Below are 131640 nucleotides of genomic sequence, written 5' to 3'. Positions count from 1 at the left end.
TGTTCAATTTCAAACAAGCTTAGGTCTTTGATTGATTAAGCTTAAGAAATTCCAATTATGATTCTACTTACTATTTATGTGTGCAAACTGCTCATTTAATAGCACTCTCTCTAGAATCTAGGCTCTATCTCTATTCTTCTCTCTCTAGGTTTTTTTCCAAATCTAAATCTAAAAACTAATTACATGTATTATCATCATAATTCTGGAATCCTAGATTTTTCTAAAGTCAAACTAGTACTATAACTAATTTGATGTATGCATAAATGTATTTTCTCTCTCTAAAATATAATTAACTAATATTATAAAAATTATTGGGACTCATCTTATTTTAAGTATCAATCCAATTCCTTGGCAAAATCAATTCTACATCCAAATGCCCATTAAAATTCAAATTGGAAGGATAAGCTAAGGTCTGAATTAATTCACTAAGGGTGAAAAGGAACATAATGTTAATATATGTTCTTGAAAATTGTGTAGAGGGAAAGAATTCAAGTAAGAATTTTCAAAGTTTTGAACAAATAAAAATAAATTGACTTTTTAGACAAGAATTTGAAATAAATGCTAAACCTTGAATATAGACATAATGTACCTTTCAATATTTGACTTGGGAGATGTGTAGGAAGTTGAATTTGAAAGTTGCAAGATCCCTCCTCTTCAAACAATCTCACGCCTAGAATCATTTTCTCCCAAGGTGTGGAAAGTACCCTCTATACTATGTAAGTGCAAGTTTAAAGCCTGGGTATGGAACCAAGGACTCTTACATGAGGTACGACATTGAAATTTATGTCATTTTGAACTCTCTAGCTCTTTGGAAGCAAGCGTGGAGAAAAAGATTCCTCCTTCTCCTCCTATTTATTGAAAAATGTGACAGTTGGGGATTTTAAGATAAGCTTGGGTCATATTGATCAACTTCTATTGCTTCTCTTAATTTTTGGCTTAATTTTCTAATTCTTCATGCTCTCCTCTTTTGCCCCCATAATTTTAGCTATTCACGTGTAATCATCCATTTTTCCAACTTTTACAGGCTGAGATGTGCATGACACAACTCTTATCTATTTATTTTCCCTATGATCACTCCCTTTACTACTTGAGGACCATATAGATTCAATTTTCCTTTATTTAGACCATTCAACTATCTAACCTTGTACACATAAATATGCACCCTATAAATGCATAGTTTATTATTTATTTAACTTGGTTCGAAACTGGACTAATGCTATGGATAAATATTTATACACAACTAGTCACAATGATTGCAGTAAGATGGGCATTGGGGTGGAGAAACCGTGTGGAAGCTAACCATCTAAACCAAGACCAACTCCGGTGGGAGGACATGAAATCTTACTTTCATTGGAGATCTTAAGCTTACCTTGGAAGCACACATTCTTTCATTTCACTTGGCTGCTTGCATAAGTTAGAGCTTGATGAGAGGTGTGGTAAACTAATGTAAGTCAAGGTGGCTAGTGGAAAGATACTTTTCTCATGCTACAAGATCAATAACATTTAATTCTTTCTGGATGGGAACTTGACTGAGTGTAAATTCACTCAACCACAATAAAGGCGTAAAGGCCATTACAATTGTTGACTTGGGAGAGGAAGAGAAGGTCAAAATCAGTAGCTCCCCATCATTTAAGCACCTACAAGCTACCAAGGTAAGCATCTTAAGCTTACCTTGGAAGCACACATTCTTTCATTTCACTTGGTTGCTTGCATAAGTTAGAGCTTGATTGGAGGTGTGGTAAACTAATGCAAGTCAAGCTAGCTACTGGAAAGATACTTTTCTCATGTTATGAGACCGATAACATTTAATTCTTTATTTGGTCCATATCTTATGATTATTATATATACATGTGTCCCCGCTCTCACATCATTACAAACCTGTTGAGAAATATGGTGCCATGGAGCACAAGGAAAATATGGAGTGAGTGTGAGAAGCCACATCACCAAGTGAGAATTATCCCACATGCAAGAGAAAAGCTAAGTTGTACTCTCCTTATATAAAAGAAGGACATTTCAAGCAATGGAAACAAGCACAACATCTCAAGTCTTTTTATGAGTACAAGTTTCTATCTTGTAACCTAACTGAACTTGAGTCTAAACTTAATTAGCACACACTCATCACACAACAACGAGTCTCTTTCATTTTTATCCACCTTAGATTAGCAATGTCATTAGAGTATATTAGTGTTGTGACTAGTGTAGGATTAGTTGATCATTAGATAGATGTCTTGTTATTAGGAGAGCTTGATCCATACTTTCAACAAAATCATCCCTATCCAAGTATGTTTCATCCTTGAAACATGCATCATGTCAAAGACCATTGTATGAGTAAGGTGTGATTGAGGTATCAATGGAAGCCGCCAGCACTTATCCTTATACAAAACTATCCAAGAGAGCATGCCTAAGCATTATGGCTTCAAATCTTCATGTAATGCTCTCCAGGAACCTCCAAAGTATAGTACTTGATAGTACATGTCTTTCATGAAGTGAACCCACCATTTGCATCCATTGTGAGCTTCATTTAGGCCTCATAAAAACAGTGAATTCCAAAAAATTATAGCTAGTTGTTTTTTATTGTTTTGGCTCACAAAACCTCTTTGGATGCATTCAAAAGCTGCTCAAAACCCTCCAACATAGAGGCAGGCTACCATGTAGCTTCATCTTGAGGTTGACAAGGTATTCACACAAACAACACTTGCGAAGTACCTTCTCTCTCTCTCTCTCTCTCTCAACACTTTTTTTGGGGGGATATACTCCACCATGCCATCTTCACTCATAGGTGGAAGCTCATCCAAAACTTGCACTTCCGGCCAAACACACTTCGAAGGGAACCTTATCCCCCATTCCTTTTATGGCTATGTGGTGACCCAGAGCTCTCCTCCTCCATTGTCAACATGTTGCCGTTACCGTAATGTAATTGGTATTAGAGCCTTGGTTCTTGTCTTCACCATGTGTGAGCGGGGCCGAGCTGCGAGACAGGTTATCAACCTTATCAATAAATTTTTTGTGTGGTGGTGGAGAAAAATCACCTTATCTCTCTGCACGACAGGGTGTGCAGAGGACTGGAGCTACGCCACTATTGTACCAGTGTAGGTTATAGGAGAAGCTCGTTAGGGTGGTGATATCGAAGGTGGGTATGGTCTTGGTAGCAGTGATCTATACATACCTCTCGGTAAAGGGTTCTAATAAACGAGCACTGGACTATATGCCAGTTGAGGTGTAGTTTGAATGGTTGCTATTCCTAGAGCCAACAATGGGTTGTGTCATGGTTCCCATGGTAGTGGCAATGAGCACAATACTATTGTTATGTCTAGGCCTTAGCAGAGCAGACAGTCCATGTTTTGAGACAACGACAAATTGCACACCAAAACGTATCTTTCTGTGGAAATAAATGTGGGTGTCCCACTCGAGGAGCTGGTTGGGTTTAGCCTTGTCCTTAAGGCTCTTTACCCTCACATACCTAATCAATTGAGTCAATATTTTGCCAGCTCTTCCATGCTCATGTCCTTGACTAGGACTCTTGTTGAGTAACCTTAGCCATAGGCTTTGGATGATGCATCCCCTAACTCTTTTCTATGGGTGTGGTATGGCCTTGTCTTTTCTATGGGTGGTATGGGTGGTATGGTCTTGTCTTTTATAGATTGTCTACTAGGGCTATTTCCTTGTGCGGCAACACTCATCAACAAGGATGTAGTGTCTAGACTTGTAGAGACAGTCATGAAGCCTCTTGCTCTCTATCATAAACCAATCAGCCGAATAAGTCATCTTCTCTCATGGGTTATGCATCTCATGTGGAGATACTTGGTTCTAGGAATGTAGTCTTAAATGATCTCTCCTTCCTATGCTTGAGGTTATAAATATGTGTAATGTAGTCTAAATAATCTTTCCTTCCTCTTGCTTAAGGTTATAGATATGTGCAATGTAGTTTTGAATGATATCTTCTTCCTCTTGCTTGAGGTTATAGATCATGGGTTCTGCATCTCATGTGGAGATACTTAGTTCTAGCAATTAGTTCTAGCAATGTATTCTTGAATGATCCCTCCTTCCTCTTGCTTGAGGTTATATACATGTGCAATGGGGCTCCATCTACTCCAATGGGTGAAAATCCCACAATAAATGTGTCTTAAAACCTCGTATTCAAATTGGACCTAAACCACTGGCTTGCTTTGCCTTCAAGGAAAAATCCAAATGAATAGATCTTAGTGGGATCATCAATCCTTCCCATGACTTGCAAATTTGGTTGAACTTTTCTAAGTGCTATGGGATCTCCAACTTTATCAAATTTGATCATCATTGGGCTCGCAAATTTGATCGAGCTTCTTTAGGTGTACTGAATGGGATCTCCAGTTTCATAGATTGGCTTGGTTTTTGCCAACTCTAAGTCTCTAGGTTTGTGGTAACCCCCTTCTCATTTTAAATGCCATTCCCTAAGCATGTCTTCTACATATTCACAATGGTGGTGGAAAGTAAGGGAGTGGTTACATAAAACCCTCTATTTTATAACTTGGGATTTGTTACTCCATGTTGGCTATGGGATTTCCAATGGCAGTTATCCTACATCGGATTGGCTTTGAGGTTACAGGCTCACTATAACTTAGGACATGTTATGTGAATGCCCTTATGGATCCCTTAGGTTTGAGGTAGTCCCAGACATTCATTCTTTACCTTTCCCCATGTTTCCCTATTATTCCTTGTTTGAAGGAAACTAGAACTTGGTTTCATGGGGTAAAGAAACTTCTATAATATGCTCCTATGAAAGTGGGACTCCTGACACCAAATGTTTGAAACATTATGGCATCTGACATGGTTTAATCCCTTCTCGAGGAAGCAAATCTTGAGGTTCTTGGTCCTGCTCTTGCTCCTTAATTAGAGCCTCACCCCCAAAGATAAGGTGATTCAATATCCTTTTCATGAAAATTTTAACAATATTTACAGGGCCCTGTTGGTGAATCTAAGGGTCAAAGGACAGTATTAACTCTTGTTTCTAGGTGTGTTGTTCCTCTACTCACATCATATGTATTTTGTTAAAGTCATTTCTTCCTAAAGCTCCTCGCTTGAGATGGATCGAAGGAGTCTAGCCTTCTTAATAGGGGAGCACTCTATTGAGTGCTGGTTGTTTGTTGGGACAAAAGGCTGGGTAGGTTTGAGGAAGTGTGGTTTGATGCGCCATAGTTGACTGTATTGTTGTTTCCACCAATTAGTCCAGTCGGGTTCATATCAAAAAATCTCTAGTACTTCTGAAGTAGGTTTGAAATTGATTTGATGTCTGAAACTTATCTCAAACATGTGTGTTCTGCTCAAGCTATTAAAAAATGAGGTTTTTTTTAAAGTTTGAGTTTTTAAAGGGTTTTTTTGAAACTTTTTTGTTATTTTATTTTATATTTTTTGTTGGGCTATGTCTCTAGGTTCATGCCTCTAGACTTATAGCTCGAGGTTCACACGTGTTGATTCATGTGTATTGACTCATACGTATTGACTCATGCCTCTAAATTCACGGGTTATGTATCCAAACTCATGGCTCATGGCTTATGTCTCCAGGCTCATGTGTTAATTCACATGTTTAACTCATGTCTTTTTTGGTGGGATTGTGGGACTATGGGCTCAAGTCTCCCAACCTAAAGCTAGTTTGGCTTGGTTTTTTTTTATTTAAAAAAAAAATTTTCAACTTTATGGGAGATAATCAATCACTTCCATAAAGTTTATTGCCCCTCACACAGCTCTCACAACTCACAAGTTCTGGCTGAAGTATTTGAGAAGTTGACATCAGTTCTGGATGTCAAAAATAGTTTCAATCGCACCTAGTTAGAGAAGGTTGGGTTGCTGTAGTTTTCTTCTCTCCCATGGAACCCTTTGACCATCACTTGGTTAGAGAAGGTAGGGTTGTTGTAGTTTGCTTCTCTCCCATGAACCCTTTGACCATCAACCGGAATGTACAAGAACATTTGCAAGAAGTGCAGAAGAACATAGTGGTAAAGATGGCCACACAAGGATCTCACCTACTCAGTACGTGGCTAAGGTGTTTCATTTGCCATTGATGTTCTGTTAGAAGAGGAGATGGGGTTCTACTTTGGCTCCAAGGGGTGCAAGGAGTATAAACTTAATAATCACAAAGAAGCTCAAGACATGTTGAACTTCAGGTTTCTTATTGAAATGGCCTTCCCACCCACAAGCTCACTTACATGTCAAAGAGGAGACTGGGTTTATACATGTATGCATCTACTAAGTAAGCTTATTGTATGGGCACATGTTTTGTTTAATCAACTACAAGCAGAGCTTAAGAGTATAGGGCCTAATTCAAAGATAAAGATTGGTCAATATTTGCACTTTCTCCATTAGGGGATCTCAAACCATGGTACAAACCCCATTACAGCTGCCTAACCAAAGAGGACACCCCAGAGAAAGAGTTGGAAGTAGAAGTGCACACATAGATCTCTAGAGACACTCAACGAATTTGGAGAATTGGAGCACCAAGACCAGAGAAAGAGTTGGAAGTAGAAGTGCACATATAGATAGAGACACTCAAGGATTTTGGAGAATTGGAGTAGCAAGAACTAGCGAAGACAACTCTGGAGACTCTTAATGTGGTAGGCAATTCAAATCCACTAGCTTTTCCAGATGAGGTGTAGGTACTGTATACAGTTTTGTTGTAGGCTGCCTGCAAATACATTAAAACTGTGTAGCAAAAGCAACTAGTGCATTTCAACCTTAACCACTATGTAGACCCCTATTACAGCTGGCTTAGGAGCAAAGGGTGCATCACACTTTTAGAAGAAAGTGAAGAAGTTTCAAGACAAGGAGGAGGGGTCCCATAAGGAAACAACCAAAGAGGAAACACTAGAGAAAGAGCTAGAAGTAGAAGTGCAGGCACATACAAAGACACTCAAGGAATCTGGAGAATTAGAGCGGCAAGAACTAGTGAAGACAACTCCGAAGACTCTTGATGTGTCTGGCAAAGGTAGTTCAAATCCACTAGCTTTTCCAGATGAGGTGTAGGTAGTGGATACAGTACGCTATGTGCAAATTCATTTCAAACTGTGCAACAAAAGCAACTAGTGCGGTTCCACCATTGACAACCTAAAAAGATGCTCTGTAAAATGCGCTTAGTTTATCCAACGCTAAGCTAATGAAATCCATAATAGAACTGGCGAGAATGTCTGTAATCCGGAGGAACAAGGCAACAACCTTGCAAGTTGAACAAGCAACCTTGAGGCAGACAGTAGAAGCACTAAAAGAGGATGTAGCATAGTCCAACAAGAACAAATTTTGGATTTCCAGCAAAGGTACACAAGTTTAGAGTTGAAATGTCAACATTTGTTGATCCATCATCTTTTTGCCATAAATCAACATGAGACTTCGTCTAAAGCTAATCAAGCAAGAGTCCAGATCTTGCAAAGCGGATAGATGCCATGGATGCAACCGAAGATCTAGAGGTCTACGAGCTCACAGCCAATGATGTGGATTCTTATGAAGCCCAAACCAAGAACCTTATCGAAGATCTGTGTGCTAGATATATAGACCAATATAAGCTTCTAGTTAATCCTGAATGCTGACCTGACGCCCTGCTAAACAAAAAGCCAGATGATACATTCGGAGCAAGTGGATCCGAAGTACGTGGATTCGAAGGTCCATGTGACATTTCGACAATAACTCTGTCGGAGGATCTGAAGACATACTAGCAAAGACTTCAGTAGCCCAATCTTCAACGAATGCTGTGGAATCAGCATGACAAGGGCAAACAGGTTACTCTTGAAGCATGATGAGAACAGCTTAGTTGGCTTCAAAGAGAGTGTATCATTTATAAAGAACAAGCTAAAGCTTATCATAATGCAGAGCACTTCAAAAATGATGTAATAGATTTAAAGTCAGCAAATCAAAAGCTGGAGAAAAGAAATGTAGAACTTGAAGACTAGTGAGCCTTAGACATTGAGGATATTAACCAACTTAAATAGAAAACTGTTGGTTCCAGAGAGTTAAATGCAACAATTGCTAAGCTAGACAAGTATGAAGAGGAGATCCATAATTTGAAAGCACATCATGAAGAATCTACCAAATTAGTGGAAAGTAGAGATAAGCTTCTAAAGACATAGGCTAAAGAACTCAAGCGCTCTATGTATGTGCTAGAAAGAGAGCGAGAAAGATGTGCTAATTTTATTCAAAATGCTGTGGAGGTTAACCAACTTAAATAGAAAACTGTTGGATCCACATAGTTAAATGGAGCAGTTACCAAGTTGGATGAGTATGAAGAGGAGATCTAGAATCTCTAAAGAACTCAAGGGCTCTGTTTATGTGCTAGAAAGAGGAATGGAAAGATGTGCTAATTTTATTCAAAATGCTATGGAGACTCTACAGGTTGGAGATTTGTCCATTCCACCAAACTGGCGTGCTATACAAAGTATCGTAGCACATTTCAATAAAGAAATTCTACCTCTTGCTCAGTAGCAACAATCTTTTTGCCAATGTCCAGATGATTTGTATTCTTTCCAGAATCAGGATTATCCTTTTTGGATCCTGGTCTCAGCCAGCTCAACATGTACTAACTCCTCGTATCAATGTCAAGACTCGTGCACAAAGGCGAGGTTCGGTTACCTGACTATATGGTTAGAGTAACAATCTAGATACCAAGGTGTAGATTGAAGAAAATCTACAATCCAACAATTTCAAAGAAAATATATAATCCAACAATTCAAAAATAAAAATAAAAAATCTCTCTATTTATCTTCTCAAATAGATTCTTAAAGGGAAAAAAATTCTCTTTATTTATGTTCTCAAATAGATTCTTATAGGTAAATTTATCCTTCTGCTCATATAGTAGTAGTTACTGATTTTAGACATCCATTAGATCGACCTGAATTAGGATATCACTAGCATATATTCACTCAAAAAGTTACAAAATTTTACTCATCCGAGTAATCCTTATCTCCATGCAACCAACCGATGATCTTCACACACAATGTGGTGACCCAATCCATCACACTCTGCATTTACTTCCAAGGCACAACACTTGCCTCCATCCGTGCTACTCAAACGAGGTTGAGATGCCCAAAATGGCAAAGCATAGCAGCATTCGCCATGTGCCCAAGGTCGACAATCTGTGGCATTCCAACATTTCGCTCCCCAAGCCATGGGAAAACAGTCACGCTTCTCTTATTTTCGCCGACATCGCCATGCTTCAAGCAAGTGGATTGAATAGTCACCAACACTTTTAATAGATGCTTAAAAAAAGCCATTTGGCTATGTTTGATAAGCCACTTGTAGTTTGGTAACTATACCTATGAGACATGGTGTCTCAAATTCTTTCACTCTCATGGACAACCCAATCTCATTCCCACCCACTTTCTTAGGCCATTGTCTTTACACATCAACTACCAATTTCCTATCTCAAACCACGTGTAAGAGTCAAAGAATGCAAACAAATAAGTGGCAATGTGTTGGAGTTTTCACCAAATGCAACTTCTACACAAGCATACCTTTTGCCGATGAATATCACCTACTCCCTTTAATTGCCACAAACAACCCCAATTCATCAAGCTTTGGTTTTCACTATACTGTTGTACCATTCCTGGCGTCTACCTATTTCATTTTGCAATCATTATAGACATGGCTTGGCTTGTTGCAACAAAGCATGCGACTTCTTCCTTCTTACAAGTAGAGGGATAACCTGAGTCAGTATTATTTCCTTTCTTCCTAGTAGCAAAGAAAGCAATTACTGCTTTATTAAGCCTTTTGACACAAATTCTCCTTGGACAACATAGCATTAAACTTTTAGAGCGATTTCATATCAAACAATCGTTGTGATCCTAATCATTGCAATTAGATCTTTGATCCTTGTGAGAAACTAATCCACTACTTGCTTCTCTCTCAAACAACTTCTCTAAGGCTAGTTCTCAAGGTTCAGACTCCTTGTATAATTTAGTCTTGCATTAGAACTTCAACACCACCCATATCAAAATCAATGACATTGATAACAATGGAACACTGTGTATATGTATCCCTTCTTCTCTAGACCAAAACAAGAGAAAGATCCAACAAAAAAATGGCACATCATCGATATGTGGCGCAACTCTCAGCATCTTATTTCAATTTCAATGGCAATGTCCCATAGTTTGTATGACCAAAAAGAAAATTTCATTCATCTTGAACTTCTATAGATTGTAGTAGTCATTCAACTTTCCTTGAGGTTACTTTAGAAGCAAGTTGCAATTTGAATTTACATAGTAACTAGCCAAAGAGCTACCATGTAAAAATTATTTACTTGTGTGCAAACACAAAACACAAGATCTTTCACGAGTAAAACTCAACACAACTTGCTAATGTAAAGGATAGAGAATAGTACTAAATTATCTATGCAAAAGATGGCTGAAACAATCTCTACAGGTGGGCTTCAACTTCCCAATCATGTGCTACGATGGTGTTTGAAAATTACAAAGACAAGAGACTAAATGCAAATGTGAATACAAGAGCGGTGCCCTAACCTATCCAAGCATTATTACTACCAGCTACTTAGAAGCTCTTATACATTGCATCCACTTCAAAGGCCTTTTGAGGCTTTCTCCCCTCTGTCAAAGCATTGGCCTTCCATCAGCAGGTTTGATAGATCAGTGCGAAAGAGCAAGATGGATTAGGAAACTTGTTTAAGGCTAAATACCTTGGGCCGAGCCTGTACCAACATGGCAAGGGGGCCTCTAAAAGATTCCCTCCCTTCATGCCAAGCAGGAGGGAGAGTTCAAAAAAATGATTAGAGGAAAAAATAGTCAAAAGATTTCCGGCAATCCGATTGAAGAGAAAAACGTGGTCGCATTTTTCTCTGTATTTGATTGATTCAGAAGTTGCGGCACCTAATTTCTGCATATTCTGAGAAAGAGCAAACCCTGCATTGCAGTCCTCCCATTGATAGAGAGCCTGGACTTTGCTGACCGTTGGCATGACAGATGGGGAACAATGATACAGGTATTATAGAGCATACGCCTCACAAGGCATGGCTTTATTATGAACTCACCCAAGTCAGAATCTATACAAACTGTGTCAGAGGAGTAACTTTCTAATGATAACATGATTGTTTTGCTATCCAAGAACAAAACCTGAAGAATGCCTGGAGGGGACCTTGCCTATCATGATCCAGAGACCAACTACAAGCTGTACAGAGCCGTATTCAAATGTATATCACTGATGTGGCATTTCTCGATTAGCCCGATTGCCTCCATACAAACTGATATGTCCAAAGACATGTTCAGACCCTGATGTGGAGAGGAACCGTAGTACTTTACATGGGTAGCATTTTGAATAGATTGAGTAGCCACTGGCTTCAGCATAAGCAACCAAGAGCTTCATTCACGGCACTTACACCTCATATTACATATTACCATATTGATCAATAGCTCTTGATCCACCCCATGCATGAATGAGAGGTTCCATGAAAGTTCCTAGAGTCATGGTTGTGAACTGCTTTATATGTACTCATTTTGTGTCAAAAAGTCTTCAAATTCTGTCCCTTTAAGTGTCTTGTAGACCAAATCCCAGTTCTGAATTTGATCTGATAAGGGTCTTGTGTGGATCTTCACTTGCTGGCTCTCAAGGCTGATTGTAGGGACACCCAAAAACTCCTGGATTTGGTCCAGCCTCTGAGGAAGATAGACCGTGTCAAAAATGGTGTCCCATGGATGTCGAGAGAAAAAGAAAAAAAACTCAAGATAGACCTGCACTGAGATTTTGGCATACCTCCTTGTTTTTCACAAGATCTTCGTAGTACACAATAGTATGCCGTGTACTATTGAAGATCTCCAACGCACCTTGAGTCACTTCTAGAATACGCCGGAAGCTCGCAGGTAGGACTTTATGGTTGATGATTGGCTTGAAAGTGGCCAGAGTGTCAGCCTGCAGCCGTATGAGGTTAAAAATAAGAAATCAGGCAGATCACATCATTTTTCCAAAACCCATAAAAAGTTACAAGTGATACCTCTTGTTTTGAATGCACGTGTGACTTATGGGTTCCATTCAGTAGCTTCATCTCCCGGTCATAGGCATTTGCAAGGATAGAGACAAGCCTTCTCAAAAGGTTCCATCTTAGTAGAAAAATGACAGACACACCTCTCTCTTTGAAATACAAAGCTATCTCCTTGTGGTACTCCATAACACCCTGCAACCACATAACAGCATTAATTATTAAAAATAACAAAAAGTTCCTTATGTGAAAAGAAAACTATGCTCCTAAGCACACAAATAAGCAACCTTCAAAGCACAAGGCTAACTGGAATTAGAAAATTCCATGCCAAACGCCTCTTCTCAACTCTCTGCATGATGTTTCTCACCCTAGCCATGGCTGTTAGGGGGAACAAGTGATTGCTAATTTCCTAGCATAAAGAAGGTTATTATTGCCACTCTCCTACTCTTTTGTGAACAATCCTCAACCCTTCAAACCCCTGAAAAGGAACCACTTGATAACCTTCCAAGTTCACATACTTGCAATTGGCTCACTACAACTTGGTGCCAACAATTCTGCAGTATGATTTTGTAAGTTTCAATCTACATGGAATTTAGGGTGAACAAAACCTTAGTACCACATGTATACACCACGGAAGAAGACCCTGGGAAGGCAAGGATGTGATCACTAATGTAGGAAGTTTTTGTAGATATTGTGTGTAGTGAGATCATTACCCAGAAGAAAAATGTGTCCACCAAGAGATGGCTTCCCCTTCTATGTAGCAACTAGCTAACAAAACCTTCTCTATATCTGACTTCCTACCAGCAGCAAAATAGGCTTCAAATTGATGAATCCAGTAGAACAAAGTTGTGGGATCGAGTTTACTGTTATACTTACTAAAATCCATCCTTTCGTGAAGGTGATTCGAAGTGGCTGGTACCGTCCTTGTGTCGAGAGTTGCAAGGTATCGCTCCACGTGTCATCGTCGTTCCTCCACCACTTGTGTTCGAAGCTCTACTTCCCGCACCTATAGGGATCTCGATGATGACTGACGGAGGAGAGGGGGGGGGGGTATGGGTGTCGAGGTCTCTTGAAAAGGTATCCGTTTCTCCAAGGCTTGTATAGAAGCTGTGCATGCCCACATCTGTTCCCCTTGTTGCACTATGATGCACATAAATTCCTAGAACATGGCATTTGTATCACCACTAGTGACTTGGCTTCTGGAAGCAGTCGCTGTGGAAGGAATATTTTCTGCAAGTTATGGTTTTCTCTCTCATCGTCACAATTCGCCATAGTGGGAGTGGTCAAGTTTTCTCCTAACCGCAATAAAACCATCCACTGTGTGCGAGAGACGTTTCCGATCGCTCCCGTAGGCTATATGTCACCATTTGGCCACCCAATTGGTCCACCCGTGCTTTCTTATCATGTATGTACATTGGACTGGTGTCAGTGGCAGCAATATATGCCGGGGATTGATGCCACTCATGTGATACTGTGGACTTGGCTTTCCGTTGGGACTTGTGCCTCCGTGTACATGCCCGAAAATGCTTGGTGGATTGGTGTTCCATTGGGTCTGGTACCTCGTGTACTTGCCTGGAGCACGTCTATTTTGGTATAGTCTCATGAACGGGGATTGTCCATACCAATGCTGCATTGCATAGCATCTTTATGTGCTTGCTTACAATTGAAATTGCATGCTGTTTTCATGTTTGCTTGATCAATGTGTAGTTCCGGGTAAGGGGACGCCCGCCCGCGAACCGTGCGTGTGAAACTGTCTACTGACATGGTTATGTGGCATGTGACAGGTGGTAAGTATTGGTCATAAACTTGGCCTTAGGAGAGTTAGCACTAATTTATAAGTGAGTGTGTACACACTTCATTAAGTTTTGGGCAACCAAAACTCACTTATAAACTATGACCAGCCCGGTGTTCACACACACTGATGTCCCGAGGTGGACATAACCCAATGTCCACCGCCCAGACCTTATCCCCTTTGTACAAAGGGAGTAACCAGCCATGTGTCCACTCTAGCTTGCTCCACAAAGCACCTGCCTGCCACCTACACTGGACAACTCACCACCTCACTCCTCTTCCTCTCTCTAGAGTTTGGCGCCTCCTTCATGAGGGCTGTTGGGCTGCATTTTCTGCACATTCTCCTTCCCAACTCCAGTTCCAAGCTTGCTAAGATGATTTTCAAGCTTCCTAGAGTGTTTCCGGATGCTAATCACTCTCCTACACACTCCCAATGACTGAAATTCAGCAAAACAGCTCTCTTTATTGCTGTAATTTCTGGTTTTTTTGCTGAAAACCCCAATTCAGCTCTCCTTTCTCAAATTGAACCATAGGGGAAGCTTTCCCAAGGTTCCCTTCACCCTCTTGAAGACTTTTGTCACGAAGAAAGGCGACAAATCAAAGATCTCAACACTCCAAGGACTTCCATCGCGAAGACTTCCGCTGTCATCGACTCTACTTGCTATTGGTAAGCTTTTATGCTTAAATATGGGAGCAAGTAGCAGGAGGGAGGAACCGGATTACAAGATCACATACCCTGTGTAGTGTTCTCTTGTCCTACGTGCTCTCTTGCAGATTGTTGCTACCATGTGTTGGTGGAACAATAGAGAGCAGATGGTAGGGAACATGGGCACTTGAGAGGGTAGTGTGGGTTGCAAGTCTACATCGACAATATTCATATGCATTGGTATGGAAATCTGGTCAAAAATGCCCATGACACTATGTAATTGATTCTCCCAAGATCAATATACTTTATTTGAGGGAGGGGTCGGCCGTTCCGGCTCATTGTGTGTCTCTTATCAATTCAACAATTTACTTCTTGTATTTGAACAAGTGTCCATCAAATCTTAGTGTATTTAAGTGTATTGATTAGCATTGTGTTCAACCAAGTTACATTGGTATCAGAGCATACGGTTCTCTTTCACTTCTATCGTGAGAGACGATCACCGTGAACACTAGCTATCTCTACACTTAGAACATTATGGACAGCCATACAATGAATGTTGGAGATGCTAATACAAGAGGCAGGGACAATGAAATGCATGCCTCCAATGCTTTACAGGATGAGCAAACTGATGTGGTGCACAATAGGGAACATGAATATGTGGGACAGCCGTCCCGTGGCAAAGAGAAGATGTAGGAAGAAGAGTCCATAGTCTTGAGGGTTGAACTTACTCGTATGCAAGCTCTTCTCCATGCACAACAAGAAGAATTGAATCTCTACTGCCGCGAGGATCCATTGGTACATGACTGTTTGAAGCCCAAGAAAGCTGAATCTTATATGGATCATGCAATGGCAATGATTGCTCAAGAGTTGCACATGCGACCGAGGGATGCAGCACGTGCATACTTGGCTCGTACCGAGGATGCCTATGCAGAAAAGGCAACCATCCCACATGTCTTGGAATCCCCACAAGTACCCGAACAAGAACTTAGGTCTAAGAGGATGAATCTCCATGCTATGGGAGAGGAACAATCAGTGACTTCACGCCATCCAGGAATACCTTATGTAGCCCGTGAAGGATACAATGTTTATGACAGTGGTCGAAATGTATGTCAAATGCCATTGCCGACTGAAAATGTGCATGCACAACACATGCAACATGGGCTGCAATTTTCTGTTGGTGCAGGTATTCCGCGTATCTCTCATGCCACTCATGCCTTGGAGTGTGCTCGTGAGGGAGAAGTTATGGCTGAAAATGTATCAATGCATGTTGAGGGGCCAGCCATGTCTCATGCTTACAGGGCACATGTATCTATGCCTTATGCATCACCTTTTGGTCCAAAAATGATGCTAGTCACAGGGGCTGTCCCGATGGACAAACATGGGGGAAAACATGTTGAGATGCACACATATGCATCAAAGTCTCGTGACTTCAATGCTGGAGACAAATCTGTGAAGTTTGACACATATCATGGGGAATATGATGCATCAAAGGCACTTGCTTTTATTGCCCAGTTTGATATTGCTTTCAGTGATGAGGATTTCACTCAGAAATCCATGATCCGGCATGTAAGCATGTTTATGAAAGGCACTGTTGCCCATTGGTGGCTCACGGAGAAGCTCTCACCGAATCCTGTTAGATCATGGGAAGAGTTCAAGGAGAGGTTCTATGCTCAATTCTTGCCTCCCAATGAGATAACAATGAAGTGGGATTGGGTGAAGCAAAATGAGGGGGAATCAGTAAATGCATATGTACAAAAGTTTTGGAAAGTGCTTTTGGAGGTGTCTCCATTTATGCATGTCACCGAGGCGGAAAGGAAGAGAAGGTTTCAATCAGGATTGTAGCCCGTGTACAAAGCGGGACTACAAATGTATCCTCGTCATACCTTACACCAACTAATCGCAGCCGCCACCACCACCAAGCAATTGGAACTCAAATTGAGTCGATCCAATAAGGCTAAACCCTCATTTCAAGGCAAAGAGAGGGCTGTCCAAAACCTGCAAAATGATGGACAACCACCTAAAAAGGACCAAAACCAAGTTAAAAATGGTTCAAAGGCTGAAAATAACACTACCAAGAAGCGTCCCTTCAAACTGAGAGACTATGGTCTCACTCCGGAGCAGAAAAAGCAATATATGAATTAGGGAAAATGCTTTACTTGTGGTAGCACCGAGCGTATTGCAAAGGCATGCCCAAACAAGAAGAAGCGTGATAATGCAAATGCATCAAAGCCTAATGTGCATATGGTTCCGGATGTGCAGGGCAACACTTCACATGATAGCAAAGATAGGGTTGCATGTAAAGCTTGGGGACAGCTCAAAGATCAACTCGCTTTGTTCATGTTTGATGATTGTGCATCTGAAAATTTCATATCCACACAGATGGCAGCTGCTTTGGGTATTGAAGTGGAGGACATGGGTCCTCAAATTGAAGTAGGGGCTGCCTTTGTTGGTAGAGAAGTGCAGGTCATGCCTATTTTTGGCAAGTTGCGCATACACATTCAAGGCTATGTGGATCATGAGGATTTTCTTGTGGCGCCTTTGAATGGCTGCTGTGATGTATTGCTTGGAAAGCCTTGGCATACACGTATTGATCCGTGCAAGGCTTACAAGACCAACAGGATCACCTTCATGCATAAAGGCCGAGAACATGTAATTGATGCTGGTGAAGAGGGTGATACCATTCCCCTTGTATCTCATGTACAAATTAAGAAAGTAATGAAAAAGAGTGTTTTTGCGTACTTGATTTTTGTACGAGATCATGTTGAGAAAAATAATGTACATGTAAACACATTTAGTAATGATAGGTTGAAATTTTTGCAAGAGCATGATGATTGTTTTACTGATGACTTACCAAATGAGTTGCCACACCTGTACGACCGAAAGATCATCGTATTGATCTTGTGCCGGGTAGCTCACTGCCTAATAGGCCAGCCTATCGTGTAAGTACATCCCAAAAAGAGGAGATCATGAAGCAGGTGAATGAGCTTCTTGAGAAGGGTTTGGTTCAGCCAAGCTCTTCTCCATATTGTTCACCCGTCCTCTTGGTTCAAAAGAAGGATGGATCCTTTCGTATGTGTGTGGATTATAGAGCTTTGAATAAGCTTACCATCAAGAATCGGTTTCTGATTCCACGCATAGACGACATCCTTTCAGCCCAGCTCTTCCCCATATTGTTCACCCGTCCTCTTGGTTCAAAAGAAGGATGGATCCTTTCGTATGTGTGTGGATTATAGAGCTTTGAATAAGCTTACTATCAAGAATCGGTTTCTGATTCCACGCATAGACGACATCCTTGACAAGTTGGATGGATCGGCATGCTTTAGCCGAATTGATCTCAAGAGTGGGTATCATCAAGTGCGTGTAGTGTCTGAAGATGTACACAAAACTGCTTTCAGGACAGCATTTGGACTTTATGAGTATCTTGTTATGCCTTTTGGTCTTACAAATGGCCCGGCTACATTCAATAGAATGATGGATCGCATATTCCGTGCATACAGGAAATTTGCACGTGTCTTCTTTGATGACATCCTAGTCTTCTCGAAGACCGAAGAAGGGCATAAAGCTCATTTGGCTATTGTTTTTGAAGAGCTCCATAAGCATAAACTCTTCATGAATGCAAAGAAGAGTGAGTTCTTCTTGTCAGAGATACATTATCTTGGGCATATTGTGTCCAAAGATGGGGTGCGGATGGATCCTGCAAAGATTGATGCAATTCGGAATTCGCCCGAATTGAGTTCGGTGCATGAGATCCGTAGTTTTCTTGGATTATGCTCTTACTACCGCAAGTTCATTCGGCACTTTGCATGGATTGCTTCTTCTTTACATGATTTGACAAAGAAGAAGGCCGTGTTCAAATGGACTAATGTAGAGAGAGATGCATTCCTCAAATTGGAAGATGCAACTACTCATGGTCCACTGTTGATCATTTCGGATTTGCAAAAGCCTTTTTGTGTGGAATGTGATGCATCTGGAAATTGCATAGGAGCTGTCCTTAATCAAGAGGGACATGCCGTGGCTTATGAGAGTCGTAGATTGCATGATGCAGAGCTATCTCTTGGCATTTATGAGAAAGAGCTCTTGGCTGTAATTCATGCACTTACTATATGGAACCATTACCTTCTTGGGGCTGATTTCACTGTGAAGACAGATCACCAGAGTTTGAGGTATTTTCTTACTCAAACTAAGTTGTCAGAGAAGCATATGCGGATGGCCAATTTCCTCTCTATGTTTTATTTTCACATCTTGCACACCCCGGGAAAGAAGAATGTAGTGGCCGATGCATTGTCACGAAAGCCGTATGTAGCAGCTATCTCGGTTGCCTCTCATGGGGACTTGTCTACCATGTGTGATTTTGTATCATACAGATGCTTATTTTGCCACTATTTGGACTGATTTGATGGCTGGTCATGCACATGCCTCATATGTGATCAAAGAGGGTTATCTCATGAAAGATAATTGCCTATGTGTGGTGTCTGACATGAGGCAAAAGGTTTTGGATGAGTGCCATACTCCTCCATATGCTGGTCATAGAGGCATAATGCCTACTACGCACATGATTGAGCGGTATTTCTTTTGGCCAGGTATGCGGAAGGACATAGAGGCATATGTACGTGCATGTATCACCTGTCAAAAAATCAAATTTCATAGGCAAAAGGGACCACGTTTGCTTCAGCCATTGCCTATTCCCACGCAGCCATGGGAAAGTATTACAATGGATTTCATTATGGACTTGCCACGTACCCAACAGGGTAATGATGCAATTTGGACAATTGTGGACAGGTTTAGCAAGCAAGCTCATTTCTTGCCGGTCAAAAAGACCATCAAAGCTGAGCATATGGTTAAAATATATCTTGCACAAGTAATCAAACATCATGGAATGCCGAAGTCCATTGTGGGGGATAGAGATCCCAGACTACAAGTCTCTTTTGGCGGGCCTTATTTGATAATATGGGCACCAAATTGGACTTCTCATTAGCTTATCACCCTCAAACGGATGGGCAAAGTGAGGCTGCAAATTCAGCCGTGTTGGATCTCTTGAAATGTTATGCGGCGGATCAGAAGTCTTCTTGGGAGAAGTACTTACTGCTTGTGGAATTTGCATACAACAACACGGTGCATGCATCTACAGGAAGGCCCCATTTGAGATTGTTTATGGTAAGGTGGTTTTGCCACCCATCCTTCGCACAAAGGATGAGATATTTGAAGCTGATGAGTATGTAAGAGACTTGGATATTGCTTTTGCTCAGGTGCGGACAGCCATTGCAAGGTCACAAGACAAGCATAAAAAGGCTGCCGACAAGCATAAAAGGCAATTGGATGCTAAAGAGAATGATTGGGTATTGCTGAAATTTGAGAAAGCAAGACTTGCAAAGAGGCCTAGCAAAGAGGGTGCATATCCTAAGCTTGCAACCAGGTACTATGGGCCTTTTCGAATGATCGAGAAGATCAATGAAGTGGCTTTCAGATTGGCATTACCTAGTCATTGGCACATACACAATGCTTTTCATGTGAGTCTCCTTCGCAAGTATGTAGGGCCGGAGCCCAGTGAAATGGTCATTGAAGATCCACCAGAAGTGGCTGAGCTTGAGGAGATCTTGCAACCAGAGCAGATTGTGTATCACAAGGAACGCAAGCTTGCTGCAGGCAAAGTTGTGAGGCGTTACCTTGTGAAGTTTAAGAACTATCTTCCCATTGATGCTAAATGGGTAGATGAAGAGTTCTTCAGAGATTGCCCGCTTCAGACATATTTGGATGCTTTTCAGTAAAAACGGACAACTGTTTAGAATCCGAGGGGGAGATTCACCATTTGGCCACCCAATTGGTCCACCCGTGCTTTCTTATCATGTATGTACATTGGACTGGTGTCCATGGCAGTTGTATATGCCGGGGATTGATACCACTCATGTGATATTGTGGCCTTGGCTTTCTGTTGGGACTTGTGCCTCCGTGTACATGCCCGGAAATGCTTGGTGGATTGGTGTTCCATTGGGTCTGGTATCTCGTGTACTTGCCTGGAGCACGTCTATTTTGGTATAGTCTCATGAACGGGGATTGTCCATACCAATGCTGCATTGCATAGCATCTTTATGTGCTTGCTTGCAATTGAAATTGCATGCTGTTTTCATGCTTGCTTGACCAATGTGTAGTTCCGGGTAAGGGGACGCCCGCCCGTGAACCGTGCGTGTGAAACTGTCTGCTAACATGGTTATGTGGCATGTGACAGGTGGTAAGTATTGGTCATAAACTTGGCCTTAGGAGAGTTAGCACTAATTTATAAGTGAGTGTGTACACACTTCATTAAGTTTTGGGCGACCAAAACTCACTTATAAATTATGACCAGCCCGGTGTTCACACACACTGATGTCCCAAGGTGGACATAACCCAATGTCCACCGCCCAGACCTTATCCCCTTTGTACAAAGGGAGTAACCAGCCATGTGTCCACTCTAGCTTGCTCCACAAAGCACCTGCCTGCCACCTACACTGGACAACTCACCACCTCACTCCTCTTCCTCTCTCTAGAGTTTGGCGCCTCCTTCATGAGGGCTGTTGGGCTGCATTTTCTGCACATTCTCTCTATGGTGATTTTCAAGCTTCCTAGAGTGTTTCCGGATGCTAATCACTCTCCTACACGCTCCCAATGACTGAAATTCAGCAAAACAGCTCTCTTTATTGCTGTAATTTCTGGTCTTTTTGCTGAAAACCCCAATTCAGCTCTCCTTTCTCAAGTTGAACCATAGGGGAAGCTTTCCCAAGGTTCCCTTCATCCTCTTGAAGACTTTTGTCGCGAAGAAAGGCGACAAATCAAAGATCTCAACACTCCAAGGACTTCCATCGCGAAGACTTCCGCTGTCATCGACTCTACTTGCTATTGGTAAGCTTTTATGCTTAAATATGGGAGCAAGTAGCAGGAGGGAGGAACCGGATTACAAGATCACATACCCTATGTAGTGTTCTCTTGTCCTACGTGCTCTCTTGCAGATTGTTGCTACCATGTGTTGGTGGAACAATAGAGAGCAGATGGTAGGGAACATGGGCACTTGAGAGGGTAGTGTGGGTTGCAAGTCTACATCGACAACCACTTGTTTGCAATACTGTATTCATATGCATTGGTATGGAAATCTGGTCAGAAATGCCCATGACACTATGTACTTGATTCTCCTAAGATCAATATACTTTATTTGAGGGAGGGGTCGGTCGTTCCGGCTCATTGTGTGTCTCTTGTCAATTCAGCAATTTACTTCTTGTATTTGAACAAGTGTCCATCAAATCTTAGTGTATTTAAGTGTATTGATTAGCATTGTGTTCAACCAAGTTACACTATAAACCAACCGTCCTTCGAGGGACATGAGTCACACCGGAATGGGAGTGCAACCGGCGTCTAAAAACCAACCACACAAGCGAAAAAAAAATTCTTCTTTTTTTCCTTGGCTGAATCTCTTCACCAAAAAAAAAAGCTCTGATACCTCTGTAACATGTGGAAGCTTACAGATAGGATTATACTTTGACAAGGAATATTCAGCACCTTGGTTCTTGACAATTGCACAATGTAGCGGAGTTAAGAGTGCGAGAGAGAGAGAGAGAGAGAGAGAGAGAGAGAGAGAGAATAAAGACAAGCACACCCAATTGGGTCCCAAATACCCTCTGAAGGGCCCCCACCAAGGACTGGTGTATTTGCTTTATTGAATGATGAAAATGACCAACTTTCTGTAGGTTTTCCTTGGTTGTAAATTTGCAACTTGTAAATGACCTGACTCTTGATCTTCAAGTTCACCTTGCTTGGGTTCTCCCTTTGGTTGTCTTGGCCCTTGGATAACTTCAGCACTTTGTGAATAATGAGATGGGAAAGACCTTTGCCAAGCCTTGGCTTTTAAAGGCACATATGGCTGCTGGTCGGTTTGCTACAAGGGGCCCACGACTTGTTTTATGCAGCAAAAAGGCATCTTTTCACACATGGCAACCATGTTGCTACTGGCCGAATGGGGTCTAGCCTGTTCTTGGGCTGGCCGACTGAGACCACAGTCCCTTTGGGGCTGGCCACCTTGCTGCACAGGCCTTCTAGGCCTAGCCAACTGGCTGCCTATGCCTTCCATGGCTGTTGTGCTTGACCATGGGGCCTCCTTGGCCCCTAGGGTGGCCCACAAGGCTACTCTTCTTGTAGGCAAAGGCAAAGGGCCTTGAGCCCTTTTGGGGTGGCTCACATGGCTGCCCCTTTGCCTGCTTGCACACATACCCAAAATAGGTACGCTACAAGACCTCTAATCCTACAACTAATGTCCCAAGGAGAGCCCGATACACCTCTACAACATTCCAGAGGGTGACTCAAAGTACGGACTGGCATTGCTCCATGTGCAGGACTTGCACACCCGACCAAGACCATGTACGTGACTTGTACACTTGACCTTGGATGCTTAGAATGGAACCTTGGCTGACTTGTCCCGGGCCTGGGGCTATCACATGCACACCTTAATCTGGTGCCACGTAGACATGATTATTCCTTACAGCTGCCTTAAGGGAAAAGTTAGAGGTCGTATATGGGTAGTTTGGAGCCAATTTGGTGGCCCTATAGGTGCCCAGAGGTGCCTAGGACATGCACCAATGGTTGGAACATATTATGGGCATGATATGAACACACTTTATGACATTTTTGATGACTTTTTATGGCCTGAAAAGCGAGAACCGACCTCATTATGACTTGCTATCACTTTACTATATAAAGGCAGGTCATGGGTCATTCATAATCATTCAAAGACAGAGATTGTAGAGCCAAAGTCCAAGGGCATGCAGTATAACAGTTTAGATTAGCCAAGAACATCTCCAAATCAGCGTTTTCCATTAACGCACAGTGGAGGATAGTAAGCATAAGTTCATTCATAGCATTCATAGTCTAGATCTACATTGGATCTATGACAATCATTGTAATTACTCATTCATTCAGTAATATATAGTAGGAGTAGGTTAGGTAAAGAGTCTCTCTCTTCTCCTTCTCTCTACTTCTCTATGTCATGAGCATGTGATTAACGTTAATCTTTATTGCTTTGCGTTAATCATCATTAAGCACGCTTCCTCATAGTAGTCATGCTACAAGGACTCACTAAGGACCAGTTACCACTCCAGATCCTGCACCTGTTGTGCACATATATCCAAGTGTGGGATGCACGTGACACAATGAGGAGCACTACATACTTCGATGTCCGGTTTACTATGGGATACGGGGATCATAGTCACAAGAAACATGTGAAACAGCTCCCTGAAACGAAGAAACGTCGTTTCCCCAGTCATCAGTGTTGGAAACGCCATGAAACGGCGAAAACGATGAAAACGTGGTCGCCTCACAAGAAATAGCGGAAACTTGCCACCCAGAACGCCGTTTCCGGGTCACATCCCGGCCACGTGGAAAATTTACAAAAAAATAACCTTCAAATACAACAAAAAAAAAATCGTGTGTTAAACTGCCGTGAAAAAAAATGTGTCCGGCGTCCAAAAAAATGTGTGCCCAACGTTAAAAAAAAAAAACAGGACATTGCCCATCGCCTATCGTCAGAAGGAGAAAAAAACGTTAGCATAAAACGTTAGCAAAAATTAGACGTTGGCATCTCTAAAAGTTAGCAAAAAAAAAAACGTTAGCAAATGAAAAAATGCCCGTTAGAAGGTTAGCTCAAGTCCTGCTTGACGTTTAAGGTTAGATCGGCCTGTCTGTACAGTCTCGGAATCTTTCGGAACTCGCAAATACACCATCGTTCCTTCAGAGAACTCTCTAGGTGAACGATGTCTATTAGAATAAAATACGTCTTTGCCTTGAGCACTTCTAATAGATTCCTTCGCTCGCAACTTGTAACATTTCTTGCATAACTTGTAAAAAATTATGTGCTGCATTCATGCTGAAGTCCTAAAAATCCCACTGTAATAGGTGATCTAGGTTGAAAACCATACATAAGCATGAAAGGACTAAAACCTGTACTCGTATGCTTAGTACTATTATATGCTCTGATACCATTGTCAAATCCCCATAGGATCACCTCGTAGAACGCTCCTGGTACAAGACTTGAAACCTACAAACAAACCAAACAAACGTGAAGGGGATGCAGGCCTGACTCACCTCCCAACCTTAACAGCCGTGGGCAAGCCCACAAGTCTTAGTTGTCCCCACCGAGCCAAAGCTGAGCTAACTAGATGGACGTACCGACCAATCTCTACCTCGTGACATCCCATACCGCCACGAAGCTACTCTCGCGGGCCTCGAGACTGCTGCCGACCTCGGCTGCATAAAGCAGGTGCACGTCTGCACTAGATCTAGGCTTCTGACCATAGAGCTCTCACAAAGACACGCGAGACTCTATGAACTAATGACTAACCTTGGCCACCCTTTTATAGGCTCTTGGCCGGTCATCGAGCGTCCACACTTGGGCGCCCGCCCGTCCATACTAGGATGCCTGCCCGTTAGTCTATCCCTAACTAAGCTCACCAATCAGCCTGCCTAGCTCCAAGCTTCCCCAAACCTCGAAGCTTGTGTGCGTGTAGCACACGGTAGATACACATTGTGCACATGACACACCCAATGTGGCAAAACTAGAGAAAGTGCCTCCTAATCCACTTTGAAATGTGACGACTTCTTTTGTAACTCCCTGATTTGAAATGTTTATCATTTTAATAGAAGCAATTTTTTTGAATCATCCTATATGTCTTCTCCTTTCTCTTGAAAATTGTCAACTTTTTTTCTTCTTTAAATTGTCAATCACTTTGGCTGAACATGGTTACTCCTTCACTGTAGTCTCCATCTTCCATGGCCTCAAGCGCTCAGGCAAGGTCCAGCTCGAAGAGGCCCAAGCCATCAAAGTGGTCTTGGTGGGATGATGTCCAGGCCGAAAGTGGGTATAGAACAAGGGGTAGTCGCCATTGGAAATGCAAATGTTGCCATGGTAGTAAGATTGGGAGTGCTACTCGAATTCGCGTACATTTGCTTCATATCTCAGGGCATGAGATAACATTCTGCTTGGGCATCAATGACGCTCGGAGGGAGGAGCTTCGCCGCAAAGACGACGTGACTCATACACATGCATCGGCTAGGAGACCCGGCGTTGCAATCGACCCTAGCTCGTATGTGGGTGCTTCACAAAGCACCCAATACCGAGTATTGGCAGCAGTAGATCCTCCATGGGTGGCATGCCTTCCTATTTTGGGCCCGCTGTTAGTCCATTTGGATTTGCACCACGAACAGTAGGGGGAAGCGGAAGTACTCGATCCAGGCAGAGCACACTTCCCAACCGTTGGGACCCAAAGAAGAAAGAGGAAGTCGATGCGAGCGTTGCACAGCTCTTCTATCATGACGCAATAGCTTTCAATGCCGCACGCAGCTGCTACTTCAAGGAGATGGTGCGGAGGATCGTAGAGTTTGGGCCCACTTACACTCCTCCATCATCAGAGGCATTGAGGACCACCCTCTTGGTGAAGGAGAGGGAAGCTGTTTTGCAGCCGCTACTGGGATCGTGCGATCCTCATGGGATAGGAATGGCATCACGCTAATTGTTGATGGCTGGAGCGACACTAGGTCTCGCTCTATTCATGGTGTTGTTGCCTACTCTAGGGGGCAAGCATACTTCATCTCCTTGAACGACGCATCGGCTACACTGGGAAGTCTGCAGATGTACTCTTCCAGGGTCAGCAGCTGTTGAGATGGTGGGTGCAGCGAGGGTAATCTAGTTTGTAGCAGATGGAGAGAACGCCAATAAGGCAGCTAGTAGGTTGCTTTCTGAGAGGTACCCACATATCACCTTCTCCATGTGCATGGCTCAGTGTCTTAACAACCTTCTCAAAGACATTGGAAAGCTAGAGTGGATTGCAAAAATCATAGACCAAGCCCAGGACATCGTCACATTCATTTACAGGCACACTTTCTTGCTCTCAAAGTTTAGAAAGAAATCTCATAGGGACTTGCGCAAGTACTCTGACACTCGATTTGCCTACAACTTTCTTATGTTGGAGTCCATTGAGAAGTGCTCTAGTGCTATGAAGCGGTTGTTCGTCAGTGACGAGTATGAGAGGCGTGCATTATCAGGAACAATTGTAGGCAAGGCATCAGCTTGTTACGTCTGCGATCCTCTTTGGTGGGAGGAGTTGAGACGCATAGTGGCTTTGGGAAAGTCCATCATCCACTTGTTGAGGATGTGTGATGCACTTCAGCCATGCATTGGCCAGATATACGAGTCCATGGACAAGATAGTGGAGAAACTTAAGGAGATTGAGCCAAATCCAATACAGTATGAGGAAATGAGGTCCTTATGTCAGGATAGATGGGATGGCTATCACTCTCCTATACATGCAGCAGCCTTTGTTGTTGACCCTCACTTTCAGCTGGGCAACCAGTTCTCAGATGATGAGGTCATCAAGGGCTGGGACATTGTCTTGGGGAGACTACAACCAAATGTTGTGAAGCAAAGATTGATCCAGATTCAACTAGCTGATTACAAAGCTTGCAAGAAAAGATTTGGTAAAGCAAATGCATTGGCGGATCGGTTGACCACCGATCCTTGTGTGTGGTGGGAGGACTATGGGACCGATGTTCCGGAGTTACAGGAGGTGGCCATCAAGATCTTGAGCCAAGCTATGAGTTCTTCTTGCCTAGAGCAGCTTTGGAGCTCTTTCAGTCACATCGCTTCAAAAAAGCGAAACCGTCTTGGCACTGGAAAAACCGATGATTTGGTTTTTGTTAGTGCAAATTTGCGGCTTCTAGAGCGCTTAGAGAACCAACAAGAATGGAAACATTGGTCAGAGGAGGATGAGAGTACTTCAGATGTAGAGGAGCAATGTCGTGTACCCATGGACACAGGTGCTAGTTCTAGCGGTGCAGGCTCCTTTCCTTCATATGATTTACTAGATCTAGACCTTGGCATTGAGATCCCCCTCTAGTTTGTCTTGTTGTACTCTTATGTAGAGCCTCATGATCTTGAGGTATTTCATTGTACTACATAATGAGATCTCATTGAGCAAATAAATGTCCACTTCTTTTAATGTTTTTTGAATACTTTGTGTATGTTTAATTATGTGAGTCCTACAGCCTATTGAAGTATTTGTTTTTCGCGCATTAAGTTGTACACGTGTCGTTTCCTACCGTTTCCGGTTCCTTTAATTGGCCCGGTCTCGTTTCCTCTACCTTGTTCGGTCCCGGTCCGTTCCTTGGTCCTGGTGACAATGACGGGGATGCTACTACCGTCTCTTCGGGGAGGGGTTCGATCTTTTGTCATGGTTGATGCATCACATAGATCACATATGTTTTACATACCTAACATTAATCCTTGGGATTAGGGCTTAATCTGGAAGGGTTAGTAGACCGTGAGATTAGGGGAAGAGCAAGCGGATATGGGTGGCTAGGGTTAATTATTAATAAATCCATGTGAATTGGCTATTTATGACTCGATGCTTATTTATGGCAGCAGTTATCACTATATAAGTGAGGCCATGGGTTATTATTGTTATTGGTCTAAGCCTTGACCAGAGTAGTATACCCTAGTGCATCATAAAAGCAAGAACTATTGTTTTTTTAAAGTGAAAAGCACATGTATTTTTTTTAAACTTATAAAGACAAGGTTAGGGGAGTTGAACACATACTATCATACCCCGGGTGTGACGAAAGTTTTTGGAGAGTCTGTTGCATGGACTCACAACATGGTTTCCATCTCTCGTGCGTGGAGCATTGGTAGGTGGTGTTTCTCATATATTTTCTCCTCTTTTCTCGCATGCAAGCATAGTTTTCTCTCTTTAAATTCACAAATTCAGAATCAACAAATAGTTTTCTTGCGGAAGTTCTGCCTTCACTTCATCCATGGTAGAAGATCTCTAGTTTGATGATACCCTGTTAAACCATAAGGGGCAACCTCAACCCGAAGGGGATCCAGTGGAGTTCGAACAAGAAGAGGTCAAAGGGGTAGAGAAAACTTCAAGGAGCACATGACCAAACTCTGGGCTGACATTCAATAGTTATGGGATCATGTGTTACTTCTCCAAAGGGCAGTGGTTAGTTCAACCACTAATGCAGGTATGGTTGCAGTGGCTCCTTCGTTCACGCCAAATGCTTTTGCGGGCAAGAAGAAGGATAGGACACATGTCATCATTTGGCCACCCAAATGGTCCACCCTATGTGTATAAATTGGATTGGCGTCCATGGCTATTGGTTTATGCTTATGCATGGGATTGACACTTGTCATGTGATACTGTGAACATGATCTTCCTCTAGGACTTGATATCCGTGTTCATGCACAGAATGTCATGTTTGGGATTAGATATTCCATTGCGACTTGTGCCTGTGTGTACATGCCTAGAATATCTGGTGGACTTGCCTTCTGCTGGGACTTGTGCATGTGTACATGCCCGGAAACGCTTGGAGGAATGGCTTTCCATTGGGTCTAGTGCCTCATGTACTTGCCCGGAAACATCCATTGGATATAGTCTCACGAATAGGGATTGTCCATACCAATGTTGCGTTGCATAGCATCTTTAAGTACTTGCCCACAAATTGAGTTTTCATGCTTGCTTGACGACCGGGTAGCTCCGGGTAAGGGGACACCCGCCCATGAGCCGTGTGTGTGAAATTGTCTATGAAATGGTTATGTTCCATGTGGACAGGTGGTAAGTATTGGTCAAATTGTGTTAACTTATCTCTTAGCACTTGGAGTTAATCTAAAAATGAGTGTATTGTAACCAATTTGGTCTCACCAGTCTTGAACACTGTTTGACACTCTGTCGGGAACCAAGCTGTGAACATGGATTTTCCACAGAAGAAAGCTAGAGCACTTACTGGCAAAGTTTTGCCTGAAAGATGGCTTCTAAGGAAAAGTAGCATGGGATTTTTAGCATATAAAGTGATTTATAACGTTTATAAGTCGGTGTGTTCACACATCACTTAAGTGTGGCCGGGCTTGTTATTATTTTGGGCATGTAAATATGGACAGAAGGAGGCGCCTATAACAAAAATTGGCTAAAAAGCTTGGGAAAAGCATAAAACTGATATTTTTGGCACTTCAGTTAATTTTGGCCATAAAAGGGGGAAAAAGCACGTCAAAAATAGGGGAAGTCAACTTTATAAAAGCTTGGAAGGGCCTTCGTGGAAAAGCATGCCCATCCACCAAGTGGGCTGATTGTACGGGCTTGGACTGGGAGGCAGCAGCACATTTTTCTCTCCTTGGAGTGCTGGCCGTGCAGTGGCAGCAGGCCGACCTGCCTTGTTCCCTCTCTACAGCCGACTGGGCAGCTTCTCCTCTTTCCCTAGTGCTGCCCGTACAGTGGACAGCAGGCTGGGCAGATTCTCTTCTTGCCCTGCCCGTACAGTGGACAACAGGCTCAGCAGTGTTCTCCTCTTCCCCTTGCGCTGCCCGTACCATGGACAGCAAGCTCGGCAGTGTTCTCCTCTTGCCCTTGTGCTGGCCGTACAGTGGGCAGCAGGCAACTTCTCTCTCCTCCGCTTGTGCTGGCCGTACAGTGGGCAGCAGGCAGCTTCTCTCTTTTGCTCAGGTTGTACAATGGTACAGCAGCTGGGCCATTTCTTCTCCCCACTCCCTTCTGGGCATTGGTTTAGGGGCTGTGTTTGGAGGTATCACGGACTGTTTTTGAGAGCTTTTCCGGGACACTTTTTGGAGAGACCTGGTACTATTTTGAGAGCCTTTTCAAGGCTGTTTTGGCACGGAGTTCAGTGTTGGATTTGATTCCGTACTGAGCTGTTGTTTTTCAAGGCTGATTTGCACAGGTTTATGGTGCTGATTGGTGCCTTGTTATTTGAGCTGAGCTTTGTGGAAAATCCAGTGCACTATTGCACCCGCACCTTGGTTTGGTTGTAATCCTTTATTCATTGGAATAAAGAAGTTCCTACGGGGGGCCGGCCGTTCCGGCTCAGTGCAGTGTTTTGATCAGGGTTAGTTCCGTACGTCGTACGATTTCAGTCGTACGTACCTGTTGTACGGTACGGTACCGTACGGATTCGTACGATACCGTACGTTTTTTTTTTTTTTTTTTTTTTTTTTTTTTTTTGGCAGTGGTGTTGTTGCGTGGAGCAATTTCAGTCTTCTAGAGAGCCATTCATTGCCCTTTGCAGTGTTGTTGTTGCGTGGAGCAATTTCAGTCTTCTAGAGAGCCATTCATTGCCCTTTGCAGCCTATAGGGAGTTGTTTGTCAGGAGCATGTGCACTTGCCATTGCCATATTAGGCAAGTGATCATATTGCCTGATGAGGAGGAGGCAATCTTCATGGAGCTCTATAGTGAGCTTGTGGCAGCAGATACTCGCAGCACCAGGAGTCAGCATGGACGGGGCTGAGCAGTTGGAGTTCATAGGCCTCCTCCTTCGGTATCGGCAAAGGGTGGCCTTCGCACATATGTGAGACGGGGATCCTCGAGCTCCAATCCCGCTGTTTCCGCTGTGTTTTCATATCTTTGTTTGGCATATCTAAGTGTCTGTATATTGTTCCGGGCCCCTGTCTGGTTTCATTGGTATCAGAGCCCAGCTTCTTGCCTATTCTATCTAGGCAGACGATCCTATGGCTATGGAGACAGGACCCAGAGTCGTGAGGAACACAAGGAGAGGATTAGAACTCTTGAGTACATGATGGAACAATACATCAAGATCATCGGTGCACAGCTTGACCATTATAACTCTTTGATGAGGCAGCTTTGTCAAGAGCTTCAAGAAAAGGATGCAAATTTGAAGATGTTCCAGAAAGATCCTCATGTGAGGACAGTTATGGAAAGCAAAAGGGCTATGGAGACCAATGCTACAGGATGTTTTCCTAGACCTGGCATCAATGCTGGAAATGCATCCCAGGAAGTTGGCTTTTCATTATCTTCTTCATCAATATCTTCTTCAAGAAGGGGATATTGTCCTTGATGCATGGGACAAGTATCAGGCAAAGCCGGATTTGGGGTTGGTAGAACCTCATCAGTCATTGGTTGCAGAGGAAGCTTCCAGATATTCTTTCCAAAAGAGAAAGATGGCTCCTGTTCTGGAACTACCTATTGTTCGAGGTGGACTAGAACCTTCTAATTTCATGAAGAGCGGTGGTGCCTGGTCTCCATATTCTCTTCTTATGTGTAGCTGGACTAGGGAGAGTAGCTTTCCCATTTGGAGGAGCTTGACCTTCATAATTTTTGGTGCTAGTATGTTCACTAGATCCAGATGAATGAATCGGTCCCTTGGTACACACCATACTCACAAGCTAGAAGGAATGGAGGAATGGAGAGAAATGAAAGAAGTGGACTTACTATAAGTTATTGACACTTACTTTTAAAATATATCAACACTATGAACGCTTTGAAAAATTTATCCAAATCCAAATTTAGAGAACGCCTATTTCTTTAAAACATTGGATTGCCCCATCTTCCAGGGAGGCAATGGCTCGGAAGGAGCACAACGAACAGAAGATGCAAGTTCCTCTGGTGGAAGATGGACCAACAGGTTGTTCCAAGCCCGATTGTTTTGGGAGCCAGTGTTCCTACCACGAAAAGAACGAAGTTTCGGAGGAAATTTAGAAACTATTTGGGTGTTGTGGACTTTGGTTTTCTCCTTGATATTTATGGGATGCTGTCCCAAGAATTTTGATTGTACATAAATATATTGGCGACATGCTTTTTATCGAGATAAGTATTTATGTTTAATACTTTTCTTTTGCCAATATTTGTAATTTTGTACATGTTGAACTTCCTTGCTGACGCAAGTGGAGAGTGTTTCTCATATCTATTTTGAGATGTGTTTCAAGAAAATTTATTTTTTTGAAAGGCATTTTTGTTGGAAACATTCTAATTCTAAAAAAGGCTTCTCTATGGTTTTGATGAATAGTTTATGGTTTTGGTCTCGTGTATTGGAGGCTCCTAGGAATGCTAGAATTGTCGCCAACACAAGGATTTCATATGGGGTGTATTCTAGTGGTATGGGATGCTAGAATATGTCGCATATGCAGTTACAAACTATGAATAATTTATTAGTATCATGGATTGGCTGATTCTAGTCTATGAGCTGTGTTGAAGCCAACAAGGCAGGTATTCTACGCTCATATGATTGGTTGAAGATATGCAGGGTTGTCCTGGACAATAGTGTGCTGGTTAAGCTTCCTTGGCTTTTTGCTGTGAACATGTGCTTCTTTTGGGCAGTTTTTGCGGAGAAGGATTTCTCACATCGAGCATGCCATGGCACATGTATGTGGATGGATCCCCGGAAGGACTCTGGAGTGAGCCCATTGACATGTCAACAGGAGTTTGTCTTTTGCATGTATGTGGATGGATCCCCAGGGAGGACTCTGGTGTGAACCCATTGACATGGCAAGAGAACATGTGTGGCTTCTGAGGCTTGACATGACGACAGAACATGTGTGGCTTCTGAGGCTTGCATGACAGAACATGTGTGGCTTCTAAGGCTTGACATGCCACAGCATGTGTGGCTTGTGAGGCTTGACAAGACAGAGCATGTGTGGCTTGTGAGGTTTGACTTGACAGAGCATGTGTGGCTTATGAAGCCTGACATGACAGAACATGTGTGGCTTATGGAGCCTGACATGACAGTACATGTATGGCAAATATAGCCTAACATGGTGTGCTTGTCTTACAGTACCTGTATGGAAGATGCAGCTTGACATGGTGTGATTTTTCTCAAGACTAGCAACCTTGGTGCTCACTTTGTACTTATGTTTTGGAAAGGATTCAACATCCTTGAACATTCAGAAAAGTGGCTTATGGATATATGGATACATAGTTGCCAGGCGTTTCATGAAACGTGTTTTATAAACGTTTCAAAAACGTTTCATTCATTTTCCAGAAGTTTCAAAAACGTTTCATACAAAAAGGGGGGGTACATGCCTCAAAATTTATATACAGGTTTATAATATGTTAAAAATATGTTGCCTTCCCTGCAAAACAATATTAAACATGCATCATTTACACATTAAAACATGTTTACAAGCTAAAACTAAAGAATCTGGGTGACCCGATTACAGTGGGCACCCAACTGAGTCACTAACCAATTGGCATAAATAAACTAGCAACATCAAGAATCAAGATCTGGATTTCATCATCAATAATGGCAACTACTCAATAATGCCACTCAAAGTGATCACAAAAAGTTAGAATCCTGAGCTGATACAAAAAAAGTAAACTGAAGTCTGAAATACACAAAGTAAAGCATGCTGAAGCCTGATAGAAACCGTTGAAAAATGTAGGTTTTCCCAGGCACCATGAAAGGAACGCGTTTCATTCCAATGAAACGTTTCGTTTCATTCAGATGGAATGAAACGCGTTTCATTGCAACTACGTATGGATATTTGGGACACAGTTGGCTTTTGTGCCTCTATCTCTCTACCCGTATCTAACTTCGGATCATGAATTTGGAATTATGGCTTTAATGCTGGACTTATGTAAAACTCCTGATGGGCCGTGCTATGGCAGCAAGCTGACCTGCCTTGTTCCCTCTCTCCGGCCGATTGGACAGCTTCTCCTCTTTCCCTAGTGCTACCCGTACTGTCACCATTTGCCCACCCAATTGGTCCACCCATGCTTTCTCATCATGTATGTACATTGGACTGGTGTCCATGGCAGTTGTATATGCCGGGAATTGACGCCACTCATGTGATATTGTGGACTTGGCTTTCCGTTGGGACTTGTGCCTCTGTGTACATGCCCGGAAATGCCTGGTGGATTGATGTTCCATTGGGTCTGGTACAACTGTACTTGCCTAGAGCACGTCTATTTTGGTATAGTCTCATGAACGGGGATCGTCCATACCAATGCAGCATTGCATAGCATCTTTATGTGCTTGCTTGCAATTGAAATTGCATGATGTTTTCATGCTTGCTTGACCAATGTGTAGTTCCGGGTAAGGGCATGCTCGCCCGCGAACCGTGTGAAACTGTCATGGTTATGTGGCATGTGACAGGTGGTAAGTATTGGTCATAAACCTAGCCTTAGGAGTTAAACACTAATTTATAAATGAGTGTGTACACACTTCATTAAGTTTTGGGCGACCAAAACTCACTTATAAATTATGACCAGCCCGGTGTTCACACACTGATGTCCTGAGGTGGACAAAACCCAATGTCCACCGCCCACACCTTATCCCCTTTGTACAAAGGGAGTAACCAGCCATGTGTCCTTTCTAGCTTGCTCCACAAAGCACCTGCTTGCCACCTAGAGTGGACAACTCACCACCTCACTCTTCCCTCTCTCTCTAGAAGAAGGCACCTCCTGCATGAGGGCCTTTGGGCTGTATTTTCTGCACTTTCTCCTTCCCAACTCCATATCCAAGCTTACTAAGGTGTTTCCCAAGCTTCCAAGAGTGTTTCCGGATGCTAATCACTCTCCTACACACACCCAATGACTGAAATTCAGCAAAACAGCTCTCTTCGTTAATGCTGAATACCCTAATTTCAATCCTCCTTTCTCAAGTTGAACCATAAGGGAAGCTTTCCCAGGGTTCCCTTCACTTTTGTCGCGAAGAATTGTGACAAATCGAAGATTTCAACACTCCAAGTACTTCCATCGTGAAGACTTCCGTTGTCATCAACTCTAATTGCAATTGGTAAGCTTTATTGGAGGAACCGGATTAAAAGATTACATACCCTGTGTAGTGTTCTCTTGTCCTACGTGCTCTCTTGCAGATTGTTGCTACCATGTGTTGGTGGAACAATAGAGAGTAGATGGTAGGGAATATGGGCACTTGAGAGGGTAGTGTGAGTTGCAAATCTACACCGACAACCACTTGTTTGCAATGCTGTATTCATATGCATTGATATGGAAGTCTGGTCAGAAATGCCCATGACACTATATACTTGATTCTCCCAAGATCAATATACTTTATTTAAGGGAGGGACCGGCCGTTCCGCCTCATTGTGTCTCTTGTCAATTTAGCAAATTACTTCTTGTATTGAGCATGTGTCCATCAAATCTTAGTGTATTTAAGTGTATTGATTAGCGTTGTATTCAACCAAGTTACATTGGTATCAGAGCATACGCTTCTCTATCACTTCTATCGTGAGAGACGATCACCGTGAACACTAGCTATCTCTACACTTAGAACACTATGAACAGCCATACAGTGAATGTTGGAGATGCTAGCACAAGAGGCAAGGACAATGAAATGCATGCCTCCAATGCTTTACAGGATGAGCAAACTCATGTGGTGCACAATAGGGAACATGAATATGTGAACAGCCGTCCCATGGCAAAGAGAAGATGCAGGAAGAAGAGTCCATAGTCTTGAGGGCTGAACTTACCTGTATGTAGGCTCTTCTCTATGCACAACAAGAAGAATTGAATCGCTACCACCACGCGGATCCATTGGTACATGACCGTTTGAAAGCCAAGAAAGCTGAATTTTATATGGATCATGGAATGGCAATGATTGCTCAAGAGTTGCACATGCAACCGAGGGATGTAGTACGTATATACTTGGCTTGTACCGAGGATGCCTATGCAGAAAAGGCAACCATCCCACAGTCTTGGAATCCCCAACCACAGGTGCCCGACCAAGTACTTATGTCTAAGCGGATGAATCTCCATGCTATGGAAGAGGAACCATTGGCGACTTCACGCCATGCAGGAGTAGCTTATGTAGCCCGTGAAGGATACAATGTTTATGGCAGTGGTCAAAATGTATGTCAAATGCCATTGTCGGTTGAAAATGTGCATGCACAACACATGCAACATGGGCTGTTTTCTGTTGGTGCACGTATTCCGCGTATCTCTCAAGCCACTCATGCCTTTGAGTGTGCTCGTGAGGGAGAAGTTATGGCTGAAAATGCACCAATGCATGTTGAGGGGCCAGCCATGCCTCATGCTTACAGGACACATGTATCTATGCCTTATGCATCACCTTTTGCTCCTAAAATGATGCTAGTCATAGGGGCTGTCCCGATGGACAAACGTGCAAGAAAACATGTTGAGATACAGGCACATGCATCAAACTCTTGTGACTTCAAAGCCGAAGACAAATCTGTAAAGTTCTACGCATATCATGGGGAATATGATTCATCAAAGGCACTTCCTTTTATTACCCAGTTTGACATTGCTTTCAATGATGATTATTTCACTCAGAAATCTATGATCCGGCATGTAAGCATGTTCATGGAAGGTACTGCTGCCCATTGGTGACTCACGAAGCTGCTCTCACCGAATCCTGTTAGATCATGGGAAGAGTTCAAGGAGAGGTTCTATGTTCAATTTTTGCCTCCGAATGCATTGAATGAGATAACAATGTAGTAGGATTGGGTGAAGCAAAATGAGAGGAAAACAGTGAATGCATATGTACAAAAGAAAGTGCTTTTGGAGATGTCTCCATTTATGCATGTCACTAAGGCGGAAAGGAAGAGAAGGTTTCAATTGGGATTGCAACCCGTGTACAAAGCGGGACTACAAATGTATGTTGGTCACACCTTATTCCAACTAATCCTAGCCGCCACTGCCACCACTGAGCAATTGAAACTCAAATTGAGTCGATCCAATAAGGCTAAACCCTCATTTCAAGGCAAAGAGAGGGCTGTCCAAAACCTGCAAAATAATGGACAGCCATCTAGAACGAAAAAAACCAAGATAAAAATGGTCCAAAGGCTGAAAATAACACTACCAAGAAGCATCCATTCAAACTGAGAGACTATGGTCTCACTCCGGAGCAGAAAAAGCAATGTATGAGCGAGAGGAAATGCTTTACTTGTGGTAGCACCGAGCATATTGCAAATGCATGCCCAAACAAGAAGAAACGTGATAATCCAAATGCATCAAAGTCCAATGTAACAAGGCAACACTTCACATGATAGCAAAGACAGGGTTGTATGTAAAGCTTGGGGACAGCTTAAGGATAAGCCCGCTTTATTCATGTTTGATGATTGTGCAACCGAGAACTTCATATCTACACTGATGGCAGCTGCTTTGGGTATTGAAGTGGAGGACATGGGTCCTCAAATTGAACCAGGGACTGCCTTTGTTGGTAGAGAAGTACAGGTCATGCCTATTATTGCCAAGTTACGCATACACATTCAAGGCTATGTGGATCATGAGGATTTTTTTGTGGCACCTTTGAATGGCTGTGATGTATTACTTAGAAAGCCTTGGCATACACGTATTGATCCGTGCAAGGCTTACAAGACCAACAGGATCACCTTCATGCATAAAGGCCGAGAGCATGTAATTGATGCTGGTGAAGAGGGTGATACCATTCCCCTTGTATCTCATGTACAAATTAAGAAAGTAATAAAAAGAGTATTTTTTCATACTTGATTTTTTGTACGGGATCATGTTGAGGAAAATAATGTACATGCAAACACTCTTAGTAATGATAAGCTGAAATTCTTGCAATAAGAGTACAATGATTGTTTTACTGATGAGTTACCAAATGAGTTGCCACCCGTACGACCGGAAGATCATCGCATTGATCTTATGCCGGGTAGCTCACCACAAAATAGGCCAGCCTATCGTGTAAGTGCATCCCAAAAAGAGGAGATCATGAAGCAAGTAAATGAGCTTCTTGAGAAGGGTTTGGTTCAGCCAAGCTCTTCCTCGTATTGTTTGCCCGTCCTCTTGGTTCAAAAGAAGGATGGATCCTTTCGTATGTGTGTGGATTATAGAACTTTGAATAAGCTTATCATCAAGAATCGGTTTCTGATTCAACGCATAGACGACATCCTTGACAAGTTGGTTGGATCAGCATGCTTTAGCTGAATTGATCTCAAGAGTGGGTATCATCAAGTGCGTGCAGTGCCTGAGTATGTACACAAAACTGCTTTTAGGACAACATTTGGGCTTTATGAGTATCTTGTTATGCCTTTTGGTCTTACGAATGCCCCGGCTACATTCAATAGAATGATGGATCGCATATTTTGTGGATACAGGAAATTTACAGGTGTCTTCTTTGATGACATCCTAGTCTTCTCGAAGAGCGCAGAAGAGCATAGAGCTCATTTGGCTATTGTTGTTGAAGAACTCCGTAAGCATAAACTCTTCATAAATGCAAAGAAGAGTGAGTTCTTCTTGTCAGAGATACATTATCTTGGGCATATTGTGTCCAAAGATGGAGTGCGGATGGATCCTGCAAAGATTGATGCAATTCGGAATTGGCTCGAATTGAGTTCACTGCATGAGATCCGTAGTTTTCGTGGATTATGCTCTTACTACTGCTGGTTCATTCAACACTTTGCATGGATTGCTTCTTCTTTGCATGATTTGACAAAGAAGAAGGCTACATTCAAACGGATTAATGTAGAGAGGGATGCATTCCTCAAATTGAAAGATGCAACTACTCATGGTCCACTGTTGGTCATTTCGGATTTGCAAAAGTCTTTTAGTGTGGAATGTGATGCATCTGGAAATTACATAGGAGCTGTCCTAAATCAAGAGGGACATGCCGTGGCTTATGAAAGCTGTAGATTACATGATGCAGAGCTCTCTTGGTATTTATGAGAAAGAGCTCTTGGCTGTAATTCTGCACTTACCATATGGAAACATAATCTTCTTGGGACTGATTTCACTGTGAAAACAAATCACCAAAGTTTGAGGTATTTTCTTACCCAAACTAAATTGTCAGAGAACCATATGAGGATGGCCAATTTCCTTTCTATGTTTCATTTTCATATTTTTAGACACCCCAGGAAAGAAGAATGTAGTGGCAGATGCATTGTCACAAAAGCCGTATGTAGCAGCCATCTCGGTTACCTCTCATGGAGACTTGTTTGCCATGCGTGATTTGTATCATATGGATGTTGATTTTGCCACTATTTGGGCTGATTTGATCGCTGGTCATGCATATGCCTCTTATGTGATCAACGAGGGCTATCTCATGAAAGATAATTGTCTGTGTGGTGTCTAACATAAAAAGTTTTGGATGAGTGCCATGCTCCTCCATATGCTCGTCATAGAGGCATAATGCCTACTACGCACACGAGTGAGCGGTATTTCTTCTGGCCGGGTATACGGAAGGACATAGAGGCATATGTACGTGCATGTATCACCTATCAAAAGGTGAAATTTGATAGGCAAAAGGAACCAGGTTTGCTTCAGCCATTGCCTATTCCCATGCAGCCATGGAGGGATGTCACCATTTGGCCACCCAATTGGTCCACCCGTGCTTTCTCATCATGTATGTACATTGGACTGGTGTCCATGGCAGTTGTACATGTCGGGGATTGATGCCACTCATGTGATACTGTGGACTTGGCTTTCCGTTAGGACTTGTGCCTCTGTGTACATGCCTGGAAATGCTTGGTGGGTTGGTGTTCCATTGGGTCTGGTACCTTGTGTACTTGCCTCGAGCACGTCTATTTTGGTATAGTCTCATGAACGGGGATTGTCTATATTAATGCTGCATTGCATAGCATCTTTATGTGCTTGCTTGCAATTGAAATTACATGCTGTTTTCATGCTTGCTTGACCAATGTGTAGTTCTGGGTAGGGGGACGCCCGTCCGCGAACCGTGCGTGTGAAACTGTCTGCTGACATGGTTATGTGTCATGTGACAGGGGGTAAGTATTCGTCATAAACCTAGCCTTAGGAGATAACACTAATTTATAAGTGAGTGTGTACACACTTCATTAAGTTTTGGGTGACCAAAACTCACCTATAAATTATGACCAGCCCGGTGTTTACACACACTGATGTCCTAAGGTGGACAAAACCCAATGTCCAACGCCCAGACCTTATCCCCTTTGTACAAAGGGAGTAACCAGCCATGTGTCCTTTCTAGTTTGGTCCACAAAGCACTTGCCTGCCACCTAGAGTGGACAGCTCACCACCTCACTCTTTCCTCTCTCTCTAGAAGATGACGCCTCCTTCATGAGGGCTTTTGGGCTGTATTTTCTGCACTTTCTCCTTCCCAACTCCAAGCTTACTAAGGTGTTTCCCAAGCTTCCAAGAGTGTTTTCGGGTGCTAATCACTCTCCTACACACTCCCAATTCAGTAAAATAGCTCTCTTTCTTGCTGTGATTTCTGGTCTTTTTCCTAAAAACCCTAATTTCAGCCCTCCTTTCTCAAGTTGAACCATAGGGGAAGCTTTTCCAGGATTCCCTTCATCCTTTTGAAGACTTTTGTCACGAAGAATTGCGACAAATCGAAGATTTCAACACTCCAAGCACTTCCATCACGAAGACTTCCGTTGTCATTGACTCTACTTGCAATTGGTAAGCTTTAATGCTTAAATATGGAAGCAAGTAGCAGGAGGGAGGAACCGGATTAAAAGATCACATACCATGTGTTGTGTTCTCTTGTCCGATTGTTGCTACCATGTGTTGGTGGAACAATAAAGAGTAGATGGTAGGAAACATGGGCACTACTTAAGAGGGTAGTGTGAGTTGCAAGTCTACACTTGTTTGCAATACTGTATTCATATGCATTGGTATGGAAATCTGGTCAGAAATGCCCATGACACTATGTGCTTGATTCTCCCAAGATCAATATACTTTATTTGAGGGAGGGGCCGACCGTTCCGGCTCATTGTGTCTCTCCTGTCAATTCAGCAAATTACTTCTTGTAATGAGCATGTGTCCATCAAATCTTAGTGTATTTAAGCGTATTGATTAGCATTGTGTTCAACCAAGTTACACGTACAGTGGATAGCACGCTAAGCAAATTTTCTTCTTCCCCTTGCCTTGCCCATACAGTGGACAGTAGGCTCAACAGTGTTCTCTTCTTCCCCTTGCGTTGCCCGTACCGTGGACAGCAGGCTCAGCAATGTTCTCCTCTTGCCTTTGCGCTAGCCGTACAGTGGGCAACAGGCAACTTCTCTCTCCTCCCCTTGTGCTAGCCGTACAGTGGGCACAGCACAGGCAACTTCTCTCTTTTGCTCAGGTTGCGTAATGGTATAGCACTTAGCAGTTGGGCCATTTCTTCTCCTCTCTTCATCACTCCCTTCTGGGCATTGGTTCAAGGGCTGTGTTTGGAGGTATCAGGGACTGTTTTTGAGAGCTTTTTCGCGACTGTTTTTGGAGAGACCTGGTATTGTTTTGAGAGCCTTTTCAAGGCTATACTGGGATGGAGTTCGGTGTTGGATTTGATTCCGTACTAGGCTGTTGTTTTTCGAGGCTGATTTGCACAAGTTTATGGTGCTAATTGGTGCCTTGTTATTTGAGCTTAGCTTGGTGGAAAATCCGGTGCAATATTGCACCCGCACCTTGGTTTGGTTGTAATCCTTTATTCATTGGAATAAAGAAGTTCCTATGGGGGGCTGGCCGTTCCGGCTCAGTGCAGTGTTTTGATATTGTTTATGGTTGTTTCCGCTATGTTTTCACATCTTTGTTTGGCATCTAAGTGTCTGTATATTGTTCTGGGTCCTCGCCTGGTTTCATGTATTCACTTATGAATTATGACCAAAACTCACTTATGAATTATGACCAACCCTGTCCTGTGCAAACACTCATTGAAGTTCTGAGGTGGTCACAACTCACCTCCACATTGCACCCCAACCATATGTTGTCACCTCCACATTGCACCTTTGTGCACTACATTTTGTGGGTAGACACCTCTCTCCCCCTTTCTCTCCTCCCTTCTCACAAATGGGCGCCAACTTCAAGAGGGATCTATGGCTGCATTTTCTCCACTTCTATTCTCCCAACTCCATATTGAAGCTTGCTAGAGTGCTTCCCAGGCATCCACGATTGTTTCCGGGTTGTATGATTCCCAGGCATCCACGATTGTTTCCGGGTCATATTCTTCCTCCTCCACACTCCCAATGGCTCAAATTCAACAAAACAATCCATTTGTTTGCTGTAATTTCTGGTCTTTTGGCTGAAAACCCTAATTTCAGCCATCCTTTCTTAAGTAGAACCATAAGGGAACCTTTCCCAAGATTCGCTGCACTTGCTTGAAGACTCTTGTCGTGAAGGATCGCGACAAATTGAAGATTTGAGCCTTCCGGGTGCTTCCATCGTGAAGACTTCTATTGTTGTCGACTCTACTTCTTGCAATTGGTGAGCTCACATAACCACTTATGGTGGCAAGTAGCAAGAGGGAAGAGAAGGACTCCGTATTCACATACCTCGTGTAGTGTTCTCGTCCTACATGCTCTCCTTAAGATTGTTTCTATCATGTTTGGGTGGAACAATGGACAGTAGATGGAAGGGAACATGGGCACTTGAGAGGGTAGTGTGAGTAAGCAGCTCCTAGGAGAACTTCATCGACAACCATATCGTTTGCAATATTGTTTTCATATGCATTGGTAAGGAAATCTAGTCAAAAATGCCCGTGATGTTGTGTACTAGCTTCTCCCAAGTTCAATATACATTATGTTACAAGACTGAGTATTTTACCTCTTTTTCTTAAGCATTGTGATTATGTTTAATCATGTTTAGCATTCACTGATCATGTTAATCTTGTATATGCATGTGTAAGTTTGTACACGTTGTCGTGCCATGGCACGTCTATGGTGTGAAACCATGCATATGAGACTATCAAATGCAAATCCAGATGCATGGAATTAAGTGCTATGACGAGTCATTATATGATGCCCATGTACATATGTTCATATTGTAAATGAGGTTCAATAAGACGAGCCGAGGCTGAGTCGGGTCTCGAAGCTTCTGTACATGAGTGTGGTGTGAATTATGGAGCCTTATGCTTATGGTAGACCTTGCAGTAGGGAACACCCTTCTCAACATGTATGGAAATGTGAGAGCATATATGATATAAGGATTGGTTTTGAAGAATACCCTTTGGAGATATCGTGTCTTGGAATGCCATGATTTCAGTTCTTACTCGGAATGAGCAAAACAAGAAGAACTTTAATAAGATACTGCACACATTCAAAGTCTTTGTGTGTCCTCATAAGCAGAATGATCCCTTCAATAATATCTTCATGCCCATGGATGGTGAATCTAGTGGCAACTATGCTAGTGAGAACTATTTCAAGATGGCTCTTGTGAGTAAGGTGGTGGTGGTGGTTCTGCTGTTACTCAGACTTCATGGGTAAGTGGGAAGCACTCAATTATGTACATGGTCTGCGTGGCTATGTAAATGATGGTATGGGTGGCTCGTCAAAGAGCTATGTGAATGATGTAAATGGCTACCCATGTGCATGATGTGTAGTAGCTTCTCTATGGTATCGATGAGCCGAGTCAATGATTACCTCTTATGGGAGTGCAAGCATGATGCATGCTTTAGTAGGCTTATGATATGAATATGATATTTGATGCTGCTTTGGTCCAAGCATATACATATGAGGAGTAGATATATCATGTGTATAGAAGGTAGTAAAGACGGCAGCTTGCGTGGCAGTAACCAAAAGAGATATCCGAAATTAATGCAAAAAAAAAGGTGGCGCAAGTGTTTCTGAAACTTGGGAAATACGAAAATTCAGCTGCAAAAGGTGGGGGAGCGCCCGAATCCCTTGCGGGAAGGAAAGAAAAACCAGAGAAGGAGCGCATATCGTAGTGGTGTGCAGAAAATGAGAACCAGGAGCGCCATCTAACCAGTGATTTCAAAATCAAAAAGGAGACTACTGTTTATAGCTTCTTGGGGTTAGAATTAAAGAGGGTATTGAGTACTATCAAAGGAGATGATTTTCAGAACATACGTATTCTCTTCCTTGCGCAGTCAACAGCGAAGCAGCCGTATAGGAATTAGCGAAAATCAAAGAAAAATTCACTTTGTTTTACTTTCAGATAAGTGATTTTAATTTTTGTTCATTATTACTTACGATTTGGAAAATCGTATAGCTTATAAAACCTTTAAGGTTTTGGAGAATGAGAAGGTTTTGGATTTGGAGAATCGTGGAATTAAAAAAAAAAGTATCAAAAATACAACCTGAAATTTGGGTTTTATTTTCTACTTGATTGGATTTGGAATGCTAGACATGGAGATTCTTAAAATCACATGAGTATGTTATAGATATGCCATATGTCATCTTTTGTTTGTGAGTTGTTGAAACCTAAAAAGCAGGTTTTCAGGAGATAAAGAGACACCTTGAAATGATGGTATTGGTGTCACTTGATGTATGTGATGTGAATGGTCACATGTATATGGGATTATTTTGAAGATTATGTTGTGCCTACATGTGATTGGTTTGAGGCATTTGGAAAAAGGAGTCAGTAAATCTATGCTTGGAACGGGACATGCACTTGATACACAATTTATGTGCAATCATCAGGCTGAATTCGGGGATGTATTGAGGTGAATTGGCACATGTTTATGTCATCAAAAATGGAGATGTCTTATGCTCCTTGGAGAGTTATGTGTGTGAGTTTCCTTGTGGGAATTAGAAGCTACTCTCACAGCTAGAAGTCTCGTACTTTCCCAGCGACACCGACCACGTCACGACAGCTTTTTGGTGAACCCGACGTGAAACTGCTGGGGTGAGAGTGTGGTGAAATACACAGGGAAGCTATGGCTGAGAATCCTGAGGGTCAGGGGGTTCATTTTGACCCTGGAGTTATGCAAATGTTTCAGATGTTTACTATGTATATGCAACAGCAGCAAGCTGCTGAGAGGGGACAAATTTCCACGACCAAAGAACTGCAATCAATTGTGAAAAAGGTGGATCAATTTGATGGTAAGGATATCACAAAGTACCTGCACAATTACACAAAGGAAATGGAGCTAAACAGGGTGACTGAGGAGGATATGGTTCGAAGCTTTGAGCTGGTATGTGTTCCTGAAATAAGAGAGCGCATAAGAGGATTGCAGACAGCACATGGTGGCAGAAATTGGGAGGAGTTCAAGCTTGCTTTAAAGGATGAATATTTCATGGAGGATTCCGAGCGAGTGACCAAACGAACTTTCTTGGAATGGGTCACAAAACCCAAAATGGGAATTTCTGCCACAGAGTTGCTAAGAGAGTTTGAGAAGCGCTATGCCCAGCTGTCAAGGATAGAGCGCACAACTTTGGACAGAGAAAAAACAGAGCTCTTCTTATAAGCAGCTGGGAAAGATCTCCAAGAGAAACTGGAAATCCTCCTTGAGGATAAGGATACAGAGCAGGGGCTAAAGAATGATTGGAATGATGTCGAGGATGCGGTCACTATGCTAGCAAAGCGGCAGCGAAGGAGGGATAAAATGGTGATGAGCTCGGCAACCCCTATAACTGCTGTTATCCCTGAGAATCTACCAAAACCAGCTGCTGTAATCCCAAAGGTAGAAGGGCTGATGGATGAGCTTATTAAGGGTATGCGAGACCTAAAATTGAAGATGTCCAGGATTGAGGAAAAAGGGCTACCATTAGGACAGGCTTCTATGCAAAGGCCTCAAAGCAAAGAAGGGTTTACATTCAGATGTATATGGTGTGATGACCCAGAAAATGCAAAGAAAGACTGTGCTAGCTATAAAGAAGCCCTCAGAAATCAACTTGTGTTTTTCAAAGATGGGAAAATCCACCTTACAGAAACTGGTCTTCCATTAAGCACAAACTTTGGAAAAGGAGGGGTGAAAAAACTGGTTGAGGACATGGTCGCTGGACATGCCATCTCTATGGTTGAGGCAGCAACCTATGGGTTAAAGGTTGGTCAATCAAAGCAGGAATCTGAGAATGATGAAGATTATGAGAATGAAGATTTTTGGCCATCAACAATGGAACTAATTGCGTCAAAGAAGGTGTCTAAGCAGGCTTTGCATGAGGCAGGTGACTGTATACGTCTTGAGACTGGCTGGGAAGAGCCTGTGGATTCTTTATCTGTTCATGCCTACATTGCTAAATGCCAGAATAATGAAGCACAGGTAGAGGAAAAGCGTAAGAGGGAAAATGAGGAAGGAGGGCCATCAAAAAGGGTCACTCGTGGTAGTGAAAAGAAGGATCCTGGGCCATCACATATGCCTCCACCGCATAGCAGACCTCCACAGGAAGTATCAATGGAAGAAGTGCCAGCAAAAATGAAGCATGAGAAGGAGAAGGGTAAAGGGAAAAGTCCACTCTACAAGCTTCAATCTGATATTGAAGCCGCAACAGATCTCAAAAAGGTGCTTGAAGAGAGGATTCTAAACAGCAGGGTAGAATTTACACTAGGGGAAGTTTTGGGGATTGCAAAGAAAGAATTCCATGATGAGATAATTGATATTATACGAAGGAAAAGGCAGTCCATAATTGAATCTATTCCATCACAAGGGAAGGCAATCACTTCCAAGACTCATGGAGTACAGGTACAGCAAAAGGAAGAGAGAGAAAATGTGGTGGAATGTAATCACTCTGCTGAAGGGGCATGACAAGTGCGCTTTGTGGAAGAGGATGATGAAAAAGAAGTTCTTACAAAGAGTCATTACTCCAGGAGCCATTGGGCAAGGGCCACCACTGAAACCCTTGTCAAGATAGGTGACTTGGAAGAGCCGTATGTCGCTCTAATCGACCATGGGTCTGAAATAAATCTTATGGCTAAAAATCTCTACAACAAATGTAAGTGGCCAATGGATGTAGATCATGGGTGGATGATTAAAGCAGCTAATAACTCATCTGGAGAGCTCTATGCAGCATGTCCAAATGTAAGGGTAACTATAGGGGATGTGAAAGATGATCAGAACTTCTTTGTTCAGGAGATGTCATCGTATCCCCTCATCCTTGGGCAACCCTACATTACAGCTGTGAGGATGGAAACAAAAGTTTTGGATGATGGCTCGGCATATGCAAGAATAAGGAGTAAAGATGGCAAGAAAGCTGTTCAGTTCTTGACAGTTTGCATTAACCATGAAAGGAACCGTGAATCTCTTCGAGCACAGTCACTCCCAAAGATAAATAGAGAATTCATGAACTACAGGGAGATGAGGGATTTTGGCCAGGTGCCATTGTAAAGCGGGATTCCAATGGTACAAGGGAAAATGAGTTCTCGCAGGACTCAATCAATGTAAATAACTTTTCAGCAAATTTTCAGGGATTTTCTAGCTATGGGTCACTGGTCTTTGTAAAAAGCAAGGATTTGAAGCGTGGCATGCGTAGACATGTACAAAATGAACAAAAAAGTCTTGAGCAGTGTGGTCTTTTGGAGAAGAATGAGTTTATTTCAGGGGTGCTTGATAAGGTGTCATTTGTGGATACTATGGGTGTGCTTTTTACTATGGGAAGAGCATGCTTACAGGGTGGAAATGAGATGATAGAGGTGTCATCTGTGGGGATGTATGATATAATCCGGGAATTTGAGGGGATGGAATGTAAAAACATGAATTGTGAGATGGATGCTCATGTTGATACAAAGTACAAAACGGTTGCTAAGAAGGTGAAACCAGTTGCCTTGCCCTTGCCACCAGGAAGCAAGGAAAAATTAGATGAAGCCTCTATGCAACCGAATCTCAGAGATCCGAAGAAAATTGGGCATAAGTTTACACAGAAAACTTTAAAAGAGCTGAAGATTGGTGAAAAAGATTTTCTGTTGCCAGTTGAAAGGGAATGCTTTGAGGAGATGCTTGTAAAACATGGGAAAGCCTTTGCTTTTCAGCCGCATGAGATAGGCTGTGTTGATCCAAGTGTAACAGCGCTAATGGTGATCTTCACTGTACTACATGTGCCCTGGAACCTGCGGCCGATTCCAGTACCAAAGGCTCTCTTGCCAAAGCTGATGGAATTACTAAAAGAAAAGATCAGAATGGGAATTTTGGAGCCATCATGCGCTCCATATTCCAACACATGGTTTACCGTGCCAAAGAAAAATGAAACATTGCGCTTCATTCAAGACATGCAACCTGTAAACAAAGTCACAATCAAGAATGTGGGAGCAGGTCCGATTGTGGATGAGTTTGCAGAAGCATTTGCAGGGAAAGCTATATACTCTATGGGTGATCTGTATTCGGGATATGATCAGTTCCAGCTGGATATACAAAGCAGGGACTTGACCACAATGAAAACTCCTTTGGGATTAGTAAGGATGTGTACCTTACCACAGGGAGCCACCAACTCAGTGGCACATATGATGAATGGAATGAATAAAGTCTTGCGAGACTTCATACCACAAATAACTATGCCTTTTCTGGATGATGTGCCAATAAAAGGCTGTGATGAGAAAGACAAAGATGGGGATTTGGATTCAAAAGGGTGCCGCAAGTTTGTAGCAAATCATATAAAGGATTGTGATATGATTCTATCCAGGCTTGAAGAGGTGAATCTTACTTTATCTGGACTGAAATCAGTGTTTGGGGTTGGTGAAGTGCTAATAGTGGGACATCTTTGTAGTACTAGTGGACGCCGACCTTGTCCAGCCAAGATAGATGCAATACGAAGAATGAAAGAGATATGCATTAATGTTACAGAGCTGAGGAGATTTCTTGGTGCATGTGTCTTTTATGTTATATGGATCCCGCATTATGCACATGTAGCAGATCCTCTTTATCAACTTTTGAGGAAAAATCAAAAATTTTTGTGGAGTGCAGCACATACTAAAGCTATGCGGAAGCTGAAATATCTGCTTCAATCATCACCTACTCTAAGGAAGGTAGATTATGAGTGTGGCAGGCCTGTGATTGTTACAGTTGATACTAGTCCTACTGGGATAGGATGGGCAGTAGGGCAAGATGATGAGGATGATCACAGGTATGTAATCAGATTTGGAGCAAAGATATTAAGCATTCGACAACGAAAATATCCGCAGATCAAGAGAGAGTTATGGGGAATAGTCACTGCTCTAAAATGTGAAAAAGAATATCTTATTGGGGCATCTGTACTTGTGGAAACTGATTGCTTGCCACTCCTTGGGATGATAGCAAGCTGCACCACTCCAGATATTGCTATGCTTAGGTGGATTGCCTATATCAAGTCACTAAATCCTGAGTTTGAGCATATTGCAGGAAAAGATAATCCAGTTGCAGATATGCTATCAAGAGCCAGGTATGAAGATGAAAAAGAGATGATTAGTGACATTGATGATGTAGGTACAAAGTTCTACACTACTGCATATGCAAAGGGGGACCATACTTGCCTATCAAATGCACTTGAGTCTTTTACTGAGAAAATGTATGAAGGAGATTGGTTGCTTATTGGTCAATACTTGAGTACTCTAACAAGACAGGAAAATTGGTCTGACTCAGAATTTAAGAGGATCCGCAGAAAAGCATATGGGTATTTTCTAAAGGATGGGTACCTGTGGAAGCATCCTAAGCAGAGGAATGCTATGCCACAGAGAGTCATGTGTGACAAAGAGACTCAAGGGAAGCTCATGAAAGAATTCCATGAGAGTCTCTGGGCTGGACATCGAAGTGTGTGGGCCACCTTTACCAAAATAAAGGAAAGATATTGGTGGAAAGGAATGTACAAGGATATTTCCCAATATGTGAAAACATGCATGGTATGTCAAATGTACTCAAATGTGCGGCATCGTGATGGCTTGCAACCAACCTACCCACCTGCCATGCACTACAAATGGGTAGTGGATCTAGTTACAATGCCTTTGGGAATTTGGCAGATGCGGTACATAGCACTTGCAAGAGAAGATTTGACAAATCAGGTAGAGGGGCGTGCTCTTAGAACAAAGAGTACGGAAACAGTATGCAAATTTCTCTTGGAAGATGTGATTTGCCGGTATGGTTGTGTTGGGAAAATAACAGCTAATAGGGGTGAGCTAGATGTTGAAGAAGCAAGGGAATTCTTCTCTAGAATTGGCATCAAACTGTCCCTAACATGTGCTTACAATCCTGAGGGCAATGGTAAAAGTGAGCGAGGACATCCTCCAATCATTAAAGCTTTGGCTAAGGCATGCAGAGAAAGAATGCGAGAGTGGCCAAGGCTACTACCATATGCTTTGTGGGCTGACCGTACAACTCATAGCTCAGTGACAGGATATATGCCTGCAGAATTAATGTATGGTCAGAAGCCAGTAATGCCAGTTGAAGAAGTAGTTCCAACTTGGAATGTATTACCCTGGGTGGAAGGATTGAACAGGGAAGACCTCCTTGCATTGCGAATAAGGCAGCTGGAGAGGAGGCCTGAAGATGTAGAGCTTGCTAAAGCTTGTTTGAAAGATGCAAGGTTGAAAAATAAAGAAAGATTTGATAGAAGACACAGACTCCGGCCAAAACCTATTGAAGAAGGTGATTGGGTCCTAATGTATGATAGTAGCCTTGAAAACCAATTCACTGTTCAAAGAAAATTTGCAAAAAGATGGTTTGGCCCTTACATTGTCAAGCATGTGCATGGAAATGCCACGTATACCCTGTGTGAGCTTGATGGAACATAGATAAAAAATCTTGTGGCAGGCAAAAGGATCAAGATGTTTAAAAGAAGGCTTGACAGTGATCCTTTTGATTCACAGGGAACTCAGGATGAGAGGCTTGATAGTGATAACATGGATATGGCTGAAGAGGAAGAGGATGATTTCCCTAATAATGTAGAAGATGAAGACGACATCCAGATATATGTGGTCTTGATGATGATTTGGCACATACCAGAGGATGTGCAGGTTTAGAAGGGGTGGATGTCGTGCCATGGCACGTCTATGGTGTGAAACCATGCATATGAGACTATCAAATGCAAATCTAGATGCATGGAATTAAGTGCTATGACGAGTCATTATATGATGCCCATGTACATATGTTCATATTGTAAATGAGGTTCAATAAGACGAGCCGAGGCTGAGTCGGGTCTCGAAGCTTCTGTACATGAGTGTGGTGTGAATTATGGAGCCTTATGCTTATGGTAGACCTTGCAGTAGGGAACACCCTTCTCAACATGTATGGAAATGTGAGAGCATATATGATATAAGGATTGGTTTTGAAGAATACCCTTTGGAGATATCGTGTCTTGGAATGCCATGATTTCAGTTCTTACTCGGAATGAGCAAAACAAGAAGAACTTTAATAAGATACTGCACACATTCAAAGTCTTTGTGTGTCCTCATAAGCAGAATGATCCCTTCAATAATATCTTCATGCCCATGGATGGTGAATCTAGTGGCAACTATGCTAGTGAGAACTATTTCAAGATGGCTCTTGTGAGTAAGGTGGTGGTGGTGGTTCTGCTGTTACTCAGACTTCATGGGTAAGTGGGAAGCACTCAATTATGTACATGGTCTGCGTGGCTATGTAAATGATGGTATGGGTGGCTCGTCAAAGAGCTATGTGAATGATGTAAATGGCTACCCATGTGCATGATGTGTAGTAGCTTCTCTATGGTATCGATGAGCCGAGTCAATGATTACCTCTTATGGGAGTGCAAGCATGATGCATGCTTTAGTAGGCTTATGATATGAATATGATATTTGATGCTGCTTTGGTCCAAGCATATACATATGAGGAGTAGATATATCATGTGTATAGAAGGTAGTAAAGACGGCAGCTTGCGTGGCAGTAACCAAAAGAGATATCCGAAATTAATGCAAAAAAAAAGATGGCGCAAGTGTTTCTGAAACTTGGGAAATACGAAAATTCAGCTGCAAAAGGTGGGGGAGCGCCCGAATCCCTTGCAGGAAGGAAAGAAAAACCAGAGAAGGAGCGCATATCGTAGTGGTGTGCAGAAAATGAGAACCAGGAGCGCCATCTAACCAGTGATTTCAAAATCAAAAAGGAGACTACTGTTTATAGCTTCTTGGGGTTAGAATTAAAGAGGGTATTGAGTACTATCAAAGGAGATGATTTTCAGAACATACGTATTCTCTTCCTTGCGCAGTCAACAGCGAAGCAGCCGTATAGGAATTAGCGAAAATCAAAGAAAAATTCACTTTGTTTTACTTTCAGATAAGTGATTTTAATTTTTGTTCATTATTACTTACGATTTGGAAAATCGTATAGCTTATAAAACCTTTAAGGTTTTGGAGAATGAGAAGGTAAAGCGGCTTTTAGCTTTTTGGTCCGGCTCAGTCTCCTCTTGCCAGTGGTGCCCTTGGCTCACGATCAACCTTGTTTGATTTTTTTGCTTTTTCCTACTTTTTGACCAAAACTGATGCTTTTTCTTAATCAAACCTTATGGACCTTGTCCCCATGTCTTCTTCCACCTGTCTGGTGTCCGTGCATGGGTTTCATCATGTGAAATAGAGCTAGGAGGGCCAAATAGTTACAGTAACTCTTAAGCCAAGGTGAAAGGTCAAGTAATTTGTAAAATTTGGGGCTTTTTGATAATTTTTGCTTAATTGCAAAATTGAAGTTGCAGGATACACAAAATTTGGGAGTTTTTGGATATTTGTGCAATTAACGCACATTACAGCATACAAAAATTTGGGGCTTTTCTAGAAGCAAAAGACTTACAGATTTGCATCATTCTAATGAAGCAAATACACCATTCATGGTGGGGGCCCTACAGAGGGTATTCGAGACCCAATATTGTGTCCGACTTAGACATAGGGACACCTTCTTGAGAGAGCTTCGGCCCCAGTCACCCCACCCCCTCCCTCGCCAGCCAACCATCACCAGTTTCTTCCGGACCCAGGAGGTGGAGGACATCGACATAGTGGATCTTGTGGACCCTCCACGAGCTGCTCTGGACTTACCTCACCCGAGAGGAGTTACCTTGGATCGAGCCTTTGCACTCCAGTGTGCCCGACGCCTTCGCCACCCCCCCCCCCCGGTCAGCCACGATCACCTCATCAGCTCCAGATCCAAGACATACTCCACTGCCATCGAGCTACCTTTCCACATGACATAGCTGAGGGAGACCTCTCGGCCATACTCAGGCTGCTAGTCGGCATTGCAAAACAAGCCAACAACAACAAGAGAAGCATACGACTAGATAAATACCAGTCGGCCAGCAAGACATTAGTCAGCCAGCAAAGAGAAGCAAGTCAGCCACAAAAACAAGTCGGCCAGCTCATACAATCCCCCTACTCCTAGCAAAACTAGAAAAAAACCATGGACAATGGAAAAAAATGGAGAAACTCCTACACGGGCGAGCATACCCACAACAATGGCCCTCACTCCCTACTGAGTAATATAGTACAGAAAGGAGATGACTGCTAACACCCCCTCTCAGATCCTAGATGTGGAACCAACCCCAATGAGTTGGGAGTGCTGACAGAGCATCTGCTGAGGTAGGGGCTTCGTGAAGAGGTCCGCCGCATTGTCCTCCGTCGAACAAAAGATAAGTCCAAAATCTTCTCATGAACAAAGTGATATTGTATCTCTATGTGCTTGGTCCGGGCATGGAAGACCGGGTTCCGAGCAATAGCTATACAGCTCTGGTTGTGGCACTGGATGACCGTGGGTTCCTTCAGTGGAGACCCAATCTCACCAAGTAACCTCCGCAGCCACACCACCTCGCAAGCAGCACCACAAGCAGCCCAGTACGTTGCCTCAATAAAAGACAAGGCAATAGTTGGCTGTCTCTTGCTGCTCCAAGAAATCGCTCCTGAACCAAGGGTAAAGCCGTATCTTGAACTCATGGTTCCTCTCGATTTGCATGTGGCTTCATCGTCTTAGGCATGTGCTCTTCCTCAACCATTAGTGGATGTACCTAGACATTTAGGATACCTGCATTTTCTTCATAGGCATCCTCAATACGAGCCAAGTGCGAAGGTATTTTTTTGCTCGCTGAAGCTCCCGCCTTCACCCCTGCGCTGCTCACCCATTGCCTTCCCTCCCTCGCGTCCCCTTTCCTTCCTCCCCCCGCCTGCCATCGCTTCTGTGCCTCCCCCCTTCTTCTCGCCGTTGCGCCCCCCCTTTGTTCTCGCCCGCTTGCGCCCCCCCCTTCCTCGCTGCTGCGCCTCCCCCCTCCTCGCCCCTCTTCGCCTGTTCGCCCCCCCCCTATCCGCCTATTCGCGCCTCCCTTTTCAGCAGCGCCCCGCCCCCCCTCCCTTTCGCGTTGCTGCCGCCGCCCCCCCCCAAGGGCTTCTCCTTCGATTTTTCGTCCCCTCCCTCCTCTTTCGTGCTGTTTTTCACCCCCAGGGGGTTTTGTTTTTTTCCTTTTCATCCGGTCTTCCGCCTCTTTGTGTGCAGCCCGTTTCTTGCAGGATTTCCGCTTTCGCCTCGCCTTCGCCTGAGCTTCAGACTCTGATGGAGACTCCTCCCGCCTCGCCTCAGAGGGACTCATCCGCAGCCCCCTCGCCCGCCCCCGAGGACATCCCCATCAGGCTTTCTCTTTCGCCGGAAGAGGAAGCGAGACTCACCGCAGAGGTGGAACGCCTCCAGGCTCATTCCACCATCTGTCGTATAGTCGGCACTCGCCCCAGCAGAGGGGAGATCAGGGATCTTCTTCAGGCTCGCCTTCTTGCAGATGTGGGCAAGATCCTTGATGTACAGCTCCTGGGCCGGGGACATTATCAGATCGAGTTCGAGGCCGCCCAGAGCGTTGCCAAGGTCCTTGCCATGAGTCCTCTGGACATCAGGGGTGCTCGGGCTTTCTTCAGACCTTGGCAGCATGGATTTGACCCAGCAACGACGGAGCAGGGAGAGCGCCTCTTCCATATTACAGTTTGTTTCCCTGGTCTCCGCTGGGAGTATCTTCCGCTCCTCTCCAGGCTCGGAGCATTGGTGGGCTCGGTACTAGAGACGGGCCCCTCAGCAGCTTCAGTGGTGGCCAGAGCAGCTGGGCTACCTTCGGTCAGAGTGTTGGTGTCTGACATCTCCTCCCTTCCTAAGGTCATTCAGCTACCTAGGATAGGGGGGGGGGTGGATAGATCAGAGAGTGGAGTTCTCGGGGCTCCCGAACCAGTGCTTCATTTGCAGGCAGGTCGGTCATCTGGCCAAGGCCTGCCCTCGCAGGAGACCTCGACCCTCACCACAGCAGCAGGCTACTGATGGCCCGCCCACAGATTCGGCTCGGCAGGCTGCCTCCGGGACACCTGCTCAGGCCACAGAGACCTCGGAGTGGCAGCCTGGACAGGGGCGCTGCCGAGGGAGACAGCCACAGCAGCACGCCCAGAGACCGCTGCAGCAGCAGCCACAGTATCAGCCTCACTGGGTTCCCGTGAGGAACAGCTTTGCTCCCCTTCAGGAGGAGACCCCTGCAGCGACTGAGGACCAGGAGATGCCAGCACCCCCCCCCCACCCCCGTCCCCTCCCACCGCCTCGCTTCCACCTTCGCCTCCTCCCGTCTCCGCTCCGGTTTCGGCAGCGGCTCCCTCTCCACCTCCCTCGCCTCCCCCTCCTCCCCCTCCGCCCACCTCACCTTCCCGGGAGGCCCTGGCAGTTCCCTGGCGCTCACCTGCAGTCCGGAGAGCGCTGAGCACTGACCTCGCTCGAGCATCACAGAGGAGACCTATGCCGATTAGGGCCTCACGGATTTCATCTATCCGGAGTCGGCTGAGTCGCCTTGGTATTAGACAGCGCTCGGAGGCTTTTGATTACACCTTCACACGGCTTTTTGGAGCAGAGGGGCCCCATGAGCCAGCACCCATCCGAGTTCATGTAGTGATACCTCCGGCCCGCGGGGAGGAGGCACTAGACTCAGCGGTGGCCTTCTCGTTCCCTCTATGTGGACCTTGTGAACGGGAGTGGACTCTAGAGCTCGCTCTCAGCACTTTGAAGACTCAGGCAGTTGAGTTTTCTCATCACATGAGCGATCTGGAGGTGACAGATGTGATAGGCCGACTTTGGGAGTTGGCTCATTTTTTCTTGGATCCCGGGAGTGTGGATACCTCAGGGATTCGGCATTTGGTCGTGCGCATAGTGGCAGACTTGGCACGCGACCCTGGATATGTGAGTATACACGAGGTTGCTCTGTCAGAGCAGGAGGTAGTCGCCATGGGCCACAGCCACTGGCGCCTGATCCGGGATTCTTGCAGTACACCGGGTGGGCAGATTCGCAGCCGTTCGGATGGGGACTACTCTCCATCCAAGCCGCTTGCGAAGGCCCGCCGTACGGCTGAGACAGCATCCACCTCAGCAGGGCATCCATGAGGATCATCTCATGGAATGTACATGGCCTTGGCGGAGCACACTTTATACGCTATCGAGGTTGCTTGAGGCAGGAGCTTCAGAGATGCTTGGTTGGTGGCAGCATTGATATTTTGAAGATGCAGGAGCACCACTTGGGTGAGAGCAGGATCCGGAGATATGGTTCGGTGATGCCTGGTAGATGGGACACTTTTTGGTCTGCAGGGTTTGGTCCTTTGGGTGGACAGGGAGGAGTATGCATGGTTATTGCAGATGTATGGCGGCGGCAGGCCATTGTGGATCGAGGGATCATTGTGCCTGGTAGAGCACAGTATGTCATTCTGAGGATGCATGATGAGCTATTGGGTGTGCTCAACATCCATGCGCCCAATCATGCTAGTGCCAGAGCAGAGTTCTGGACTCAGGTTACAGATGCATTGCCAGAGGCCGCACATTGGTGTGTTGGGGGAGACTTCAACATGCTTGAGGACCCGGCAGATAGGGTGGGAGGCAGTCATGTTACAGTGCACGGCACGGAGCTTGCAGCTTGGGACCGGTTTTGCATGTCACTGAGGATCACTGATGCATGGCAGCATGGGGCTTTCTCCCGATCTCAGGACAGTCTTAGTTTCTCTCGGTCGGATCGCCGGCGGCAGGGAGGGACTAATCTATCACGGATTGATCGCTTCTATGTGGGCGACTGGTTAGGGGAGCGAGGGGGCTCCGTCGGCATTCTCGCTGGCACCTCATTTTCAGATCATGCGCCAGTTATATTGACATTGGAGGAGGGGACACGGGAGCCCAGCTTGCAGTTGAGGATCCCAGAGAGGGTACTTACAGATCCTAGTCTCGCTGAGGACATTGAGAGGATCTGGCATGATAGTCAGTGCTCTGACCAGGATGCAGCGGGCCAGTGTGCCCAGGGACTCATTGGTAGACCGGATGGATCGGTAGCTACTGAGCTCGGGGAGATCAGAGCCATTGCTACTGCATTTTATAGAGACCTGCTTTCAGCGGAGCCAGCCACTGAGGATCGAGATGTTTGCAGACAGACTGTGTGGGCCCATGTGCAAAGGAGGGTCACAGACCATATGCGTACAGTTCTAGGTGCGCCTCTGTCAGAGATTGAGCTTGCCGAGGCCTTGAGGGTCCTGCCGTGACATAGTTGCCCAGGGGAGGACGGACTGACGCCGGCCTTTTTTATGCGCTATTGGGACCTTTTGGGACCAGGCCTCCGCAGGGGCTTTCAGCATGTTTTGGACACTGGGGTGATGCCGCAGAGCTTTTCAGAGGGCTTGATCTATCTTATCCCCAAGGGGGAGGGAGTATCAGATGACATTCGGCATTGGAGGCCTATTACGATCCTCAATACGGTCTACAAGGTCTTAGCAAAGGCCTTGAGTTTGAGGATCCAGCCCTTCCTGGGGGAGTTGATTCATGCTACTCAGACAGGATTTGTCAAGGAGCGCAGTATCCTTGACAACATCTTTACTTTCTGGGAGGCGACGGCCCGAGCTAGATTTCTTGGCGAGGACTTGGTCGTGATGCTTCTCGATTTTGAGAAGGCATACGATAGAGTTGATTGGGGTTTCTTAGAGGGCACTATGCTTCGCCTCGGCTTTGAGCCAGGATGGATCAGAGGGGTGGCAGCTCTGTATTCCACAGCTCGCAGCCAGGTGCTGATTGCAGGAGGACGGGGGCCGAGTTTTGAGCTGACCAGATCAGTCCGTCAGGGGTGTCCTCTCGCCCCTTTCCTTTTTCTCTTCTTTGCGGAGGCTATGAGTATGTATTTGACGGCAGAAGAGGTTCGTTTGAGAGGACTGCAGCTCCCAGTCCGGGGGGAGGACCTGCTTGATGCTGAGTTTGCAGACGACACGGGCTTATTTTTGCATGGCCATGAGGCCAATCTTATTCGGGCTGAGTAGTCGCTCCAGGTTTTTAGTGCAGCTTCGGGAGCACTGATCAATTGGCGCAAGACAGTGGCCTTTTGGATCAGTAGTGCTCCCACTCCGGCATGGAGCCCAGACCCCGGTTTTAGATGGATTCCTCCAGGCACAGCAGTGCGGTATTTGGGATGCCAGATTGGCCTAGATTTGTCACCAGAGCAGCAGATTGCCCCGCTTCTTCTGAGCATTCGGAAGAAGCTATTGTATTGGAGTACAGCTCGACTATCCTTGGCTGAGAGGGTGGTGGTGGCAAATCAGGTGCTATTAGCGACCATGTGGTACATTACGTCTTGCTGGATTTTCTCGAGCTCTTGCATCAGCCAGGTACAGAGGCTGATCAGGAACTTTCTGTGGTCCGGGAGGGACGGTCAGCCAGCTCGGGCAAAGGTTGCATGGGCAGTTATTACACTTCCGCTGGCTCAGGGCGGTTTGGGCATTATAGATCCAGTCGATCAGAGTAGAGCCTTATTGGGGAAGCTTATTGTTCGGGGGTTGCTTCCAGGCGCTGAGCCTTGGAAAGAGCTCCTCTTGCAGCGACTGCAGGCTCGGGCGCCCCCAGCAGGGGGTACTTGGGCACCAGAGATTCGCTGGATCTTCATAGAGATGAGGAGGACAGGCCTCAGTAGAGGATGGGAGGACAGATTTGCTTTGAGTATCCTGAGAGCTTGGGAGCTGCTGAGACCGGGGCTCTATCAGCGGCCTCCTTCTTGTGTTGAAGAGCGGGCCAGACAGCCGCTCATCTGGAGCCCAGCAGTTCGCACGGAGCAGGGTCATATGCTGGGTTCTCGGCCTCGTCTAGCCTGGGGACCTTTAGCGGCAGGCCCAGCTCGTAGCTTTGGAGACTGGCAGGCTTTCTGCAGTCTACCAGAGGAGATCCAGGTGGAGAGGCTGAGTCACTTCAGAGGGGGGTTGATTATGAGGGATGATATACAGGAGGCACTCACAGAGGAGTGGTTCACGCCTCTCGAGCCAGTGGCCCCACGGTGGATGGGAGCCTTTACACAGTTGGAGATCCTGATTGCTGTCAGAGCTAGCACTGAGGATGGCAGATGCCTCTACTATGAGATTCAGGATGAGGGCAGACTCCAGAGAGTGGAGGTGGAGTCGCCTTTGGTTGCAGAGTGCACCTTTCAGAGGATTCGGGTAGTGGCCGCCGCTTCTCGGAAGTGGCATATTGACCCCGACCCTGCTGATGTGCTCCCGGATTGGCGTATATGGGCATATGCAGCGCGCCCCTTGGCCCGGCTACAGTGGGACCCCGGGGAGTACGAGTGGCATGATCCTTATGCATCCCTTGAGGCCACAGAGATCACCTTTTTCCAGTATACTGTTCGGCTGGGGCGGCATATTTTGACGGCGAGGAGGACGGTTTCTCCAGCGGCAGCGGGGCATTGGCGACTACAGGGACTCTCACAGGAGTTCCTTGAGGATTTCTGGGCTCGGCTCTGGGCTAGTCGGCAGGCCCGCAGGATCTCGGCTTTTCAGTGGCTGGTCGCCCACAGGGGCTCAGCAGTTGGCACTTGGCTTGTTTACAGCGGTCTTCCGGCGGCCTGCGTCCGATGCGGCCACCCTATGGAGACACAGAGACATTGCCTTTGGGACTGCCCTCAGGCACAGCAGATTTGGCTGCGGATGCTGCGTATTCTGGCCCCCCTCTCTCCAGAGGGTATGTTTACGTGGGGTGCCGCTGCTTGGTCGACTTCGTCAGGGCCTGCTATGGGCTATGAGATGGAGCAGGGCAGTCAGGCCATCAGATTTATTAGGGGCCAGCCTCGCCTAGATCCGACACCGGATTTCTCGTCCGCCAGCTGGACACAGGAGAGGGATTTACGATGGGAGCTCCTCAGCAGCCTCACCATCTGGTTCACCTGGAGGGCCCGGTGCTTTACGGCCTTTGAGGGGAGATTGGAGCCACCAGCAGAGACTGTACGGGGGATTTGGCAGGAGTTGATCCACACCCTGCGAGGACAGTACGACCGCATCCGGGGAGACTCGGATGAGGCGATCTTACGGCGCCAGGCCTTTCACACCACTTGGTGCTATGGCCCTTTCTACACCTTACACACGGGATCCCCCCGTTGGCACTACAGGCCACCTGTTTGGCTCTTCCCCCCCCCTATTGTATGATTTAGCCGCTCAGTTCTTTGTACTGATGCTTGTATTTTGCAACACCTAGGGAGAGTCTCCTGGGCTGCCATGATGTATTCGCTGCTCTATCTCTCTTAGGAGCAGGAGAGATCTTTTGTAGCCCTACGGGCGTTTTTATATAACTAATGAAAGGATCTTTTCTCGGAAAAAAAAAAATACGAGCCAAGTGCACGTGCTACATCCCTCGATTGCATATGTAACTCTCAAGCTATGACTCTCATGGCATGATCCATAAATGCTTCGACTTTCTTGGCCTTAAAACGGTCATGGAGTAATGGATCTTGATGGTAGAAGTCCAGTTCTTCTTCTTGTGCATTAAGAAGACCTTGCATACAAGTAAGTTTAGCCCATAATGCTGTGGATTCTCCTTCTTGCACTTTCTCTTTACCACGGGACGGCTGTCCCACATGTTCCTCTTCTTTGCTATGCACAACATGAGTATGCTTTTCCTATAAGGCATTGGAAGCATGCATACCATTTTCCCTATCCCTTGTGTTGGCATCTTCAACATTAATTGTATGGCTGTCCATAATGTTCTAAGTGTAAAGATAGCTTGTGTTTGCGGTGATTGTCTTTTACAGTGGAAGTGAAAGAGAACCGTATGCATTGATACCAATGTAATTCTATTGGAACCATCAATGACTTCACGCCTTGCAAGCGTACCTCATGTAGCCCATGAAGAATGCAATGTATATGGCACTGGTCAAAATGTATGCCAAATGACATCGCCCATTGAAAATGTGCATGTACAACACACGCAATACGGACCGCAATTTTCTCTTGGTGTTGGTATTCCGTGTATTTCTCATGCTACTCAAGCCCCCAAGCATGCACGTGAGAGAGAGTTTCTAGGTGAGAATGCACCAATGTATGTCAACAGGCCAGCCGTGCATTATGCTTACAGGACACATGTTTCTATTCCTGATGCATCTCCTTTTGTTCCCAAAATGATGCCAATCATAAGGGATGTCCCAATGGATGCAGACACAAGAAAAAATGTTGAGATGCAGGATAAAGTATCAAAGTCTCGTGACTTCAAAGCTAGTAACAAATCTGGTAAGTTTGAGACATATCATGGGGAATGTGATGCATCAAAGGCACTTGCTTTTATTGCCCAGTTTGATATTGCCTTCAGCGACGATGAGGATTTCACTCCGAAATCCATGATCCGGCATGTAAGCATGTTCGTGACAAGCGTTGCTGCACATTGGTGGCTTACTCTCCCGAAATCCTATTAGAACATGGGAAGAGTTTAACCAAAGGTTTAATGCACAGTTCTTACCTCCCAACGCATTGAATGAGATAGCAATGAAGTGGGATTAGGTGAAAAAGAATGAAGGAAAAACGGTGAATGCATATGTGCACGAGTTTTGGAAAGTACTTTTGGAGGTGTCTCCATCTATGCATGTTCTAGAGGCGGAAAGGAAAAGAAAGTTTCAATCGGGATTACAACCCGTGTATAAAGTGAGATTGCAAATGTATCCTGGTTACACTTTACAACAACTAATCGCAGCCCCTACTCCCACTGAGCAATTGGAGCTCAAGTTAAACCTATCCCACAAGGTTAATCCCTCATTCCAAGGCAAAGAGAGGATTGTCCCAAACTTGCAAACTAGTAGACAGCCACCAAAAAGGGACCAAAACCAAGCCAAAATGATCCAAAAGCTGAAAATAAGTCTGCTAAGAAGCATACCTACAAAGTGGCAAACTCTAGTCTTACTGCTCAACAGAAAGAGTAGTATATGCGCAGGGAAAATGCTACACTTGTGGAAGCACTGTGCATATCACAAAAGCATGCCCAAACAGAAAGAAGCTAATAATACAAATGCACCGAAGCCCGATATGCATATGGTTCCCAATGTGCACGGAAATACATCACACCATGGCAAAGACAGGGTTGTATGCAAAGCTTGGGGACAGCTTAAGGATCAGCCCGCTTTGTTTATGTTTGACGATTGAGCAACTGAGAACTTTATCTCTTTACAAATGGCAATTACTTTGGGTATTGAAGTAGAGGACATGGGTCAAATAGAAGCAGGGGTTGCCTTTGTTGGTAAAGAAGTGCAGGTTATGCCAATCATTGGCAAGTTGCACATATACATTCAAGGCTATTTGGATCATGAAAACTTTCTTGTAGCACCTTTGAATAGCTATGATGTATTGCTTGGTAAGCCTTGGCACATATGCATTGATCCACACAAGGCTTACAAGACCAACAAGATCACCTTCATGCATAAAGGCTGAGAGCATATAATTGATACTGGCGAAGAGGGTGATACTATCCCCATTGTATCTCATGTACAAATTAAGAAAATAATAAAAAAGAGTTCTTCTACATACTTGATCTTTGTACGGGATCATGTTGAAGAAAATAATGTGCATGTAAACACTCTTAGTAATGATAAGCTGAAATTTTTGCTTTTTGCTGATTAGTTACCAAATGCAGCTAGCTAGTAGATAGTGGTCTCGGCACCATGAGGAGTTGGAGGGTTGAATGATGGTTTATGTTCTTCAAGAACTTGAGTAAGTTTTGATATTTGCCTTGTTTCCACGATGATATTCTGTTGAAACAGCATCGTCATTTGATTTTGGTGAAGAGTTAGAAGATGTTACCATGTACAGGAAGATAGTTGGTAGCTTGATTTACTTAACTATCACTCGACCGGATTTATGTTATGCGGTGGGACTAGTTAGCCAGTTTATGCACAGTTGGATGCTGTCAGGAGAATCATGAGATATGTAAAGAGCATTACCCATTATGGTCTATTTTATGAGCATGGAAAGGTGGTGATGGTTATGGTTACACAGATGTAGATTGGGCAGGAAGTGCTTATGACAGGAGGTCTACTAGTGAGTATGCATATATGTAGCTATGTGGATTGTTTAGACAGGTACAAACTTGATTTCGGAGACAATTGTTTGAGCTAGGTTCTCCTTCACTTCTTTCCAAGAGTGCAAATGTATGAAGACAAGATGAAGATTACATACCTAGCACTAATCCTTGGGATTAGAGTTTAATCTGGTAGGGTTAGGGTACCTTGAGAGTAGGGGAAGAGCAGGCGGATATGGGTGGCTAGGGTTAATTATTAATAAATCCATGTGAACTAGCTATTTATGACTGGATGGTTAGTTATGGCGTCAGCTATCACTACATAAGTGAGGCCATGGGTTATTATTGGTATTGATTGTTATTGGTCTGGGCCTGGACCAGAATAGTCATACTCTTGCCATGGACGCGGCGGATCATGACAGTCTTGCCAAGAGTCTCTCAGGACCTTGTGGTATGGGACGCTAGGGCTCACTGGCTTGGTCTATGGGAGTGGAACCTTAGTCCCTAGCTCGGGGGTGGTTGTGGACGCAACCTACAGTTGGGTGGTGAGTTTTCATGCACCCTTCTAAGTTCTCTGTTGTTTGTACTAACCTTGTTTATGCCTATGTATTAGGTGATCCTTTGGGAGGTGTCCTTATAGTCTCGGACTATACATACTAGAGCTGAGGCACCCCACTAACAGACTATTGAGGCAGCACCCCAAGAGGTGGGATAACTTACATCACTGCCTTCTATGGAACTCATCACAGAGGCCCTGCCTGACTCTTAGCCCATAAGTGATCCACCAAGACAAATAGTGGATGTGGAGAGCCTCTATAGAGTCGTAGATCGCAAGGACCCACTTGGATACCCTCACAATATATCATTGTAGCATTGTACCAGTGGCACTTACAAGGCTGTTGTTTATTTGTTTCTTCTCTCAGCTCTAGTTGGGTTTTTTTTATCATCTTTTTTCCATGATTTTGTCACCTTATGGAAACATTGTAACACTTTTGGTCTCATAGACCCTTTGGTCTTTGTAGACGTTAATAGAACTTTCTTTCTTTCTTACATATATCAGAATAAAGTTAAAACCAACTTGACTAGGTCAAAACTTTTGCAAGACAATTTGACATGTGTATGAAGTAAAGCTTTTTATCGCAATTTGACAACACTTGCAACCTGATTAAGCATCCACTTGAAACCCACAGCAGACGTGCATCCATCCTTAACAGCACTGCTCTTGTAATCCAAGTCGTAGACCTCGTCAAGTTTCCTTGAAATAACCGAAAAATTTTTGTGCCTCTCTCTCCCTGCAAAGATTTCTCCATGAGAGCTGATGTTGGGATGGTTATTAAGGAGGGTTTCGAACCATCCACTTCCTGATCTTTGCATGGATAGGATCACAAAGTAGTGTACAGGTGTGCAAATGCATTCTTCTCTGTCATATTTATTCAAAAGGGGAAAAAAATTAATAAAGACTAGTAGACATAAGCATAAAGGAATTAAAATGGATAACTTTCCAAGGCATGAGATCACCTTTCAAAACTGCTGGGCCGAGGATAATGAAGTTGGAAACCTTCTGTTGAGTTCCTTGAATTCCCAGGACACTGGATTCTTGGAACTGTTTTCTGGGCGTAACCTGTTTGCAAAAGCAAGCTTCCTTGACCCGCAAGTACAAAGCACAAGGAGAGCCCACACAAACCAACAATAGCCAGCATCAAGAGCTTCCATGCAAGGCTTTCGTTCTTGAATGCTTTCCCAAGAAGATCCTGCATATACAAGAAATCAAATGCCTATGTGGGTAGAAGAAGCAGATTTAAAGGATCAGTTCCACTTCATATGAATTTTACGGCACATCGCTTATGCTTGTGCAAATGTCTCTAAGCAATCCATACCAACAGACAAGTCATGAAGGTGGCTTCAACTTAGGCATTCTGTTATTCACAGCAGATTTCACTACCTATTTCATCATGGCCCCAAAACAGCAGCCAGAACAGACTGGTGGTAGATCACAGCAATCCTACTCATAGATGTAGTTCTAAAATAACCTTTGCAACGGCATCTCATGGCAGTCACAAACATCCTCCGTAAACCTCTCAGAGTGAAGGGCCCATGAGACATAAATTGTTCATCTCCTTCGAATACCAAAATGTGTTTTTCCCAGGACCGCAAGTGATACTTGGATTAGACAGTTGTAGATGCTCACCTGAGTGAGGATACTGTGAAGCAAGCTGTAGATGCTCACCTCAGCTGTCACCCGCTTAGTCATAATTCCAGAAATCTGTGGCTATGGGAGATACCCATAGAGATTTACTGGTTATCCACGTTTAGGTGCACACTCGTGGATTGGTTGGGCTCGCCTACATTTGGGTAGATACCCCTGGATTCCCACGTTTTGATAGATACCCATGGAGAGGCATGTTGGGCATATGCATGTGCCGCCACATAGAGATTTCCGGCAGCTGGTTGCATTTACATTAGCATGGTGACAAACACCAGCATGCACGAAGTAAAGAGTGTCCACCTTAGAGCCTCTGGCAACAACCAGTGAGCCCTTACTAATCTTCCACTTTCCACGACCAAATGTGGTAACATAATTAGCATCATCAAGCTGTCCAGTAGAAAGCAGGTTCTTCTTGATCTCAGGCACATGCCTGACATCATGGAGCATAAGCTGTGAGCCATCTGAAAACACAAGCCTCACATCACCTCTGCCAAGAATCTTGCATGCATGGTTGTCACCCAAATAAACTACTCCTTCATTGCCAGCAGTATACCTGACAAACAAGTCTCTGCAACCTGTGACATGAAAGGAGGCACCTGAATCAATGATCCATGAGTGCATACCATGACCATCTCCTGTAAGAAGTGAATGGGCATCAAGTGAAGACGTGAATAGGACTTCATCCTCACTGTCACCTGCATGTGACACATTGACTTCCTAGGTGGTATATATACCACACATGCCCCCCCACTCAGTCTTGTACCGGATTCAGGTGTATATAGCAGAGTTTATACAGCCTTCTCCTTTCTTTCATTTGTCTCATTTCCACTGCCCATTTTGACATGCGAGTGGTAGTTTGTCCCAACAAGCTATTCACCACTTTTACTCAAACAAAATTCCAAAGGTTCATATGCCCCACATGCATATTTGAGAGTTTAAACATTTGAACATTTCCTTACATGTTCTAGTCTTTTAAAAGTTCACAACAGCATGCCATTGCACTTGAACAATTTGGCGTTCACTTGTAACCTTCACATTTCCTAGGCCTTGAAACAAATGCTCACACAAATCATGCAAGCAGTTGCAAGTAAATTCTGCACAGACGCAAGCATTTTGGGAACCCAGGCTTTATAACTCGTAACATGCGGAAGCTTGATGAATAGAATCGGTTCTTCAATGGACAGAATTCAGCAAACTTTCGTGATGAAGATAATGCACAAGATAGAGAGAGATGTGCAGAAATAGAGAGAGAGAGAGAGAGAGAGAGAGAGAGAGAGAGAGAGAGAGAGCGTCTACTAAAGACCCAATGGGCCTATGAGACCAAAGTGATACAATAATGTCCGTGGCATATCTCATCATGGAATGGAAAATAAAACAGAAAGAAAACATATACATAGCTATCTCACTAGGGTGATACAAAACTGTCCATGGAAATTCATCATGGAATACTAAGAACATAGAAACATGAGAGCAACATCAGCTCCGAGTAGATGGTATACCACTCTCCAAAATATCAAGCATGGGGCTAAATAGCCGGTTGGGACACATGAGTGTCAAAGGAATGGAGCAATTGTCTCGTTTTGGTTACTTGCCTTCTCTAAAGTTCTCAAGTTTTCAGTTTTGTGAGCATTGTATATATGGCAGGCAACTCCAGTGCCCCCACAAGAAAGCTCTTGGACAGAAAGATGCTCAGTTAGAGCTTGTGCATACAGATGTATGTGAGATGCCTCAGCTTTCTTTGGGAGGGGCAAAATATTTTCTCTCTTTTATTGATGATGCCACACGCAAGGTGTGGGTTTATCCTCTTTGTTTGAGGAGTGATACATTCTCAGTGTTTCAGAAGTTTGTTGCTCATGTTGAGAATCAAATTGGCAAAACACTGAAGGCTTTGCGTTCCGACAATGGTGGAGAGTATATGTCCAAACAGTTTCAGGACTTTTGTGATGCCAAAGGCATCAAGAGGGAGCTCTCTACTCCTTATGATCCTCCACAAAACGGGACAACAGAGAGGATGAACAGGACCGTTCAGGAGAAGGTCCGTTCTATGTTGTCACATGCTGCGTTACCTCATGGTTTTTGGGCTGAAGCTGTTATGACAGCCGTTCATCTTATAAACAGGTCACCTAACACAAGGCTTGGTGGGAAAGTGCCAGAGGAAGTATGGACAGAGAAGCCTCCGTCCTACAAGCACTTGAGAGTGTTTGGTTGCGTTGCGTACGTGCACATACGCAGGGAAATGCGCACCAAACTTGATCCTAAGTCTCACAAATGCATATTCCTAGGATATGGTGACAGAGGTGAAATGGGGTATAGACTTTGGGATCCAGTGAATAGAAAGATTATACGCAGCAATGATGTCATTTTTGATGAAACATGCATGTATACGGAGCCTGCAAGGCAACAGGAGCCTGGCAGAGTCATCTTTGATGATGATGGACATCATGGACAACAACCAAGGGCTGTAAATCAGCCATTACAGCATCAAAACCAGCCCTTAAATGGTGCTGAAAATGGTCCAAATGGACAGCCAGAGATGGCAGAAAATATCCCTATGGATATCCCACAGATAGAGGAGATACCGGGCATTATCTTTCAACCTTATGGCATGGAACAGGAGCCACCAATAGGTGATATGCAGGCTGGACAGCAACCTGCATTGATGGTCAATGGGTACGGAGGTCCACAAGACCCTCCAGAGCCCCTGACAGGTTTGTTCCAGGGGTTGACTACTTGATGCTTACTGACTGTGGGGAGCCCTCTTGTTATACAGAGGCTTTACAGAGGGCAGACAAGGCTCTTTGGGAGCGTGCTATGAAGTCAGAGATGGATTCTCTGCACAAAAATGGAACATGGAAGTTGGTGCATTTGCCTACAGGCAAGAAGGTTTTGCCATGCAAGTGGGTTTACAGGCTCAAAGTTGCACCTGATGCAAAGCCAAGATACAAAGCCAGGTTAGTGGCTAAGGGCTTCAAGCAGGAATATGGTGTGGACTTTGATGAGATCTTCTCTCCAGTGGTCAAAATGACCACACTTAGAGCTGTATCAGCTTTGGTTGCTCATGATGATCTGGATTTGATTCAGATGGATGTGAAGACTGCTTTTCTTCACGGTGATCTCCATGAGGAGATATATATGCAACAGCCAGAGGGTTATGCAGTAAATGGAAAGGAGAAGCTTGTATGCAAGCTAAAAAAGAGTCTTTATGGGCTCAAACAGGCACCAAGGGAATGGTATCATAAATTTGATACATTCATGAAATCCCAGGATTTTAGGAGGAGTGACATAGATCACTGCTTATACACCAAGAAAGCTTTGGATGGCAGTCTATTGATCCTCATCTTGTATGTTGATGATATGTTGATTGCCGGGAAATCTCGTAAGGAGATGGATGCCTTGAAGAAGAGGCTGCATCAAACCTTTGATATGAAGGATTTGGGTGATGCAAATCACATTTTGGGTATGCGGATACTTCGGGACAGAAATCAGCATGTGTTGTATTTGTCTCAGAAGGAATACATTGGCAAAGTTTTGCACAGGTTCAATATGGACGGGGGGAAGAAGACTAGTACTCCTTTGCCTCCATATGTGAAACTCAGTGCTATGGACAGCCCATAGTCGGATAGTGACAGGGCTGATATGGCCAAGATTCCGTATGCTTCAGCTTGTGGCAGTCTCATGTATGCCATGGTTGCTACTAGGCCGGACATTGCATTTGCAGTGGGAGTGGTTTCTAGATACATGGCCAAACCTGGCAAGAAGCATTGGGAAGCAGTGAAAGGTGTCATGAGATACCTGAAGGGCACACAGGATATGTGCATATGCTTTGGCAAACAGGATGCATTAGTGCATGGTTACACGGATTCAGATTATGCCGGTCATCCAGATAACCGGAAGTCTACTACCGGTTATGTGTTTACATTCACAGGAGGTGCTGTGTCATGGATATTCAGGATGCAGAAGTGCACTGCCTTATCTACTACAGAGGCCGAGTATATTGCAGCCACAGAGGCTTGCAAGGAGGCATTATGGCTATCTCGGTTAGTAGTTGATTTGGGTTATACAGGGGATATTCCATTGTTGCATTGTGACAGTCAGAGTGCCATCCAGTTGGCAAAGAACCCTGTCTTTCATGCAAAGACGAAGCATGTGGATGTGAAGTATCACTTCATCAGAGAGGTGATAGAGAACAAGCAAATTCAGCTTGTTAAGATTCATACGGATGACAACCCGGCTGATCTGTTGACAAAGAGTTTGCCTCCGGAGCGGTTTGCTCATTGCAGACACTTGATGGGCATTGGATGAGGCCAGTTTCAGCCTTGATATGGCCTTGTATATTATCATGTACATGCTGATTTTTCTTTTCCTTCATTTAAGGGCACTTTGCCTTTAAGTGGGAGGTTGTTGGGGTAAAGGCATTATGCCCACCCTTATAGTGTGTACAAGCCCATAAGTTATAGTACATAGTACGCTTAGTACTTTTAATGTACTAAGTGCACTATGTGTACTAGTGCAAATATACATGTGTGATAGGGGAGTCACACACACTTCATGAGTTGACTTATCCCCACAACTCTCTCTCTCTCTCTCTCTTTGTCTCTCACATGAAACCCTAACCCTAATTCTCCCATCAGAGTTACACGCCTACATCTATCTCTCTCTTGTGCTGTTTTCTGCCTGCGTTTTTTGCTCTTGTGTTCCCAGATCTGGTCATCATCTCCGCTACGCATTCTGACATGGTATCAGAGCCCTAGGCTCTAGATAGGTCTTGGGATTTGTGTGAGCAAGAGGGGGACTGTTTTGTGGCTGATTGGTGGACTGTTTTGGACTGTTCGGGAAGAGGAGTAGCAAGAGGAAGGCGGGCTGATTTGCTGGACAGCCACTTGCAGGTTTTAGTTCTTCTTTGTTCCCACCCACCCACCCTATTCAGAGTACATCCCCGCAATGGCAGATCTGTTTGAGATGGCCGAGAGACATGTGAAGATCCCGACACTCCCCACGTTCCCAGTGGACCGTCAGTTGGATGGGAGTAACTACGGCATATGGAAGGTTATGATGGAATCTGTTCTGGAGTCTTACGACCTCGCTGATTTCGTCATTGTTGGGGTTACACGGCCGGAAGTTGAGGAAAGGGAGTTACCGTCGACCCGAAAGGACCGGGAGGCTCAGACACACATGTGGGATCGTGTCAACGCCAGGGTCCGTTCGTTTATTTTCCTCAACTGCACACCACAGGTAATCAATCATGTAAAGCACATGACGCTGGCCAGAGGTATATGGCAGCATTTGGCCTCACTTTACAACAGGGTGTCGCCCATGAAGAGGATTTCCTTGGAAGTACAGATGCGGGTTATGAGCCCTGCAAAGTCGTCGACGATGCGGGAGCATATTAACAAGCTGCAGGCTCTTCAGCAGGAAGTTCTTCAGGCTGGGAAGGAGATATCGTCAGAGGACATGGCCATAACGTTGCTGTCACACTTGCCCTCTTCGTACTTAGCATTTTACTCGTCGTTGATTACCAGTGGCAGGCTCAGCACCATCACGTGGGAGGAGCTTGTGCCCATGGTCCTGGACCAAGAGGAACGATTCACGAACCCTCCTCAGGGTGGAGGTTCGCTGGCCTTAACTGGCCAACGGTCGAAAGGCCATAACTCGGGCAAAGGGAAGGCTTCATCGGAGAAGTCTTCTGAGAAGAAGTCCGACATTGACCACGAGAAACTGAAGGCAGCGAGGACCTGTAATGATTGTGGCGAGAAAGGCCACAATCATTAACTGGCCAACGGTCGAAAGGCCATAACTCGGGCAAAGGGAAGGCTTCATCGGAGAAGTCTTCTGAGAAGAAGTCCGACATTGACCACGAGAAACTGAAGGCAGAGAGGACCTGTAATGATTGTGGCGAGAAAGGCCACTACTGGAGGCAGTGTCCCAAGCGGAAGACCGAGAAGGGTGAAGACTCCTCAGCAGCAATCATGAAGACTCCGGCTTTTGTGCACCTGGAGGTGATGGACACCGATGTTTCATTTTCTTCAGGCAGGGAGGAGATTGGAGGACTCTCCGCAACGGATACTCGGGAGTGGATTCTCGATAGTGGTGCTTCCAGGCACATGACTCCTTCCCGTTCCGGTTTACAGGATCTCTGCAGGCTTTTTAGTCATATTCTTACTGGTGATATATCCACTATCCCAGTTCACAGTGAGGGCAGGATGGAGATAGTTCCCGATGGCAGAGGGGGGAAGCATTCCTCCCGGGTGTTGTATGTTCCGGCACTTGGTTTTCATCTGTTGTCAGTGCATCAGGTTTGCAAGACTGGCCTACGGGTGGACTCCCCGTGGAGTTTGATGAGCATTTTGTTGCTCTCCGGGACAAAGCAACAAGCCAAGTGGTTTGGGAAGGCGGAGTGGAGAATGGAGTTTACAAGCTTTCATCACTCTCCCCCCCCAGGTCCTTAGGTTTGTGATAAGTGGCAGTCTGGTAATGGCCACTTAAGTGTGGATACGCTGCAGGTGCGGGCTTTCCGAGACCAAGTGGTGGATAGCTTGCCAGTAGTTGGCAGCAGTTGGCAGGAACTTTCCAGTACTGATGTTGGTAGTTCTTGTGTTCGTCAGTCAGAGAAAGCTGAACAGGTCACTTATGCTCTGATGTCTCGTAGTGTTCGGGACATAGAACTTCCAGTAGTTCAGGATGTTCTTTCCACGGGGACCTTTCGGAAAGCCAGGCAGGTGGCAGGTGATTACTTGCAGAAGGAGGTGGTTTCTCCGGGCTTTGTGGTTCCGGATTCAGAGGGGTGATGTCTCTGTGACTCAGAAGCTGTATGGTTCATTGATCTGGTTGATGGACACCAAATTGGACGGGAGCTTCCTGATGAGGCAGTTGAGCTCATGGTTGCGGATGACTCTTTGGGAGGAAGGATTGCGTTTCCTGTGGTTTCTGCGGCATGCGAAGGATCAAGGACTCTTGTACACAGGAGGGGGATTGTTGGATGGAGTCCGACTCCACGGTTGGAGTGACTCAGTTTGGGGAGGAGATCCGGACACGAGGGGATCTACTTCAGGCCTAGGAGCAGTTTTACGGAGCAGTTGAGACAGTCATCTTTTGCCTTGTCGAGAACAGAGGCAGAGTACCGGGCTGTTTGTGATGCTGTTTGTGAGGTGGTGAGGATGCAGAGGTTGCATATAGCAGGTTTGGGCTTCCACTGGAGGAACCCATGGTCATCCAGAGGCACTTTGTTCGTGAACAGATCGTTGCTGATGACATCTTGCTTGAGTTCTGTTCGACGGAGGACAGTACGGTGGACCTCTTCACGAAGACGCTCTCTCAGGATTTGCTCATGCGGCACCCCAGCTCCCTGTGGTTGGTTTCACAGCCAGGAGCTGAGAGGGGGTGTTAGAAGCCATCTCCTGTCCAGTTTTATACACCAGGGCCTTTGTTGTGGGTGTGCCTACCCGTATGAGGTGTTTTATCATTTTTCCTCACTCCCCGCATTTTTCCCCTATTTTTTCCCATTTTTTTGTGGCTTGGGAGGCAGCCCTGAGGTGGCGGGAGGGCCCAGTTGCTGGCCGACTGAAGGCACTAGTCCACGACTCCCTTACTGAGTTGGCCGACTGCTGATACACTGGCCGACTGGCTGTTTTTAGCTGGTCGTGGAGATTCAGCAACAGTCGGCTGCCTACAGCAGGCCGACTGCACATGTGGGGGCATATAAATAGGCCCCCACCCCCATACCACATTTGTATCATATTCGGGATCTTCTTGTGTATATCAGAGCAGAGTTACACGCCTACATCTATCTCTCTCTTGTGCTGTTTTCTGCCTGCGTTTTTTGCTCGTGTTCCCAGATCTGGTCATCATCTCCGCTGCGCATTCTGACAGGAACACCTTCCTCCCTTGATGTAGTGGCCGTCCCGGACTTAAGGGTTCAATCCCTTGCTGTAGGTGACCACATTCTGATGAGATCTGTGCTTTCCTTGCCAACATTAATGGTTGGAAAATACTATGCACAATCACCCCCTTCTACCTTGCGTAAAAGCTCCTCTTGCTTGGTTGAGGCTGGAACTTCAACGCACAGAGCTGTGAATGAATGAATGAGATGGGGGGCACCCAGGGCAACCGCATACCGACACATGCATCCAGAGAGACTCTGTGAAGGAGACCAATGGTGCTCAGGTTGCCTTAGGCCTACTCTCCAATCGAGACGGTTAGACATGGCCTCCATGCTTGCTTTGAGACCCTAAGAGTAAACCTACAAGCTTTGTGGGATCCATAACAAGTCGCCCAAAACTAGGGATAAATAATGATGTTGAAGGATGAAAGCCTTTCGCAATGAGGAAGGGTTAGAGGGGTGATCCCACGCCACAAATACCAGAAATAACCCGAATAATGACTTTTCCCAAACCCGGATTTGTGCCGCAAGGGACTCTACCCTATCCAAGCAATCAATGCACGGATGTGCCCATGGGTTCACTCGCATCCTTGGCCCCGTGGACATTGATAGACATTAAATACAAGCAATGTCCACATCAAAAAACAAGTTAACAGGTACGAGTCATATGCCAAACAAACATTCTTAATGCATAAAGCACCCTTCTATTGGCTCAAACTCCCATCTTTCAATCTTGTACCATGTTGTTGGGTTAGGCACGGTCACAAGTCTCAAGGTATATCATTGAAACCCAACTCAGTTCATATGATGAGTTTAGAATCAAGCACATGCCCCACAATGTCTCACTTCATATCCTATGAGATTGATCCAAGACCCATAATCTCGGGGAATAAGTCCAACGCTAGTGTCATGTGCACACACATGGACATGGCCAATCCAAAACTAATCCCTGATTTGCAGCAGATAAACATTAGGTTAAGGCACTAGCAAGGCTCAGGCAAGCTCAGGAAAGGCTCAGATTGGACACAGATGAAGTCGGCCAGCATCACAACAGGTGAACCATGGGGTCAGCCACCATTTATTGCATGGGGTTGGCCAGATTGGACACAGATGAAGTCGGCCAGCATTACAGCAGGTGAACCATGGGATCAGCCACCATTTTTTGCATATATGTGTCCTCTTTTATGGCCAACAGCAGGTCAGTCAGTTTATGTATGGGCAGTTTTGGGGCCTCTACAAAGGCTAGGCCAAAGGTCATTGTACGCATCTAAACCCCGCAAGTCAAGAGTCAGTCTTAGAGGGTCATTAGTCACCCTTTTGGGCAAAAGGCCATGGAATTTGTAGACATATACACCTTTTTGTACCATATGAGTATACTGAATACACAGCCATCTCTCTCTCTTCTCTCTATTTGTGTTTGCATCAAGATGTTCCTATGAAAGGTGCTTAGGGCTGAAAGAAGACACAGAGCTTCTGCGCATGTAACATTGGTACCAAATCTTCAGGCTCATTCTGAGATATTGTTGCTGCTCATGTCCCACCCACCCTTACTGGTGTGGTGACCATGCAACATTGTATCAGAACCAGGTTAAACAAGGCTAAATGTTGAAGGTTTCCCAGAAGAAGTGCACAGGTCCAAGGAAAGTAACTCAACATGTGTCAAGACCCCCAAAAGCTGGTTGGTGTCGGGCAAAACCAAGGGAAGGGTTTCATGAAAGTCGGTAGCCATTTGGGGCTGCCAAGTAAGGCTTTTATGGAGCAACTCCAAGGGATGATGATCATCCAAGGGGTGGAGCCAAGGGTGCCATGATCAATTTCAAGAAGAAGGATTCATGTTTGTGTTCAGGGACAAGACAAGAAGGCAAAGGGACAAAGTGGAACAGATGCACAGATCTCTACATCAAATTTGAAGTGGAATCAGAGACAGAGCAAGGTTTTCAGTGAAAAGGTTGCCAGGACAGGAAGGATGACAAGTTTGGGAGTCCATGTGGAGACAAAGGGATGATGACAGTCATCCAAGGTCAAAGGTTGGAATCCCGTCATCAAGTTTAGCAGGAGGGGATGTCATGTGCACACACATGGACATGGCTGATCCAAAACTATATCCCTAATTTGCAACAAATAAATATTAGGTTTAGGGCACAAGCCAGGCTCATGAAAGGTTCAGATTGGACACAGATGACGTCGGCCAGCATCACAACAGGTGAACCATGGGGTCAGCCAGCATTTATTGCATATATGTGTCCTCTTTTCTGGCCGCTAGCAGGTTTGCTAGTTTATGGGCGGTTTTGGGGCCTATATAAAGGCTAGGCCAAGGGTCATTGTAGGCATCTGATCCCCACTACGGGGCAGGTCAAGAGTCAGTCTTAGAAGGTCATTAGTCACCCTTTTGGGCAGGCCAAAGGCCATGGAATTTGAACACACATATACACCTTTTTGTACCATATGAATATACTTAATACACAGCCATCTCTCTATCTATTTGCGTTTGCATCAGGTTGTTCCTATGAAAAGTACTTAGGGCTGAAAGAAGACACAGAGCTTCTGCGCATGTAATAACTAGTGACATGGAGATTGCCTATGTTCAAGTTGAAGACCCTTGGAGATTAGTAGAAAGCTTTGGAGAGCTTCTTGGAATTGTTTGAAGACTTGAAGGCTGATCCACTTGGCTTTGGGCTCCTTTAGAGTGCAAGGACTGTCTATGCAGATCTACCGACCAAAGCTTTGGAAAACCAGGGTATTTCGAGAGGGAGTCCCTTTGTTTATGAATATGCATGAGATGGAGCATGAGGAGAACCATGGCACTGTAGGAAGGAGTCCCTCCAATTAAGGATATGTCTATGATGAGGATTCTCTTGTGGCAAGCTAGCCGCCGACAAGGATCCCAATGAACGTGCATCAGGATTCTCTTGTCGGAAGCTAGCCGGCAAGGATCCCAATGAGCTTATGTAATCCACACTCTTTACTTGAATTTGTTTTCATCATACCCTTGTACTCAAAATCTGGTAATTTTGAAATCACCCACAAGTTTGTTATTAAAATACTCCTTGGTAATTTGGAGATCACCCACAAGCTTGTACTTAAAATACTCCTTGGTAATAAAATACCAAGGGGCCATGGCTTCGACCCTAGTATAGTTATGTTGGTGCTTGTTTTGTGGGATTTTTAATGATGATTATTCATGCCTTTAATTAAGTTAATAGTTAAGAGCTCCGAGATCTGCGCATTCCTATTAAATTAGCAAGGGAAACTTGGGTTCTTCAAGAGGATAAACTACATTCACTGGCATGAGGACTTGCTATATATTCAAGCAAAGGCTTATTCAATAGAGTCCTTTAGACTCCCATCATTTGGTGTATAGCACGGGCATGTCTATACATCCAGAAAATGGTTGCTCAACACATCATTGTATTAAATGGAACTAGTATATGTTGTAAACAATGACTTGAGCTATATGAGAACTTCCATGCCAAGCTTCAAGGCTCATAGGTTGGTGTTGAGAAACTCCTCAGGTATGTACAAAGTGATCAAAGGCAACAAGACTATGCGTCTAAAGTCAATGGTAGTATTTCTGTAGTTGTAAAGATAGGAGGTGGCCAATCCGTAGATTTGTGTATGTACAAATACAATTGGAAGCATTAGCAGCTCAAACCCTTATCATAATGAATCCCTAGCTTATGGGTGAGTTAGACAAGAGAGCTTTTTGGTGCAATGAGAGCTTCCATGCCAAGCTTCAAGGCTCATAGGCTGGTGTGGAGAAACTCCTAGGGTATGGTACAGAGTGATAAAAGACAACAAGATTATGGGTCTAGAGTCAATGGTAGTATTTCTGTTGTTGTAAAGCTAGAAGGTGGCCAATCCGTAGATTTGTGTATGTAAAAGTACAATTGGAAGCACTAGTAGCTCAAAACCTTACCATCTCCCAGTCCGGTCCGCAACTTTTTATGAGGGCAATGGTACAGATTCTGTTTTTTTCATTCGTAGAGGTATTGCCCAGCATGGTTTATTGCAGGATGTTCCTCACTCTGATTATACACCCCCTAGACAGAGGATTGACACCAGTTGGGAGATTATTGCCAGTATTATAGCATGACAGATCTGGAGAGCTAGATGCACGGAGGCTATTGAGGGTGTCCAAATTTTTGGGTCTCAGTGCATTAGTACTATATGGGGTGATATCATCCACACTCTTATGGCTACTTGGGCTCGCATTCAGGGGCCCTCTCGTTCTGCGCAAGCGAAGCGTGTGATATTTATGCGGGAATGGGACCATGGCATCTTCTTTTCCTCTAGTACCACAGGTCTTACATGGCATCATGATGCTCCTCAGTGGTTGAAATCACCTTACATATTGGGGTGATTCTATTCTCTTCCGGCTTATAGCTGTGATTGTTGTATGTTTTTCTCATACTTAATAGAAGTCTCTTTCTTAAAAAAAAAAAAACCTTACCATCTAATGAGTCCCTAGCTCATGGGTGAGTTAGACAAGAGAGCTTTATGGTGCATCCATGTTAGGATTCAAATCAAAGTTAGTTATTAAACAAACAATCTCAAGAATAAAAACCAATCCCAGGGTTTTTAGATACTCTCACACACTATTTATGCAATTAAAACACTTAAGGTCATAGCCACAACACCAAATCTACAAGCAAAAACTTGAAAATACTGTGACACTACACTAGGGCCGGAATGGGCCAACCCCACTCCCTTTATTACCATGATGAGTATTTCAACAGAAGAAACATGAGGGTCTTTCCTTGGCCATTATCCAATTACAATATTATGTTTCAAGTACAATTGAAACCCTTCACAACCAACTCTTCAGAAAGGTATAAAACTGCTTCTCTGACCAAGAAATACCTTTGAACTGCACACACAATCCCCGTACAAATAGAATGACCAGCACAGTGGTGACTTCAACAGTGGATACATCAGCAGAAAGTTCACCAATCATGACATCATCCACCAGTCCAACAAGTTTCTTTGCAAATACAGGACGGTGCATAGATGACATCAGCAGAAGCAACAAGTACAAGAGAGGCACAGCCAGAATTGTATGAGCAGACAAAACAGCATGAGGTACAGTAATAACTGTATGGACAGGTACAGGTGCTTTACAGCCTGTAGATACAGGTACAATAGCAATGTACTGTCAAAAAGGACTGTACAGGCAAATTAGCAGGTACAAGGCCGTGTACAGCTGGTACAAACAGGTATGGCAGCAGCCGGCAGCAGTACAGAGATGGCAGGTAGGTGAGCAATCTGTACGGAAAGTGGAGAAGGTTGTTAATGAACAAAAATGGGACCTCTTACACTTTAGAACTTTGTGCCCTTTATTAAGGGATGCGTGCTGCCTTTGAACACGTCGTGCGCACGCTCCTAGCTCCCCCCCCCCCGCTTTTCGAATTCCGCTCTTTGGCCACCTCCCCCACTTCGCTACCCGCCCCCCCTTCCCTCTCCTCGCTGCACTGTGCCTTTTTTTAAAATATTTTTCTTTTTTTTCTAATCTTTTTTTCTTCTTTATTTTTCTCTCCTCTTTTTTTTTTTTAATATCTTTTTTCTCTTTTTTTCTCATCTTTTCTCTTTTCTGTTTTTTTGAATTTTCTTTTTTTCTTTTTTCTTTTCGCTTTTCTCTTTTCGTTTCCTAGCCCCTCTCCTCCCCTCCCACGCAGGTTGATGTTTCCAGCCTTCTGGGGTTTTTAGCTTATTCGGCAAGCTTGGGTTCATTCTAGTCTTCACCCTCAGGAGGACTCCATGGCAACCGCTCCATCATCCCCAACCGGAGCTTGGAGGTTCAGCCCATCGAGGCCAAGACGGAGAGATGGTAGTATCCAGTCTAGAGGTGCTGCTCTTTGTGTTCATGCATACCTTTGCTGTGGTACCTCTTCCCCCCTCTTACAGGTACCTATACTGTGATCGATGGAGTACGGAGCATGCATATGTGCGTGCTCGTACAGAATGGCATCACATGGAGGACAGGATTAGTGCCCACCTGGCGTGCCTTCGTCCCCACATGGATTGTGATTATTCCCCGTCTGAACCCTCGCCCATACTCTTCGAGTGGAGGGCTGAAACATTCAGGGTTTAGGGGGGCCTCAGTGCTTTCAGAGACGAGGCGTCCTACGTGGCGAGCTCCAGAGGGCCATAGTGGGGGGACCCATAGACATTCTTTTCCTGCAGGAGCATCATCTCTCAGAGGGGCGCACCCACAAATGCGGGAGGATTCTTCCAAGCAGGAATCATACCTTTTGGTCCCCATCCTTCGGCCCCTCAGGGACACAGGGAGGGGTGTGTATTTCTGTCACTTGAGCAGCTGTTGCCGGCCGTGATTGACTGAGGAGTCATTGTCCCGGGGCGAGCACAGTGGATTACCATTACTATTGGAGAGGATAGCGTTGGCTTCCTCAACATCTATGCTCCGAACGCTGCTGCAAGTAGAGCCCTCTTCTGGAGCTCACTACGGCAGGCTCTCCCTCACGCTGACTTTTGGTGCTTGGGCGGTGACTTTAACATGATAGAGGTAGCAGAGGAGAGGTCTGGAGGTGGCACGCTCACAATTTCAGGAGCATAGTACTCAGACTGGGAGGAGATGATTCTCGTAGTCAGGGGACAGGTCCCTTGGCATCTTCCAGAGTTTGGGCATAGCCCTGAGAGCCTCTGCTTTTTTAGATCGGATAGGAGGAGCACCGGCCTCAACCTCTCTAGACTTGACATGTTTTATGTTGATGAATGGGCTTGTAGCCAAGGAGGTATGATTGGGATTTTGGCAAGTACCTCCTTTTCTGATCACGCCCCGGTTATTTTGTCCTTAGATAGAGGCATGACAGGCATGTGAGCTCGAGGATTCCGGACAGCCTCATTCAGGATCCGGAGATATGCAACAGGATAGAGCAGATATGGGCGAGATTGGATTTTCTTTCAGACTCTGTTGCGTGCACATTGGATGAGGGCTTAGGGGAGATCAACAATTTGTTGCAAGAGGCAAGGCATTGACAACACTTCCCAAGGGCAAATGCCCAGGGGCGGACGGGCTTCCAGTCCCCTTCTTTCTTCGCCATTGGGACCTCATGGAAGGTGGCCTTCGAGCTGCCTTCAATGAGATTATGATTACAGGTGCCATCACTCTCCTTGGGACAGCCTATAATATTGGCCAAGGCCATCAGCAGAAGACTTCAGCCTTTTCTCCCAGACTTGATCCATGACACTCAAACTGGCTTTGTTTAGGATAGGAGCATCCTGGACAACATATTTACCTTCTCGGAGGCAACAGCTTCGGCCAAGATGCGGCACTAGGACCTCATTGTGCAGCGTGCTTCTCCAAGATTTCGAGAAAGCATATGATAGGGTGGATTGGAGCTTTCTGGAGGGCACAATGAGCCGGATGGGATTCCTCGTGGAGTGGATTCATGAGGTCAGGACTCTACTCAGCCTCGCATAGCGAGGTCCTCATTCAGGGGGCCCGAGGTGACAGATTTCCCCTTTCCCACTCAGTTCGGAAGGGCTGTCCATTGGCACCTTACCTCTTTTTTTTCGTCACCAAGGCCATGAGCAGTTTTCTCTTTGCCCAGGAGACCGGGCTCCAGGGATTGCGTCTTCCCCTCCGTACGCAAGAGGAGTTGCTTGATTCAGAGTTTATAGATGACACAGCAGCCTTCCTTTCCAGAGATGTTGGGAATCTCCGGAGATTCGCGGAGGCGATTTGAGATTTTATGCCGCGTATTAGGAGCGCAAATCAACTAGCACAAGTCGTGTGGTTTTTGGGTAGGTTCAACACCCGCCCCGACTTGGAGACCAATTGGGGCTTTCCATTGTATCCCGAGGGGCACTCCAGTTCGCTATCTCGGTTGCTAGGTTGGCATTGTTATCTCTCCCGAGCAGCAGCTCGCTCCACTTCTTCTGAGTATTCGGAAGAAGCTTTCATATTGGAGCCCGGCAAGGCTCACCCTAGCAGGTAGAATGGTGGTGGCGAACCAGGTACTTCTAGCCACCATGTGGTACATGACTTCGTGCTGGGCCTTTTATCGGGCATGCATTGGCCAGCTACAGTGATTGATCCTGAACTTCTTATGGGCCGGAAGTGATGTGAGGCCACCCAAGGCCAAGGTGGCATGGCGAGTGATCATTCAGGTGATCGGTTTTCGAGCACGAAAATGGCACATAGATCCAGCATCGGACAAGGTGGCCAAGGAGAGACTATGGCAACTATGGATTTGGGAGTGTCAGCCTCTCACGCAGCCATAGTGGGACCCGGGAGAGTGGACTTGGCACGATCTTGCGGATCGGGAGAGTGGACCCGGGAGAGTGGACTTGGCATGATCTTGCCGATCGGGAGGAGACTCTGGATGCCCCCTTCTTTGCATATACAACGCGGCTAGGCCGCAGGATCTAGATAATCGGGCACCCCCCTTTTTAATCATTTTCACTCTCTTTGGGTGTCTAGACCGTTTTACAATCATGCAACGATTTTTCTTTTTTTCCGAGAAAGAGATCCTTCAATTAGTTAAATAAAAACAGCCACAAAGGGCTAAGTACAACCACGAAAGGCTAAACACAAACTTGCCTCATATAAGGGTGGGAAACAAGTGATCATAAGGGGAAGAGATGCTTCTCCTCCAGCTGGCCGCTCTGTGAGGAGAAGGCTATCTCATACAAGGGGAGAGGGGGGGGGGGGGGGGGGGGGGGAACAACCACACAGCTGTAATGCCAAATGGGGTCACCCCCTATATCTGTGAGGAAAGGGCCAGGCCTGCAAAGTCTCAAGAAGGCTTCCCGCCGCTTTCACATGCGGTCAGAACCTCCTTGTTGTAACTTCCCCCACTGACCGCGGAGGGTGTGAATGATATCGAGCCATATGCTCCTAATGGTCTGAGCTGGTGGAGTGTGGGTACCCTCGATGGCCTCACTGCATCTAGCACGCCAAATGTGCTAGGCTGCGATGCTACTGTAAATCTCTTATCTCTAGCATGAGCCTGGCTGCCAGTCACATGTAGGAGGGGCTGTGACTGGTACTACTCCAATACGATGGTGAGAGACCTGAAGGGCTAGTCCTCCCCCAACAACAGTGCCCCAAGTGATGATCCGGGTCAATGCCCTATCCATAGCGAAGATGCGGAGAATCCGCTGCCAAATTTGCTAAGCCTTCGGGCAATCCCAAAGGCAATGTTGCCGAGACTCCTGATGGTGGCTGCACCGCGGACAAGCCGCTGACCGACCTCCAACTGCCAGCCAAGTACCAACCGCCAAACTCCTGTGTGCCATCAGCCAAAGAAAGAGTGTGATCTTTCTAGGCTGAAAGCTGTCCCAAAGCCTCTTTCAAAAATTTGAAAGGAGGCGCTATGATTGGCCCTGTGATTGCCAATGTGCTGCTTTTTGAAGCCTTGTTTACATGGTCCATGCTGAAGCAACTCTTGGGGGCACATAAGAGTTGGTTTCCCATGTGTCTAGATCTTCCAATGACTTCACTGCCAATACATGTGTCCTTTGGCATCCTTCCAAGCACTGCCAACAAAACTAAGGGTGACAAACCCTTTGTACTTGATATCCCCCATTCTCTATGATTGTACTTCTTGTTTGTAATGTCCGTTGTCCCTGACATCCATGTAAACCAGCTATCTTGGAGCTTATGTCAGCTGGCAACAAATATCCTCATCGACATAAGAACCCATACATGCAAGTTCTCAAATCCAAGAAACTGTTCAGAAGAAGGCTCAGGTTGCATGTTGATGCCGTCACAAACTATATGTATTAACCATGTATAAGCAGGGACCGGTATGTTGCCGGTACTCTGACAAAACAAACTTAACATTGACAAATACAAGTTTTCTGCACATGAAAAAGAGGTGTTTCCATATGGACAATTTTCTTCATTGCACCAACATGAGCATACCTTGCTAGGGGCCAAACGCAAGTCCACAATTACAACTTGATTAGACCTATAAAGAGCCATCTGTGGGGAGGAAAAACAACTGCAAATCAGTAATTGAAGCACTTGCTATTAATTCATAGATTGAAGATCCAAACACAAACATACTTCTTTTCAGCATTTTCAACAACAGTCCCTGGGTTCATTTATCACATAATTATACACACACAAAAAACAATTGTGGCGCATACAGAGAACTGTTGTCACCACGTTCACTATCAGCCACCCTAAGACAAGTGGGCAAGGGTTTGCAAGCCCATAGTCTAAGCAGAGATTCATCCTCAGAAACACAGGTCCACAGTTAAGGTGCAATAGAGACACTCTCAGCACAAAAGGCCATTCTCAATGGATGACTTGCTAAGCATTTCCAATTAATGTACTATACCTCTCACAATTACAGTAGTTACAATAAATGACAGCTTTTCTTGTGCTGCAAAGTAGGATGATCCAAATAAGTACTTGACACTTTTCTTCTGACAAGGCATGGTACCTTACCATCTGAATCTTTCTCAATTGAGTTCCAATCTCACCCCCCTTTTTCATAAGAGTTGCAATGGTCTTAATCTTGCATCTTAAATTCTTCAGGTACTTCTCTGGTATATTTGGATTTATTGAGATAAATCCCATCTTTGGTCAGCATTACCTAATTGTCAAGAAAATATGTGAGTTGTCCAAAATCTGTTATGTCATGTCAAATTTACTGCATAGTACTGCCTTTATTATTGCTATGAGGAGCCTCAACCAACCGTGCTATGGAACCACTTAAGAGACATACATTATCCAAGTTTTTGGAAATTTCCATGTCCGTAATTGCAGTGAAGTGGCAGGTTAAGAAGATGGTGCAAAGAATGTTGACATCGTTTTCTTGGCAGATACTTGGGAACATGATGCTTAACAAATCCCATGTATACAAGGATATAAAAAACACTAAAATTGGCAACCTTTTAAAGGCAATGAATGTCACGTGCATGCCCATGCCATGGCTAAGCTTCAGCATGAACAGCATAATCCGCGATTAGGATAATCAGTTAGGACAGCATTTAGGTCATCTGCAGTATTAGAGCCATCATCATCAACAGTAGCATCAGCATCATTATCATCATCAGCATCATTACCATCATCAGCATCATTAGCATCAGTGTCATCAGCATCAGCAGCACCATCATCATCATCACCTCGAGGCATGGGACCCCTGTCGGCTACCTGTAGACATCCTGTCAGCAGCCACAAGGAGCCCTAGCAGCAGGTGGGGCAGCACTATGTTCAAGGCCAGCATTGTTTGGGCAGCATCAAGTCAAAGCACAGCATTTAAGGCATATTCTTGTGAATAATCCATGTCCAAACCTGGCCGATAGCACTTCTGCTGGCTGACCAGCTACCTCCACACATATATAAGCAAAACCCAACATTTGCATCCGTCTCAAGCAGTCATTCATTCATCATACATCATTGTAGTTGTCAGTGAAGTTATGTAGGAGCCGGAGGTCAACCCCTTTGGGGATGACCAAGGGCTCAGTCTATCACATGCGGAAGCTTTGAGAGTCTTCTTTTAGCCCTAAACACCATCCTAGAACATGCTTGATATTCAAACTGCATGCAGAAGATAGAGAGAAGAGAGAGAGAGAGATAGCTGGGTATTCAGTATAGTCTATAGTACAAAAAGGATGCACAAATCTTGGCTAGCCCATGGCTGCATTTAAAAGGTAGAAAACCTAATCTAATTCCTATTCTATGACTCAGCCTATGGGAGGGCTGAATAAACAAAACAATGAGCACATATGCCTTAAATAGGCCTTGGAACTGCCTATTGCACTGGCCGACAGCAGGTCCGCCAGGTCTTGGACAAATAATCCATGAATTGTTGTAGCCGATTGGTCATAAACCTTTTATGCGCTGGCCGACAACCCTCCCTTGTCCTCCACCTCCCCTGCCCATACCAACAACATATGCTCTTGATCTCGTTCAAATATAGTTCTTTATCTTGTTGCCCCTTCAGGATTAGTCCTGGGATCAGCTTGCACATGACATCCCCCTCTGCTAAACTTAATGACGGGATTCCAAATTCTATTATTGGATGATTGCCATCATCCCATTGTCTATTCACGGTGTCCCAAACCTGTCATACTTCCCTTCCTGGCAACCTTTTTGCTAAAAACCTGCCCCGTCTCCAAATCCACTCCACCTCTAATGAAGATCTATGCAACTGTTCCATCCCGTCCCCTTTCCCTTCATGCCTTGTCCCTGATCACTTTCTCTGGTCTTCTTTTCCTGATTATAGTCTGGCACTCTCACTCGAGGATCATCCTCCCTTGGAACCGTTGCCTCAAAGCCTTTCCTGGTGTGCCCTAAGTGGCACCTAACACACAGGACTGCCATTCCCCTTCGGCCTTGTGGAACACCACAAACCAACCTCTTGGGAACTTCTTCCATGTCTTGTGTTCCTATCCTTGGACTCTGCAACTTCATCTGGAACACCATCAGTGTTCAGCCTGTTAGCAATCATCTCCTGTCTGTACACTATGTCAGTGTAACTTGGTTGAACACAATGCTAATCAATACACTTAAATACACTAAGATTTTATGAACACATGCTTAATACAAGAAGTAATTTACTGAATTGACAAGAGACACACAACGAGCCAGAACACCTGGCCCCTCCCTCAAATAAAGTATATTGATCTTGGGAGAATCAAGTACATAGTGTCATGGGCATTTCTGACCAGATTTCCATACCAATGCATATGAATACAATATTGCAAACAAGTGGTTGTCAATGTAGACTTGCAACTAACACTACCCACTCAAGTGCCCATGTTTCCTACCATCTCCTCTATATTGTTCCACCAACACAAGGTAGCAACAATCTGCAAGAGAGCACGTACGACAAGAGAACACTACACAGAGTATGTCATCTTGTAATCCGGTTCCTCCCTTCTGCTACTTGCTTCCATAATTAAGCATAAAAGCTTACCAATTGCAAGTAGAGTCGATGACAGCAGAAGTCTTCGCAATGGAGGTCCTTGGAGTGATGAGATCTTCGATTAAAAGTCTTCAAGAGGATGAAGGGAACCCTCGGAAAGCTTCCCCTATGGTTCAACTTGAGAAAGGAGAGCTAAAATTAGGGTTTTCAAAGAGAGCTGTTTTGCTGAATTTCAATCATTGGGAGTGTGTAGGAGAGTGATTAGCACCCAGAAACACTCTTGGAAGCTTGGGAAACACCTTAGTAAGCTTGGATATGGAGTTGGGAAGGAGAGAGTGCAAAAAATACAGCCCAAATGCCCTCATGAAGGAGGCGCCTATCTCTAGAGAGAGGAGGAGGAGTGAGGTGGTGAGTTGTCCAGTATAGGTGGCAGGCAAGTGATTTGTGGAGCAAGCTAGAGAGGACACATGGCTGGTTACTTCCTTTGTACAAAGAAGATAAGGTCTGGGCGGTGGACATTGGGTTTTGTCCACCTCGGGACATCAGTGTGTGTGAACACTGGGTTGGTCATAATTTTTAAGTGAGTTTTGGTCGCCCAAAACTTAATGCAGTGTGTACACACTCACTTATAAATTAGTGTTAACTCCTAAGGCTAGGTTTATGACCAATACTTACCACCTGTCACATGCCACATAACCATGTCAAAAGACAGTTTTACACACACGGTTCGCGGGCGGGCGTCCCCTTACCTGGAACTACACATTGGTCAAACAAGCATGAAAACAGCATGCAATTTCAATTGCAAGCAAGCACATAAAGATGCTATGCAATGCAGCATTGGTATGGACAATCCCCGTTCATGAGACTATACCAAAATAGATGTGCTCCATGAAAGTACACGAAGTACCAAACCCAATGGAACACCAATCCACCAGGCATTTCTGGGCATGTACACAGAGGCACAAGTCTCAACGGAAAGCCAAGTCCACAGTATCACATGAGTGGCATCAATCCCCAGCATAAACAACTGCCATGGACACCAGTCCAATGTACATACATGATAAGAAAGCACGAGTGGACCAATTGGGTGGCCAAATGGTGACAGTCAGGGCCTCTGTTGTGGGTGTGCCCGCCCGGTTTAGTGTCTTCCCTTTTTCCTACTTATCTGGAGGTGTGTATGGGCTGTCGGCTGCCCCCAGATGCTGGCCGACTGTGTTTTCTTGCTGCCCGACCGATTCCTGTGTGCTGGCCGACTAGGTTTACACTGGCAGACTGTCAATTTGCTGGTCGTGGGTAGCCAAGGCTGCTGTCGACTGATTATGGACTGGCTTACCAGCATACAGGGGCCATATAAAATGGCCCCTTGCCCCCACACTCCATCTTGTATATTTTCAGGATTTTATTGGTGTATATAACAGAGTTACACAGCTTCTTTCATCTGTGTGTTGCTCTCTACAGCAGTTGTCTTCATTTCCGCTGTGCATTCTGACATGGTATCAGAGCCCCAGGTGGCCTGAAGCTTGGACATACTGAGACGTGGAGGGTTTGTTGATTTGAGGTGCTGATTGGAGACTGTTTGGGCTATACGGGACTTGGAGAACGGTTAGAAGGCGGCCATCACCGTTGGACAGCCACCTTGCATTTTATTTGCAGCCTCTTCTTCTTCTTTTTCCCACCCACCCTCCCTTCACAAGACCTTGTGAACCCTTGAGATGGCTGATTTGCTTGAGATGGCTAGGAAGCACGTGAAGATCCCGACACTCTGATGAATCCTACAAAGTCGTCAACGATGTGGGAGCACATCAACGAGTTGCAAGCTCTTCAGCAGGAGGTTCTCCAAGCCAGGAAAGAGATATAGTCAGAGGATATGGCCATCACGTTGTTGTCACATTTGCCCTCTCAGTACTCAGCATTTTACTCCTCTTTAATCACCAGTGGTGGCAGGCTCAGCACCATCACATGGGAAGAGCTTGTGCCCATGGTCTTGGACCAAGAAGAGCGATTTACGAACCCTCCAAAGGGTAGAGGTTCTAAGGCCTTGACTGGCCAACGGTCGAAAGGCCGTAACAACAACAACAAGGACAAAGGGAAGTCTTCATCGGAGAAGTCTTTTGAGAAGAAGCCTGATTCAGACCGTGATAAACTGAAGGCCGAGAGGACCTGTAATGATTGTGGCAAGAAAGACCACTATTGGAGGAAGTGTCCCAAGAGAACTGGGAAGAGTGTTGATTCTTTAGCTTCAGCTGCAAAGACTCCAGCCTTTGTGCACTTGGAGATGTTGGACACCGATGCTTCATCTTCTTCGAGCGAGGACGTAGTTGACTTCACCGCCAAGGATACTCGGGAATGGATTCTTGATAGTGGTGCTTCCAGGTACATGACTCCTTCCCGTGACTTCTTTCACGATCTGAAATGGCAGTCAGGTCCCATTTTCATTGGCGACAATTCCACCATACCGATTCACAGTGAGGGCCGGATGGAGATCATCCCCAATGGCAGCGGAGGGAAGCATTCCTCTCGTGTTCTTTACGTCCCCGCACTTGGTTTTCATCTGTTGTCAGTGCATGAGGTTTGCAAGACTGGCTTCCGCGGTTGGAGTTTGAGGAGCATTCTGTTGCTCTATGGGACCGCGAGACTGGCCAGGTTGTTTGGGGAGGCGGAGTGGAGAATGGTATATACAAACTCTCAGCACTCTCCTCCTTGACAGGTTCTCAGATTGGTGATTTGTGGCACTTTCGGTTTGGCCACTTGAATGTGGATGCGCTGCGGCGGCGAGCTTTCCGAGACCAGATTGTGGTTGGCTTGCCAGATGTTGGCAACAGGCAGGCACGCTATAGTTCTTGCATTCGTGGTAAGCAACACAGGGAATCTTTTCCGAAGCAGGCTTCCAGGTGGGCTTCGAAACCTCTAGAGTTGGTACACACTCACTTGTGTGGACCTATGCAGACGCCATCCTTGGGAGGTTCTTTGTATTTCATGCTGCTGCTTGATGATTGTAACAGATTCACTTGGGTTTATTTTCTTTCACAGAAGGACTCAGTTCAAGGAGTGGCAGGAGAAAGAGTCTGGCTTGTAGATAAAGACTCTTAGGGCTGACAAAGGAGGAGAGTTTTCTTCCAATGCATTCGTGCGGTTTTGTGCGGAACATGGCATCAAGCGGAAGCTGGCCAATACAGGTACCTTCAGAGAATGGGGTAGTTGAGCGTAAGAACAGGACTGTGGTGGAGATGGCGATCACGATGCTCGAGCATCGTGATCTTCCTTGTCCACTTTGGGGAGAGGCTATGGCTACGACTGTCCATATCCTCAACCGTTCTTCGACGACTTCAGTACCGAACATGACTCCCTTTGAGGCGTATTTTGGCAGGAAACCAGATGTCTCCCATTTCTGTGTGTTTGGGAGTGATGCATATGTTCACATTCCAAAGAAGCTAGAGGGGGAAGCTTGACTCAAAGTCCCAAAAGCTTGTCTTTGTGGGATATAACTCTCTTTCCAAGGGATACAGGTTGTATGATCCAGAGAGGAACAAGGTAGTCGTCAGTAGAGATGTGGTTTTTGATGAGCATGTTCCAGTTTCCACTATTGATGAGCCGCCACTTCTTGGAGACCCAGATGATTCTGATGATGATTCCCAGTCGATTGTTCCAGCTGGACAGCCTCAGTCAGTTGAAGAGGTTGAACCCGCAGCACGAGATGAGCCCCCGCAGAAGCAAGAGGCTCCGCGTTCTGTTGGAGTACCCAGGTGACGAAGGCTGCCTTGTCAAAGGAGTTTGAGATGACCGATTAAAGCTTACTCCACTTCTTCTTGGAATTGGAGATCTGGCAGACCCAGAGGGGGTTCTTTGTCTCTCAACAGCAGTATGTCCATGAGTTGCTTGAGGCCTTTGGGATGGAGAACTACAAGCCTATCACGTCACCGATGGACCCGAACACAAAATTTACAATTAATGATCCTTGTGAGCCAGTTGATGCCTCTCTGTACACCGGAAGCTGGTTGGTTCATTGATCTGGTTGTTGAACACCAGATTGGACTTGAGCTTTCTTGTCGGGCTGTTGAGCGCCGTTGAAGTCTCATTGGGACACAGGATTGCGGATCTTGCGGTATCTGCAGGGTACGAAGGATCTTGGACTCTTCTACACCACTGGAGGTGAAACGAAGGAACGAGTTTGACTCCAAGGTTGGAGTGACTCAGATTGGGGAGGAGATCTACATCAAGCTACAGTTTTACCCTCAGCTCAGGAGCTGTTTCATGGAGCAGCCAACAAGCAGCCAACTATTGCCTTGTCGTCTACAGAGGCAGAGTACCGGGCTGCTTGTGCTGCTGTTTGCAAGGTTGTGGCTGCGGAGGTTGCTTGGCGAGATTGGGTTTCCACACAGCAGGAGCCCACGGTCATCCAGTGCGATATCCAAAGCTGTATCGCTATTGCTCGAAACCGGTCTTCCATGCCCTGACCAAGCACATAGAGATACAATATCACTTTGTTTGTGAGAAGATCTTGGCTGGTGACATATTGCTTCTTTATTGTTCGACAGAGGACAATGCGGCAGACCTCTTCACGAAGTCTCTACCTCAGGCTATGTCACCACTTCTCTGGCAGACGTCTGAAATGATGTCATGATTGAATACATGTGAAAGGGCTCAATGGAAGGATTGGTATCTTGGTGTGAGTTCCTGGCATGATTTATGAACTCATGGAAGGGTGGTAACCCTGGTGAGTGACTTTGGACTCATGGAAGGGTGGTTACCCTGGTGAGTACTTTTTGGTCCTGTGGACGGCGCCTGTGAACGGGCTAGTTGGATGTACAAGATGTAAGTTGGGAGATTTCATCCACTATGTTTGTGCACCAACATATGTATGTGAGTTGCACATGCATGGATGGACGCCCGGACAACCCATGGATACGCGTGTGCACACCTGTTTGGGACTCATATGGTTTCCTTATGTGTTTTGCAGGTAGTAAGTGTGCACACTTAACCCAATTTATTCATTCATGTTACTAAGGTTTATTGGGTGCAGGGTTCACATTCACTTAAAGTGTGGGCGGACATACTTATAATTTTATAAGTGAGCTCACATAAGGGTGGACTATTTTTAATGAACCAAGGCCAAATATGAGAGATGGGCACCCGGGCACTCCCAAAAAGCTCCACGAGTTGCTATTTTGGGTGTGGGAGGGCCAAAGTGGGCAAGCCTTGACTTGTAGAGCACTCAACTGGAAATCGTGGGCTGTTAGGAACTGTGTGGACAGGAAAAACAGCAAGTTTACTCATACGCATGAGCTCTACAGGTGGAATACATGCGAAGTACAAGGGTCCCAGGGCCGGCTGGCTGCTATTTCTCTCTCTACACGGCAGGTCGACTTCATCTACAGGGGCTGCAGGCTGATCGATTTGGCTCTAGGAGCTTGTGCATGGCTGTTGGGACTGTTTTGGGCTTCTCTGCTGAGAATAGGGCTTGGACGGAGTGAGCAGAGCCTCTACAGGAGCTGGCCGACTGTTATAAGGGCCATTATTGGCTGTTTTTACAGGTTTGCAGGAGGTTTCTCGTGACGAAACTTGAGCAAACATGTCCCTAGACAAGTACCAGGCCTGGGGATGTGATTTGGTGGAACTTGTGGGTGGCCAGTGAGCCAAAACCATGGCTGGTTACTGTTTTGCAGGTTTGGGACAGCACTTTGTTATAGAGGGTTGGTGACCGCTCTATCAAAGTACTGGAGTGGTTGGTGATCACTCTACCCTGGTTGGTGACCGAGGGTATTCTACAGGAGCGGTTGGTGATCGCTCAACCTTGGTTGGTGACCGTGGGTGTTGCAACAGGAGTGGTTGGTGACCGCTCGACCTTGGTTGGTGACCGAGGAGTTGCAGGTAATGTGTTTACCTATGTTTTCACAGTTGGATAAAACTGGTGTCGGCTTGTCATGTGCACACTGTGTATCTACCGTGTGCTACACGCACACAAGACTAGCTTCGAGGTTGGGGAAGCTTGGAGCTAGGCAGGCTGATTGACGAGCTCAGTCAAGGATAGACTAATGGGCATGCACCCGAGTGTGGACGCCCGATGACCAGCCAAGAGCCTATAAAAGGGTGGCCAAGGTTAGTCATTAGTCATACAGAGTCTCGCGTTTCTTTGTGAGAGCTATCTCAAAAATATGCACAATCTCGAAAGAAGTGTCCACCACAGGTACCAAGGTTGCCACAAAAGCCCGAACCACCACAATACCCCCTCTGCAAAAGGGAATGTCCACCGGAGAGGAAAACGCAGCCAAAGAGGGGCTGCCGTCCTGAGAAAACAGGCCGCCTAGATCCAAACTCCAAGAAGAAGAAAAACGTTGATGAGAAATTACCTTCAGGCTGTAAGCGATGAAGCCAAAGTGAAGGGAAAGCAATCAGCAGTAGCTGTCCAAAAAACGCAGCAACCAGGGGGCTGCAAATCTGAGAAAAGCGCAGAGGTAAAGGGGCTTTAGATACGGCTGAATCTAGGGCAGCAGAGGGAATCGCTGAACCGGGAGTGATGACACCGTGAAAGAGTGCACAAAGCGGAAGCAAATAAGCACTAGAGTGTGCTGAGTAGAGAGTACAAGAGAGAGAGAGAGAGATGGAGCAACTATGCTGAATATACTGAAGTGATACAATCCCAAGCAAGAGACAGAAATAGTCTCATAAGTGAGGGAGCAAAAGAAAGACTAGGCAAGATACAAAAGTGAGCGGCCAGCCCACCTATTTATAGGTGGGAAGAGCTGGTCGACTGGACATGCTAGAACTGGCTGACTGGGCATGATAAAGCTGGCCGACTGGGAAAATGCATCCAGGCTGGGAAAAATCCCAGAAAAATATGTAAATAAGGGGTGGCCAGCCCACAATCAAGGGCCATGCAAAAGGGACCAAAAAGACACCAAACATGGGCAGAAACTGGGGATGAATGTGCTAACAATGCAGTGGATGATGATAAGACAGAACCGAGCATCCAATATGCTTCTCAAAGCAGGGTCCACCAAGTGAGGTGTGAAGACGGATATCCACACACTAGCTCCTTCCAACAATAACTGAGTGTAGAAAGACCAAGTATGATAGTTGGTTGATGTAAGCTTCATGGAGTCACTGACTTGGGGAGGATTGTAGGATGGTATATGGGTAGGGGTGGGAGTAAGAACTGGATGAGAGAAACTCATAGAAGAAAGATTGGGAAGAGGAACCACCTAGGGTGCGGGAGCAGCGATCCAGGCTGTGTAGGCATTGGAGTATCAACTGGAGAAGGAGCAACAGTAGAGAAATCTCTTGAAGCCATGTCCTTTGATAAGAAACCTTCTCTGAAGCAAGAGGGCTGTAAAAAAACAGCAAATAGCCTCCTCTCAAGCTATGCATAGCAAGAGGAGAGAAAGAAGAAAGGGAGGGAGGCTGGGAAACAAAAAGTTAAAGCAAATCTCTCAGGAACCTTGTCCTCAGCACCTAGAAGAAGGCCCCAGCCTCCAACAACAAAAACACAGTGGTCCCACGCTACAAATGCAAAAAACGCAGCACTCTTGAGGAAGCCTCTTCTCCAAGAAGAAAAACGCACACTTTCCTGCCTGTAGGTCAGTGTTCGGCTCTGATACCATGAAACAAAGAGAAAACACCGGTTGTAGGCACAAGTACAAACTGTAGAATGTTGTAGACAGTTTATTATTGCTGAAAATGAGCACAAGGGAAGCCCGTAGGTGCTTACAAGCATAAGAGACTGTTGCAACCGCCAATGACCTCAAGCAAATATGCAAAAGTGAGATGAGATATGAGGAGAAGGGTGTGAACCCTTATATATCTCCCATATGAGCAAGTCGGCCAGCTGCAGCAAGCCAACAGCAAATCCTAAGTGATGTCTACTAGAGATGCCTCATAGAAATGACCAGTACAAGCATAACATGAAGACCATCTGGAGATGATATATTTTCCAACAACTTTTGGGCTAGTTGGCTGGCCAACCCTAATCTAGGGTGTTCACACCGTAATAATAATAATAATATTGTCCACACTTGGTTGCTCATTAGACGCTTGGACAAGAATACAATGACTTGGCACAAATGCCCTTAAATACACATGAATCCGGCCATGCACTCGACCTCAAAGTTGACCAATGGAGAAACCATGTCGACGTCACACTTGGGAGAGTGCACACAACATCCCCTCCAGCTTAACTTGGAGCATGGGTGCACATAATGCATGTTTGCTCCACATTGTCAGTCCGACTATGGACTCAACCTCCAACATGTTACCCCTGTCACCATCTCCATGGGATCTGCAAGCACTGAAACTCACCCGTTGCCTCTGGATGCTCTGCTGGCGTGGTAGACTCCATGCAAGCTACTGAAGCACTCAACTCATCCTCCTCAACGGATTCAGAGAGACATGCCTTACTCTCAAGTGTTGTCACCTCCTCAATGAATGTGATGATCTCAACGACACTACCTCGGGAACCGTTGGTGGCTCTACACAACTGGACATTTGTGCTCCTTGGTTGACCTCAAAAAGCTGCCCTTGGTCTTCAACTACGGCACTCTCTTTGACTTCACCACAACTGCTTCCACTCTTGTACTTGATCTCATGAATGCAACCATCATGGCCGGTAATTCCACCCTTTGTTTGGCAAAAACTAGTCCATCGCTTTCAAACATCCAACTCGGTGCTCTTCTTCTTGGGCTTGGCGTTGTTCCTATTTTCACTTCACTTCCTCATGTGCCCTTCTGGCTTCGTCTGCTCGCTCCACGGCTTCCTGTCTTCTTTCTTCATATGCCTAACTGCATCGATCTTCACATTCCTTGGATGCTTGAAGAACCTCTTCCCAAACAGCGTTTGTCAATGCCATGAAGAGTTGCTTGCTGCTTTGAATGACCACGCAACCTTGTGAGAAACAAAATTTTCAACACCTCTCGGTCAAGGAAATGATGAGGGCTTCATCCCTCCAGATGCGCAGGGCCGGGTGGGGCAAGGAAAGTCAGAATACCCAAAACGCAAGATGATTGCTCCATTGTACCCTCTTCTTGACACCTTCGACTGCACTTGCTGAAAATTTGTTGTCCCACGGAAGCTGAACTTGACTGAGACTTACCGGGTGGTTCTCGGCATGGCTTGGACTGATTGTTGCCGCCCCTTGGCTGTGCATTTTGATGCTGTTGGATGCCCTCCTTATGCAGTGCTTTGCCTCCCTCATCTTGCATTGAGTGCCCACCGTTGGACCCCCCTTTATGCACCTTCTTCACCCCTGTTTGGCTGCGTTGGGATGCACCAATAGACCACCTTGTCTTGCTTGCTCTGTCTGCCCTCTACTTAGTGTGTTTTGCCCTCCTTCTTGACCATTGGTTGAGCACCCCTTACATAGACAAGCTGTATGGTAGAGATCTACAAAATGCAACCTTGATGAAGAGAACGCAAACATGAGGTGAAAATCCTGATGATGATGGAGTTCTTCGCAGTTATCACAATACGTCCGAAGACTAACGCCTAATCAGAGTCTTAAACCCATGCACATACTTCTTCATGCAAGATACGCAGTAGATAAAAAGAGATGACCTAACTTACTGATGTATTCATATGCATGACTTATTTACAACCTACTGATCCGATTTATGGCTTTTTCCCTGAGGAAGTGATGAACAACACGTTGTAAATCCCAAACATCTGCTTTTTTTAACCCAGAATCGTTTTTTTAACCCATGAATCGAGTCGGCTTCCAACAATGTGGCAGCCGATGCATACTTGTACAGGTAGGGTAAGGCTCCTTTGCCATGCTCTGAGGGTTACTCAAAAAGAAGAGCATGGAGTAGAGAAAGTAGGGTTACGCAGAGCAAGAAGCACCAAGAGCGAGTTTATCTTCACTGGATTAAAAGAAAATTAAGCCGTTACCAAGAATAAAAATTACTCCAATCCGGCAACCAGAAACGATGGCGATGGAGAGATAAAAGCGTGTATATCACACTTAAGCAGTTAATTAAGCTAGGAATAGAAAATAACGAAGATAGTGCAAAGTACCTCAGGCAGCAGGAGATCGGCAGTTGCATTTTCGGCGGGGAAGGTGCGCGCTTGATTGTTGACAGTCAATTCAGCTCCTCTGCAGGATGAGAGGGGAAGGGGGCGTAATTAGTGTCGTAGCAGCAGACGAGGATTAGTGCCGAGTTACAAAAAGGTTAGTGGGGTTGTGGGATTGTGTCAGGATAAAAGTTCACGGGAGCGAAGACAGGTGGAAATCACGAGGAGAAAGGATGGAGCGGGGGGGAGAAAATCTAGTGGTAGAGAGAGAGATATCACTGGCTTTCTTGCAGGCGAGAGAGAAAGCAGGAAAAAAGCGGGCGGCAAGCCTTTTTTTTGCGCTAATGTCTGTCCAAGGTTTAAACTTTAAGTCATTGCTTAACAAGTTAGAAAAGCCTTTGGAAGAGAAGATGAATCAAGGGTTTTTCTTTGTTTTTTTTTTTTCCTAAGGGACACATCGTATGTTGATGTGTCCTTTTTTTTTATATAGGTATCATTGTTTGAGCATTTAATGTAAGCTAATGTCTATCCAAGGTTTAAACTTTAAAGTTTACATCATTGGTTAACAAGTTAGAAAAGCCATTGGAAGAGAAGATGAATTAAGACCAGTCCTTCCAAAAATCGAAGAATCGAGAAGCTTCCTGTGTGTTTTTCTTTGCTTTTTTTTGTAAAGGACACATCATATGTTGATGTGTCCCTTTCTATAATCAAGCCCATGTCTCAAGATATGGAAGTTGGGACTTGTCAAACTTTTTTGACGCACCGTAAAATACCTACAAATTTTCAAAATGTCTGTCAAAAATTACACTAAAATATAAAAAGACTTGCTATATTTCACTAATTTTGAAGGCCAAGAGTGCTTGTCGAAAATCAAGCCTTCCCCACCATGGTGCAACCAATGTTAGAAATAAATTTTTTTCTCTAACGAGTGAAAAAAAGGATGACCTTCAAGCCCAACTGGTTTTTATTGAAAAAATACATCGATTAATCGGTTTTATAACTAAAACTTCAAAATTTTGAATCGTTAAATTTAAGGCTAGGCAAAATTATAACCGATTTTTCTATATTTGAGTTGTAAAAATTACACTAAAGGACGGTTTTTTTCTGACACTGGGTGCAACAATTCTAGTTCACAACCACACCACAAGTAGGTGTTTTTGCCTTATCGTCGTTTTATTTTCTTATTTTTTATTACGAAAGAGAAGCACACACACTCTTTCAACTCATGAGGAGGGGTGGGCCAGAATAGAAGCCGGCTATTGTCCCCACTCCCATTTTATTATTCATAAAAAAACTTGCCTAGAGTTTTAAGCAACACTGCTAAAAGGCCAATTTGTATGCAAGCAAGCTTTTGGCAATGTTTGGGAATCAATTGGTACACACACTGCAAATCATATGTATTGCGCTTGCAACCACACATATCGTGGACTAATTTGTCTTCTTTTACTTTATTTCTCTCCCAATTTGCAAACTAGTTTTAATTTAGAGCAAGCATGGCAACTGGACATAAGAGACTCTTTCAAGCTTCTTGTGGCTTTAGAATCCTTACTATGTCCATGGCAAGAAATTCCCCTTTTGTTGATTTTTCTAGAAAGTTAAGCTTTGAACTCTTGAGCTGCCTCATTTAATGCTTGATATAACGGCGTTTCACTCCCCCATAAAATGTGGTAGGATCAAAATGGCTACTTGGTAACATTGCCAAATGACCTACAACACACTTTGGCATTTTGGGCGGTTGGCTCCACCGACAAGTAAGTGCCCAGAGAGAGAGAGAGAGAGAGAGAGAGAGAGAGAGAGAGAGAGAGAGAGAGAGAGAGAAGAAGGGAGAAATTTGAGAACAATAAGTAACGCAAGGAACAAAAGAACAAGAAAAGAAGAGCCTCAAAGCCTCAGTGGCAGTGTAGGTTAGTGCGTCTAGGTTGTTTTAGGGTGAACACCCTCTTAGGTGTGAACACCCCTTATTAAGGGTTAGGTCAAAGGATAAGGCCCAGTGCCTATAAAAGCATGTACTTGGATCCTTCATTCTCACACCAATGAGTTATCATTCAAGTTGTGCAATCTCTCTATTGCATCTCTCTTACTCTTTCTCCCCCTCTAACCCTTGTGCTTCACAGCCATGGCTTGAGCTCCATACTTAATCTCCTAGGTTACATCATGAAGTTGTTCCAACCTCCATAGCTATATTGTATCAGATCCTATGCCACTTACTCTGAGCCTGCTTCCCTCGCCAGTAGCCCATTCCCACCACCTCAGCTGACTGGCGCCCCTAGTGCAGAGGGTCCGCGCCCACCACAACCACGAGAGCCTCCTTCCCGCCACCATACCGGGCGGCGCATGTACTGAGCATCGCCAATTTAGCTGAGCTGCCAAACGCCTCGTTGTGGCTCTGTGATCACGCAGCTAGCTGCTTCTGCCAGCCGCCCCTCCCACTGTGCGTCTGCCTCGTCATGCCGCTCGCTGGCCCTCCTGTAGAGTTTGCATTTACCTCCACAACAGCTTTGGTGGTGGCTGCGTTCTTTGTTTGGGCCCTTTTCTACAGCAGCATGGGTTAGGTCAAAAGATAAGGCCTAGTACCTATAAAAGCATGTACTTGGGTCTTTCATTCTCACACCAATGAGTACTATTCAAGTTGTGTAATCTCTCTCTCATACTTGAGCTCTTGCATCTCTCTCTCTCTCTCTCTCTCTCTCTCTCTCTCTCTCTCTCTCTCTCTCCCTATTCAAGTTGTGTAATCTCTCTCTCATACTTGAGCTCTTGCATCTCTCTCTCATACTTGAGCTCTTGCATCTCTCTCTCTCTCTCTCTCTCTCTCTCTCTCTCTCTCTCTCTCTCTCTCTCTCTCTCTAGGGGGCCTTACAAAATAGAGCACATCCATCCCCACAGAAACAACACGAGGGTGGAGCATTGAGCAAATGCTTCCCCCTCAATGTCCACCCATAGTAGGTGAACTACCTCTTTGATCCAACACCGAGTCAATGAAGATCGTGTTCCAGCAAATCTCTCCCCAAACCCTTTGTGAAAATATCTACACAATTCTCTATTTTTGGGCAATAGACAAGCTCCACCTCTTGATCCATAATAAGCTCACACACATAATGATACTGTATCTCAGTGTGCTTCGTGGTGGCGAGCATGAAACATTGAGTTCGTGGCAATCACCATGCAGCATTGATTGTTGCACGGCAACATTATCGCCACCCATGTCTCTTAAAGATCATTCTCAAAACGAGACTGCTTCACATAAAGCAGAGCATAGCCTCTGTAGTAGAAGAAAGTGCCATTGTAGTAGAAGAAAGTGCCATTGTAGGCTAAATCTGCTAATCTTGGATGTAATTCATTACCCATTAAAAAAACATTAACCAGAAACGAATTTCCTACTATTAGAATCTCCTGCATAATCTGAGTCACAAAATCCAGTCAAGGAATTGCCTGATTTAGAAGTGATGCCATACCCAATGGTACCTTTAATGTATTTCAACACTTGCATCCATATCTTTTAGTGGTTCTCTCAAGGCTAATTTGAGAACTTGCTAAGGACACCAACTACACAAAGCTAATGTCAGGCCATGTATTACATAGAAAAATCAAACTCCCCACCAACTTCCTGTACTTCTTCATATCTGAAAGTGGCTTTGGAGGATCCTTTGCATGATTCTTGCTTTCTTGTGGAAATGCATGCCGATATAATGCTTGTTGCTTATGGAAATACATGCTGATGCTTCTTGCTTTCTTGTTGAAATGCATGGCAATGCCCATCGTCATACGAGCTTCACACACATTTGACATCTTTAAAAATACTCGTAGATGTGTCACAGTCCTAAACTTTTGCATCTCTTTTAAGACTACGAAGCTCAGGTGCCCAAATCTCTCATGCCATAACTTGTGTTGATTTGATAGAGGTTATGAAGATTGAGTCCATGTGAGTATTAGTATGATGATTCAGGAACTGATTCTGAGTCAGAATCAAAAGAGAAAGTATACAAAGTCAGTTGAGTGTCATCTCAACATTAGAACTGTCAGCTGATGATGTAGAGGGCTTATCCTAACCTATTTGAGTTGGTGGGAAGTGTATGTGGGTCTAGTCTGACAGCCTGAGAAGTCAGCTATCAGCCAGTCAAGAGGTTTGTGGTCTAAAAGGGTTTATGTGGCAACCATGAGTCAGTTGTTGTCAGATGAGTGCTTATAAGGTTGGATCCCTGAGTGGTGTGAGTAACCTGAGTATCTAGAAGTGTTAGCTGACGTAAAGGAAAAAGAACTTGTATCAAATGTGTTAGTTTAGTTGGTTGGCCGGGTTTAGTAAGTTTGAAGGCAGCTGTGTGTCAGCTGCTATGAGTAGAGAGCCTGTAAGGTGATATCTTGTTGAGTTTAGTGTGGCTTGAGGAGTCTACGGACATTTGGAGAAGGTTTGTATGTTAGAAGAGGTTTCTGACAACTAGGTCTATCTCATATTGTACAGTTAGAAGAAGGGAGCTAGAGAAGTGTCAGCTGAGGGCACTAGACTAGTGCATAGAGGTCCTGATGTAAGAGTTTGAGGTGAGCTGGCAGTGGAGGACAATCTGTGGCTTAGAAGGATAATTTTTTGCTTAGGGACTAGTAGAGGATTTCAGAGGTAGAATCAGCCCCATTTCTGTGTCAACTGGAGAAAAATTTGGTCAGTTGGTGGGGTCAGCTATAGTCAAGAGAGGCTATTAGGTTGAAAGTCAGAGCTTTTGGAGGTCTGTGCTGACCTAGGAGGGCAGTTATAGAGGAGGCAACTACATTGGATAGGGAGGTTGGGAGGGTGTTGAGGTGTCAGCTGGAGGGCTGAGTGGATTGGTGCCCTTGGAGCAGGGATTCTAGTGTCCCCCAGTTTTGATCCCACTGTGTCTTCTACTTGTGTGCGTGTTGGTGGTGTAGTAGAGACCATGAGGATCAAAATGAGACCCTCCTAAATCCAATGTATAGATGGATGTAAGGTGTGTATGGTGGTATGAGGCTGATCCCAAGTGGAAAAGAGCGACGTGGTGATCAAGGTGATAAGAGCATGTGCGCAAAAATAAAATAGAAGGCGCATGGTGGAGCGAACGTGAGGGGCAGCGCAAAGCGGTGATGAGGTGAAGAGGGAGAAGGGTGAAGTAGTCAGTGTGGTTGATAGCAGGGAGTCTGGAGAGACCACCAGTGAGAGACTATAGTTGAGTGGATTCCTGCAGATCTATTTATTACAAGATAAAGTTCTTACATATATTTCCAAGTTTATAGAGAAGCAGAGCAGCGCAATGTGAGAGGAGTTGATTATGGATGAGAGCAAAGAGAGCTAGAGAATGGAGAATTGGCCAAGAGGAGTGTCCCTGGGTTCTCAGTGCAACTTCTCTGTTAGATACATGACCTAGTTCATTTTCTTCTCCGATAGTAGCTATGAGGATGGAGCTTTGAAATATTATTGCCGGGGTTCACTCGAGGGGGACCTTTGAGTTTTCTTTCTAGGTTGGTGCCCACGTCCTAGGGCTGTTGGGACACTGTAGTTTAATCTATCATGAGGAAGTGTTAGCTGACATAGAGGAAACAGAACCTGTATCAAATGTGTCAGTTTAGTTGTTTGGCCGGGTTCAGCCAGTTCGAAGGGAGCTGCAGAGGAAAGAGAACCTATACCCCAACTGTGTCAGTTTAGTTGTTTGGTTGGGTCTAGTCAGTTTGGAGGCAGTTGTGTGTCGGTTACTGTGGCGGCAGAGAGCCTGTAAGGTGATATCTTGTTGAGTTTAGTGTGGCCTAAGGGCTTGGAGGAGTCTGCGGACATTTAGAGAAGGTTTCTGTGCCAGGAGAAGTTTCTAACAATCGGGTTTGTCTCAGATTGTACAGTCAAAAGGGAGTCAGATTATACAGTCAAAAGGGAGTCAGAGAAGTGTCAGATTGTACAGTCAAAAGGGAGTCAGAGAAGTGTCAGATTGTACAGTCAAAAGGGAGTCAGAGAAGTGTCAGATTGTACAGTCAAAAGGGAGTCAGATTGTACAGTCAAAAGGGAGTCAGAGAAGTGTCAGCTGAGGGTAGCAGACTGGTGTAGAGAGCAGAGAGGTGCTAAAGCAAGAGTTTAAGGTGAGCTGGCAGTGGAGGATAATTTGTGGATTAGGAGGATAATTTTCTGCCAGAGGATTTCAAAGGCAAAATCAGCCATTTCTGTGTTAGCTGGAGAGAAATTTGGTTTTAGCTGGAGGTTAGTCGTAGTTAGGAGAGGTTGTTAGGCTAAAGGTCAGAGATTTTGGAGGTCTGTGATGAGCTGGAAGGATAGTTAGATGAGGAAGATGCATCGAATAGGGAGGTTGGGACGGTGTTGAGGTGTCCCATTCAGTCGGCTGGAGTTGTGAGTGGATTGGTGCCCTTGGAGCTGGGATTCTAGTGTCTCCCAAGTCTGATCCCACTGTGCATTCTACGTGTGTGCCTGTTGGTGGTGCGGTAGAGGCCATCACCTAGCCACCACACATCGTTTGGTGCCCCCATTTGAGGATTAGAAGGTTCTTGTTAAGGGCTTTGGTTAGCAGGTTGGAGTCCATCTACTGATCAACTCAGGACCAATGGTAGCTGATTTTGGATATGATATGTTCATAGGTTAGAAGGGCCAGGATATTGTTGTGTTCCTAAGGAGTGTTGAGTTGGCAACTTTGAGGATCAATAGAGATGATGATGCCTACAAGATGAAGATGGTGAGTTTGTTACTAGAGGATACAACTTTGGAGTGGTTTGAGTATGAGGCCACTGAAGCTAACAGAGGAAGCTGATGGGCTGAGAGAAGCCCTGAGGAAGAAGTATGGAAGGGTAGAGACTCTAGAGGACATGTGGAGAGAGCTGATCAAGTTGACCCAAGGAGAGAGTGAAGAAGTGTCAGATTTTGTGGATAGGTTTGAAGCTGCATGGAGGAGGATGCTAAAGACTTTGGGAGAGTGTTAGGTTCCTCTTGACTTTCTGAAAAAAGATAGGTTTGTTGAAGGGCTGAATGGAAGGATCCAGGAAAAGGTAGAGCTGAAAGACCCTCTAACTTTTGCTGAAGCACTAAAGGTTGTTGTATACCAAGAAAGTAATATGAAGAGGAGAGCAGGTTTGTGTATGCCACCCACTAGGACAGGAAGAGTGGCTACGTTTGAATTGTTTGATGTATGTCATGCCAGGAGCACTGTGCAGGGTGTGGATCCCTGTGTGAGTATTGTGTTGGAGGGTGCATAGGTAATGGAACATCGTATTTATTAAGAGATGAAGAGTGCAATTTATGTGACCACGGAGCCAAAGTTGGAAGTGGTAGATGCTGGCGAGATGATGGAGGGATGCCCATAGGTTGGAAAGTCTACAATGGTAGATCAAGTGGTCCCTAGAGAGCTGGAAATGTTACAATGCTTGAGTTGCAGGAAGATTCATCAATGGATGCCAATATGGATTCCATGGGCCTGTTTGGTGATGAGATAGAGTGCTGAACCATGCCAACACCGTCATCTCCTATATCAGAATTACCCTTCTATGTTGACATAGGAGATGATGGTGCTGGCATGGTTTAGCAGCCAGGTGCGCATGATAGTATGGTAAGTGGTGTGGATAGTGCTAAGGATGCCTTGATAGATGATGCCTTGGAAGGTGTCTATGTTTTGTTTAAAGAATCTGTGGGTCTAGATGGTGATGAGTAGGTGGATGCTGATGTGAGTGCTGCAGTGAATGTCTACGATGATGATGTTTTGGAAGCCGTGAGCAAGTGGTGGGATGAGGAGAGGCTGTGGATGTTGTCCAGAGAGTGTTGCAAGTTGTAGACTTGGGTTGTTTGGAGGATAGTGTTGAAGACAGTTCGGTTGGGGAGGTTTTTTATGATAGTGAGGATGTATTGGGAAGAAATGTGTGTGAAGGTGTGATGGAGGTACCGAGTGTTGCAAAATTTTCCAAGTTATGTAAAGACCTTAGGGTTAACATGGATGGAGAAGCTATAATAGAGGGCTGACAAGATGTATGCATGCATGATGCAGCTGCTTAATAGGGGCAAAACCGAGGGGATGTTTGTAAAGTAAGTGCAATTTTTTTATCCAAGCAGTTGGATCAGTGCAGCAGGATGGCTTTGGAGAAGGGTGATGTATCCATTTGACCCAGGAGGATATTGACGTCCTGGATGGTTCCCTATGGATGTATATAAGGTTGTATAAAATAGTGTGTGGAAGAGAGCAGTTGAGAGCATAAGGGAAACAGTGAAAACATGAATGTTTTCACTCCCCAAGGGGTTGGCTATATGTTAGGAGCAAAATGAGCCCCCTCCAAAGCACAATGTTATAGATACAAGGAGTGTGTATATGATAGCGTAGTGTGAATCCAAGGTGGCAAAATAATGCATGGTGATCAAATGAAAAGACGCAAGTGTGCTAATCCAAAATAGAAAGTGCATGGGCAATCAAAAGAGCTAGGCCACACGGGTTCCAAAAGGATGCAAAGGCTGCAATGTGGGTTCAAGTGAAAGAATTGAGTTTGTTTTCTAGGACTCTCCAAGTAGCAATGGCTTGTGTTACCACAAGAGAGAGAGAGGAGAGCTTTGACTATAGTTGAGTGGGCTCCTGTAGATCTATTTTCTACGTGGAGTATGAAGGCTAGCAATCCTATAGTTTTTTCCAGTTTGCAATGAAGAGAGCACAGTGTGTGAGGGTTTTCGATTGGATCAGAGAGTAGAGGGAGGTAACAGAGGGAGACAGAAAATCAGAGGATTGACCAAGGTGTGATGCCTGGGTTCTCTGAGCAGAAACTCTGGTCCAGATCAAAACTGCTCGATTGTGGCTGCTTGTCAGTTGGAAACTGGTTTGTAATAAATGAAGATGATGCTATGAAGTTGTTGTCGCTGAAGTCTATCAGTGGAGGACGCCTTAGAGTTGTGTTTTTCTTTGTTTTTCTTGAAGCCCCAAGTCTCAGAGATGGAGGAGGGATGTTGAGAGTGTTTGTTTGGTTTTAATGAAGGATATAATGTGTTGAGCTTGAGTTCTTTTGTGGGTTGATGAGTTTTAGTGTTGTGGAGATTTATTTGTGTTGTTTTGATTGAGATGATTAAGGAGGTACCCTAGTGAGGACATATCTATTGTCTGTTGTGGCAGTTCCGAGTCAGTCAGTGTTAGTTAAGAAGCTGGAGTGAGACCGAGTCAAATGAGTGTCAGATCTTGTCAGTTGTGTGTAGAGAGCATGAGTATTGGTCTATCTGGGTTAATTGGAGCCTTGTCTGATAGTCTGGGGACTGTCAACTGTCAACAATCAAAAGGGCTAGAGGACTGGGTGTCTGTGGTAGTTGTGAGTCAGCTGTAGTTGGCTTGGGGTTTATTATGATGGATTCCTATTTAGTTTGAGTGTTTTGAGAGTATAGAGTTGTCAAATGACACTGGAGGAAGAATTTTGGATCTGTTGAAGATTACTCTGTTTTTGTCCCGGGTCTAGATCAGCAAGTCTAGTCAGAAGGGTGTCAATAGAGGGTAGCTGGATGGTTCAGAGTGGCTCTAAGGGTCAAAAGTTGAGATTAGATAATGTAAGAGAAAGGTTAGACTATTCAGGTCAGTGGATGATTAGAGGAGGGCTGGCTGTGCTATGAAAAGTGAGGGTTAGGGTTATAGGAGATCTGGGCTGATGTGGGCGGATGATTATAGGAATCAAGTGAGTCTGTTTGTGGTGGACAAGGTGTCCAACTGGGTCTGAAGGTTAGAAGGGAGTCAGCTAAGGGGTGCTGACAAGTGCAGTGAGGCTTTGGAGCAAGGCTTTGAGGTTGACAGTGGAGGATAATCTGTGAGTCAGGCGGATAGATTTCTATCTGGGGACTAATGGAGGATTTTGGAGGTAGAATTCAATCCTTTTTGTGTCAGCTGGGAGTGAATATGGTTATCTGGAGGTTAGTTGTGGTCAGAAGAGGCATTTAGGTGATTGATCAGAGATTTTGAAGGTCTAAGTTGACTTGGGAAGATAGATGGAGGAAGAAGCTGGACCATATAGGGAGGTTTGGTGGGTGTTGAGGAGCATTGAAGTGTCCCATTGAGTTAGCTGGAGGGCTAGGGATAGTTGCTGAATTGGTTGGTGCCCTTGGAGCTGGGATTCTGGTGTCCCCCACTTCTGATCCCACTGTGTCTTCTTCTTGTGTGCCTATTGGTGGTGTAGTATAGGCCATCACCCAGCCACCACACAACGTGTGCTTACACTTGCAAGTGCACACACACACACACACACGCACACACACGTATGCATACACACCCATGCATACACACACACTTACATCCGCACCTGTATGTACACTTGCACATACAGTGCACATATATTTGCACCTCATGCATGCACGTGCACACATATTTATATGTGGTGCCAAGAGTAGTATTAGGAGATTTCCACAAAATGGATAGACTAGAGGTCCTCTATCACCTCAAGATTTTGGGGTCTGGAAATCCCCAATTAAGTGTGTATTGGGGTTAACACAACTGGGATGTTGAGGGTTGTAGTGTCAAGCATAGCACTAGGATATTTCCACAATGGTCTATCCATTTTGTGGAAATTTCCACAAGATGGATAGGCTGAAGGTCCATCACCGTAAGGTTTTGGGATATGGATGGCTAGACTAATTTGTGGTGGAAACTTCCAGTTAAGCATGCATTGGTGTGAAAACAACTAGGATGGGTAACCTCTTGGGACTTAGTCCCCCACCCAATTTCCAACATGGTATCAGAGCCATGGGTTCAAGTGTAACATTTGAGCTACGGGAGAAGCCAAGAAAACATGCTTTGAGCTCAAAAAAAGTGGACAATTTTGCACCAAGTGGGGGGGTGTTGAGAAGAGTGTTGCCAAGCGTAGCACTGGGAGATTTCCACAAAATGGATAGACCGGAGGTCCTCCATCACACGTAAGGTTTTTGGGGCCTAGATGGCTAGACCAATTTGTGGAAACTTGTAAGGTGTAAGTGTGTATGCACATGTAGGTGTGTGCACATGCTTGTGTGTGTGTACATGAGGCGGCACAAATGTGTGTACACGATGTGTAAGTGTACATGCACGTGCGTGTGTGTGCACGAAGGTGTAAATATGTGTGCATTTGGGTGTTTTTAGTTGTTTTTTGATGTTTCTAGGTATGTTTTTGGGTTTTTGCATTTTTTTATCATTCTTGATGAAGTTAGTAACTCTACACTTAAGCATGGGTGCTATCTCACATATTTACAACATCTACTTAGGGCTTGTTGCTTACCATTCATGCGATCAGTGAGATGAGGGCAACAAATCACTTGTCCATCCATGAAGAAAACTTGGATACCACTGACGTCGGCTTTGTTGATGTGCTTATCTAAACTTTGGCCCTCCAACTAGTGAGTTAATATTGTGGGCGAGGTGCACATGTGTGTCATGTGACCATGGGGATCCAGCTAGGAATAGGGCATAGCTCTGAGAGGCACAATGGTGTGTCTTTTTCACATATAGTGAAAAATCTACATTGGATATCTGAAATCCAATGGTAATAAGATACTCCCCGATCTTGTTTATATTGTGTGTGAGGGGTTACCTAAAATGATGGTGTGTGAGGGGTTATCCTTAATCAAAGTTACACAAAGGCATGGCACCTTAGGAATCCTAGTAAGAAACCTTCAACTACATATTCTAGGATATTTGTTTATGACTACTTTATGCATTTATGTTCTAGACTCATTTAGAATGAAGTGGGATTCCAAGATGTATCTTCTTGGGGTATAATATAGAGTTGAAGGAGTACCACTTCATTTAGAATGAAGTGGGATTCCAAGATGTATCTTCTTGGGGTATAATATAGAGTTGAAGGAGTACCAAGACTATATAACCCACAAACAAGAAGAAAATTATTAGCTGTAATGTGGTGTTCATGGAATAGCCTCATCAGGTGGAGGAGAAGGCTTCATCCACACTATACTTTAACGAAGACATAGCCTGACAGACATAACCACTAGTGATAGTACCAGCTCCACAAGACGTGAAATCATTAGATGATGAAGAAGAAGCACCACACAAGGTTCCATATCCTAAATGGGTGAATCTGTCACATGGGATCTTAAAATCCTTGATGAAGAAAAGTATAAAATATAAATAATACAAAGAATAAGACCATTCAATTAAATACAAATTGATTAAAGTATGTATGAAATAAATTTGCAACAAGAGAAGAAGGTACCACACAACACAAGATTGGGTGCAATCCCCCCCTCCATGCCGTGTAGCTCCACTTCCACGACATGAGTATTTAGAGAATTGTATTCATAAAAATAGCCCAAGGAGTTAATAATAGATGTGCATACAAATTGGGCTTGCTTTTCCCACTTTTTGGGGTATTGCTTTACATATTTTTAACCATATGAAAATCCCTAAGGTTTGTACATATAAAAACCTTTGCCCAAATATAATTGCTAATGGGCCTTGTTACATAAAATAACTTTGTGCACATTTGCACGTATAATAATCTTGTATATATTCGCACAGTCCATTAAGCTAAATCCTGCACAAATTAAATTAAGCATATTTTTCTATGATTATTAATTCATAAAAAATATGATAAAATATATACCTGTACAGTCCTCCCGTTTGAGGAAGCAAATGTCCTCAGTTGTGTAAGAAAAATGTTGAGAGAACAAGATTATGCTTGTAGATATTGATGTCATAACTTGCAAGGTAAACTCAGAGGTCCAAACATGGCTCAGAGGCACAAAGGCATGGCTCAGAGGTTCTAATGGACATGGAATACAAACTAGAAAACTTGTGCGACACCTAAATTAGTGATCGTCACACTGATCATCAAATAAAAAATAATATACACAAAAAGTCTAATACATGATTCACAAAAGAAAAATGCTCATCATCTTCACACCATCGCTTAATCCACTAGCCATATGACACCTCAATCGGTACCCTTGTATAGTGTGACACCTCAATCGGTACCCTCGCACATCTCATGCAATGCAACACCTCAATCGGTATCCTCGCACTTCTTATTGGCTATACTCATCGACATTGTCCACGTTAGTTAAACAATTAATTGAACACATCAATTAATCCCAACATTGTCCACGTTAGTTAAACAATTAATTGAACACATCAATTAATCCCAACATTGTCTTGAGATATAGAAAACCCATAAGTACTCAAATAACATCCACACACATTTGCCAGGTGTAAGTAACCCGGGAATCACCCCTCCATACAAACCAACTGAAACAAACAGTGGAGGCCCACAAGTATGCTATAAACGGGTGTCCCCGATATACAGTTGCATAAACGCATGAGAGGATGGCTTCATGATTGGTGTGGAAGACTAGATCTACACATAACTCATATACAATGAACCAATCAAATGAATTTATGTAAGATGAGTCTAAGTGTCCCATACCACATAGGCACATTACACATACACACATAAGATAGTAAAAGATAAAAGACATAAATGTGTCTGGAGCAAGTATATGAAAACAATTTGATGTCCCATACGACCAGATTAATTCCATACATCACTTCCTTCAGAATAGAAGTTTAAGACGGAGTGGCTAGTTCCCTCTAAAACTTAAATTTTGACACAAATTTTCTCTATCTAGAAATTTTATTTAAGTTATTGGACTTGAACTAATCTTAATGTTGAATCCATGGTTTATTAATTAGGTTCTTAGGTTGAAAAAATATTATAGAAATACTTATGAAAAGTTGTATAAAATGAAGTGAATATATACATACCTCCATTGTTGTGGTGTCATTGAAATAATTTGTTAAAAAGATTTTTGACAATCCAAAGAGACGTGAGTTATTAAACAAAATTCATGAGAACTTAACACTATAAAAGTTAAATTGATTACGGAGATATGAATGGGAAATACTAACCTTGAGTTGAGAAGCTGTTTGAGAGAGTGTGAGATTGTAAATGAAGAATAGATAAAATTGTTTTTTTAATACATCAAAGGTTTAAGCAAAAATATAAATATGAATGACTAGTAACAATTCTAACAATCTCAATTAAGTAAACAAGTCTAGATGATGAAAGATTAATTTGCATTTGAAGTTGAAATAAACTTGAATAATAAATACAAACTTAGCCATAATAAGGTTGAGTCAAGCCTAAGAAGGTCGTACCTTACATATATTTTATTGCAAAGATGATCTACATTGAGATAAAATGAGGAAGCAATGCGAATGGATCGAATTTTAATTATTCTTCCGAACCTAACTAGGGTTATATTAAGTTATAACCTTATAAGAAATAAAACTTATAGTAATATGGTTTGAAATTCTATGCACAAATATTTAGCATGATTTACTTTTGTAAGGATAGAAATGAGAGGCTTACTTGGAAAGTGTTTGAATCATTGTTTGAAAGATAAAGCATACATAGAAATATTAGAAGAATTATTTACTAAGTTATGGAGGATAGCAACTTACTTGCAAGTGTCGAATAGCTTTGCTACAAAATACATCATTAAAAGGACACAAATATCACAAGCATATGTGATGTTTTAATTTGCTATGATGATTAAAATTATGGAAAAATGGAGAAACTTACTTGGGTTGGACTGCAAAATATGAGTTAGAAGAAAACAAATTGACAAATAACAATTTTTATTTTATGTAAGTAATCAAATTAGACAAGGTGAATACTTAATTGGTAACTTATAGGAGATTTTGCATATACTAATCTCTTGGTCGAAAAAGAAGTTATCGTCCTCATGGTTGACTCGTGAAAAATAACATCCCTTGATGAAATCTGTAAAAAGAAAACCTTGACAAAACTTTTGAAAGTCTTATGTTGCTTGTAGTCCTTTAAATCCTTAATTTAATCTCTAAACATCAATGGTAGATATCAAGCTTACACACACATACATGTACAAACTCAAGTCTATAAACTAATGAGGTGAAATGATCTACTGCCTAGAATAATGTCTGTCTTAATGTTAGGAGTAGTATGAAATTTTATCCCAGACGTGAGTCCTTGTAGAGTTGAGGAAACATTTAAAATCATTGAATCCAACGAAGGGCCAAGATTGTAATAATAATTGCTCTTTTTTTTGAGCCTTGGATAATGCTTTGAAGATCTTGAGTTTGCTCAAATTTGGGTTTCCTTGTAATTCGCTAGTGCTTAAGACAAGATAAGATTGGGTACAATATCCCCCCCCCATGTCGTGTAGCTCCACTTCCACGACATGAGTTTTAGAATTGTATTCATAAAAATAGCCCAAGGAGCTAATAATAGATGTGCATACAAATTGGGCTTACTTTTCCCACTTTTTAGGGTATTGCTTTACATATTTTTAACCATATCAAAATCCCTAAGGTTTGTATATATAAAAACCTCTACCCAAATATAATTGCTAATGGGCTTGCTACATAAAATAACTTTGTGCACATTTGCACATATAATAATCTTGTGCACATTCGCACATTCCATTAAGCTGAATCCTACATATTAAATTAAGCTATTTTTCTATGATTATTAATTTATCAAAAATATGATATAATATATACCTGAAGCAACTCTAGATGGTAAAGCTTTATCGTCAATCACATAAGAGACATCAATTGTTCGTAGATATCTAAGAGAATAGAGGAGCATAGGAGAACCTCCACTCACATTGTCAATATGGCTTTGATGGCTGAAAGTACATGAGCCATCTAGTTTGAAGAAAGCATTAGTAGATCTGAATTGAAGGGGGGCTATATAGGCAGAGTATGACTACTAGGCATGAGAAACTACACTTGGGATCTTATGTATCACCCTGCAAAATAGAAGGTTATTGACACCAAGTGGGATGCTAGGTATAAGTCTAATGGTACATTGATTAGTATAAGGCAAGGCTCATTATGATGGGAAACCATGAAGAGAGGATCCAATAGTAGACACAAAGAGCACATCTATGTCACCAATGCCCTTGCCCCATGCCACATGCACCTATCTAGTAACGTGGTGCCATGGCCGTGTTAGCCACCACAAGTGGCCCCTACCATACTTCTTTGCCATCTCACCCCTATGTGAGTTTCCATGTTGCTACTTTGCCACCACACTGGTATGGCCCAACATTTTCCCATGAAACCTTTGCACACCATGTGCACAACTACCTCAACCATAGCAACTTGTGTTGCCTTATCATCTATAATGTCTTTGCAATGGTAAGTCATGCATACCCCACCATAACTCCCACCCACCAATGGATTGCCCATAGCTCTCACTCACACCAACTCCTTGATGCCCATAAATCCATTTATCATAGTGTGCACAACTTATGGTAGTAGTGGGTACTAAGAAGATTTCCATAATGCAACCAATATGTAAGTAGACTACTTGGGTGAGTGAGTGTTTTTAGACACTCCTTTAATGATACTTGAGTGTATAATGTCAGATGTATAACTTAAATTTTTTCCTTCTTAAAATGTCCATAGTAATAATTTATTAAACATGTAACCACATGGACCTACTAGCTATAATAAAGTTAAAGGAGTTTCGAAGGAAATTACCCATCATGCAAAAGCATTACATACAATTGAGGTGATTACATTTTAAAGGTCATCATTATGATAGATACTAGACCATAATTAGCATGCAACATTTCATTCCTACAGTAGCTTTGATATTAAAGGATCTATTGCAATGGGTCCCAAGTGTGTGGCTTAGTCCTACTTACTACCCGATATCATGATGCTAGACCTTGTAGTTTTCTAAATCTTAGCAATATTTTAAATGGTAGCATTTTCAAAATTGTAAAGAACATTCCCCTAGCTTGGAATAGGAAATCATGTCAACTTCATCCACACATACTATAGCTCACTCAATCCTACAGTGAAAGAGATGGAGAATTGCTAATTCCGACGTGCCATTATATTGTTGAAATATTGGGTCTTTGGTGGTAGGAGTTCATTAAGTTGTGTATTTAAAATTTATAATTTGAGAATTTGAGGGGACCTACGGAGGTAAGAGTTCTCCCACATTATCTAAGTATGATTCATTGTTTAAAGGTTGATTATAAAAGGGTGGTTTGTAAAAGTAAAAAGGGGTAGTGTAGAAGATCCAAAAAGTTGTGGCTAACATTTGATAAGGCATCCCAAACAACAAGTAAGCGTGAGAGCTAGAGGAAGACCGAGCAAGTGGGAAGGCTAGTGGCCATCATGAAAATGCATATTGCGCATATTTAAGTATGTCTATTGTCACTTTGAACACTCATACACATAATAGATAATTATGATCCACTATGACATTGGTCTTTATGCTATACAATGATGAAATAAATACTCCTCTCTCTCTCTCTCTCTCTCTCTCTCTCTCTCTCACACACACACACACACACACACACACACACACACACACACACAAACACACACCCTATGATGAAATAAATACTCCTCTCTCTCTCTCTCTCTCTCCTCTCTCTCTCTCTCTCTCTCTCTCTCTCACACACACACACACACACACACACACACACACACACACACACACACACCCTATGTGCACACAAGATCCAAGCCGTAATGCACACAATAGATAATTACGATGCACTATGTGTTGAAATATACAAGTGAATAGGGTGTGTGTGGGAACAAGCTCTTGGATAGAGGCTGTAAAAGAGGAGATGTAATTGTGAAAGAACCTGTGAAAAGGTTAGAAGAATCTACTGGGAGAGAATAATGGGTAGCATGAGGGAATTTAGGAGTGTGGAGTTATTCTGGGAGATAATCATGGAAAAGAGAAGAGGTGGAGAGAATCAGGCAAGAGGTGGAGATATTCAGGGAGTGAATCATGGAGAAATCAATGGGATTTGATGCTTGACGTAAACACTATAAATTGAGGCATAGCCCTAATGAGAATTTGCTGTTTTTTTGAGTATCCATGCCTACATTAATCTATCCGCTAATTATTCACTAATTACGTCTTAATCATTTCTTAATCACTTTGTTAATCATGTTGATTCTAGTGTATGATCCACCATAGCTCATCATTTAGCTCAAATTTCAACATGGTATCAGAGCCATGCCTAGAATCAACCAGATTTATGAGCCCATTAGTGAATTAATCAAGATTAGTAGGTAATTAGCAAAAAAAATCAGTTTTTAGTGAGTTTTTCATCTTCCCCTTCACCCCCAGCCAGTGGAGGGTCTCTAGCATCTAGCACACTCAAAATTAGGGCAAGCCCTTCTAGCACATAATAGCCAACCCTAACCTCTTCAAGCCTATGCAAAAAACGCAGCAAACCGCCAGCGCGTTTGGGAGAATTCGTCATTTCTGCAGGCGCCGTTTTTCTGAAGCAAAATAGAGATTTCTTCAAGCACAGTTCAAATGTTTCTAATTCCTCTTAGCACAAAGGGTAATCAAGCATGCTCTACAAGCTGGTGAAGACAGAAATCAATTTCATCAAGCCTACAGAGAGATCCAAGCTCTTCATCAAATCTGCAGGTGACTTTGGTAAAACAGAGATTAAGCTTTCATTATTTGGTCAAATCTTGTGTTTCTTGGCTTAATCCTCTACTAGACTCATTGCTATTGATGCCTTTGAAAGCATTTGAGCTCATTTGAAGTGGAAGGCACCAGATCTGGGCTCCCCGCATACTCTATTTTCTGCACACAAACCAGAGCATTAATTTGCTAATCAGTGATTAATCAGTGCTAATCACTGTACTTTGGTGCAATTGAGGGTTCAAATTAACCATTAGGTATCTGATACAGATCCCTAAAGCTTCAGATTGCAAATCGGAGTTGGTTTGATACTCCAACCATCCCGTACAAATTGGTTACCCTTAATTTAATGTAATTTCTGGTAAAATTGTGCTGATAAAATTGTGAAAATCATCATTTTGCATTTAACCTTTGGTTAATGCCTGTAAATCTCACTCAAATTCAAGATTATTCACAGCCAGAGTTGCATTTTGGAATGTGCATGAGAATGGATGCTATACGCATTATGTATTGGGCACATTGCATCAGTGTAAAAATGGGAACAGACACTGCCCTTGTCCAGAATAAGGCAAGAGGTAAGACCTCCCGCATAAATTTGGGTTTGCATTGCATAATGATACAAGATAAACATAAAAAGCCCAAAGGAACTGTCAGCAAAACATTGAAACATGTTGCTCACATGGAGCAAAATGACCTGACGGACAAGCTCATGGCCCCAACCATGAAAGAAGAAGAATATCTCTTCCCAAGAAGAGGATCCACACCGAGAAGAAGATCTGAAGGAAGACATGGACACGAGAAGAGAAGCTGCCACAAGAAGAGAAGCTGCCCCGAGAAGACTGAAAGAAGAGACGGACGCGTGGAGAGAAGCTGCCACGACAAGAAGACTGAAGACAAGAGAAGATGTGAGGCTCCAAAGAGTGAGGAGCCATGTGAAAATCTCTGAGAGAGAGTGAGAAAGAGACCCCACAACCCAATGTAACCTGCCCCAATAAAGTAAAACCACCTCTGAGCCACCGATGATGTAGGCCACGTGGTAGAGAGATGTATGTGTGAGCACTTTAGTCAAGGTCGCGGGCAACTATAGTAAGCCTTGGACACATAGGGAGAGAGAGTGTCAAGGACTATGAGTTTAGGGATCTGAGGCACTGGTCGCAGGCTATCAAGTAAGAGAGAAACTTGATATAGGGTCCAGGTGTGCTGAGATAACTTGAGGGGAGGAGTAGAGACTGGTCGCGGACTGCCAAGTAAGGGGAGGCAAACTTGGTATAGGGTCTAGGTGTACTAGGATTATTCACTTGAGGGGAGGTGTTGAAATATACAAGTGAATAGGGTGTGTGTGGGAACAAGCTCTTGGATAGAGGCTGTAAAAGAGGAGATGTAATCGTGAAAGAACCTGTGAAAAGGTTAGAAGAATCTACTAGGAGAGAATAATGGGTAGCATGAGGGAATTTAGGAGTGTGGAGTTATTCTGGGAGATAATCAGGGAAAAGAGAAGAGGTGGAGAGAATCAGGCAAGAGGTGGAGAAATTCAGGGAGTGAATCATGGAGAAATCAATGGGATTTGATGCTTGATGTAAACACTATAAATTGAGGCATAGCCCTAATGAGAATTTGCTGGTTTTTTGAGTATCCATGCCTACATTAATCTATCTGCTAATTATTCACTAATTACGTCTTAATCATTTCTTAATCACTTTGTTAATCATGTTGATTCTAGTGTATGATCCACCATAGCTCATCATTTAGCTCAAATTTCAACACTATGACATTGGTCTATTCGCACAAAATTACAACAGGTGTAATGAGGTTCAACCGGTGGCACATCTATATGCGAATTTTAATCGACACAACTTTCATCATCCAAAAATAAGAATTGTTGTTGGTGATGCTCTCTTGTGACCTTGTCATATCGACGATCCCGATCCATCTCCAAAGCAATCGCCTTAGCATAATCTGGCAAGACACTTAACATGGACAAAGAACTTGCTCAACCACAATAAAGACCTTGTAATGGCATTACAAAAATGTAAACAAAATAGTCACAACCAAATAACAATCTCGGACATGATCTTACTCAATTTGCATCCGCCACATGTGCACACACACCACATATGGGTTCATGCATATAACATCACCAGTCAAAGATCTAAAGACGTGAATCTCATCCAATATAGCATCAACAACTGTTTTGATTACATAACTAAAACATAGTGATAGAGAAACCATAACCAAAAGGTAGCAAGCCGCAAACAAAATGTTATCTTAAACGCACGAAACCAATTACCATAGTGCAATTAAAATATGGTGTAGCAAAATGAAAAGGTAAGCTGCTCACTAGTCGTATGGAGAGACCCCTGCCAAAACATCCACCTCATCTCGACAGTCTTTGATATGCTTGCCCCAACACCTAGTTGCCGCTACTTCTCAAGAAGCAAGGGAACCACATGTGATGTGATGAGCGCATCATCAATGTCAATGGCCACACATAATCGATTAGAGTCCATGCACGCTCGAAGGAGGGGAGCAGTGCCACAACCCAACTCAAGCGCTATCCCATCAGGACGATAGAGGAGCTCCAAATAACATGCCATAAAGGTGTGGCTCCTCTCCATGCCCCCTCTCCAATCGCGTCTGTCAGAGGCCTTAGCCCTATTATCAGAAGGTAGATGATGGTAGACAATGCTGTCCATAGGGCTAAGCCCGCAAAGCCTCAAACAGAGGCCAGCTAGAATCAATGTAAACATGAGGATCACAATCGCGTCTACAAACCAAGAAGAGCATAGAAGCTGAACACTGCAGCAAACAACGAAAGTTTAAAAAATTAGAGATTGGAATTTGGAACAAGTTCAATCATCAAGCTGAACAGCATAGTTATTGATTTTCTCTTTGTACCATAGACGAAGAGCCCATAAGCTCTATAGAACCATAAGGTGTGATGCATGACCACCACATGATGCCAAATGTCCAAGCCACTCACCCTAACACGTCTCTCAATCCAACCAATGGCTGGCCCTGTATACAAAACAAACAAGGCATCACCATCCAATTGTCAACACTCCAGATGACCTGTGAAACTCTACTTACATACTTGCTTGGGAGCTCATAAAATCAACAACCATCCACTGTCTGACATGGAAGAAGCAGCCACACATATGCCGTAGCGCACGTGCTCCTCACTGAGAATATCCCACTATGGGCGAGGCGCTGGCTCAAAGAGCACTCCACCAAATGGCAAGTCCAAAAGAAAACAATATCGGCCGCCCAACTGACCGGTCGACCATTGCAGACATACTCTCTACCCTTAGGACAAAATGCCCTGAAGTGATCATGTACCCGAGTGTACATGGAGTTTTTTTGTCCGCAAGCAAAGTCTCTACCTATGGCCACATAGTCCCCCACAATGGCCAAACAATGGTGATCCCTACTTGTGTGCGCCAACAAAAATGAATGTGCATGTCCTCTTGGTGACACGAGTGCTGTCATCATGCCCTACAACATCAAAACAACCATTCTTCAAAGCATATTAAACAATAAGCCAAGGCAACGTGGCCAAGAGAGGGATAGAGAAAGCATGGGAGAATGGAGAGAGAAGGGCATAATATAGTAATGTGTGTAAGGGAAAGAGAAAGATAGAGAGATATTACGGCCATGTGTATAATGGTAAAAAGACAAAATAGAGAGAAAGAGGTATGGAGGGAGAGATCATGGATGCATGAAGAGAGAAAAGTACCGTTTGAGTCGTGTTCATGATTGTGAAAGAAGCGGAGTTGGGCATATGGAGAGAGAGTGAGAGAGAGCATGGAGAGCGAGCATGGTGAGGATCATTACCTAATAAGGAGCCATCATCCTCATCATCAAGCGGGGAAGTCTCCTTTTCACTCCTCTCTTGTCTTTTTCCTCTTTGATCCATGTCTTAGGACTGACGCCCTTTGGACAAAACACATAATCCTCAACTAATATGCAAACATTTTAGAATACTACTTAAATGAAACGAAAAGAATTACCATGAATGTTTGAGGTAGATTCTTTCTCTCTCATCGGGTTCCCCTGAGAGAAAACCACATGTGTCTCTTTGTCTCTCTCTCAAGATACTCCCCATGACACATGTCGATCCACCACAGGCAATTTTCTAGTTCCCACTTAGTGAGGGAGTGCATGTCCGGGCTATACATGGTAGTAGCGTCATCAAAGATAGAAATCCATGCTTGACAAGCGATCGGAAGAGTGGACATATGACCACCCTCTTTTAAATGTTGAAATTAGAGCAATGTGATGAGCTATGGTGGATCAAATACTAGAATCAACATCATTAACAAAGTGATTAGCAAATAATTAAGACGTAATTAGTGAGTAATTAGCAAATAACTTAATGTAGGCATGGATAATAAAAAACCAGCAAATTCTCATTAGGCCAATGCCTCAATTTATAGAGTTTACATCCAAGCATCTAATCCCACTGATTTCTCCTTGATTCACTCCACCTCTCCTAGAATATCTCCACCTCTTTTGCTTGATTCTCTCCACCTCTCACTTTTCCCAGAATATCTCCACACTTCCTAAATCTTCTCATGCTACCCTTTATTCTCTCCCAGTAGATTCTTCTCACCTTTTCACAGGTTCTCTCACATTTACAGATTCTCTTTTAGAGCCTCTAACCAAGGGCTTGTTCCCGCACACACCCTATTCACTTGTATATTTCAACACCTCCTAGAACACCTAGACCCTATACCAAGTTTCCCTCTTGATAGTTTGCGGCAACTAGTGTCTAGCACACCTCCCCTCAAGTTATCTTAGCACACCTGGACCCTATACCAAGTTTCTCTCTTACTTGATAGCCTGCGACCAGTGCCTCAAGTCCCTAAACTCATAGTCCTTGACACTCTCTCTCTCTATGTGTCCAAGGCTTACTATAGTTGCCCACGACCTTGACTAAAGTGCTCACACATACATCTACCACATGGCCTACATCATCGGTGGCTCAGAGGTGGTTTTACTTTGTTGGGGCAGGTTACATTGGGTTGTGGGGTCTCTCTCTCTCTCTCTCTCTCTCTCTCTCTCTGAGATTTTCACATGGCTCCTCACTCTTTGGAGCCTCACATCTTCTCTTGTCTTCAATCTTCTTGTCGTGGCAGCTTCTCTTCACGCGTCCGTGTCTTTTTCTTCTTTCAGTCTTCTTGGGGCAGCTTCTCTTCTCGTGTCCATGTCTTCCTTCAGCTTTTCTTCTAGATCTTCTTGGTGTGGATCCTCTTCTTGGAAAGAGATGTTCTTCTTCTTCCATGGCTGGGGCCATGAGCTTGTCCGTCAGGTCTTCTTGCTCCATGTGAGCAGCATGTTTAAATGTTTTGCTGACAGTTCCTTTGGGTTTTTTCTGTTTATCTTGTGTCATTATGCAATGCAAACCCAAATCTATGTGGGAGGTCTTACCTCTTGCCTTATTCTGGACAAGGGCAGTGTCTGATCCCATTTTTACACTGATGTAATATGCCCAATACATAATGCATATAGCATTCATTCTAATGCACATTCCCAAATGCAACTCTGGCTGTGAATAATCTTGAATTTGAGTGAGATTTACAGGCATTAACCAAGGGTTAAATGCAAAATGATGATTATCACAAATTTATCAGCACAATTTTACCAGAAATTACATTAAATCAAGGGTAACCAATTTGTATGGAATGGTTGGAGTATCAAACCAACTCTGAATTGCAATCTTAAGTTATAGGGATCTGTATCAGATACCTAATGGTTAATTTGAACCCTCAATTGCACCAAAATATAGTGATTAATAATGATTAATCATTGATTAGTAAATTAATCCACTGTTTTGTGTGCAAAAAACAGAGTATGCGGGGAGTCCAGATCTGGTGCCTTAGACTTCAAATGAGCTCAAATGCTTTCAAGGCCATCAATAGCAATGAGTCTAGTAGAGGATTAAGCTAATAAACATAAGATTTGACCAAATATTGAATGCTTAATCTCTGTTTTACCAAAGTCACCTGCAGATTTGATGAAGAGCTTGGATCTCACTATAGACTTGATCAAATTGAATTTTGACTTCACCAGCTTGTAGAGCATGCTTGAAAACCCCTGGAGCTATGAGGAATTAGGCTGATTTGATTTGATGAAGTAGAGATCTCAATTTTCCTTTTGAAAAATGGTGCTTGCAAAACGTGCTGCCGCCGACGTTCTGCACTGAGATTCTTCAATTCCTTTGAGGTGACTGTAGCCCCTTGAGTCTAGTTTGAGTACCTAAAAGGGCTTGGGCTAATTTGATTTGTGCAAGGAGAGGGAGCTCCTCCACTGGCTGGGGCTACAGAGGTGAGTTGAAAAATAACTAAAAATTTGATTAATTTCTAATTATTTACTAATCCTAATTAATTAGATAATGGGCTCATAAACCTTATGGATTCTAGGCATGGCTCTGATACCATGTTGAAATTAGAGCAATGTGATGAGCTATGGTGGATCAAATACTAGAATCAACATCATTAACAAAGTGATTAGAAAATAATTACGACGTAATTAGTAAATAATTAAGACGTAATTAGCAAATAATTAAGATGTAATTAGTAAATAATTAAGATATAATTAGCAAATAATTAGCAAATAACTTAATGTAGGCATGGATAATTAGTGAGTAATTAGCAAATAACTTAATGTAGGCATGGATAATAAAAAACCAACAAATTCTCATTAGGCCAATGCCTTGTAGAGTTTACATCAACAACTTAAACACAACTACGTGGAAAAATTCTCAAGCTTACCTTCCCAATTTTGTCACTATATTTCCTTGCAAGGTCATCAAGCTCTTTTACCTCCTGTCTCTTAAACTCTTCTGGAAATACAGAAGGGTGAAGGGAATCCAACTTTTGATGAAGTTCTTTGTTCATTTGAACCTAGAGGAAAAGTGTGAAGAAGATTCAACTTGAAACCCAAAAAACATCCTTATAAACTAGCCTAAAGAACATTCAACTTGCTTATGACAATAGTCTAAAGAAGCATACATTATAAACTAGTCGAGCTAGGTATCTCCTTGTCAAGGGAAATCAAGGCTCTGCACCCTTGGTATTCTATCTCCTAATTCTCATGATCAAATCCACATCTTCGAGAGATAACTCCTTAAGATATCCTCCGGATTAGCAGTGCATATATTAAACGTATTCACCAACTCATCTCGAAGAGATATAGTAGCCAAAGCATGTGTGTTAAGACTACATGCAAAATCTCAAGTTAGTCCAAATTGCAAAAATCAAAATAATTTTCAATAATCAACAAGCAAGCTTTGAGTAATCAGATACTTACAAATTCATGTGTTGGAAGCAACAAAAAGGAGAGCAATCTTGCTCGCTTTCCTTGGATCAATGACCATAGAAAGCACACATACATGCTTCTCACGAACGATGAAGAAAGCTCTCGGCAATGGCCCCCATCCAAGCCACAGTTCGATGATTACCCTCCCAGTTTAAAGAGTCAGTCTTGAAAACCGAAGTATTCGGCTTTGAAGCATCTGTTTCAAATGGAAATGCCCAGGGCATAAGGGGCATGTTGACTTGACGTTACATATATGATTGGACAAATGTTTCAAGCAAGGACGCAAGCTCAACTCATCTTCAAACTCCCTGTTCACATTTAGCCAAATGGGATGATTGGACAAATGTTTCAAGCAAGGACGCAAGCTCAACTCATCTTCAAACTCCCTTTTCACATTTAGCCAAATGGGATCCCAAGTAGCCATAATCTTGGCAGTCACCAAACTAACCTCACCCTGGTTAGTGCAAATGGAAACTATGAAAACCCCCTTCTCAAGCACATATCCCTCCTTACCAAATGCAATCTTTAACATAGATAGATCATCCCTAAGTCCTCTCACCTTTGCATAAGGAAGCATGTGACACAATGGAATGGGTGGACACTCAAAGCAACTGAGCACCCTAGGATTTTTAAGAATATCCTCCTCCTCAACTATGGACATACCACTCTCATCATTCACAACACTATCACTCAAAGCTTCTAGTTGTAAAACATACGGGATGAAAGCTTCATTCTCATCAACAATTTGGTCATCCTCACCATCTCTACCCAACCCATCGTTACCCTCATGCACCTCTATAGTAGGCTCATCCCATGGCTCTTCCACCACCGTCTCAAGGGTTGATCTCCCACCTCTTCTTCCTCTTTGGAAGCTAGGGCTTGTAGCCGCACTAAAACAACATTAGAGATAAGCACACAAGAAAAAGCCAAAGGTGACTTCACTTTGCATAAGCATGTCATGAAAGGCATAGGAAAACACAGTAAAAGAGGTTTCACCTCTTTCGGGGGGTTCAAGGCATTCTGCAAAACACGAATCTCCACTGCATAAACATAGAATTACGTGTTCATTATACAATCCCCAAAACATTCTCTCTCTCACTATGTCCCTCTCTCTATCTCTCTCTCACACATCCAATCTATCTCTCTCCTGGCATCCAATCTCTCTCTCTCACCTGGCCTCCAATCTCTCTCTCTATCTCTCTCACACATGCTCTCTCTCTCTCTCTCTCTCCCTTGTTAGTCGCTTGCACGCACTCCAATACCCCAAAGAACTTTATGCATTTAATAATAGATACGAAGGGTGGCAACCCATACCTCTTCGCATCTCACCGTTTCACCTTCACATGCATTGAAGCATAACCACTTCTCTCTCTTGTATTCGACACAATTCATGAATGAAGAAATCATGAGTAAGCTTTAATGGCAATCTATCTATCTATTTGTGTGCTCTTTACGTGTGCTTTAATGCAATGTTCCTCAGCACGTTGAAGGCATTTTCCCTTCAACACTTGGCGACCACGACATCAAAAGAACGCTGGCCCTCAAGACGAAGATGAAACGGTCCATGATTTCCTGATAATGGGTTCGATGTGGGATCACGGAGGCTGCAATAGAGGCTTCAGGACGGTGTCTGGGTGATAGGATGCAACTGTTGATGCTGTCGTTGGGCTAGGTGCAGCCGAAGCCATTGATGATTGTTTTTCTCCGGTGTAAGGTCCGTTCAAGTAATTCTCATCCGAAAGCGAAAGGTGGAATAGTCATCAAGTCTAAGCCAATCTGGAATGGACAGTTAGGCCGGGAAGGCGAAGTGATGGAACACACATGTCTGCTATGCCTTGTGCTGGATGGAGCGTAGTCGGATCATCTGGGTCGGAGTATCTGATAGGCAGGGGCGGATCATCTAGCGGTGGAATCGGAGAGTCTGGATTGCGGAACGGCGGGTTTGAAGTTGCCAGTTTGTGGAGTTTAACATCCAAGTCTACATCTAGCAAGAGTCCGCAATCTGGAGAGTTAGAGATTTGAATCTAAAGCAGACTGGAATTTGGACTATGGCCTCAGCAATGGAGATTCGTATCCGGTCTGGCAGAACTGATTGTGGTCATGGATAGCCAGCGTGAGACAGCAAACAACGCTGGTGGTCTCTCAGCAAGTCTAATAGTAGTGATTCTTGATGGCATCGGAAGACAAGTGACGGCAACGATGCATCATGGATAGGTGATACGCGAAAGATATCTTGGCCTCCTATGAGGATAATATGGGGCGGAATAACCGTGTGTAATATGTTGAAATATACAAGTGAATAGGGTGTGTGCGGGAACAAGCCCTTGGTGGCAAACCCCTCTCTCTCCTCTTCCATAGCTCCTCTCTCACCTCTTCCATAGCCTCTCTCTCTCTCTCTCTCTCTCTCTCTCTCCCTCCCTCTCTCTCTCTCTTCCGTAGCCCCTCTCTCCTCTCTCTTCCATAGCTCCTCTCTCACCTCTTCTCTCTCTCTCTCTCTTTGCCTACTCGAAAGAGCCCGCGCTGCGTGGGCTCTTTCGAGCAGGCAGAGAGAGAGAGAGAGAGAGAGAGAGAGAGAGAGCATAGCAGCCGGCAAACAAGAACATTCGGCATAGCAAAGCGAGCCCTGCAGAATGTGAGAGATATTGAGAGAGAGGAAGAGAGATAATTTCTCATGCTCTTTCGACCCCTCTCTCTCTTGCATTTTTCCATATCCCATCTCTCTCTTCCATAGCCACTAGCTCTCTCTGTCTGCTCGAAAGAGCCCGCGTCGGCGCGGGCTCTTTACAGATAGGTGGGAACTTGAAAATGATGTGCTTTTGACAAGCTTGAGTTTCGAGGATTTATGGCAAGTGCAAATTGGATTGCTGTCCGCTCTATGTATTTGGAGGGAGACCTTGTCCAAACAGAGAACGCTCATGTGTGTTTCATTGGGAGAAAAGCATGGTGGCCCGCACAAAACACTGTATTAGGTCACCTTTCCTGAAGAGCACAAGATGTTATGTAGAAAATGGAGAAATGCTTGTTCAGAAGTGACAGCTACAAATTGTAAATATGCCTTACAACAGTGGTGGAGGAAGGGACATGCTGTTGAGAGCGAATTGGAATCACTTGAAACATGGATTGCTTGGTGGGAGGTCCGAGCAGCACATTGGAGTTCATGGTTTCTGACACAAGAACAAAATGGCCCATTCCTGCCAACAACAAATCTTACAGAGATCAAACACTCGAGCATGAGGGCTGCTGTTGTTGGAAATAGAAAACAATTGTTATTATACGAAGCAACTGCAATGGATCGTACTATGGCTGTGCTTCAGAGTGCCCATAGTAACACTCAAATGGTGGGAGGGTACACAAGAACTGGACCTGGATTGAGATCAAGGAGATCGATTTCTCATGAGACAAGCAGGGTCATCCTCTGCAAAGAGGTTGATTGACTTGACACATGTTGCAATGGATGAAGTTGGTATTCAGGGTGAGAAGGCTATGCAAGAGCAGAGGTCAGTGCGGCGTAAACGACCTGCTATGTCAACACCGAGAGTAGTGCTTGACAATGATAGCCATACAGGGATTTCATTCACGTGATCACGTTAACCGCGAAGTGGTAATAACACTAGTTAATAACACTCTCACACACTTGTTAATATCATAGATATTCACACAACCGGGAGAAACCTGCTATCCCGGTTTTCCCGGCGGGCTACTAGCTTGGCCCGGCGGGCCACTATTTAGCCCGGCGGGCTGCTTATCTAGCCCGACGGGCCTTTTTTTGCGCCAAAAATTTCGCCGTTTTGGAGAGACCTATATAAAGGGTTTCCCCTCACTTCCAAATGTACTTTACCAACGTACTTGGGTGGCTCACCTCAGGCTAAAAGACACAAGAGGTGAGTATAAATATTCTGGATTTTTGTTTGAAGCTTGTTAATAATATTTTGTATTTTATAAGATTTTGACTGTAAATGGTTTATCGTATTTGTTACGTGGACTAGCAATGTCTCCTCTTGGGTGGTCTACTCGAGTGCCAATTGGTCTGGGTAGGAGCTTCCCTAGAGGAGGGTATAGGTGGTGAGATGTTCGGGACATCATCTCTATCTAGGGATGGATTGCCTCAAATGCATCTCACCAAACGTTTGGTTTCTTTAGGTCGACTAGCAATACCTCCTCTTGGGTGGTCTACTCGAGTGCCATTTGGTCTGGGTAGAAGCTTCTCTAGAGGAGGATATAGGTGGTGAGATGTTCGGGACATCATCTCTATTTAGGGATGGATTGCCTCAAATGCATCTCACCAAACGTTTGATTTCTTTAGGTCGACTAGCAATTACCTCCTCTTGGGTGGTCTACTCGAGTGCCATTTGGTCTGGGTAGGAGCTTCTCTAGAGGAGGATATAGGTGGTGAGATGTTCGGGACATCATCTCTATTTAGGGATGGATTGCCTCAAATGCATCTCACCAAACGTTCGGTTGCATTGGCAAGAAGTGGGTTTTAGACTTTATAATTGCATATTTTGGTTTTACTCAGGCTGTTTTGGATCTCAAATCTTGCATGATTGTTGTTTAGGTGTTACAATGGTTGCTTCTAATTGCGGCACATCAACCCAACGAAGCAACAGACCATTAGAAACTAGTGGAGTTTCCTTGCAACGAGATATGACAGCACAAACTTTGAATGTTGCGTCTCAAAGTGGCAAGAGGAGGAGCGGAGGAAAATCACCGGGACCTGAATGGCAATTTGCTTCCAATCTTTCTAGATTTGTCGAATGGAAGTGTAATTTTTGTGGCTTGGTAAAATCTGGGGGTGCTCCCAGAATAAGGGAGCATTTGCTTGGCACTAACACAAAAAATCCCGGAGGTAAATGCAAGGGTGCAGGAGCTGATGATGCTGCAAAGCGCCTTAGAGCTTTGATAAGTAAACAAGTATCACAAAACAAGAGGCCCAATCTCTGTGCAAGAAATCACCAATCGCCGAATTTGGCAGCATCAAGTGGAGGGATCTCCAACCAAGGAGTGACTCCAACACATACTACTTGCCAAAATGACACCCAAGGTCCAGATGTCTCAATACCGATGGATGCATCTCCTGAGTTTCAGGTGGGTATGTTTCGTACCAGACAAACTAATCTAGTTGACAGCTTTCGTGCCACTGCTTTAGAGGATGCTCAACTTGCATTAGCGAAAGCGATCTTCTTTACTGGTTCTTCATTGTCTATGGTCACGAAAGATTCATGGAAGATGGCTTGGAAGAAGATTGGAGAATATGGACCTGGGTTTTGTCCACCAACTTATCACCACATGCGAAATCAATTACTTGACAAGTGCTATGACAACACACGGGAAAGCGTTCAAAGACTCATAATTGACACCACAAATCAGTCTGGATGCACAATTGTCAGTGATGGTTGGTCGAATGCCCAAAGACGTCCATTGATAAATGTAATGTTGGTATGTCCTCGTGGGGAATGCTTTATCAAAGCTGTTGATACCTCCGGGGAAGTTAAATCTGGTCAATTTATCGCCGATATCATTGGTGATGCTATCGACCAAGTTGGGTCTGAAAATGTACTTCAAGTGATTATGGATAATGCAGCTAATTGTCGAGCAGCAGGTCATATGTTGGAATCTCGATTTTCCAATATCTATACATTTGGTTGTAACACTCATAGCCTTAACTTGGTGTTACAAGATTGGTACAAAAATGCTGATACAGAGTGGTTCAAGGAGATTATCGATAGTGCAAGTAAGATTGTCAAATTTGTGCTCAAACGGCAACGTGTTTTAGATATGTATCGTCAACGCATGGAAACTATGCTAAAGTTGCCTTGTGAAACCAGATTTTGCACTAATTTTTATATGCTTCAATCTCTCCTAAGAAATAGGAATGCAGTGATGGAAACCTTTGTGTGTGCTGGCTTCTCTGAGTGGGAGGTTGACCAGTCCGAAAAGGTTAAAGAAAAGGTGAGGTACATGCGATCTTTGATATCGGATCGTAGTTTATGGGAGGAAGCAGCAGATTGTTATCATGTTATGATGCCAGTTATGCTTGCTTTGCGCCAGTTGGATTCTAGATTGCCAAATATCGGGAAGGTTTGGATGGCGTGGTGGTCCATTCAAGAAAGCCTCGCAAACCCAGAGGAGCCCACTAAAACTGTTGTCAAGCATTGGAGTCCTCCATTCACCAGAGCAAGGAGAAATATCTTGGCCAAGTATGTAAGCGCTCGGTGGGTAGGAGCACATAGTCCATTGCATAGTGTTGCATATTGTCTTGACCCAGAATACTGGCATATGGACGTGAATGCCCTAGATGAGGAGGTAATCGATGATTTCTATGATGTTGTGGAGCGATTTTATGAAGGTTCAGATGAGCAAGCAACAGCGGTAATTGAGCTAACCAAGTATAAATTGAAAGAAGGTAGATTTGCCTTGGAGTTTGTGCAAAAGCTTGCTAAGGAACAGCCTGCTTGGAAATGGTGGATGTTGAATGGGGGAAGTGTTCCAACTTTGCGACGCTTAGCTGTGAGAGTGCTTGCGCAATGTGCTTCAAATTCTAGTTCTGAACGTAATTGGAGCAGTTACAAGTATGTGCATTCTATTAGCAGAAATCGTTTATTGAGTGATAGAGCTGAGAAGTTGGTGTATATGTATTGTAATGATAAATTGGTGAAGTCAATTGAGTCAGATGATTACAACGAAGAGATGCCTAAGTGGACATATGACATTACTCAGTATGAGTATGATGCAGAAGAGAATGGAGATGTAGAGCCTAATGTCCCACATACGAGCGATAACTTGTGCTTTATTGAAGAGATAGAAGAAAACTTGCAACCCGATTTTGGTGTTAGTAAAGCCACCCGCAGACGCTCGTCACGTTTGATGTAATCATGTTAGTTGACACACTCCAATGTAATCCGTCTTGCAACAACTGGATATCAAACATGTTGGTGAACATTTTAGAGAGAATGGTTTTTAGTCTTGTCATGTTAAACTTGGAATACGAAATCATGTTAGTTTTGACACACTCCAATGTAATCCGTCTTGCAACAACTGGATATCAAACATGTTGGTGATCAATTTAGAGAGTATGGTTTTTAGTCATATCAAATTAAACTTAGAATACGAAATCATGTTAGTTTTGACACACTCCAATGTAAACCGTCTTGCAACAACTGGATATCAAACACGTTGGTGAACATTTTAGAGAGAATGGTTTTTAGTCATGTCATGTTAAACTTAGAATACGAAATCATGTTAGTTTTGACACACTCCAATGTAAACCGTCTTGCAACAACTGGATATCAAACATGTTGGTGAACATTTTAGAGAGAATGGTTTTTAGTCATGTCATGTTAAACTTAGAATACGAAATCATGTTAGTTTTGACACACTCCAATGTAATCCGTCTTGCAACAACTGGATATCAAACATGTTAGTGTCAATTTAGAGAGTATGGTTTTTAGTCATGTCATGTTAAACTTAGAATACGAAATCATGTTAGTTTTGACACACTCCAAAGTAATCTGTGTGCATGTGTTTGTGTGTGTGCGAGAGAGAGAGAGAGAGAGAGAGAGAGAGAGAGAGAGAGAGAGAGAGAGAGAGAGAGAGAGAGAGAGAGAGCATTGGAAATCTTTTGAACAAAGTTGCCGAATCTTGTTAAATTCCAGGGTTGCATTTAAGAGAGAGATAAGTTTAAATGCGGCTCTAACTCGTCCATGTGTCGTACATTGGTCAACCGATCATGGTCGGCACCCAATTTAAAACATATATACAAATTTTTGTGAAATTCTTTGCCGCACAAAGCACACGTAGTACTGTTGACCATATGTTGCAAAAGACAGGTCAAGTGGTACATGTGCCCACATGGGACAGTGTAGTGGCCAGACCATGAGTGAAAGAAACTATAACAAATAGGGCATGGTCCGCCACTTTCGTGCCCATGTAGAGGTGGTTGCTCCAAACTATTCGGGTGTTCAAATGCCGTCATAGGAGAGTTTGCATGGCCTTGCTCCTCCATTTGCGTTATGCGTCTCTTCAAGAGCTTGTTCTCTCTTAGTATATCTCTAGCGCTTGAACTTTTAGGTGCTTGCCCGCGCTCTGGTGCTGCTTCCGTCTGTTGAGGGCCTTGGGTGCCTCTAATTTGGTTGATTTGAGTTTGAAGCTCATCAACCGTGTGATGAACTTCCATTGAGGCTCCAAGAATGGCCAGTTGCAACTCATCTCGAGGCATAGTGATTGACTCACTCCGAATGTCTTCCACATGTAGATGAGGAGGTCGAGAGCTAAAGTCTACAACTGAATTCTGCACAAATTGTGCATATAGCATTTTAGCAAACCAGAAGGGACAGTCACCGTGATGCATGGGTTGGGCCATGACATCCACAAAAATGCGCTCCGCATGCTCGATAATTAAAGGAACACTACATTGTGTCAGCTTCAAGCGCCCTTTTTTTATGGCATCATTGGAGACGTCAGGCCAGATGCTCTTGACCATCTCTTTGGACACATTCTTGTTTACTTGGGCATACTGTAATCCATGGGCCGGTGCCCATTTGGAGGTGCGTCCGGCAATACGTGCCGCATCATTCACAGTGCCACTGCTCGAGATTTGCTTTAAGCGTTCAAATGCCTTCTTTGCGGCTTCATTATTATCAGCCATCTGAGAAAAAGTATGTACACTTTAAGTTTATAGAATCAATGTTAATTTAGGAATAGCTTTAAAGTTATTTTCAGATGTTAGGTATAAGTTTATAAAATCAATGTTTATTTACTGCAAACTTGTTATTTTCAAATACTCATAGAGAGAGAGAGAGAGAGAGAGAGAGAGAGAGAGAGAGAGAGAGAATTGGGATCAAAACAATATTTAACAATTGGGACCAAAATAGTGTCAGTCGATTAAAGGCAGGTCATGGAATAGATAGCCAACCAAAACATATCATTTACAAGAGGCTTTATAATAAGTGTGGTGTCATCTCAGATAGTGGACGTAAGCATGCAGCAGGTGACACTTCCAAATTCTTCAATTGCTCCTCAAAATCTGCCATGGTCTTCCTATCTTCCTTTGATGGCGTCATATAGGCAGCCGTCCATTCCTTAATCAAATTTGTGTGGATGGCAGTTTTACCCACCCACGGCACTTTGGTCATTTCTGCAAACTCAGCACAAAATAATGTAAACTTTTCAATCACCCAAGCCAAGCAGAAGACATCTGATGCCTTGCTCCATGGACAAGGGGACCTTACATCTGCGAGCTCAGGGGCTCTCCAGGGGCGTTGATCGTGCTCTGCTTTGTTGGCGATATTTGTGGGTTTGAACTCAATCCCATCCCTCAATGCAAGACCCCAGTCAATGATGCCTACCCGTGGCACCCCTTCTTTGGTGAAATCTATCATTATATTCCAGGGGTGGCAATCATTGTGGATGATCCCTTCAGCATGTGCAAAGGCCATGGTATTCACAAGGGCACAGATAAGCTCGGGAGCATGAAAAATCAAAGACTTGTATCGCTCCATTTCATGAGGAGCCACTTGTTTTTTCTTGTATCTGTTGCCTTTGTCTGCAGCAAGCATGGAACTGAGGGTCCCCTTAGGAGGCGGAACACACTCCATTATATCTCCAAGACTTCCCCCATTAAAGAGGGGGAAGAGCAGTATCCATGGCTCCTTCCTTGTGTGCCCAATGGCGCGCACTATGCCCCTGTGGGTTAGGTCGATTGAAGCCTCCTGAGCAAAAGACTTCAATTGAGCCCTTCGGCTACCAAGGAATTGCTTTGCACAATAAGAAATGCCTTCTGGAAACCAGGAGACACCTTGAATATGGCATTTATGTACAACGCCGTACGATCCAGAGCCCATCTTCTTTTCTGTGATGATGGCCTCTGCAGGCAACCCAATTGTCATGCTGCAGTTAGTATTATGCATTGTGCGCTGCAAGTGGGTGCCTTTAGAGACCTCACGTGCACCAGATGATAAATCTTCTTGTTCATCAGCAGGCCGGTCCAGCTCTTTGCGAGCTCTCTTGCTCAGGATAGCTTGGGTGTCTATGGCCTTTGCACGCTTGGACCTCTCTTTCTCTACCTTCCATTTTGTGTG

General features: G+C 44.1%; 1 protein-coding gene across 2 annotated transcripts; it reads right to left on the bottom strand.

Annotated features, from left to right (window-relative positions):
• Positions 1 to 10316: 10316 nt before the first annotated feature.
• On the bottom strand, positions 10317 to 96287 carry LOC147629035 (uncharacterized). 2 transcript variants are annotated; one of them, XM_086812252.1, is made up of 7 exons: positions 95867 to 96287; positions 82909 to 82968; positions 64459 to 64691; positions 64102 to 64360; positions 11954 to 12133; positions 11716 to 11871; positions 10317 to 11618 (listed from the first exon to the last, which is right to left on the bottom strand). In XM_086812252.1, the coding sequence occupies exons 2-7, from the start codon at positions 82966 to 82968 to the stop codon at positions 11445 to 11447; spliced, it is 1062 nt and encodes a 353-aa protein (XP_086668378.1). In that variant the 5' UTR covers positions 95867 to 96287; the 3' UTR covers positions 10317 to 11444. The 2 variants fall into 2 exon arrangements, with proteins under 2 accessions (XP_086668378.1, XP_086668379.1); XM_086812253.1 differs by lacking the exon at positions 82909 to 82968 and having other exon boundaries at positions 95867 to 96249.
• Positions 96288 to 131640: the final 35353 nt, after the last annotated feature.

Source organism: Cibotium barometz, chromosome 18, assembly GCF_041138505.1.
Source record: "Cibotium barometz isolate CiBa-2024 chromosome 18, ASM4113850v1, whole genome shotgun sequence".
In the NCBI taxonomy this organism is placed as follows: domain Eukaryota; kingdom Viridiplantae; phylum Streptophyta; class Polypodiopsida; order Cyatheales; family Cibotiaceae; genus Cibotium; species Cibotium barometz.
This window is presented reverse-complemented; position numbering and strand designations above follow the sequence as displayed.

Coding starts and splice junctions, on each gene's coding strand:
- LOC147629035 (XM_086812252.1), bottom strand. CDS start 82,968: ATGGCTCTTTATAGGTCTAATCAAGTTGTAATTGTGGACTTGCGTTTG. Junction 12,134..64,101: donor TCAAGTGGATGCTTAATCAG/GTTGCAAGTGTT, acceptor ATGTGGTTGCAG/GGTGTTATGGAGTACCACAA. Junction 11,872..11,953: donor ACGTGCATTCAAAACAAGAG/GTATCACTTGTA, acceptor ATACGGCTGCAG/GCTGACACTCTGGCCACTTT.